The 141205-nt window shown below is 47.5% G+C and overlaps 5 protein-coding genes across 7 annotated transcripts in view; 3 read left to right on the top strand and 2 right to left on the bottom strand.

The window, feature by feature from the left end:
• Positions 1–3088, top strand: part of NDUFB8 (NADH:ubiquinone oxidoreductase subunit B8) — a 3791-nt gene extending 703 nt beyond the window's left edge. Inside the window, exons 3-5 of the mRNA XM_074908330.1 lie at positions 361–460; positions 2027–2182; positions 2858–3088. Of these exons, the coding sequence (XP_074764431.1) occupies positions 361–460; positions 2027–2182; positions 2858–2950 (349 nt within the window). The 3' untranslated portion in view covers positions 2951–3088. The remainder of the gene's footprint in view (positions 1–360; positions 461–2026; positions 2183–2857) is intronic.
• Positions 3089–5346: 2258 nt separating this feature from the next.
• SEC31B (SEC31 homolog B, COPII coat complex component) lies at positions 5347–87009 on the top strand. Of its 3 annotated transcripts, none has more exons than XM_074907335.1 (26): positions 5347–5459; positions 9960–10048; positions 11586–11709; positions 12519–12714; positions 13502–13597; positions 14672–14812; positions 15316–15458; positions 15665–15764; positions 17677–17838; positions 19767–19919; positions 20666–20896; positions 22371–22445; positions 23039–23122; positions 24064–24172; positions 24569–24747; positions 27768–27894; positions 28992–29137; positions 30392–30565; positions 31180–31368; positions 32067–32280; positions 32676–33002; positions 37018–37073; positions 38302–38448; positions 38863–38979; positions 40358–40429; positions 86213–87009. In XM_074907335.1, exons 2-26 carry the CDS (start codon positions 9970–9972, stop codon positions 86639–86641), a joined length of 3870 nt encoding a protein of 1289 aa, XP_074763436.1. In that variant the 5' UTR covers positions 5347–5459; positions 9960–9969; the 3' UTR covers positions 86642–87009. The 3 variants fall into 3 exon arrangements, with proteins under 3 accessions (XP_074763436.1, XP_074763438.1, XP_074763437.1); XM_074907337.1 differs by lacking the exon at positions 86213–87009 and adding an exon at positions 42101–43943; XM_074907336.1 differs by lacking the exon at positions 5347–5459 and adding an exon at positions 8112–8225.
• On the bottom strand, positions 44062–62773 carry WNT8B (Wnt family member 8B). Its single transcript, XM_074907340.1, has 6 exons — positions 61334–62773; positions 55026–55059; positions 53592–53730; positions 52080–52205; positions 49893–50035; positions 44062–49477 (listed from the first exon to the last, which is right to left on the bottom strand). Exons 1-6 carry the CDS (start codon positions 61390–61392, stop codon positions 48920–48922), a joined length of 1059 nt encoding a protein of 352 aa, XP_074763441.1. The 5' UTR covers positions 61393–62773; the 3' UTR covers positions 44062–48919.
• A 138-nt stretch (positions 87010–87147) lies between the features above and the next one.
• Positions 87148–109387, bottom strand: SCD (stearoyl-CoA desaturase). Its single transcript, XM_074907338.1, has 6 exons — positions 108968–109387; positions 104948–105236; positions 97250–97380; positions 93607–93812; positions 92098–92330; positions 87148–90883 (listed from the first exon to the last, which is right to left on the bottom strand). The coding sequence occupies exons 1-6, from the start codon at positions 109367–109369 to the stop codon at positions 90684–90686; spliced, it is 1461 nt and encodes a 486-aa protein (XP_074763439.1). The 5' UTR covers positions 109370–109387; the 3' UTR covers positions 87148–90683.
• Positions 109388–139612: 30225 nt separating this feature from the next.
• Positions 139613–141205, top strand: part of PKD2L1 (polycystin 2 like 1, transient receptor potential cation channel) — a 16617-nt gene continuing 15024 nt past the window's right edge. The window contains exon 1 of the mRNA XM_074908331.1: positions 139613–139907. Within this exon, the coding sequence (XP_074764432.1) occupies positions 139613–139907 (295 nt within the window). The remainder of the gene's footprint in view (positions 139908–141205) is intronic.

The following is a 141205-nucleotide window of genomic DNA, read 5'->3' on the forward strand; positions in this document are numbered from 1 at the left end:
GCCATCTCTGGAATGAAGATTTCAGGAGACGTTTAAATAGTGGGGAATATTCTGACAGGTGCAAAATGCAGTACAACTAGGGGTTTGTGTTTCAGTTAAGCTTGCATTTTCTTTCTACTAATATAGCCCAAAAAGGCCACTTTGAGTAACACAATTTGTTACAATGACTGGTATCAAGGTAATGATTGTGCTAGTTCCATGTATGCATTTTTTAAAGTGTGCATACATAGGATTTCTAGAAACAAAGTAATGCTGAAGTCTTCTGTTTCCATAAGCTTATCCTATAGTGTCTCCTTACAAGGTGTATCTAAATGAATACAGGCTGCTTATATATTTGAGGGTTTTGTCTGTTTCTCACAGGTATGGTGACTATCCCAAGCTCCCTGATAAGTCTCTGCATGAGAGAGACCCCTGGTATCAGTGGGACCAGCCAGACATGAGGCATAACTGGGGAGAGCCGGTAGGAATGCTAGTACCACTTTTCAAGCTGCTAATCAGTGCTACTGTTATTAAATACTAACATGCACATCTTGTTAGGGCTTTCTGTTTAATTCTTTGTGTAACTGCTTTGTCAAGCGCAGGTGTGTGTTGCCTATTCCCGCAGGGACAGTCAGTTGCCATCAGGGTAATAATTTGAAAGTGCTGAGGACTGTTAACATCTTACTGAGGAAGGAGACTTTACGAAGTTTCTCTGTAGACATAGGAAAGTCTCATGCATTTTCTCTGCCTGATGTGACTCAGTATGAGAGCTTAGTTCAGAATCATTTAGCAAAGAAGCCATCATTTGAGTCCTTTTAGTACAATGGAAGTAGCTATTGCTGCTTTATTGCTCCAGGGTTGTTTTGGGATAGAATACAATTAAGGAGATTTTCTCTGAAGGAAGTTTGCAAGATATCAGTAAGAGAAATGGATGAATAGAGCATTTATGTTAACTTTCAGAATTTAAGTTCCTCAGACTCTCTTGTCAGGAGTAATTTTTCAGTTAGTGCCTGGTCTTTCTGTGAATGGCTACAATCTAACTGATTACTGAACCTGGTGATTAACTTGAGCTCTCCTTACTAAAAGAGATTATGTAAGCATGTGTATGTAATATAATATATCACAGTATAAACATGTCAGAGCATCGTAGCAAATGTACCACAGTAAAGTGCGTGTTCTAATGACTGTAGAAACACGTGAAAAAAACCATGGTGATTCTGTGTTGTTGTGGTGGTTCCTACAGGAAGCCTTGTATAGGTACCCTTGCATGTGGGGTTGGCAGTTGGGGACTAAGTGCAATATACTGGTGCATCCCAGGTGTCAGCACTTGCCTTTGTTTAGGCACCTGAGTTCTGCTCAGTCTGGCTCTCTGGGTTTGATGGCAAATGGGTCTGTGTGCAAAGGGGAAAGATTAAGAGCTAGAAGCAGTACTTGAGCTGCAAATTAATGGCTTCTCTGCCTTTATTAATGTGAAAGGAGACTATAGGCAGAAAATGCTTGGGACCCTACGTGTGCATCAAGGTAGAAGCTTAAATGCCCTTCTTCAATCAGGAGGGTCATTAGCTTGCTACCACCCCTGTTTCTCATGGAGTAACAGTGGCAGGTGCTCTACCTGTTTTGAGTAACTAGCTTCCAAATGGCAGGTAGTTGATGCTTTGTTTGAAATAACACTGCTATTTCTGTTTGGGTATGTGAGTGAACTTCCATAGATGAGGGTATCAATTAATACCATGGCCCTTCAACAGTGCTGGGGAATAAATCTAAGGTGCAGTGATTATGTATATAAATAAAAGCTGCTGCTATCCCGTAATTAATCATATTGCCTGATATACGCACAGGATGGAATTTGGAGTCCTAAGTTCTGCTGTAAGTGACAATATGCTGTGACTTTAGGTAATTCACTTATCTTCTCTGTGGCTTTATCTCCCCTGAGGTGGAGATAAAACAGCTTCTGGCAGTTTTGTCAGTGCTTTAAAGCACTTGGTCCCTTGATAAAAGCAGTTTGAGCACTGTTGGTAAATTGCAGCCATTTTTCTTTGTTCTTTAGATGCACTGGGACTTTGACATGTATCTTCGAAACCGTGTTGATACATCCCCGACTCCAGTTCCCTGGCACACCATGCGTAAACACTTCCTTATCTTTTTGAGTACCATGCTGATCATGTTTGGTCTTGGAGAGATCTATCCGTCTTACAGGCCTGTGGTGAGTGACGCCCTTGGGTAAAGGGAGGAAAAGTAGCTGTGTTTCTTGTCATTGTCAATGCCCAGAAGGGCTGTTTTGCTGAAGCAGAGTGATGAGTGTGAATGCAAAACGCTGCTGCTGCCAGGGTGTGGGCCAAGGGATGTCCTGAGGCCTCATCAAGCCTGATCTGTTCTCTTGACTGCTGTGGCTCAGCTCATAGGTTCCACTTCATAGTGAGCAGGTCATGTCTACAGAGAACTAATTTTAAGCTATACTTCTTCCAGTAGCTCTTCTTTGCTGTAGGTATTCTCCTTCCCAGTGTGTATCTGCTTGAGAGATATCTTTTCTCTCTTCTCCTGCCCTGTGTTTTCAGTTGTCTCATGATCTAGATCATTTGGAATGTACTTCTGTAAAATACATTGGAATACACAAACAGCTTGTGCATTATCCTCATGCTGAGAGATGAACTGTTGGTTAAGATTAAATGCAAGACCACCTTGATGTTTCTGTTAAAGGACATGGATTTATACAAAGAAGTGTGTCTCTGAATTTACTTTCCTGCTGAAGCACTTAAGAAATATAAGTTGTAAATTGTAAGCCTTGGTTTGGGTATGGGTGGGATGAGACATTTTGCCCTTACCCCATAGTTTACTTGGTGAATGGTGAATTTGCCACTCTTTTTATCTCTTCTTGTAGGGACCGAAGCAATATCCCTTCAATGACCTGTATCTGGAGAGAGGAGGAGACCCCAATAAAGAGCCACCAGTGGTGACACACTATGAACTCTGAAAGTTGCTGAAGTGCTATGTTTCTCCTCTGTCAGCTCTGCTGGGGATGGCATCCTCTCTAGTGTTCACTGTGGCATATGTTAATGCTTGTTCTTCAATGTTCAGCCACTAACTGGTGAAATATATCGATGATACCTACTGTGCTGGTTGTCTTCTGTTGGTTTGAGAAGTCTGAACAATGGCCGATGTTCAAATGACCTTTGCCATTTTTCTAAACAGGCTAGTATCTGTGGGGCGAAGTTCTAAGTGCAGTCCTAGGACTGCTGCTAGATTTTTTTGTACCTTGTGCACAAACATTAGCTAAGCCTGTTTATGTAGGAGATATTGCCTGTTACCAAGTGTCTTACTGCAGGTGCTGCTTGAACTAGAGTGTCGTCATTTAATGTGAAATGACAGGCAGAACCAGACTGGTAAGTGCCAGTGCGTGGGAGGCTCATACCGTGTGAATAACTGTCCATCCTTAGTGGGATTTAGCGTTGATCTCCTCCTGGTCTAGATGCACTTTTCAGTGAAGCTTGCACAACCAGTAGGGAGCACTAGTGAGGCACAGAGCCTTGTAGTGTATAGCTTGAAGCTGAGCTCAGAGCTGTGGACAGCAGTGGTAGAAGGCTGATGAGCAACTACAACACTGGCCAGACGTGTTCTGCTGTGCCTGGGCTTTGATCCAAGAGCACATATGCCCAAATTGCTCCTGTGTGGCCTGAGCTCATCCACCAGCCTTAGAGTTCCACCTGACCCATGAAGTCTGCCTGTCTTACTGCAAACCACTGGTGTAGGGCCTCCTATGGCTTCATCAGCCGTTTGCTTGGAAAAGTTGTACATATAATTTTTTTAAGCTCTGACATTTTTCTAGCGCTGCTCTTCCCTTAACATAAATTTTTCCCCTTGTTACCGAAGGAGATGGTACCTTCAGTACTGATTTACAGTGAAAATTCTCCCAACTCCACTGTGCTGTGTTTTAAGACCCCACTGTTTGGCTGTAGGAGTGGGTGATCACAGAAGGCTAAGGGCTTGGGCTCTTCTGGATGGTTCCTATAAACTGGATGCTGTGCTCTGCTCTCAACACCCTGGCATGACTCAGTGTTGTGCTTTAAGAGAAGCAGGTATTTGAAGACAGTGATTCATAATTTTTTTAAAATCTATAAAGATTTTTAACCTCGTATACTAAAGGACATTTAGCTTGATCTCTGTGTAGGGGTTTCTATAAGGGTGTATGTTCAAGGGAATTATGTGACTGAATACTAGGACAAACAAATATGTGTAAATAAAACCTCTTCGGACGTGTTGAACAATCACCATTTCTCCTGCCTTTAAGCTGTCACCTTCTCTTCTAGTTATAGAAATGCTTGCTAATTACGGACGATGTTTTACCCTAGAGGGGTTTTTTAAGTAGTTTTTGAGCTGTGGGGACCTTGAAACTGAATTCTGTTACAAAGTGTTATGTGGGAGAAAACACTCCTTAGGGATACTTGAGTAAGAATTGCCACTCCACAGCACTTACATGACAGCACTATGTTGTGAGAGTTGTAAGAGTCTTCAAGTAAAGTGAAAACAATTGGGGCGGTAATGGCTGTCTTACCTTAGTGTGCGTAAAGTGATAATTCAGCAGTTACACAGAAGCAGGTTGAGGCCCTTATTTTACTGCATGTCACCTGGCTGCCATGCCCCAGCATTGTTTGCTCCCTCCTGCTTTGGGGAGTTTCATACCCAGTCAATACCTAACCCGTAGCTTAATATGTATTTTTTTTTTTTAATGGGAAAGGCATAATAGGCAGAGAACATGGCTCAGAAATCCTTAAAAATGGGTTTGTAATGTAGGCAAGTTTCTCAGAATAGAAGAGCCATGGGGGAAGAAGATCTAGGTCCATCTGCACATTTTTTTTCCTGTCAACTAAAATGCTTTTAGGAAAATATATTCCTAAGCCATGCTCTTTTCCCTTCTGCATGCTCTCTCAGGGAAAGCTTAAATCTGTAGCTGAGGCAAAGTTCTGAGGGGGGGGTAACTTCAGAGGCAGCAGACCCTGGCTGCAGCTAGTGTGTCCCTTGGCGCACAGCACGGACCATTTCGCACTAGTGGATGGAGCAAATCCAAGTATCTTAAAAACAGGAAAGGGGCTGGAGAGCCTCTTGGTTTGGGAGCCCAGTGCTGAGCCCCGGCTGCTGCTGAGGCCCCAGTCGTGGTGCCGCGACTGAGGAAGAGACGCCCCAGAGCTGGGCAGGAGAGACTGAAAGCACGCCCAAGGCTTTCGGGACACGCCCGAAGGGCAGTAGTGGCCGAACCCCACAAGGGTCGGGCCCCCGCACTCTGGGCGCTGTTGCCGGGGCTGTCGGCGGACCCACAGCGGGGAGCGCTCCCGCTGGCACCTGCGCAGGCGCGGCGGGGCGGGGCGGGGCGGGCGGCGCTTTGCGGGCGGGTGTTTTTCGGCTCCCAGCGGCCACCGTCGCGAGGGCTCAGCTGCGGGACCGTTCGGGCTTGGGTCGACGGCGCGGCGGGCACGGCCAGCGAGCCGGTAAGGGCCGCCTCCCCCTCCCTCTTCCGCTCCGCTCGGCCTGATGCCAGCGGCTGCTCCTGCCCCGGCCGTCGCGCCCCTCAGCCCCGCCATCGGGGGCAGGGGCCCGGGAGCGCCCCGGGCCGGCCCGGCCCCGCCAGCGGCGGCCCTGCCCTGCCGCGCCCCGGCGCCGGACCCCTCGCACCCGTCCTCCTCTAGCCCGGGCCTGCTCTGCTGCCCTGCCCGCCCCGCCCCGTGTCGCTGTGCCGGCTCTGTCCCCAGGTCCTGCGGCTCTGTCGCTACGCCTCTGCCCCGGGAGCCCCGGCGCTTGTAACCCCTCCGCCGGCGGGCCGGCTTCTGGGCAGCGGCAGGCGGGGACCTGGGCCGCGGAGAGGCCTCTGGCGTAGCCGAGTGCCTGTTTGTGACACCCGACGTCCGAGGTCACTTCCTTCCTAGACTTTCGCCCTTTTTTCGCTGTCATACGGTGTAATGCTGCTGTGTGGAGCAAGCCGACTAGATACGTGGATATGCACTTCCATCCCTACAGTCCTGTGGCACTTAGCAATAGCTCTTGAAAGTGCTCAGAGCACAAGAAGTTTCGTTATATACTATGGGAGCTGTCATGGAGGAATGTGCTGAGCCCTGCCCTGCCTTGCAACAACCCCGCCTTGCAGACACCAATGATTAGCTGAGATTAGTGTCCCTGTGCCTTCTGCCTCTGTAATCAGGGTTTATAATAAGCACTTACAAGAACAGTCTGGCTATAGGGTATTTGGGAGCTGTGAAAGGAGAGTGTCAGAGCAATGTAAAGGGAAGGGCTGTATAGAGATTTTAAACTGATGCTGCAGTGTGGAGACTGTAGGACCGTTTGTATCTTAACCACTGTGTTACGGCTGAGAGGCCTTTTTCAAGTCTTAGGGTGGCTACCTGTCACCTGAGTGACCTTGGACAAGTCTTTTCAGTTCTGCCCAAGTTTCACCTTTAGCTGAGGGGGATCAGGCTGTCAGCTTCTTTGTGTGCTCTATCAGGAACTGTTCAGAGAGGAATGGTTGGGTGCCCAGTGGCAGGAGGAGGATTGGGGAAGTCAGTAGGAGGTGATTTCCGATTTATAGTATTTGGGTGGTGCCAGAAAAGGCTTTATAGGGTGATAGCAGGCATGCTTATTATGGCAGCTTTGATGGTCAGTTACCTGATACAACAACAACCACAGTCTTTTAGGATGTATTCTAAACCACAAATATTTCGAGTTAGTGTAGGTGAGGAATTTTTGCCTCTGTCAGCATTGCTCATGTGGTCTGTCATGGTTTGAGAGCCATGTGATTTTACTTTTCACTGTTTATCTGTGTGCTCTCCATTTTCTGGTGGTGGGGAGTGCTCTGACCTGCTGGGTTTTGCTTTGTAGACACTGTGCAGGAAACCATGGCTGGGGGAGACTAGGGGGAAATGCTGCTTCTGTCCCGTGACTCCTACTGGGGCTGAAGTTCATTAATACATCAGATCTGTAATCAGATGTCTGTAGAAGGAGGAGGAATTGTCATGATTAACTAATTAGAGGTCCCGAGGAAAGTATGAGCTTTCTCATAAGTCTTCGAGACTAATTCGGGAGATGACAGCAGGTGGAAATCTCTCCTTAAAATTCTGTGGAAGAATTTGATGCTTATGAATTTTTCTCATGCAGCCACAAGAGGTTGCTAAAGAAGAGATTTTTCCTGCTTTAAGAATCATGAGTCCTATCCTGGATACAGACATGCACATTGTGTAGAAGGGTCACTTCTCTTAAGAGAGTAAGACTCAAATCAGGCTTTTTTCCCCTCCAAACTCAGAGCCCACTGATTTAAGGAGGAGATGCTGTTGCATCCCTGTAGAACCTCAGCTGCAGTAGAGCTGAACTGATAGGAGGTGCTTAACAGATGGTGTGATACAGTGATGGTGGCTTCTTATATGTGTCCTGTGGGCCTTCTCAAGTCTGTTGGCACTGCTACTGCTTTGCCTTGAGGACCAGGAACACAGTGTACCTGTTCTTCTCCAGCACTTCTCCAGTTGTTCTGTTGATATTGAGCCACTCTAAATGGTGCCTTGTTTGCTTCCCTGTGTCTGGGTGAGCTATCATGAGCAAGACACTTTACCTTCATGTTCTGTCCTGACTTAAGTTTGTGAAAAGAGAACAGCGATGTTGACTTTCTTATACAAAATGCTCTATTGACAAGAGAATCCAGATAATTGATCAATTCTGTTCTGCATTTTTCTTGTGGCTTGTCTTTGTTTGCACATTAAATGCAAATTCTGCCAGCCATGTAGTTAGTCCAGCACAGAGGATAAGGAGTGGGAGCTCATACCGTTCACCCAGCTAAGTTTGTGATGGTTGTCCTCTTCATTGCTTCCTTACCGGCTAATTTACTAGAGGAAAGAGGTCTCTTGGCCACTGTCTACTGATGTTCACAGGCAAGTTGCCCTTTCAAAAGCCAAGAACCAGTGAGACCTGTATATACAGACAGCTCCAACAATTGATGGATTGTAACTGGAGGAGGAAGAGGCAAGAAAGGGACTGGTGAGGAACACACCAGCTGTCCTGTTCCCCCACATCAGTGGAGTCAAGTGGTGCTTTGTGCAGTAGGCTGTTGCTAGCAGGTTCACCTGACTTCTCCTGGGGATGTTTTTATTGAAGAGAGGAGACCCGGACAGTGTTCCTGTGCTGCTTTGGGAGACAAATGAGTAAGCAGCAGAACTTCTTGGCAGAGAGAATGTGATGGAGCCCTAACGAGTGCTCTGCAGAGTGTGTCCTGAAAGGTAGGAAAGTAAGCGTTAGAGGTCTGTTATGGTGCTGAGGAGGAAATGACCTTTCTACCTTTGTTCCTGGGTTGCATGAGGAAATAGTTGCACTTGTCTTATTGTAAAGAGTTCCATGCAGATTGCTCTGGGCCTCAACTAAGATGGGATAAGGTTAATGTGAGAATACTTCGAGCATTAAATAAATTCTAATCAAACAGCATGTCCTAATAGTGCATGAGGGAGAGAAAGGATGTCCTTAGCCTCTGACTGATGGTGGAGAAGAAATCCTAAAAAGAGTGTGGAGCAGTTAGCCAGGAGGTCCAAGCCAAAGAAGCAATGCAGATCAGATTTTCCTTTGTGTGGGTCTCAGGAGGCCGTAGCTTCATATAAGCCACAAGATGATGAAAGACTTTTTCAGAATTGGTTTTTTTTAGGGAAATGGTTTGGCCAAACAGTGGGCTAGCCACAGCAAGCTACCTTTATGAACTTGGGTACAAATAAACAACCATATTCTGGCCTGAGTAAGACCAAACTCTGAAGCACTGACACTTGTAACCCTGTATCTGAACAGGGGGCCACATGATGCAGACTGTGGTTTAACTGTCAGCCTCGCTAACACAAACAGTGTCAAGTAACCAGGAGAGGTTAATCAGTGAGCTGGCAAGATGCAGGGTTTTGCTGTGCTGCCTGCTGACAGTTTTACTTTATTCAGCATGGTATCATCTGAGTGCATAGTTAGCAATTCTGTTTAGCTAGAGTTAAAAAAAAGACTGCACTGCAGCCAAGCTTGAAGGTTTAGGAACTGCTCATGAGAGTCACCCCAATAGCCTGTGAATGGTATGTCCACACATCGTTTATGTTACTGACATGCCTTGAAGCCCTGGGCATAGTCTGGAATGCAGAGGTGCTGGCTGTTTTCTCCTCAGAAAGAACAGGATCCTCCATGGAACAATAATTTTTATTTATATGCAGTTTTGCAACCTTCTGGCTGTTGTTTGACTTTCAATTATGCTGCTACATTATTGGCCAACTAATGTCTCTCTAGTGATATGGGGAAGTTGTGTTCCCATTTTACAGGTGTCAGTTGATGTATCCAGAGTAAATAAAAAGAATTGTTGTCAGAGATGAGATTGAAACCCAGTTCTTCTGGATTGCTTCTTTTCACCTTCTACCATTTAGAAACTCAAGCAGAAAGTAAAATTAATTTTTCCTTTTCATTTCTCAGAGGAACGAGAACAAAGTACGTTAACTGAATTGGCTCATGATAGCATTGCACTTTGTTTTCTGTTGCCACGTCACTTTTCTGCTTGGAATTTAGCCTGCCCTGAGATTCTTTCTTCAGCTTGTTCAGAGAGAGCAACTAGTGCTTTGCAAATACAATTGTTTAAATTAATTTCTGCAGCTGATTTAAACCAGCCTGGACTGAAGACTTTAGTATGTTGTTTAATTTAGATCCCATTCCTTTTACTGAAACTCTCCTGTAATTGAGGTATATGAAAGAGATATATATATATATGAAAGAAAATCTGGAATAAGACATCTGGGATTGGGTTTTTTTCATTAATTCTAAAATACTCTAATTCTTTCTTGTGAAAGTGTATACGCTAGCTCAGGAAGTAACAAGTAACTTCTCTCTGTTGAGAGTGATTTGTTTGTGTGGTACCTTTGTTAGGGGATATCCTGTTATCAGTGTGATTATTTTCATGTTGACTTTATCCCACTGTTTTAACCACTGTGTGATATTTCTTCTAGAGCCTAAAAAATGAAGCTAAAGGAAATTGAGCGAACAGCTGTCCAGGCATGGAGTCCAGCTAACCACCACCCCATTTATCTAGCAACAGGTAATCTTCACAATTTGTGAAAATTAAAGTATGAGTCACAGAGAGATTTTATGTAGAGTTGTATTGTCTTTCACTTTGAACAATTCCCACCTTAATAATCTCTGGAAAACTTACGAGCAATATACCAAAACCATTGTAGCCTTCATTTTTTTTAAAGTGACCTGTAGAGGATTATTTATGTGCCCAGCTTTGACACCTTAAAAGCCAGTGATTTTTTCAAAGAGTGAATACATGGCTTTTTGGATCTAACTTCTAATTAAGTCCACATGAACTCCAACACCTGCTTGCTATAAAAAATAAACCAAAATAAGGTTACTTGCTATGTCTGTGAAAAAAAAAGTTCATTCTAATCATGCTCATTTAAGCTCACTTTTACTTTGTAGGTCTTCAGACATTATCACGTGGTTTGACAATCAAATAATAGAAACCTCTTCTTCCTAAAGTTGCATGTTTCAGTTATCATTCAATTTTCAATATTTCTGCAAAACCTTGAATTTGCACTTTGTTGATATTATTCATTATTCATTATTGTTATAATAATTTTATTTTCCAAAGCGCAAAGTCAGCCTGTTCACTGAGTTGGCAGTGGGTGAGTTTAGTGTCTGTGGGACCAACAGCTTGGGTTGTTTGCCCAACATGAGAACTAGTCAATTCTGTCTCCTGCCTGGGTTGTGCAGTGCTGCCATATTGTTTTGCTCTTTTTTTTAGGGATCGCTGTCAAAAGAAAGTGACAAAAGTTCAGATGTTGCCTTAAAAGCAACACTGCCATTTTTGGGATAGATAGTCTATTTTTTGTTTCTCTAATAAGGACAGATTTTTGGTTGGACAAAAGGTCTTGGCTTCAGTCTGCTTTAGAACAGAAACTGCATAGTTACATAATTTGTACTGCTTTTTAATAGTCTCTTGAGCACTTTCCATGCCATAGGCAGTTACAAAGCACCTCTGTGGTAACTGGGTAACTGTTTTCCTGGCAGTGTCCTATTAGGCAATGTTAAATCTAGTTTCAGGTTTTAGTCTGTAAGCTAGGGAGAAGGGAGGAAGCTAACCACTGTGTGACTGCTAGCTGTCCATGGGTTGTTGGGGAATGTTTAGTTGGCTAAGGTTGAAGAACTTTTGCTGTAGACCAGATTTAGAAGGTTTGATCAAGACATACAGTCATGGTTCAGGAGCAGTATGTGGAAGTATTTGGGTTCATACTTGTAGCAGGGTTGTGACTGCATTTGTGAGTTAGATAAGGACTCAATATCAGAAGCTGTGGCTGCTTGGAAGGGGATATATGAATTATATTTATCTCAAGAGAGAATTGTACAACAGTGACCCTGTTGCCCAGAATTTTTTGAAGAAGTTCTAATTTATTTCAGAGTCTTTGTCATAATTGTTGGTTCCTCTTTCTGAGATATTTAAACATGTCCTCTCCTTGAACGGCACAGCCAAAGTTGTGTTGACTATCAAGAATAGGTTTCCAATGCACTGCTCTTTTAGTATCTTGTGCTCTTGAAAAAAGTGCCCACTTGTTTTGCCCTTGTACTTCTGCTAGGAACATCTGCCCAACAACTGGATGCATCGTTCAGTACAAATGCCACCTTGGAAATATTTGAGGTTGACTTCAGGGATCCCTCCCTGGACATGAAACAGAAAGGAACACTTCCTGCCTCAAACAGGTACTAGAGCCTCATACTGACATATCAATCAGTGGAACTGGAAAGGGCTTTTCTGGTACAAGAAAGGAGAGGAAGAGATAGTATTTTGCGGGTATAAAGCGATCTTTTGGATCAATTGACTTCTGTCTTCAAGAATTGAATGTTTTGTTGACATAGGTCATGTTGGGTGTAAAAGTACAGCAGTTGGACCATTGTAGAAGTCTGAAAGGACTTATATGGTAGTCAGTCAGGACAGTTATTCTGTATCATGTGAATTTGCTGGGGCTAATGATTTGTAAATTAGTAGTCGAGACAGTAAAGACAGTAGAAGCAGAGTGAAACTTGTCTTCCAGCTTTTCAAGACAAGGCAATTTCTTAGGCTCATCAGTGTGGGTGACATTTGCACCCAGTGTAGAACACAGCCTTGATTTGTAGCTAGCAGCTTTTACAGCGTGTAAACATAATTTTCAGGTAATAGCTCTGGAAAAGAAGGCATATAGTCCTTTAATCTGATTTTCTTTATAGTGTAGGTTAGAGAAATTCACCCACCAAATCCCTATGAGGTCCTAAACATTTTAAGGGGAAGAAAAAGAGGGACAGATTAGCTCTTTCTTTGTAAATTCCCCTTAAAAGTTTTTGGAAGGAAGCTCATTTTTTTTTTCTCGTGTAAGACCCACAGTCATCGTCAAAGGGAAATAGTTATTTAAGGTGTAGACTGATCGTTATGTTTGATAGGTCAGAACATGGATGTGGTTTTTGGTAATGCAGAGGGTGTCTTGCCTTCCACCAAATATTGTGGCCTACGCCAACTTTATTTTCTTCTCTTTTAGGTTTCATAAGCTGATCTGGGGTAACTTTGGAAATGGGTCCCCAGAGTCCTCTGGAGTGATCGTTGGTGGAGGGGATAATGGTGTGCTGACAATGTACAGTGTGCACCACATCTTGGCTTCAAAGAGCGAGCCTGTAATTGGGCAGACAGAGAAGCATTCAGGTCCTGTTCGAGCTCTTGACTTCAACCCTTTCCAGGTATGCAACATTAAGATACTTATAAACAAATGAAAATTTATCTCTATATTAAAAAAAAAAAGTTTTTCCTTTGTGTATAGAGATTTATAAATTGAAGAAACAGTTTTTAACCTGAAAGAGTCACAAAGGTAGTTGTGACACAGGGTTGGTTTGGGACTCAGATTTGGGATCTGTTCACAGCTTTTCCACTGAATTCCCCTGTGACCTTGATCAAGTATCTTATGTCTCTGTAAAAACATGTCTTGTAATACTGTTACATGTTAGACCATTACTCATTTGAAATCAGAACTTTTTTTATTTTTTCAGTTGGTGTCTAATTCAGTGCAACTCTGATCACACTTAAAGTGACTGCAATGTGAGTAGTGAACAGAACATAAGCTCTTGTGGTAGCACAAAGGCAAATTGAAAGTTGTCTGCAGACCCTTGTGGGAAGCCTGCCTCTTCTGAGAAGAAATGTCCTTGGTGCCAGGATGAAGGGCAAAGGCTCAGCTGGCCATAGACAGCAGCTTCCAGGCCTGTGGCAAAGTTTCATGATGAATAACATCAGCCACCTGCATATGTACCTTGCTAGACAAATTTTAAACAGGTCTGTACCATGGCACAGCTGAAGGCACAAAGGCCAGAAATGTGCTTGGTTCCAGTTAGTATCTTTCTGCTTACCAGTGACTGTGAAATGCAGTTCTCATCTGGCTTCAGAAACTTTAGGGTTTTTTGCTTACATTTATTTTTTAAAAAATCTGTCCTCTTTCCCTGTGAAACTCAGCTGAGCTTTTCTTTTTTTCTACAGAGTAACCTTTTGGCTTCTGGAGCCAATGATTCTGAAATTTTCATCTGGGACTTGAATAACTTCAGTGTGCCTATGACTCCAGGGGCTAAGTCACAGGTAAATGAGTTTTCCTATGGGCAATACTCTTGCAGTTTTATATCAGTAGATGAGGCAAAAAGATGTGAGTGTGTGAAGTAATCCTGGTCTAGTCAGTTGAAGGGGGAATGACCTCGATATCTGTCAGGAGAAAGATGAATCAGAACTGACTAATAGCTTCATTCTGGGGAAGTGGAGAGAGTGTTACAAAGGGAGGGGAGGTAGGCTGGCAAGCTCTGGAAGGATGCACTTTGCATGGATGGGTAAGCTCTTTGTGGATTTGTACCAAGTAACTGACCAGTTTATCTTGTGATCCAGCTGGGGCATGTGTGATGGATTAAGAAGGCTTATTGGACCTTCTCTGAGAAACGAATTTACTTCAGGCTTCAGCTGAAGCTTTTCATATCTCATGAAAGTAATATCCCTAGCAGACCCAGTGAGCCATTTAATGCATCTTGGCTATTACTCCCAGATGTTTCCTGAGTTTGAAGAGAAAGAAGCTTCTGATCTTCTAATGCTGATTATGTTATTCAGGGCAATCAACTTCTGCAAGTGAAAAAATTATAGTAAACTTGCCTAAAAGCAGGCCAAGTTTTTCCTCCAATAAGCCTCTCATTTGTCTCCTTGCCTATCTCCTGCATTGTAGTAGCTACAGTAATGGCAATTAGCCTTGAATGCCTCATCATTTTCCGTCTTGCTGCACTCCTGAAATGTTGGACAAGGTCATCTTTACATTTAACTTCATCTCAGGAGTCAAGGTAGAAGCATCTATGTTCTCTCAGCAGCAGTTCTCTCTGGACTGATTTATGACACATTGGGCCAATGCAGAATCCAATACCTGCTCCCAAAATGCAAAGGTGCTTTTCCAGGTGACGTTCCCCCATAGAATTTGACTGTCCACTGTACGTTCTGCGTAAACGACTTTCCATGCTCTCTAGTCTTTCTGGTCAGTGCTGCTATTTCCAGTTAGTTGATCAGTGATTGAAGAGAATAATTAATATATCCTCAAATAAGTCAAAGCTAGTGACAGAACCCTGTGATTTGTGTTCCCTCAACATGGGAATAATGGATGTGTGGCCTTTCCTATCTTGGCAGCCTCATGAAGACATCAGTGTGGTGTCCTGGAATCGTCAGGTGCAGCATATCCTGTCCTCAGCTCACCCCAGCGGCAAGGCTGTGGTTTGGGACCTCAGAAAGAATGAGCCTATCATCAAAGTCAGTGACCACAGTAACAGAGTGAGTGGAGGAAACACTGTGACTCCAACTAGCTTACAACATGCCACATGTGACTGCAAAGCAGTGGCACAGGGTCTTGAGATCAAGGGGTTTTATGGTGGGAGCTGTTGACACTGGTTCTCTTGGAGCTGTAGCATCAAAGCACCTCTCTTTTTTTCCCTAATGAAATGGAGAAATGAGACCTGTAGCTGTTCCTAAAATTAGGGCATCCTTGCATTCAGTTTCTATGTTCACAGCTCATTTATGAGCAGCCTCCTGCATTTTAATCCCAGCTGTCTCCTTAGATCAACTTTGAACTAGTCCTTCAACTTCTGTATGGTTAGTGAGTCTTCTGCTGTGTGGAGAAGGTAAATAAGCTTGCTTCCCACAGCAAGACATTGCTAGGCTTGCTTTATGTCAAGTATTCTAGGCGAGTTAAGCACAGAATAACGTGGCTTTGGGCCATTTTTGCTATTGTCAGCTTGCTTTGCTGAATTTTCAGCCTATGCTATTTTTGTCCCTAGATGCATTGCTCAGGAATGGCCTGGCATCCAGAAGTTGCAACCCAGCTAGTCCTTTCCTCTGAGGATGACCGCTTGCCAGTGATCCAAATATGGGACTTACGTTTTGCTACCTCTCCTCTGAGCCAGCTGGAAGGGCACACGAGGTGAGCGCCTGCTTGTGTTGTCTTCTTTAAAAGGCAGACATCTGAGAAACTGGACTTAGGCTAACTATGATTTTTTTCTAGGTCTGCTTTGTTTCACAGATGAATCTGGTTGAGGGTAGAGATACATTTCTGCTGCTTTCTTGGTGACAGGGTGGGAGAGTGGTCTGGGTATGAAATACAACTGATTTATTTCTGATCTATTTTAGGGGAGTTCTCTCTGTGTCTTGGTGCCAGGCTGACCCTGAACTGCTGTTGAGTAGTGCCAAAGACAACCGGATCTTGTGCTGGAACCCAAGTATGGGAGAGGTACATAACCACAGCTATAAGTACACATGGTCTGCTTTATACAGAGTTGTGTACTGTGCTATGTATGTGTCCCTTCTCTGTATCCCTGTGGAGTGCCAATGTAATTTCCTCCAGTATGTCTTCTGCATTCTTCCTGTCTGGGGTGAATGAGAGTGTTGTCCATATCCAGACCCAGACTGAAAACAGCATAAACAGGCAGAGATTTTCTCTGATGTATCTGCGTCCAGAGGTTGTAGAGGGAAGAAAGCTTTAACTAAAACTTAGTTTCAGCTAATTATGGTTACTCTGGCTATGTTCACACATGTAGTGTTCTCTGTGTCCATTTGTTTCTTCTTCTTCCTTCTCCTAGGGTTGCAAGTTTGCAGGGGGAAACTTAAAGGACAATCGGGAGCATTTGTTGAGGGGGGAACAATGTAATTAAATGTGTGTAAACCTTATTCATAGTACAGTGATTTCACATGTATGTGCTTATCTAGTCATGTATCTCAAAATTACCATCTCTGAAATATTTTGCTACTACCTGAATTAAAATAGGACTGTGTAAAAATTTTTTCTGAAAACCTATTCAATGCGGAATTTCTGGATAAAATTAATTTTGAACAAAGTTCCTTTAGTTGGTCTTGATGATAGCATGAGGAAAGTACTCTGACAATACTGAATGAAGTCCGCTGGGAGCCCCAGGCTGGATTCATTTCAGGGGACAATTTCACTTAGCTGACCACATTTGCCTTGGAGACATGGAAAAAAATTAATCCATTTTCATAAAATGCATGAAATGCTGCGTTGTGGTTTCATAGCGTTTGATGCTCATTCTGTACAGATGTCTAGTGGTTAGAAGAGAATCAGACTCTGAAATGTTCCTGAAGTCTGATTTCTACTAAAGTTTTTTAACTGTGTTTTAGTGGAAAAATTAAAAAAAAAAAAAATTATTGCAGTTGGCTTATCTTTATGCATGCTTCTGTAGATTTGCAGAGTCCAAATTCAGCTTGGACATTTATGCACAAACCATTGTTAGGGAGCTGTTCTTGACTTGGTACTAATGAACAGAAAATTTTCAGGTGATACAAAAAGGGGAAAGGTTTTCAATAGTAAGGACAGTACAGTTATACAGAGTGACTGATCTGTTGAGTTTGGGGAAGGGTTGGTTTATTTAGTTTTTGGGAAATATTGGGGATTTTTTTTTTTTTTTAATTTAGCAATCTATATTTTAATATAAGCAAATGCAAGGTTTTATACCTGGGAATGAAAATGAAGATTATGTTCCCACAGAGAAGGAAGCTGTGATTCTCTGTGCTTTTTGCCTATGAAGCATAAAGGAAATCTTCATTTTACAGACTGGAGGTTCAAAGGTTGTGTTAATATGTTGCCCAGTGTCAGGCAGGAAGTGTGTGACTGAGACATGAATTGATCTTTGGATTTTTGAGTGCTGGACCAGAAGCTTGTTGACTGCAATATCCTTCATAGTTCATCTGCAGCTATTACGGTCCTCTTCTGTTGTTGTACTTTTTTCTGTAGGCTTTTATTTTCCGTGTCAAATTTGTTAGTCCAGACTATTCTTTCTGTTTACATGTTCTTGCTCATGATACCTTCTTGCCTTTTGGCTTCTGCTTTTCTTGTGTTGTTTTCTGGTGTGTCTCCCTTGGTTAACAGCAGGTGCAACAGTACAGACATTTCTTTTGCATTTTGTCCTACAATTGTAATCCTATGGTATAGCAGCTTCCTGGGGCTTTCTGTGGTTTGGATTCAATGCGCTATAACTCAGTTGCAGTGCATCCTTCAAGAATAAAAAAATAAGAGGCTTGTGTACAATGGTGATACATAAATAAAGTATGACACACTTGCTGTGGGCAAGTAATTTGGGGAAAGCAGGCAACTATTAGTGTTGTGCTTTTGCCTTCTCTTTCTGTGGCAGGTCGTTTACGAGTTGCCTATTCGGAGTCAGTGGTGCTTTGATGTCCAGTGGTGTCCTAGGAATCCTTCAGTCTTCTCTGCTGCCACTTTCGATGGGTGGATCAACATTTATTCTGTTATGGGTGGGAACTTAGAAGCTCAACAGAAGACGCAGGCTGACAAGGTAAAGTCCTGTGAACATGTTACAGAATGGCAATTACTTACCCGACTTCTGAGAATGTTAGAAGCACACATGTGTAACAGCGTGATTTTTAAGTGATGCAGTCTGTCCCACCCACCAGGACATATAGCTGTATGGTGTGGGAACCAGAAGTTACCTGTGTGGGGACTTAATATTCACCAAGTCCCAAAGGGACTACATTGCTTCTTGACAAAGGTATCTCAGTCTTTCTTGTAAAATTCATTAAAGTGTGTAAAGAGAACAAGATCAAGTGTAGTTTTGATGTTATATGTATTTATGGTTATTAATACTAGACTAAAAATAAAGAAGCACACCTGTTAGAGCAACAAGCTTGTCTTGTCATTAGGATAAAATTAAATACATGATACTAATTAATGCATCTTATTCTTTGTTAGTTCAGAAGAGAATTTTTAGAAGTAGTTTATAAGTCACTATTAGCAGTTTTCAAGGCAGTTAACTATAACTTGAAGCATGTTAATATTTTGATACTGAAACCCATTACTTAGCTGATGAATAGATGGGCAAACTCTGAACAGATTAAATGTCAGTACTGTCTAAAATTTTAGTTTTAATCTGGTGTCTAGTCTTTTAATTCCTTCCCTCTCTCCCAGCCAACAAATGCCTTACAATACAGGTTTTAAGAGAATACGTATGAGCTGGCTTAAGTGTTATTTATATAGTCATTTACAGCTGTCTGAATTCAGTTTCATAGGATTTGCAAGAGAAAGAAAATACTTTATCAAGCAACAGCTGTAGGAGATTAAGGATTTATTTAACCTGTGGAGAATTTTCTTTCTGTGCATTCTTCATGTGCATGCACTACACTTCCACTATTCACAGTTGGAGAACAGTAGGGTAGAATAACTCCTAGATAAATAGAATAACAAGAACAAAAATAGGAGGAGATAATGACATTTATGGAGGCGGGGAGTTTGTGACCAAGAGATCTCTTTCATCTGGGTTCCATGGTATCAGGACAGAAATTCTGTTGGAGACCTTGTGGTTGATATTACTGGTACCCTTGATAGTGTGTATTTATTTTTTGAAGGTTTAGAGTGATTGATCTGTCAAGTATACGCTGTTCCTCCAGGAAGTGGTCTTTCTGTGGAATTGGTTTCCTCTCAAGAAAGACATGAAAGACAAAATATGTAGGTGTTGCCTGTGATTCTTTGTTTGGCAGCCTTAACTTAATGAGCATTGTATTGCTTCTTTTCATGTATGCTGGTCAGCTGTATTTTGCCCTATGGTCCAGTCAAACTTGAACAGGGTTATCTTTAGCAAACAATAAATCTATGCCAACAATGTTAGCAATTAAGAATGCTTGTGAACAGCATTGTGTGTATGCTCACTGACTTCCTAAATATCAGAAATCCAGATCAGAGGCCACTTTTGACATTCTCTTGTCTAGGCAAGAAAGTCTGAAGGGATTATTTCACCAGCCTCATCTAAGCTATAAAAGTTTGAGACAGTCCTTAAAACTAACCCACTTGAAAGACTCCAGCAACAGAAAGGAAGTCAGCATTCCTTTGTGAGCAAAACACAGAATTGTTGGACAACTTTTGACCATATGTTGTCACTGTCTTTCATAAAACAAGTAATTTTGTAACCCCTGTGTTTATGAGCTGGGTGCTAGGCCAGGCAGTGTTTGTTAGGGAATTTCCATCTTGCTAATGAAAAATTACTTGAAAATCTCTCAGGGTGAAGCTTTCTTGAGAAATAATTTCTGGAACTGTTTGGAAATACCATTTCTGTCACATGGAGGCTTGGTGGTATTCCAGGAAGAGGTGCTGTAATAGCCTTTTTCTTCATCAGAGAGGAAAGTAACTAATTACTAAGAAGCAGTGTTTTGTGCTTACTCCGTACAGAGAGGAATTTAATTATGTTTTATTCCTTTCTCTGCCTGAGTCTAGATCTCTTCCTCTTTCAACAACCTGGATCCCTTTGGCACAGGACAGATCCTTCCTCCTCTGCAGGTGCCAGAGCAAGTAGCTCAGACTACCTTGATTCCACCATTAAAAAAGCCACCCAAGTGGATTCGCAGACCTGTGGGGGTTTCATTTGCAGTAAGTGAATGGATCATCCTTAGCTTAAAATGCAACAGTTGTGTCATCTTGTGACAGAATCCTCTTCTTTTGCTGGAGAAGCCTTTTTATCTTCCCACTGCTAGTTGTTCTAGTGCCTGTTTAATGCTGTGCAGTGTGGTGTCCCATGGAGCAAAGCTCTTTTGCTCAACATTCATGTATATTTCCAACAAGAAGGAGTCCTGTAGCAGAGAATGGGAGGTTATAAGTGGGAGTTAATAAAGGTAAAGAAGACTCATAAAAGATGTCCTTGTAGGCTGTAACATGCATTCCCATTCTTCTCTGTCTCTTTGCTTCCTATCCAGGTATTTAATTTTCTTCACCTTTGCTCCTAAATCAGAAGGCTGAATTGTTCTTTTAGCTTGTGGCTTGACTTGTTCTCTGTGTCTAGTGTCTGCCGTTCACATGATAGTTTTTATCACTGCATCCTGCCTCTCTGTATTAGAAAAGAACAAACAGTTCCAAATGTACTTTTTTCTCTGTGCCTCTTTAGAGTTTTCAATTGTCTAGGCCTGATAGGACATGCACAAGTGTTATGGTTATCAGTTTTCAGCTGAAGGGCTTGTGATACGGACTCCCTCAATGTCCCTACCATCCGTATGCATTGAACTGTTTGGGTTCCTTGTAGTCACAGCTGGAGCTTGAGTCAATCTTGCTGAATTAAGAGCTGAGATGCTTTTATCTTTGTTTGTAAGAATGCTTACTGTGTCTCCCTCTGTCTTTCTCAGTTTGGAGGAAAACTTATTTCCTTTGGTCTTGCCAAAGCTCCTGAACAGCAAATGCAGCAGACTTACCCACACCAAGTATTCATCAGTCAAGTCACTACTGAAACTGAATTCCTGCTCCGATCCAGAGAACTGCAGATGGCCTTGCAGTCAGGGAACCTTCTTGATTACTGCCAGGGCAAGATCCAGACAGCCAAGTTGCCATTTGATGAGAACCTTTGGAACTTCTTGAAGGTAGGATGGCTGTGGTGGAACACAGAGATTAGTTCTTTTACAGTCCTGGGGTGGAATGTGTTCATTATGGTCCTCTGTAGCCCTTTATATTCCTGTTCTTTAAGATGTAAAATGGAACTGAACAGGCTACTTAGTTACTTGTCTAAAGAAAAGTTTTTGCAATTGGAGTCTTGGGGGTTGCCTTATTTTTCAGTAGAAATGTTTTTTTCAGTTAACTCATTTGGGCTTTCTGTCAAGGTGCTAAACAGGATTTTCTCATTTCAACCCACTGCCAAGCTACATCTGCCTGCTACCTGTGGAGCCCTACTGTTATTATTTCTCAAGGCAAAGTCCAAATGGGCAATGAGATTCCCCAGTAATAAGAAAGAGAGCTGTTGTGGCATGAGGGATGACTGTAGCCCTACATAAGACAATGGTTTCATTGGCAGTTTGGTAATACGAAAGTTTGGCAATGAGGAGTGGCTGCCTTTCTGGAGGGGCAGGGCTTAGCCTTGGTAGTGTTTTACAGACTGTGTGTAGGGCAAAAATTTGGGATTCTTTCCATAGTATACATTTGCATGGGGAATCACATCTCTTGAATAGGATGGCCAGGTGTTGTCTAGGTGGTGACAGTAGCCTCCATTGCAAGGGTCATTGCAACAGTGTCTTCAGCTGCATTGGATGAGATATGTCAAACTGTTGTTCCAGTGAATTTTTGTAATCCAGCTGGCCCATGGTCTTGTGAGCCCACTCCAGCATGTACAAGATCTATTACTATTGATTGTCTTAAACTACAAACCAAGCTTCTGTACAAAAGACTGTGCTGAATGACCATTTCCACATCCACAAGAACAATTTCTACTGACTGTTTACAAGTATCTTATCCATGTACAGTTTGGTCAGTTCTGTAGTAGGAATAGCCTGGGACTTTCTGAGACAGACAAAATCTCCTTGCAGAATGTTAATCACCATTAAAAGCATACAAATAGTGCCTGTCAATTAGGCTGCGTGAAGCCTGGGGGAATCTCTGGGACTGTCTGAAATCCTCACCCTGGAAGATTCTGTAACAATTAATTAACTAATTTTTGTGAAGCCAGCTAGGAGTTCAGGCAACCACCTTGTCTCAGTTTCATCCAGACTTGAATCAGTCCATTGTCTCTAAGCAGAGATTAGTTTGGCAATTCCTAGACCATCCAGGGAATTAATGTCCAAGGACAGACACTAAGTATACATACAGTCATAGCCCTGATACACAGTTGTACCTCAGTTGTAGCTATGTGAAAAACTTGAATTTCACCCTTTTATCATGATTATAACTTAAATTCTGTAGATTTTCCCACAGTAGTCATTGGGTGGACTTGTCATAGTTGAGTTCCTTATCTATAAACTGTGCTCTAAACTTTGCTGCTGCCAGAGGCAGCCAACTGTTGGTATTGTGTAGATGCCTAGAATTTTACATATTTTCTTGTCTTTTTCAATATACTTTGGGACTCAGGTGAATCTGGAGCAGGAGTCCAGGACTAAACTCCTCAAACTACTGGGCTACAGTAAAGAGGATCTGCAAAAAAAGGTAAGGGGCCTTTCCATTAGAGAGAAGCTTTTACAGGACTAAAGCTGCTGCAGGAGAGCTGTAGAGTCCCTACTGGAAATGACTGAGTAATCTCACAGCACACACAGAGCAAACTGTATGAAATTTCAGCTGAGAGGCACCTCAAGTATCCTCCATTAAAAAGAAAATGCAGGATATAACTAGCTATGCTGGATCAAACCAAAGGGCTCTTGAGCCCAGTTATCTTGCTTCCAGTTGTTGGTGCTGTGGAAGGTGTATAACAACACTGCAGCTGAGAGCTGCTTCTAGCATCCAGCTCTCTGTATCTCAGGGGATTCTTCAGCCAGGAAGAAGGTGACAGTTGAAGCCAGTCTGGCATAGCACTGATGGAGCTGCAGGGAAGGCAACTCTTGTAGCAGCATGGAAAATGCTCTAAAAAGGATAAATAACCTCTGATAGGCAGCCAGCCAGGAATAGGGAGAAGTGGAACTTTTCAAACGGGGAAAGAGCTAAGGGAATTGTGTCTGGAGCTTGCCAGTCGCTTGGTGGCTTTGCTGCTCAGGTGCTTAACTTCTATAGGGGCTTCACTCTGTGAATGTCTGTTACTTTTCTAGATCACTTCATGTTTGAGTAATGGGATCCCAGATAAACAGTCCCTTCCTGAGGCAGATGAGACAAATGCTGCACAGCCAGATCAGGTATGTCCTGTATATCTTGCCCATCTGGGAGAGCAGTGAAAGGCAGAATGAACAGGAAGGTTTAATTTCAACCACAAGATGGGCTCAATGCAGGTGTTGCAGAGGGCAGTTGACAGTTCTGTCAGACCCTCACAGGGTCAGACTAAACGATCATAGCAGTCCCTTCTGTCTTTAAAACAAATCAGCAAATGGTGAAGACAGACTCCTGGCTGTTAACACTGCAAGAAGGCTTACTTCACCAGTGCTAATTTCTTCAGCGATAGAATTATCCTCACCCCAGCTTAACATCATGCTACAGTTCTGGATTTCCTCCGTGAAGCTTCTGCTGTGGTATTTCTTTTGCATTTCTTTCCTTTTCACCTCTATGCTTTGAAATGTATTCTGACATGATTTTTGGGATGTCCATCTTCAGATGCTTTCCAAGGCCTGGTTAACCATGCCTTGTAAATTTTGCTCCTCTAAGATATCTAAAACTGTTATCCTCAAATTAGCAATCTTCACAAACCTTAAACACTTGCTGAGATATTCTAAGAGTAGCAGTTGTGTCCTGCATACAATCGAGCACCAAGCACAGCTGTGATCCTACCTGTTAGTTGTAGATATCACTTGTTGGGCTTGTCCCTATTCTGTCCAAATTTATTTAGCTTGCTCAAGGGGTGGCAGTTTTGTTGATGAATGCTGGCCAGCAATACTGTTGGCATTGCATGTCTTACACTGTCAACCTCCTAAGCTTTGTCAACAGCAGCACTGCTCTTCCTGCTGCCCCTGCAAAACTGCGCACATTGATAAAACAGTGACAGGAGGCATGATGGGGTTTCAAGTTGAGATCAGATTTATATGAGCATGGAGAGTAGCCCCATCCCACTCAGTAATCCCTTAAACTGTTTTGGGCAGGATCTGTGTGTTCAATTAATTAATTACTTCTTGTACTTTTTGTACAGCTTTTGATAAATTCCAGTGATGATGTAGCTGCTGTTTGCTCCTCTTCAGCTTTTTTTGACAACCTCATCCCACAGAATATGAGCACATTGGAGATTCCTGTCACAAAAGGTACGTTACACAGAATGAGTTTCTGCCCTCTTAGGAAAAGGCAAGGGGAGGGAAAACCAGAAATTAGAGATACCAGGAAAAATCTGGTCCGTTACAGCAGATGGATGCTTTTAAAATACATAACCCCTCGCAGTGTCATGCAGCATCTCTCAGCATTGTGCAGGGAAATACTCTTCACAGATAAGAGACACATTAAAAATGTGGAAGAATCTTTTAGATGATGGAAAACATACTGTCAAGTCATTGCTTAAGTGCAAAACCTGATATGGATTTCCAAATCTTTTTTAGCTGGACTTCCATGAGTTGGTTTTTTTTACTGCCTGCTCTTTAAAACAAGCATCATCAGTGCATCTGGGTGATGCCCCTGTAGTTTAACTCTGCTTCTCACCTCTGTAGATACGGATGGACTCATCAGCCAAGCCCTTTTGTTGGGGAATTTTGAGGCTGCAGTGGAGCTGTGCATGCGGGCAGAGCGCTTTGCTGATGCCATCATCTTAGCTATAGCTGGTGGGGAGGATCTCCTAAAGGAGACACAGAAGCGATATTTTGCCAAGCATAAGACAAAACTCTCCCTGGTAAGTGACAGTTTTGTGTGCCTACTGAGCAAGAGAAGGTGTAGGATAGCTTGGCAGATGTTCACCTGAATACATGTGGAAATACTTTGTCAGGAAGTAGAATGTCAGCAGAATCTGTGCATTTCCTCTTGGCTAGACATTTACTCTAATCTCTCAGTAATTAAATGACAACTTCATGTTGCCCACCTAGAATATCTGTGTTCTCTGTTCCTTTTTTTTTTTTAATCTAGTGGTTTCTGCCTCAGCTCCCCATGCTTGTAACCTGTGCAGCATACTGCCCCTTTAGAGTTCAGCTAGGAAGGTCCTAGCTTATTAATTGACAAACAGGGAAGTGTAACAGGGGTTGGGATATCCTAACACCATATTCCCTCTCATTGATACTACATGCTTTGAAACAGGGTATGTGGGATCATAGAATCATAGAGTGGTTTGGGTTGGAAGGAATCTTAAAGGTCGTCTAGCTCCACCCCCCCCGCCATGGGCAAGGACACCTTCCACTGGAACAGGTTGCACAAAGCCCCATCCAAGCTGGCTTTGAACACTGCCAGGGAGGGGGCAGCCACAGCTGCTCTGGGCAACCTGTTCTAGTGTCTCACCACCCTCACAGTAAAGAATTTCTTCCTTCTATCTAATATAAATCTGCCCTCTTTCAGTTTAAAATCGTCACCCCTCATGCTATCCCTACAATCCCTGATACAGAGTCACTCCCCATCTTTCCTGCAGGCCCCTTTTAAGTACTGGAAGGCTGCTGTAAGTCTCCCTGGAGCCTTCTCCTCTCCAGGCTGAACAACCCCAACTCTCTCAGCCTGTCCTCATAAGGGAGGTACTTCAGCCCCCTGATCATCTTTATGGCCCTCCTCTGGACCTGCTCCAACAGGTCCGTGTTGTTCTTATACTGGGGTCCCCAGATCTGAACACTGTACTCCAGGTGGAGTCTCACAAAAGCAGAGAAGATGGGGAGAATCCCCTCCCTTGACCCGCTGGCCACAATTCTCTTGATGCAGCCCAGGACATGGTTGGCTTTCTGGGCTGTGTGTCCACATTGCTGGCTTGTAGTCAGTTTTCCATCCACTAATACCCCCAAGTCCTCTGCAGGGCCTCTCCCAATCCACTTACTTCCCAGCCTGTATTTGTGCATGGGATTGCCTCAGCCTATGTGCAGGACCTTGCACTTGGCCTTATTGAACTTCATGAGGTTTGCACAGGCCCACCTCTCCAGCCTGTCCAGGTCCCTCTGGATGGCACATCCCTTCCCTCCAGCGTGTCAGCCGCACCACACAGCTTGGTGTCGTTAGGAAATTTGCTGAGGGTGCACTCGATCCCACTGTCCATGTCAGTGACAAAGATGTTAAACAGTGCTGGTCCCAGCACCGCCCCCTGAGGAATACAACTCATCACTGCTCTCCACTTCGACATCAAGCTGTTGACAGCAACTCTTTGAGTGCGACCGTCCAGCCAGTAACTTAACCACCAAGCGATCCACCCATCAGATCCATGTCTCTCCAATTTAGAGACAAGGATGTTGTGCAGAACAGTGTCAAATGCTTTGTGCAAGTCCAGGTAGATGACGTCAGTTGCTCTTTCCTTATCCCCCGATGCTGTAACCCTGCCATAGAAGACCACCAAATTTGTGAGGCACAATTTGCCCTTAGTGAAGCTGTGTTGGCTCTTACCAGTCATCTCCTTATTTTCCATATGCCCTAGCATCATTTCCAGGAGGATCCACTCCATGATCTTGCCAGACACAGAGATGAGATTGACCGTCCTGTAGTTCCCCAGGTCTTCCTTTTTTCCCTTTTTGAAGATGGAGGTTATGTTTCCCCTTCTCCAGTCAGTGGGAGCTTCACTGGACTGCCACGACTTCTCAAATATAATGCACAGCGGCTTAGCCGCTTCATCCGTCAGTTCCCTCAGGACCCGTGGATGTATCTCATCAGGTCCCATGGACTTGTGCACCTTCAGGTTCCTTAGATGGTCTTGAACCTGATCTTCTCCTAGAGTGGACCGTCCTTCATTCTCTCAGTCCCTGCCTTTGCCTTCTGTGACTTGGGCAGTGTGGCTGGAACACTTGCTGGTGAAGACTGAGGCAAAAAATTCGTTGAGTACCTCAGCCGCCTTTGTATCCCGAGTAACCAGGTCTCCCATTTCCTTCCAGAGATGACCGACATTTTCCATAGTCTTCCTTTTATCACCAACATAGCTATAGAAGCTTTTCTTCTTGCCCTTGATGTCCCTTGCCAGCTTTAATTTTGTCAGGGCTTTGGCCTTCCTAACCTGATTCCTGGCTGCTCAGACAATTTCTCTGTAATTCCTCCCAGGCTACCTGTCCTTGCTTCCACCCTCTGTTGGCTTTCTTCTTGTGTTTGAGCTTATCTAGGGGCTCCTCGTTCATCCACGAGGTCTGGTGTTCTTACCTGACTTCCTCTTTGTTGGGATGCATCACTCCTGAGCTTGGAGGAGCTGATCCTTGAATATTAACCAGCTTTCTTGGGCCCCTATTCCCTTCAGGGCTTTATCCCATGCTACTGTGCGAAGCAGATCCCTGAATAGGCCAAAGTCCTCTCTCCTGATGTACAGAGTAGTGAGCTTGCTGTGCACCCTCCTCACTGCCCTAAGGATCTTGAACTCCACTATTTGATGTTCACTGCAGCCAAGGCTGCCCTTGAGCTTCACACTCCTCACCAGTCCCTCCTTGTTGGTAAGAACAAGGGCCAGCATAGCACCTCTCCTCGTTGGCTTCTCTGTCACTTGGAGAAGGAAGATCTTTAGCCTTGCCTAGTGCGCTGTTTCCATATTCTCTTAAATGCTTTGTTGGGGTTTTTTACTTTCTTTAGAGGCATTGGGTTCCAATTACAGTTAACATTGGGATGCTGAGATTGGTGGACCTTAATGTACAGTGAGGTAGTTGCTGCACAGTGGGAAGTGTGCCTGAAAGTGAGCTATCCCTCTGGGTGCACTTGCTTAAGCAGTCAGTCTACCTTTGTCTTCAGTGACTGTCAGGCTTTCTGCTTCCCTTACAGCTGCTTTCCTCAGTTGTGCAGCAGAACTGGCAAGATATTGTTTGCACGTGCGATCTACAGAGCTGGAAGGAAGCACTGGCCATCTTGTTAACATACTCAAAGCATGAGGACTATACCCATCTCTGTGGTATGCAGCATACTATGTTTTGATATGATTTCCCTTAGGGGTGAGCAACTCTGCACCATTCACAGAAAGAAGTGGATACTGCTGAGGAAGGAAAGCACTCCTTAATCATTACATGAATAAGTGTGGACTGTTGAGTTAGGAGAATGATATATGCACACTGTGGCTGAGAGTGTAGTGTAAAGTTCTATATGCTGATACTTCCTATCACCTGTACTAATAGCATGGAGAAAAACAAGGTAGACACTGGACTCGGACACCAAGAGGGTGATATTTATTATCTTACTCTGGGGAGCAAGGGATTTCCTTGACAGTAAAAGGTCAGGTGGCTTCACTCACCATTCCAGTACATTCCCCTCCCTTTTAAGACCAGAAGCAGGGGCTAATTAATGTTTGGTGGCCTCAGTAGTTTCCTCAGACTGATAATAGTCCAACATGCTCAGCAACTGGTTGTTCTGAGAGTCAGAGTTCAGGGAAAATCTAGTGACAGAATCTGACGAAGTTACTCATGTTGATTATCTGGGAACTACCTCCTGACTGATGGGAACAGCTAAGTGCTGTTGGAGAAATGCCAGCACTTTATACAAGTAAGATGACACAACTCGAAATGCGAGAAAACATGACATCTTTTGCAGACCAAATTGTAGGGGTGGAAGGTGGTGGTGATGATAGAAAGCTCCAGCTCACCATTATGTCCTAGCATTTGCTAAACATTGACAACTACCAGATTACTAGCTGTCCCTGGTAGTGGACACTACTGTTGCCTGGAGATTTGCACACCTCTGGAAAAAAAAAAAGCATTGGATTTTTTCGGTGACTTCATCTGTCATTTTTAATGGTTTTTCTTTCTTTTTCATGTCTGGGCAGACATATAAAAATTGGCAGATATATTAAAAATTACTTCTTTTTTCAACCAAGTTGGTTTTGAGATTCCTTAATGATGCCCATTATGTGTTATCCATGAACTAGGTGCAGATCCAAAGTTGTCAACACCTTTTAATGGCAAGCCAGCATAGGATTGCTAAGAGACGAGCATTGGGGTTAATGAGCTCTTCAGAAAGAGAGAGTGTTAAATGTTGGCTGTATTTCTTCCTCTCTAGACATGCTGGGTGCCCGTCTAGAGTCGGAGGGTGATGCAGCCCTGTCCAATGATGCCTGCCTCTGCTATATCTCATCAGGCAATGTGGAGAGGTTGGTGGAATGCTGGGTAAAAAACCATGAGACTTCGTCACCCCTTGCCCTGCAGGTACAGGTGCTATAATTTTGGTTTGACTCCCATTTAGGCCAATCTGGTAGCCCTGATCTATTTGTATTACCCCATCAAACAGAGTATCTGGCTTCCAGCAGACAGTGCAGACCTGTTCATAGTCACCAAAGCATCTCCTTCTAGCCTGGATTACCGGCTTACATCTAAAGGAGACTGGCACTTCTTAAACGTTAAGGGTTTGTTTGTTTAGAGAGTACCAATGACATTGCACATAAATCCAGCTGTGGACAGGAGTTACGGCCTTCCTGCCTGTCTTTGTATACTGATGTCATCCCTGAGCTTCCTTTTTAGTCAGGGAAGTTTAGACTGTGCCTATTTTCTTCCTGGTAGGCGCTTGGGAGTACATTTGCTTCTGTGCTTATATCTAACTGTAATGCTCCAGTTACCTGGGTGTACCTTCAGAACAGCCTCGGGCAAAATAAAATAAAAGTGTTGACTGTGTTATTCCCACTGCAAGTAGAATGATCATGTATGGGAAGTCACAGCTTGCAGATGAATCAGGGCCTCTAAGTCGGTGTTGTTACCTGTTACACTTAAACCAGTCTTGGCTAAGTCACTAACCCCTGTTGTGTCCACCAATCACTAGAATGAACTAGACAAGTTTTCTGTTCTAGTATCTGCAGATAATGCCCTCTATGTCCTTGGTTTTGCAACCACACTAGTGAGTAACAGCAACAAAAAGGCATCTTCAGCATTCCTGGTTATATTTGAAACTGGCCTCCTTCCGGTTATCAGTTATCAGCCAATAAAGCATATATCATTCTACAACTACAAACATTACTTTGATTTCTATGAGTTGAAGGAGCTTTGAATCAACAAAACCCTTCTGGTCTGTGTCAGCAGTAGTAGTTTTCCCTAGTGAATTTCTCCTCGTATGGTTTTAATCCTTCCTCTTTCAAGCTGATCGTTTGTAACTCTGAGTTACAGTAGTAACCTCCTAGTAAAAATATCAGTTACTTGAAATGTCCTTGTGGCTTCTGATTTTCTTTTTTCCCTTACCATAGAAGTAGCAGTGTCAGGGTTTGCTTCCTGATTCCTGTTTTTCTTCACAAAGTGCACCTGAGGAAATGGTAATCAGTGGTAGTATCTGGTGCAGCGTAACTCCTGTTCACACTGGACCCAATATCAGTTGAAAGTTGGGAAAGCTATCTGGTATTGTTGTAACATGAGATGGACCAGTAAGGCAAGTCAGATTCTGAATGGTCTATTTCTTCCCTTCCCTGGCTTATTCAGGATCTCATAGAGAAGGTGATGGTGCTGAGCAGGTCCATTGAGATGCTCCAAGGCACAGCAGGACATGCACCAGGCCCTGTCTTGGCAGAACAAATCACCCAGTATGCCAGTCTCCTAGCATCACAGGGATGCTTGGCAGCTGCAATGAATTACCTACCCAGCAGCTCTAAAGAGGTAAGTGAGAAACAAGTCGTGTGAAAGAGGAGTATATGGGGAAAAATGATACTTTGTATGAGGGGAGAGCTTGTGTTTTGACATGCATCAGGATTTAAGGTTTCACCTTAATTATGGTAACCTGAGAGTAGAGGTGTGTTGGTTTTTTTTTCTAGGACACAGCTTTTGTCTTCATTTACTTTTTCTTTGTAGTGCCTTTGGTTCAGGGAAAATGAAGAGAGCTATAGCACCGTAAATGTTTCCTGGAGAACAATGCTGGGAAGCAGCTCTCCAGGGAAGCTTCATTTATTCCTGAAACTAGCTGGTGGAGGAAGGGAATAGCGAGGTCACCTTGTAGTTGAAACAAATCTGTCTAGTGCCCAAATTGGGTAGAGGTTGGGGGGGGAAAAATCTAAAGACTGGGGACAGGATCTGTGAGACTTCGTCTGCCTGGGAATCTGACGGATGATGTTCCAGATTGTCAGTTACAGTTTTGTTTTGTTTTGTTTTCCTGGTGGTTGTTGGGGAAATGGTGTCTTTTGCAGTGTTTTGGGTTGGGGTCTGCTTTGAATGCCTCCCCAGGACATTCCATCTGAAGCTCTCAAGGCACTCTTCTAAAGCATAGTTTGTTTCAGCTTCTGATTGAACAGCTCCGAGACCGGCTTTTCCATGCTCAAGGAGAGAATGTGGGTGATCAGCAGCCACCTCCTTTTCCCTACACTCGTGTCAGTGTAGGTGTCATAAAACACACTTCTCCAGCAGCCAGGGGTGGTTCCACCACTGAAGGAGCAGCCCACAAAACAGGTCTGAGACATCCAGAGAAGGTAGGCCTTAAACTCAGGTGTTCATGACTTGGGGAAAGGGAGTAAGGCGTACTGGGTTGTAGAAGGCATATGAAGCATTATGAGATGACGCAGATTGCAGGCATTGAGGAACTCATCAGTGATGTGCTTCACTGGAGCAACACAAGCTCTGTGATAATCCAGAAGTAGGCTGTCTGACATCTTTTCACAAAGCCCTGTCCCACATGCTGTCACTGGAGGAGGCTGTTAGAAGTGTAGTGATCCACTGAGATCTCGCATACTGAGGGAAAAGGGGGCTGTGGTTCACTCTCCTATGTCTGTCTCACCCTTATCTCTCACTAAAATTAGTGTAGGATGGCTTAATCTCAGTTCTTGCACAAGAAAACTTCAGGAAGTTTTGCTTCCAGCCTCTATTACTTCATTATTGTTCCTTCATTATTTCCTCTAGTTGTTCTTTCAGGAGGTCACTGTATGGGAACTGGCTCCTGAAGACTAATCCTTGTGAGAGCTGGAAAATAATCTGAAGAGTGTGGTCCTCAGCTTGTTGAACATGTTATGTGGTGGGAAAGGCCTTTAAAGGATCCAGTCCATCTAGGGCACCGACAGCAGCATCATCTTCTCTTGCCTGAGAAGTGACAGGGATAGAAAGTGCATCTGCTTCTGTGTGTATGCACATGATTGTGTTGGCCATGTGCAAATTCTTTGTTTTTTAATTGCAGCCCAGCTATCAGTCACCATTTGCCCCTTCAACACCTTCTCAGCCTTCAGTGCCTTCCCTCTTCATGCCTCAGCCAGTGCCAGGGATGTCTATGACACCTCACCACATTGCACCTCCCCAGGCTAGCAGGGGACCTCAAACAAGTGTCTATTCTAGAGGGTCCCCATACCCACAGTACAACTTGGGCTTGGTTCCAGCAACCATTTCAGGGCCAGGTAAGCACTGTCTGATAGTCATGTCTGTTCTCCAGGTTTTATTAGACTAAAGCCTTCAACATGGATGTCTGCTCTGCTTTCTTCCTCATAGGCCTATTGTACTTGCAAAGAACTAGTCAGCTTTCTGAGAGGCCTCTCAGTGCTTCTGACACATCTAGTTCTAGCAGCTGTTGCTGCACATCTGCTGATATTAAGTATATATAGGGGTGGAGAAGCCACAGCTAAATTTGTGGCAGAGTTTGACTGATGTAGCCTGGGTTATAGGGGATATGCCTGGCATGAATATTCTAGTGTATAACTTGGAGAAGTGCAGACTTACTAGCATGAAGGAGAGCATCAGGAGTAGTTTGTGCATGAAACAAGCGATGCTGATACATTCTCATTTTCATTTGTAGCTGTGTCACAGTCTCAGCCGTTTGGACCAGCAGGAGTCAGACCTGTTGGTCCTGCTCCCTTCCCCAGCCAGCCTTCTCTGCCAGGACAGTCCATGCCCATGACATCTCCTGGTGTTCCACCACCTGGACCTGCCCTCTTCCCTCCAGCCTCAGTCCCATCATCTCAGCTTCCTGCAGCTTGTCCTCTCCCTGTGGCAGGCCAGTCTCCTCTAGGTTTCTCTTCAGCACCTTTCAACTGCCCCATGAACATGGTTTACCCTCAGGGAGGTCCTGGAGCTCCATCTACTAAGTCCCTGCCAGCAGCCAGCATTCCTCCTCCTCCCACAGGTAAGTACTGCTTGTGTGACTTCTGTGTCCAGGATACTCCTGGATGTGATTTGCAGTACATAATGGATGTGGACCTTCTGAGGTCTGGTCTGGTCTGTCACAATAAAGGCTGGATGTGGTGCTGAGGCTAACCTTACAGGCACATTGTGCTGAGACTGGCTGTGGTGGTGAAACACAATGATGACAGTTTCATTCAGCCTGTTCAGCTCAGTCCCCCAGGTTGTGGTTGCAAGATGCTGTCTCTTCAGGTTCCCAGTGCGCCCTAAGTAGCCATCCAATCCAGAGGCATCTGTTCTGACTGAAAAGGTGGTGGTTCCCAGGGAATGCCTGGTGGAAGACTTGCTGATCTTGCCCCTGCTTCTGCAACTTACACAAGAGATGCATTTAAAATGCTGGGAGAGCAGGGTGCTGCTTCTCTGTCTGTGGGATACCCCTTGCTTAGCTTCAGGATAAAATTCCTCTGTCTGCTGTGCTCTAGTTCTCCCCATTTTTTCCTGCTGCCATAAAGTGCTTGCCTGGGAGTCACTTCTGGATTCTTTGTGCAGTGCTCTAGACTTGGAGCCTTTCCACTTTGCGTCTGTAGTTTGAATGCAGCCCAGCCTGCAAGTACTGTGAAGTCCTGGCTAGCATGATGAAGAAGAAGAGAGTGTTGTTGGACCTAGTGGATGGGCATTCCCTCTTTCTGTTTCCCACAACATCACCACATCTGGTGCTTGTTAATTCTTTGTTCCCTGTCTCGATGGACAGGTTTAGCCAGGCTGTGGAGATCCCTAACAACAAGGCTGACAGTCCTTAGGTTTTTGAGCAGATGCTCTCCAAGCCATGTGTATTCCGAGAGTGAAGGAAGTGAGGCTTTGAGGTTTGCCTCCACCTGGAATCCCTTGCTGAGCTGTGGTTAACCAAGGATAACAAATCCCACTGTGTGAAGCCTGTGGCAACAATGCAGAAAGGCTCTAAGCTAAAGGCTTGACAAATTCCTTCTGAAAAGCTATGGAGATAGTAGTCCAGGGACATTACACACTGAGTAAAAGCTGTTGGTGTTGATGACTCCCCACCCTGCCTTGATTTTCAGGTTTCTTCCCTGGGCTAGATCCCCACATGGATCATGCAGGTAGTACCCAGAGAAGCCTCCAGACCTGTGGGGGAGGCAATGTTGCTGCTTCCAGTGAAATGTGGGGGGTGTGCGCACGTTTTACTGTGTGTGCATGCATGCATTCATGCTCATTGCTATTTGTTGTTTCCTTGCATGCCTGGGGAACTATACGGATGGAGTAGTGGACATAATTGTCCTGAGGACGAGTAAGTGATAGCTGGGAGTGTTGGAAGTGAAATGAAAGTACAGTGCTCTTACTGATGAGTTTGGGTACAGAAAGCAGGGGCTGCAGCCTCTTGCTTCTCTACTTGCTTCCCTTCAGACAGCTGTTGGGACAGCAGGAGAGGGAAGCAGCCCCTATTCCTTTCTTGGTTCTCTAGGCAAGGAACAGGCCAGTGGTTGTAACTCATCTCTTGTTTTCTCCCAGCCTTATGCATGGCTTTACTTGCACTTGTGCTTTTCCCAGGTGGACTCATGGTCCCAGCATGAGTGGTGGTGGAGCAGAGCTTCCCAAGCAGAATATGGGGGTTCTGTTTCAAGGGGAACTGGAAAGCCCTTTTGGCTTTAGTTACAGGGCAAGGTTTGACTTTGAATCTCAGTCCATCTGCTGGGGAGAATTTAGACTGTAGAGGTTTTCTGACTGATGCTTTGTACTGATTTCTCTTCTTGGGATTCATTGATGATGGAGAGTAGGTATCTTCCAGTCTACATTGTTGGTGGGGTACATACAACTCAGTGTCTTAATGGACTGTCTCTGCACAGTGACTGCTGCCTGTGCCAAAGATCATCTGCCAGGCACAAGAGAATATCTAGGGAGTCTCATCTTTATCTAGGAAATTCGAGTACTTGGTAGCCACTTACACCACCAAGCAAGCCTTGCTGTGTGGAGTGGGACTCTGGAAAGGGAGTTATCCCTTCAGCAGAGAAACAAGACCCCAATGTTTCCCTGTTAAAGGAAAGATGATTTGGTGGCAAGGATTTCAAGCACTTCCTCAGGCTGAAGATGCCTTGTGGGAATTCACTGCTGGGGAAGTTCCCTTCTGGCAGCATTTACCCCCCATTTTAATGGCAGCATATGGCATGCCCAGATCAGTAGTGCAAACTGGCTTCCTTCAGAGTGCTTTCTTGCCTGCTATTATTGTTCTGGTTTTGATGGATGCTTTTCTTTAGCCTGGAAAGGGACTGTAATCCCAATCCCCTGGAAAGGGACTGTAAAGTCATTCAATCTGACTGGCCAGCCTTGCTTGCTTTGGAAATTCCTGAACATGATCTAAACAGTTCATAAACTCATTCTCACTAGTGCAATGAAGAGAGATCTCATAGAAATCCCATGCTCCCAGGGAGCATCAAGGGTGGGGTGAAGGACAGCAACATGTTGACTGATCTCCTTTCTGGCCAGGATAATCCCTGACTCCTGCCTGTGACAGTCTTGTTTTTTTCTAAGGACAGGCATTGCTGGAGACTGCTGCCATGGGGCACTCCTTTCAGGGTTGGTGAGAAATCCTCTTTCACAAGTAGCATAGGCAAGATAGTTGGAGTTTCATCCCAGCAAAATACAGCAGGATCCTGTTTTCTCATGTCTGATGATTGAGTGCCTGTCTTAAAGACTATAATTTAAATAGCTGTTTCCTCTGAGGATTCAAAGTGCCACTGAGTTGGAATAGCGCCAGGATCTGCTAGACCACAGACTCGGTGGGGGCCAGTAGAGTTCTAGGGCACAGAATCCCCAAACTAGAAATAAGTGCCAACTTAATTAAACTACCGATCCAAACTCATCAGAGAGTGAGTTTTGAAATCATGGGAAAAGGGAGGGCAAAAAGAAGCTGCCAGAATTTTAATAATAAAGGTAATTAAAGTAATGAAGCACCTTTTGCATCTTTCCCCTGTGATTTTTAAAGCTCAGTTCAGGATCAGTGAGTCATTAAGTGTGGCACTGAGCTCCAGCAATTCTGATGTTGCCCCTTAGAATTATGCCACTTTCTCACAGATGATTCCTGTCTCATGGGCTTGAGGTTATTAATACTGGGGTGGCAAAAGAAGCACTGGGGTTTTGTCTAGAGATGCAGGTACCCTTACAAGACAGCAGCAGACAAGGTGGTTGGAATTTGACCTTTGAAGAATGAAGTGTGGTCTCAAGTCTTTTGATGTCATGTTGTCTGATGGATTTTTAATTACCTGGAGTGAGGTTAGAGGCTAGGTACCACAGAAGCATCTGCTGAGACACTGCTCTGCTCCCAAGGCATTTACTGGTTAAGTCTATTCCCTTCTAGTTGAGAAGCCAGCAAATTTTGCTAAGCTTTGGTTCTGAACAGGATTTTGGAAGGGGAAAATTTCAAGCCACCCGTAACTTTTCCCCACTTCATCACAGCAACCTGCATTGCTGTGAACTGCCACCATGAGGCGCTCCTGGGAGCGTTGGTGAGAAGCCCTCTCTCACCTATCATAACACAGCCCTCACGGTGATACCGCAGCTCTAGATTCTCTGTTTGGTGCACCCCAGGAGCTCCCTGAACCCTGGTGTGTACACACATGCAGATCCTGACCAAGGTTCAGGCCTGACGCTGGGGCTGACTTTGGCAGCCTCTGTAGAATGTGGAAAGCTTCAGATAGTTGTGAAAAAGTTTTCTGGGTGGGAGTGGCTGTGTGCCTGTTCAGTCTGTTCAGACATCACCTCATGAATCCTGTGCACATACTCAAATCCTAAGAATGTAATTAAGAAAGAGAAAGAGAAGGAAGAACAGTTCATAGGCCCATGAACTGGGCCTGAAATTCCTTGGTTGAAATGGTCTGAAAGTGCAGTGATGGAGGAAATGAAGCCATAGGCCTTTTTGCTTAGGGAAGTTCTGAACCATGCAAGCAACCATGTTACTTCGGCCACTTTCTCAAAGTCTGACATTTGTGTCTTGTTCTCTCTTCTGACAGCTCAGGAATCTTGGACTGATCCCTCTGCTGTAAGAGGAGGCCTTCAAAAGAAAAAGGTAATCTTGCAGCTGCAATATGTGTGGTTGTCTTTTAGCCAGAGAGCTCCATGCAACAGATACTTTCCTATAAATGCTCCCTGTCATCATTAGCAGGTCCCATTCCATGTTGGTCTGTCTGCTTAGGATCTAGGACTGGAGTCTAAGTCATCATGACACTTTGCCATCCAAATTCACATGCTGTTCTCCAGGGTGGCTGTTTTATAACAAGGTTATCATCTGTGATGCTGCATCCTCTGTCAGTACTTCCCAGGTTAACTACAATCACTTGGTGCTAGAAATATAGATTTAATCTTATCCCGTTGCCCACACACCTTTTTTGAGAGTGGCTGGGGAGATCATGCTCACATCACACCCATCAGCTGGGGGCAGCATTTCCCTTCAGCACAGTGAGACCCACCGTGATTTTCCTCAGATGCTGATACCAACTGACAAGGTACTTCTGAAAGAAGTTGAGACAGGTGTAGCTGTGAGCTGCCTGCCATGTTGGCCCTGCTGCTTTCTACCTTGTCATGACTGCACTGGAGGACCTGTGATCTGAGCTTTTCTGCAGCAAATGCTCTCCGTACCCCAATTCTATCACTGCTGCCTGCTGGCAGGTGTGTTGAGAAGCTTCTTTGGCACCATTCCCACCCCCCACTCCTCTTCTTTAGCTTGGAACAGACTTCTCGCCCTTTTTTCTGGCAGCATAGCTGGGAACCTGCTTCAGGCTGTGCTCACTACAACAGGATTAGCCTCTTGTTAAAGCCATCTCCTTTTGATCTAGCCCCGTTGGAGTGAATCTGTCCTGACTCTCTGGCTTAGCAGGGGCATGATGAAGTGTTTGCAAGAGGATTCTCCCCCCATGTCGTGGGATTTTCCCCAACACTTGCTCTGTTGGACACTTTACTGCTGCTAATCTCTACATTCAGGACTCGTGCCGTCGCAGAGCCAAGGCAGCTTTCTGAGGACCATTGCTTTCAGGGGCAACAGATCTGTTTGATTGAACAATTCCAGAGGAGTTTTGTTGCTGCCGCTTTGACTGTTCATCTAGGATGCAAGAGGAAGGGCCCCATGCTCTGAGTCAGGGGGCTGAAAGAACAGGGGTGGGTTACACATCATCTTGAGAACTGGGCACTCTGCAAATTAGAAGGGGAGTTGAATTTGACTGCAGAGAGTGTAAACAACCTTCCTTACTTGGACTTGGTTTTCTTGATTATTTTTTTCTTTTCTTTCTTTTCGCTGACAGTTGCCTGAGAAATTTACTCCTCCAGCCCCCATCACAGCTCCAGTAATGAGCCTGTCCACTGAACCACAAGGGATCCATCCTCAGCTGTCCAGGTTGCAAGAATCTGGCCAGTCACCCCCAGGAGCACCCAAGGAAGGCAGCCTGCAGGTACCCAGGGAAATTGAGGTGTTTCCCAGCCACCAGCTCCTTGTCAAGTACAAAAACAACTCAGCTTTTGAGATTCTTATTACTTGGCAGCTGCAGGGCTTATGTTGCTCCCTAGCCCTTATAAGACATCTCTTCCTGAGTGTTAGAGCAATTGCCAGGGTGGAAAATGACACCTGAGTGTGACTGGGAGAGAGGGAGGGAGGCCAGGCAGGCTGTCAGCCTGCTGGGAGTTGGGAATCCACAGAGGCCTGAAACTATACCAGTCTGAAAATCATAATTAACTCTGCTTGCAGGAATTCTCTGGGTTTTCAAAGGGGTGAACTTCTTTCTGTTCATAGTTGCAGGAGTGGAATCTACCTGCTCCAGCCTTTCATGCTCCTGTTGCATTCATTCAGCTGCTTTTCTCTCTGTCAGTATCACCAGCTACCTATGGAGAGGGTTGAGAGGAAGGAGGTGCCCCCTGAGCATCAGGCTCTGAAGGCCACATTTGAAGGGTTGGTGCAACGCTGCTCTGCTGTCGCCACTGATCCAGTAAGTCTTACCCTCTCTGATCTTTGGCTTTTTTGCCCTCATAGGTGTTTGGCTGGTGCTTCCTTCTTTTAGTTGGGAAAAGAGAGGAAGAGTCTTGTCTCTATAACCAAGTTAATAATCTCCATCTGCCTTCTTCCTTTAGCTGTAGGTTTGTCCATCTCTTGGGAGCTGAGATGCATTCTTTAGCATTTATCCACTGCTTCTAATTGCCTCTCTGGAGCTGTGCTTCTGTCCTCCTGGCTTTTTTCTCTGACAAAAGTAGAAGAAACAATCTAGCTAATTCAACTTCCTTTTTCGCCAGCTTGATCTGTAGATAGTTCCTGGAGAGCTGGTATTACCAGCTTTCCTCCAAGCTTAGAGGAAAAGGCTGAGATAGCTTTGTGTCCAGGTCACTGTAATTTCTCCACCTAGTTCATGGAAGGCTGTTGGCATACATATCATGTTGCATGCATGTATCAGGTCAGACTGTCTGGAAGCAGAAAAGCAGTGTTTGCAGCATCATGTTAGGTTGCTGAGTCTTCCCAGAACTTGGGGGCACCATGAAGCCTTCCTACCTCTGTTTAGTGGGTATTGGGATGAGCACTGAGCCTAAACTGCTATCCCAAAGTTAGACAATTGATGTGTAGCAGCAGCTTCAGCATCTTTGCTCTGTGCTTTCTGAGAGCACAGTGTAGCAATTTCTGGAAGATAGCCTAAAGGCTCCCTCTATGGACAGAAAGGCCTCTAGGTTTGGGCTTAAGCACTCTGCTTACATGGAGGTAGAACAGCTGGGTTGGTACAGCAGTGCAATGTGCCTGAGCTCCTAAGGCTGCTAGGCCTTCCCAGTGTTCCCCAGAGCCAGGTGTTTCTATCCATGGTATAACTTACCTGTGAGTGAATTATCCAAGGTGGGATTAATGAGGTCAGTCCCACCAGAACTTCAGTACTCATGCCTTTTCCTTGATGGTTACCTATAGTGGGAAGGATATTCCCTCTTTTTCTCAAGGAGACTAGGAAGAAGCTGTTGCTTAGGTCAGCCATGGTGCGGCTGTCTGAATGCCCTGTGGGTCAGCTAATAGATATTTCTTGAGCTTTGGTAGTCACTCTGTCCTGTGGTCTGCAAGCACTGGCTGACAGAAAGGAGGAACGCCTAGGCTGGGAGATGTGAAAACAGGCAAATCCAGCTTCCTGTATTGGGAAGAGAATGTGTGTGTGTATATATGCACAGTGAGGACATGGCTGGCTTGTATCACAGTCCCTGGCTGGCAGAGGCTGAGATGCAGCTGAGTTGTAAGGTGCTGTGGGAAGAACAGAGGAGGGGACAGACTGAAACCGACTTGGTTCTGGGAGGGGTGGCTTTGAAGCTTTGTCAGAGCTAACAATACCTGTTTCACTTCAGAAAACCCGAAGGAAGCTGGAGGATGCACTGCAGCGGCTGGAGTGTTTGTACGAGAAGCTCCGCGAGCAGACGGTAAGTAGATGCCACCGTTCCTTGTGGTCCAGCCGGGTTCCTGATCCCATCTTTGCACTGGGTTGTGGGCCTTGGTGTCTGTCCCAGTGCCAACAGCACATATCCTCTTGAGAAAGCAAGGAGAGTGCCAAACCTTATAATGTACCTTGAATCCAGCCAGCCTTATCTCTTCTTCCTTAACCTTGTCCCAGACATAGTGTAAAGAAGATCTGGGGAGGTATTTTCAGGGTGCTTTTAGCCCCAGGAAGTATACTGGCATACAGACAGCTTCCAGGTAGGAAGGGACAATTGAGGATAGTTGTTAAGTTTGAACCTAGTGTAACCTCTGGCTTAGAAAACTCTGAAGCTGCTGATGCCAATTGCTGGAGGGATAGCTATCAAGGGAAGAATCCTTTTAACATATATTCACAGAATTAGAGAATCTTCTAGGTTGGAAAGGACCTTGAAGATCATCTAGTCTAACTGTTAACCTAGCACTAACAGTTCCCAACTACACCATATCCCACAACGCTATGTTGACCCGACTCTAAATCCCTCCAGGGATGGGGACTCCTCCACCTCCCTGGGCAGCACATTCCAACACCTAACAACCCCTTCTGTAAAGAAATGCTTCCTAATATCCAGTCTGAACTTTCCCTGGTGCAACTTGAGGCCATCACCTCTTGTCCTATTGCTTATTACTTGGTTAAAGAGGCTCATCCCCGGCTCTCTGCAACCTCCTTTCAGGTAGCTGTAGAGGGCGATGAGGTCTCCCCTCAGCCTCCTCCAGACTAAACAACCCCAGTACCCTCAGCCGCTCCTCGTACAACCTGTGCTCCAGACCCTGCAACAGCTTCGTTGCCCTTCTCTGGACACGCTCGAGTCATTCAATGTCCTTTTTGTAGTGAGGGGCCCAAAACTGAACACAGGAATCGAGGTGCAGCCTCACCAGTGCCGAGTACAGGATTAAGATCCCTTCCCTGTCCCTGCTGGCCACGCTATTGCTGACACAAGCCAGGATGCCATTGGCCTTCTTGGCCACCTGGGCACACTGCTGGCTCATGTTCAGCCGGCTGTCAATCAGCACCCCCAGGTCCCTCTGACTGGCAGCTCTCCAGCCACTCCTCCCCAAGCCTGTAGCGCTGCTGGGGGTTGTTGTGGCCCAAGGGCAGCCCCCGGCATTTGGCCTTATTGAAACTCATACGTGTCATCTGCAAGCATACTGAGGGTGCACTCGATCCCCTCGTCTAGATCATCAATAAAGATGTCAAACAGGAGTGGCCCCAAAATCGGACCCTGGGGGACACCACTTGTGACCAGCCACCAACTGGATTTAACTCCGTTCACCACAACTCTTTGGGCCCGGCCATCCAGCGTTTTTTATCCAGCAAATTTCTTTCCCTGAGTTTCCCTGAACAGAGGCAGGGTTCTGTGCTAGATGGACTTTTGACCTCCTTGGATACATTAGATATTCAATTAACACTGAAATGTCATTACTTAGGACCTGCATTCACTGTAACGCAGGCTGGGTATGTCATAGGCTGGGAAACTGAAGGAGGAAGCAGGCTGTCCTTCCTATGAGCAGGTTCTGTTTGATGAGGATGAGGTGAACAGGAGGAAAGGGTGTGGAGGGAGGCGGGGCCTGTGTTACAGTGCTGAGCATGCTGACTCATTTCTGCTCCCTCCCCACAGCTCTCTCCAACCATCCTCATGGGTCTCCATGAAATTGCCCACTGCGTTGAGGCTAGGAACTACCAACAGGGTCTCCTGGTTCACACCCAAGTGGTGAGCAGCAGCAGTTTCAGTGAGGTGTCTGGTTTCATGCCCATCCTGAAAGTCCTCATGACCATTGCTGGCAAGCTGAATGTGTAAAGTGTGGACCAGCTGGAACAGTGCACACTGAGAGCTGGTGGACTCCCTCACGTGTTGATGTGCTGCAGGTTGTGGACTGTCCTGACTCTGGAGAAATAAGTCCATGCCAGTGCCTGGAACTTGTGCTGGCCCCATCCACTCTCCAGATGGCCCACTGGTGCCTGGGACTTCTAGAGACCATTCTTGCTCTTTCTCCTTTCTTCTTAGTCTGAGGCCACTTCCCAGCCCAGGGATCTCAATTTCAGGCTGTCCAGGTTGCACAAAGATCCTCTCTCTTCCCTGTATCCCCATTACGAAGGGGAAACTCCTTCCCTCCCGGGCTGATGTTGCTTTTTTTTTTTTTAAGGAGACAGACAGGGCTGGCACCTGCAGCGTCACCAGACAGAAGAGCCTTGGGCTTTATTCCCTGCTGCAATGTAAATTGCCTGAGTGATAGCTGAGCTCCCTTGGGACCTAAGATGGGGTGTCCCTGCTCTGTTGGGCTGCAGTGAGGATCTCCTCTGGTTCCTCCTTTCTCTTCATTCTCATCCTTGACTCACCCTCTCACCCCTCTGTACCCATATTCTGCTACAACTAGGGCTAACTACCAGTCTCATCTGAGCTAGCTTTGGTTCTATCTCTTCTTCACCTAGACCTCTTTTTATAGTCAAGTGTCCTGTTTACCCTCTATCCCCTCTCCTTTATATCTTTTCCTCGATAAGCTGCAGGCTTGAGCCCTTGATGTTTCAGGCCTAGGGCTGATTCCCCCTTCCAACTCCTGGGACTCTCCCATTCAGGAATGCTAGCAGGTTGGAATGTTCTGTGTGCTCCTCCCCAGAGCTGGTCACATACTGGGTTTGGGCTAAAAGCCACCCTCTCTGGCTCCTGGCCTTTTTTTCTTTGTGTTAACACCGGTGGGTGAAAAGCCAACTGTGCTATCTAAAGGCTTCCTACATCAGGCTTCTCAGACAGTCTGGGGACTTGTTCAGGTCCCATAAAGAATCCCCTTGAGCTACTCTGACCAGACCAAACTTGAGCAGGGGGAGACAGCTCACTACTCCAAGTGTGGTGCATTCTTTCTGCCTAGAGTAACAGATATGTTGAAATTGTAGTTCTCAAAGGCTCCTTGGCAGTATGGTGGTAGAAATGTGCTGCAGGAGGTGATGCTGTCAGGTCTCATGGATATGGCTGTGCTGAGGCTTTTCATCACTGTGGCATATCCTCTGGGGTAGAATAGATGAATGAAGCATATCTGTCCTGGGGAAGAAGTCTGGGAAGGCAGATGGGCTTTTAGGGCACATCTGTGAGTGTCTCTTTCCCTCTCTTCCTCCTTCCTTGCCTTCCTCTCTCTCACCCTCTTTCATGCTAACCAGGCATCTTAATCCTTGGGCCCAGTCTGGGAGCAAGGCTTCTTCCTGACATTTGGCTGCAGCCAGCCCCTGCTTCCTCTGCTTGCTGCTTGAGTGATAATGCCATCGTGGGCCTGTGGTTCAGTGACAGACATGAATCAAACTGCGCTACCATGAGACTTAGGAGGGAAGAGAAGCAGAGAAGGGAGGAAGAGGACATGTCTCATTCTCTCCTTTCCAGGTCAAAGTGCCTCCTTGTTGCTGCTGTGTTGTTTCTATTGCTGCGGTTTGATGCACTGATTACAGAACAGCAAAATAAAAGCTGTGTTTTGTGATTCTGCTAGCTTTTTTTCATAGGCTTGTGACCTCTGGCTACAAGGGACTTCACTCAGTCTGCAGGGCCACCCACTGAGAGCTGAGTTCTCTGCTTTGGCGAGGGGGGCAACTGAGAACAGTGTGGGACAAACCAGATTCTTGGCTCTGCTGATGTGGGCAGCAGCCATCCTGGTGTGGTGAGACCTCAGGCCTTACCCACTCCCTAAGGCTGCAGGGTCAGAGAACTGATCTTCTCCAGATCACCGGTCTCAGTTGTGACTGTTCATTTGCATCAGACAAAAGAAGGTCCCCAGGGTGGCTGAGGTTCTCTTGGGGAATCACGGTAGTGTTGGGGATTTTACTCTTGACATCAGAAGTTGGAAGTATGTCAGTAAGTAAACAGAGAGCCCTTGATGAGATCCTCTTCTGTTGGAAATCAATGTTATACTACTGAAGCCGTGTCACTTAAACTAGGATAAGGATCTGACCTGTGTGGAAATCAGATTTATACCACTGAATAGTGAGTTCTTATCATTAGTTAATAACTTATGTATCTGTTGGCTGATTTCATTTAAGCTTTTACAGAGGTAAGCAGGCTGAAGTGAAACATTGGTATTAGGATAAAGTCGGGGAGAAGCAAAGTAGCTTCTGCAAAAAGACAGATGTAATCTCAAAAAAGTTTTGTTTTCTTTTTGCTGTCTAGCTAATATATATGTACAGGCCAGCCAGTCAGCACCATGAAACTGAAAAATGCAGGACTCTATTACCTGACTTGTGGTTGGAGGACTTGGGAGGAAGTAAAGGTTGAGAAGAATTGTTTGGATGGGGAAGATTTGAAGGGCCGTTGCTGGGAAGGACCAGGGTTTATGAGAGTTCTGGGGTGTTATGGACATAGCACATGCATTCAGGGAAAACCAGCCTTTGTTAGTTCTGTGGCTGGCAGAGGCAAACACCAAGTGTAAGGGAGTCTTGCAGAGCTTTTGCAACCCAGTCTGGGAGCAGTTAGCAACCAATCTGGCCTCCCAGCTGTCCCCCATCAAAGAGATGAAAGCTGATTTTCAAAGGCAGGACTTGTGTTATGACCCCTTCTGATGCTGTACAAGTGAGCAGGTAGCCCTGGAGGCATACATTTGCTTAACGAGTATGTAAGGAAAGTCCTAGCTTTCTGAGATCATTTAACAAGCTTGATATGTCTGAGAGCCTGCCTTTCTGGATCCAGTTGTAGTACCCTGTGCAGTCCAGCCTCTCTCTTTCTTTTACTCAGGCCACTTGTACCACTGAGAAATAAGGATGGATTTTCCATGTATTTCTCAGATGCATTTGACTAGTTCCCTCCAGCATGCACAGCTCCCGCTACCCATGACTCATGCAGAGACTGGCTATTTATCCTGCCTTTGCTGTGAGTCTTTCCTGCTTGCCTCTTTGTCCCACTGTTGCTCAGTTTTGCTTCAGGTTTACCCTAGTGAGCACTGTCCCTAAAACTCTTCATAGGGAAACCAGGCAGGGGGAAGTGAGATGCCCCACTGACAGCGCTCCTCCATTTATAGCACTGTCTCTGATGGTTGGTAACAGCTCCTGGTCTACGGACACTGGCTCCTTAGTGTTACCTCCTCCCATGTGGGCACATGCTACCACAGCATCCCTGCTCTGCTTGACAGAGAAAGTGTTTTCTGTTGGGTGAGAAGGCTTTTGGGTTGACAAAGAATTAGGGGGGTGGTAGGAAAGGATCCCTGGGCATAGAGAACAGAGCTCTAATCCTGTTGCAGATAACATCATGTCTGCAGGCTAGGCTTGTGTGTGTTTGGGGGAGCTGGAGGGGCAGAGATTGTTAGGCAGTATTTGTTTGTAAAGCCACTTGCTCTGAAGATAATGCTTGCACTAACTTCTATTGAGTGAGCAGTGTGAGTCCCCACAAAGTCCTTTCCCAAAGTGTCTTTGAAGCCAAGAACCCATTGAAAGGAAGAAAGGCCAAGAGAGGGGATTAGTTTGTTCAGCAGCTGTGAATTTCAGTGGGAGGCTGATGAACTCCAAAGTCTTTGTTGAGATTTTTTTTGTAAGGAGCCCTGCTGGAGGGAGAGACCCACACGGGGCCGCGGCCTTAGACAAGAAGGAATCCGAAACGGCAGGGAGCTGTAAACGGGCCACAAGGACTTTTCCCAAACACTTTTCGGAAAAGGTGTTGTGAAGAGAGCGGAGGGGGATTAGCATGTGAAATGACACTTTCCATTGACTCCACAGAGGGGAGGGGAAAAGGGCTGGCTGGCTGATTTATTAGCATTTTGTTCCCTTCTCTATTCTGCTCCCCCAGCAGCCCCCCTCCCCTTGCTCCCCTCCTCCCTGAGCCCTCTAAAGAGGTCTGGATTGGAAAAGGGAGCGGGGGGCTGCCTGTTTGTGTGTCATCTGGGCGAAGGTGACCACCTGGGAAGCTGAATGTAAATATTTCTCCTCTGAGGAATGTGCCTTCATTAAACCGAAATGAATACATGGAAGCATCCAATCCTGCTGCACAATGGCAGCAGCGCCTTTACTGCTAAGAGCTCCTTGTGCTGGGGAGGGGGGACCCCTCTGGCCCCGACCTGCTGCTGAGGTCAGCACATTTTGCAGCTGCAGTGTCGCCATTTTCTCCCAGAGAAAAGAAGCATGCGATGGTGGGGCTCACACTTGTGCTTCTCTGCATGTCCCCATCACCAACAGGCATCACTGTGCCCAGCAGGCACATCCTGCACTGTGCCACGGCCTTCATGGGGCAACTGTGTGGGGCAGTAGTGTCAGCAGGGGAGGGACGGGGTAGCGCAGCCTGCCATGTGCTGAGGAGGGGTTGGAAACTGGAAACAGCTTCCACATCTTCTCTTATGTTTCTAGCTGGCTGTGGAATGCGGGACACAGGGGCGAGGGGGTAGAAGCTGTCCTCTCTGCCTTGCAGTGGTCCTCAAGCCAGCCTCTGCTGCAGCTTTCCCTGCTGTGTGAGAGGCTTTTGCTGCTTCTTTGCTTTCCTGCCCAAAGATGCATTCCCAGCACAGAGGGATGGAGGAACTGCTGAAGGAGATGCAAAGGAGGCTGAAGGCAGGGTCACTGTATTATTAATAAGAACATTTACACAAACAGTTGGTGGTTTGTGTGTGAAGTGGAAGTGCTTCAGGTTTCCCTGAGAACAGGCCAAGACTGTTTCTTGCAGTTTTTGAAGGGCCAGATTCTTGCTTGATATGAATACTCTTGCTCTGGTTAGACCCCAGCTTGCCCTAGGTCTAAATTCCCACCCCCAACAAAGTAGTCATAGGATGGAGGGAGTATTTGATAACTAAGAGATGCATACAGACTGATGAGTATCTTTAATGTATCATGTCTGAAGTGGGCAGCTGGGCCCTTGCCTGCCCCCCTCCCACCCCCTTTCCTCCTGGCAGCTGCATTGCAGTTGGACGCAAGCTCAAAAAGAGAGCAGGGCCTTTCCTCTCCTGGTAGGGGCTGAGGTTGAGGTGCATGGAGGGAACTGGTCAGCTCTTCTGATGCATGACAGATGGGTAAGCAGCTGGGTTTTAGTCTCCAGAACTGTAACTACATACATACACACACACACACACGCCTGGATGGAAAAAACACCCAACTAGTTAAGACACAACAGCATTTTGCAAGCACTTGGCTACTGATTTATTGCATTGGCTATTGGTTTACAAATATTGGCTACAAGATAGGTCTAATGGCCAGTAACAGCTCTGCTGGCTTTTCATCTGGCTAAAGGACACTTCAAACAGCAAAGTAGATGATAACCTCATAGATCAGGGGCAATCACTGTGATGGTGCAGTGAGCTTCCCCAGGTCCTGCAGCTGGCAGCTTCTTCCCTCTTTACCCCAACCATGGCAAGGGAACAGAGATGCATCAACCAAATCATCCTGCTGCTTGCTTAGCCTATAGAATATATACAATAAGCGGTAGAGGAAAAACTGTTATGTATACATCACAGTAACTGTGCAATAAATTAAACTTCAAAGTGCTTCACTTTCCTATTTACAAGACCATTAAATAGTAACTGACATGATTTTCTCAGACTAGGAGGAAGTATTTAGTTAGTTAGCTGACAGGGTAAGAGTGCTTGGCAAGTACACCAGGAGGTGGGGAACAGGCTCAGCTGGCAGCTCCTCTCTGGGGGAGATGTGGGACTGGAGACATGTGAGGGCAACTTTATGGCATCAGTCAAGGGCTTTGGCAGGGATGCTGGGGTGAAGAGGGAGACTAGGCCTGGAGGCTTAGGAGATACAGAGAAAGTGTCTAAAAAGTGAGTGATGGGACTCTTCTTTTGGACAGCTGTTTAATGGGCAGGTCAAGCAGCAGCTTCAATCTTGCAACTATCTCAAATGCAGAGTAAAGCACTGGAGGTCTTAGCAAAGCAGTCAAAGGATGGGAATTGACACTGTGGGCCTCCTGAAGGCTGGCGTGCTGCAGGAAGGAGTTACACACATTTTCTATTCCTTCATAGTATAGGGCTTAATAAAAGACAATTAAAACTTTTAGTGCTTCTATTCTTTTAGGGTACTAGACACCTCTTCTGTTTTAGGGATTACCACCCTGAGTTGCCCAGCTATGGTAGTGCCATCTCAGCTTCCTTTGCTTTCCTAAGTGTTGATCTCACTCAAAAGCCCAGAGCAAGTGCTTGTTTGGGGAACAGACAAACTCAAAAAGTCAGGAGCCACCAAGACCACCTGTGTTTTCAGCGATAAAACCATAGTCATTGGATAGAGTGACCCTGCATTGAAGGGACCAAATCTCACCTTGTTTTGTCAACACTTGAGGGTCTACCCAGTCATCACTCACTGCACTAATGTGAAATGCCCTGCCTGGGCAAGGTCTAGGGGCTCATGCAAGCTCTTTTCCTTGCCCAAGCCCCATTGAGGTGGGATTGGGAATGAGACAAAAGTAAGCCATAGGGAAATGGTGCTGGGGGCTGATGGGGAAGGCAGGAGAGGAGAGGGGCAGACAGGACCATGGAGGAGCAGAGGCAAGTTAGAGCCTTCTCTTGAGCTTGCGGGTGGCCCCGCCACCCCCGCTCCGCTCCCGCTTCTCCTTGCGGACACAGAAGTACTTGGTGACCCTTTTGCGGCACTGCTCGCACCGCACGGCACAGCACCAGTGGAACTTGCAGTTGCAGCTGGACACCATCTCAGCTCGCCTCTCCTCCACTGCCAGCCCGCAGTCCCCACACAGCCGCCGGCAGCTCCGCTTCTCCCACTTGCTGAGTGCCTTGCCCCTCTTCAGGCACTCCCTGCCCTCTGTGCCCAGCAGTCCCAGTGTCTTGTTCTCCAGGCAGTAGTCAGGAGAGTCTTCTAAATGGACCAGCTCCTTCTTGGAGATGGAGCTGAAAGTCTCAGCGATGGCGCCCCGGCTGGCAGCACTGTTCCCTGCCCCCTGCAGCAAGTCCACCTTCAGAGCTTTGTGGTACCTCTCCTTGAGGTAAGTGCCCACTTCCCGAAACTCAGGGAGCTGCAGCCAGCAGGTCTGGGTGGTGCAGCTCCCTGAAACACCGTGGCATTTGCAAGTCCGCTTCATGGTCCCTTTCACAGCCTACAGGGTGAGGAGAGAGAGGGGATTTAGGAAAAAGCCCAGAGGGGTCATGTCTGTGCTGCAGTGCATGGAGAAACATGGCTCCAGGCCTGTGGAGGGGTTTGCCATCGACCCTCCCTGTGCAGTAGTCCTGCCCAGGGTCTGTTGGCTTAAAGCTCACAGATTTGCTTCTCAATGGCACTCCCCTACTTGAGCTGGGAGAAAGAAGACAGCAGGAAACCACTAACAATGTAATCATGGAAGGTTTGCTATCTCAGAACAAACACAACCTATCACGTCAGTACTGCTGCTGTCCCCTTCCAGTTTTTTCTTCCAGATATGTGCTTTTAGCCACAGCCAGTTGTGACTCTCCACAGTGAATGGCCAGAGCCAATCTAGCATGTGCTGTCACATCTGGAGGGAGAGAGGGACTCACCTTTCTACCCGCCTCGTTGTTGTGCAGGTTCATAGCAGCTCTTGCATCTTGTCCAGTCTCCAGGGCATCCACAAACTGCTTGGAAATGGCTTCCCCGAAGCCCACATTATCGCTGCAGCCTCCCCACAGCCAACCTTGCCCCCCTAGGAAAGGAGATGAGATATATGCTGTCAGGGAACCAGCCACTTGCCTGCCTGGCTTGTAGCTCTGGGGACAAGAAAGTGTCTCAGAAGTGATGGGAGGGAACGGAGGCTGTGGGGCGAATCCAGCCTTCCGCCTCACAATACTCCATGATTCCCTCCCCTTGGGCTCATGCCATTTCTACAGGCCTGGATAGTAAGTGGCTCATGCAGGCCGCAAAGGGGTACGTCCTGTGTGACAAACCCAGGGATTTCCAGGCTTTCTATAGAGCAGGATTCAGAAACTGTTCATTATCATGCATCAGCAGCCATACAGATAAGGCTTTAGGTCTTTAAATCGCCTTCCCTCAAACCCTGACTTGAGCTGGTTTGCAGGGACAGCATCTTGCTAACGTGGATTAGCGAACTGATCAGAGGGAACAGGTGCCCTTCCATTGAGAAACAAACCAAGCCTGGCACACAGGTAACAAGGAGACCATCTTTTTGGTACACCCAGAATCCTGGGATGATGTTCGGCATCTCAGAAGAGTCTGATTTTCCATTTACCATAAAGAAACAAAGGAGTCAGCATAGAACTGGGAAAATGCACAGCAAGTTGTGGATGGTACTTTTCCTGACTGCATGGGAGCTCAGCTGACTGCAAACATGTCATGTGATTTGTTTCTTTTCCTCCTAGAGAAAAATGCCAAATTCTGTATGAAGTTTTGAAATATGGAACATTCTGACCCTAACATCCCTTGGTGGTACATCTTGGGAGTTGTGTTTAATGGTCTTGTGCCTCTCTTGAAAGGCGTGGCCCCTGCCCGGACTCCCGCAGAGCATCACAGTGCCCTCCCCCAGGGAAAGGCAGGGATGTCTCATGGGAGATGGGGAATTGCAGCAGATGATGAAGTTCAAATCAAGAGCTAGGACTGAAGGGAGAATGGAAACCTTTTACCAACTTGGATTCAGCACAACAGCATTTAGAATTAAATCACACTGTTCTGGACAAGACCAAAAGTTTCCTTTGCCTTCTGAGGTTTTAATTTTACAATGGAAAATCTTCATGAAAAACAGATACGTTTGGGGGAAAGGAAGCATAGCATGACTAACTCATTTTTCCAGAGAAGCCAAAATTTGGTGTCTCATTGCCCAAAAGTCTTGCTCTGCTAGATATGAGCTAACCCATGCCTTGGACACCTAAGGTGTCCAAGGTGCCTGTTTTAAAAACTATTAGCCAATAAAGCAAATAATAAATACTGGACATGTCAGAGGAGTTTGTCATAAACTGACACATACCATCTGCCCAGGGCAGCTGGGTGGGGAAGGGCTTTTAAAAGATTTTGATAATTTTGAAATCTGACCTCTTTCCATTCAAAACGAAAGACCAAAATGTCAATGTTTTCTGTGAAAGCAGAGTGGAGAGCTGTAGTGGTGCAGCCTGGGATTGCCTACCCAGAGGTGCTTAGCAGCTGTGGGCCTGGGTACCACTGCAACAGGAATGGGGTGAAGGCTGTGTGCTGCCACACCAATTCTCCTGGTTGTGCTCTCATGTGCCTGCCACACTGACAAATGCTGGAGGGGCCAATGAATGCCACCCTGCTTTCCCTCCTGGTAATTCTGATCTGGGGCCACCCTCATCCTGTAGACCCTGGAAGCCCTGCAGTCCCTGATCAGCGCTGCTCTAACCAGACCTGTTATTTGGATGCATGGCATCAGATCCTTTTATCTGCCTGTATGATACAGTCATTCCCTCCAGCAACTTAAACAGAGTTGTTCTTGGTTTGAACCAGGGAAACTGTAACCCCCTTCTCCTTTCCTGCTCATTTAGAAAGATGGAAAACATCAAGGACTCAGCCTCAGCTGGTGTAAATTGGAGGTGGCCCCATTAGCTTCCACAAAGCTTTGGTCTGAGCCAGGAAAAGGTCTGCTCTGCTATTATTTCCAGGTGTGAGGACTAGGAGAAAGAGTTGTTTCTGCAGGCCTCAGCAGAGGAGAGGAGAAGAGCTGTCTCCTGCTGTCTGGGACATGAGAGAGGGATGGCAGATGTCAGCTCATCTCTCCTTACCCAGCTGTCCGTTGCGGGAGTCATCACAGCCACAGTTGTCAAAATCCCCCAGGCTGCAGTTCCGGGTCAGCGTGTACATGACGCCCGCAGAGCTGATGGCATGGACAAAAGCTGTTTCTCGGTTTGCTGTCACGTGGGAATAGAAGGAGAGCAGATGTGCTAAAGATTTCATGATGAGACCAGTGTTAGAAATTACTCCTGCCATGCAGGAGAGTGTGTAGGAAGAGATCTGCAACAGGCAAGGCTTTGTACAGTGGAGAGACCTGTCAGATTAGCTTAGTTTTGGCTTGAACAACAGAAAGACAGAAGCTCCCAAATTCAACCCAGACTGACTTGGGCCATTTCCAAGGGTGTGGATGAATTTAGCACTTGGCTGTCCTTGTGGGAGCTCAGCAGTGGGGATATAGCAGACAGTCAAATGTCCCCCATGTCTCACTAATACAACCCGAGGGAAAAGGGCCTTCTCTAAGGATCAAAGAGCTCCTTCCCACAGCACCCTCGAGCCTTACCTTCTGCTGGACACTGTCCAGGGCTCAGAGCAGTGGCCATACCTACCCACCAGGATCAGTGTGATGATCATCAGCTGACTCCACTGAGCCTTTGGCTTTCATTTAATACCAGCAAGGTCTGGATCTGAGCAGTTAACCTTGATGGGAACAGTTCAGGGACCCACTCCCAGTCCCAGAGTGTTACTTTGTGCTGCAATTGTCTCCTCAGTGCCCCACTTTGAAACTTCTGTCCACCTCTCCTGGGGCCCTGGTCCCTCGTCTGCTGCCAGTCCCACCAGAGGCCTAAGGCTCTCCTTCATACCCAGGTCCTGCCTGTGCAGGGCAGGTATGAGCTCAGCCCAGCATCATACATGGGTCTAGAGGACCAGGTACATACTGAAACATTTCCTGGCACCTGCAAATGGGTAAGGAATGGGATACAGGGACAGTGACCACAGCTCCACACCCTGCAGAGGCAAAGGTCATGGATGCTGGATTTCTGCCCAAGGTGACTCTGATATCTGGAAGCTGTGGGAAGACCTCTCCTGCCTCTTGGCCAGAGCACAGCCACTGATGAACTCTTTCCTGCTCCCTTTAGCCATATCCCTCTGCTTGCCACCCCAACACCCCATGCTGGTTCTCAGCCTCCCTGGGACACCCTGGCAAGAGACATGCTAGACATAATGTGTCCAGCAGCCCACGCCAGAGGCCGTGGTGGTGCATGCTTGTGGGAAGCCAGTTGTGTGAGGACTGGTGAGACTCCTCTCCTGTGCAAGCTGGGGCTGGGTGGATCTGGAGGTGATGCCGGCATTGTGAGGCTGCCTTGTCTTGAAGCTAGATCCCAGCATGTGTCTGGGAGCTGGTGGGTGGACTCCTGGAAAGATCCCTCAGGGGCATTCCTGGGAGAGGCACATCCCAGGAAGGGATGGGGAAGAAAAGGAGGCACTTGGGAAGACGGGAGAGCCCCACGGGCTCTAACCTGTAGGGAGAGCATCCCACTAGTGGTGTTCAATACTTTCCTTACCGCTGCGCAGCCCACCATGGCTGGAGAGCTGCAGCGCCCTCTCGGGGCAGTTCCAGCGGTCCCAGGCAAACTGGAACTTGCACTCCTCGATGCCGCTCTGCGCCCCGGCTGCCACACTGCTGGAGTAGATGAGATAGGCCTAGGAGCAGAGCAGCGAGTCAGGAGTGGGGACTGTGTGTGCCCCGCTTCAGCTCCCCCAGCATTAATTTGCAAAACTGAGTCAGGGTGAGTTGGCCAGCATGCAGGGATGGATTGGTGGCAGGCAGGGAGTGTCCCCAGGCTACTCCCAGGGTCCAGGGGAGTCTCTCTGCAGCTCTAGTTTCCATCCCAGGCAGTGTAAAGCTGGTGTAGCCCCAGCTACTTCCCACACAGCAGTGGGGCTGTTGCAAGTGTAGCTTTCCTGCCCTGTACTGCATATTGTGGGTCCTGCTGCTTTGGGGCCTAGATGGATGAAGAAGCACAGTGCAAAACACCACGAAGAACATGGCCCCAGGCTCCCCAGGAGGCTGGCATTCAACTGAAAATAACTTGCATGCTATCTTACAGAGACAAGATGTACAGAGCTGAGGAAGTGCCTCAGCCTTGGCTCCCCTGGGGAGTGGAGCTCACCACCAGCAGCAGCAAATGCATTTTCTGCTGTGCTGGGTCAGAGCTTGAGCCTCCCAGGGGGAGAAGGCTGAGCTGTTGGCTGTTAGCCACATTAGGAGATGTGCCAGCCAGCCTCTACAATAGGGAACCCCTTATCTCTCCAGTGTGAGAGGAGGCAGACCCTTCTCAGAGACCAGGGAGCTCCAAGCCAACAGGTGCCTGAGCCTGCCTCCTCCTTCACTGCAGCCCCAGGGAGACAGCCAGGGCTTTGGGGGAAGGTCGCTCTACCATAGTACTGAGAGATGTAGCAATAGCTAGATGGGCTTGGAGGTGTTCCTGGGGAATGGCCAGAACAAAAATTGGGTGAATTTTACAGCTGGTCTTGGCTAGAGAAAAAAACCTCAGAAACAGGGGCACAAGGAGACAGGGGGTCAAAAATACTGAACAAGGTCCTGGCAATTCCAGTTGTACTCATTGGGGAAGTATCTTTTGCAAAACCTACAGGAAGTACCTTTCTAGCTCAATGAATGTAAGTCCCAACGCTAACCTGATCATGAGGAAGAAATAGATGACAGCCTCAGGTGGTGCCAATAGACAAATCTCCAAAATCTGGCCTCAACCAGCTTAAAAGGATCCCAGGACAACTTTGTTCAGGGCTGACACAGCCTAAGGAGTTGCAGTTTATAGCAGGTCATTCCTGGCCCTTCTGTGCCTTGTTACTGGAAACCTGAGGGTGAGGGGAGCTCTGGCTAAGGCTGGATGTAGAAGAGTGGGAAGGAGGAGCTGCTCCCTCCCCTCCCTGGGTTTAGTGGAATCAGGGACAGAGATCAAAGAGATTTCTCTTACCTTGGGGCCCGTCATCAGGAAATTATTCACTGACCTGGAAGACAGAGACAGTGTCAGCAGGGAGGGGGTGATGGCGGAGGGGCCTAGGGAATGCCTGGCATCCCAGGGCTCTCCTCTCTGCCCCTGCAGCCTGCCTGTCTCCTGGCTGCAGGCACCTTTAGTCTCTTCTTCTGTCTCCCCTTGATGCTTCCTGTGAGCCAGGATGATGCCACCTTCTTCCTCCCACCCTGCTCCCTCAACCAGGTTGTTCTGGGCTGAAGTCCCCTCACAGCTCCCTCATTTTGCTTTCCTCTGCACAGATACCCTTCATACCAATTGTCCCATTTTTGTAGTGCTTTCCTGTTCCCCCAGCCTTGCCTTTTACCTTACCAAACTACTGCTCAGCTTAACTCAGGGTAGTGTTGCCCCCAGCCCCAGGAGCTGGACCATGTGCCAGCACCACTGTCCCTGCGCGACCATGCCGAGGGAAGGAGGTCACAGCGCTGCTCCTTCAGTGTGTCCTGGCATCATCCCCCCAGATCACAGCCCCTTGTTTTTCTGTGGTGCCAGCTCTGGCTGCTCACACGCTCCTCTTGGTCACATTATAGTGATGGCTGAGCACAAATGCACTCTTCCTCCCCATCCTGCTGGTCACTGCACGGAGTGGGGGGGCGGTGGGTGTGTGTACGGAGAGGGGGTGGTCCTGGCAAAAATTTAACTTTCTGGTGTTCCCACTGAAGGCGTGAAGGGATCATCTCCAAGTGCCACAAGGTCTCTATGACTCTCCCCAGGGGCTTGCAGAGCAGAGCCGACGCTGGCCTGTCTGAGTCTCTTTCTCCAGCAACAAAGATGGTTTCAGTGCAAATGGTCAGCCAGTGCTAAGGACTCCATGTGGTGCAGTGACCACCATTAGGAATCTGGAGTGAATTCAGCTTAGACGTGTCATGGCAGAAAGGACTGAGGCTTTAAAAAGGCCCAAGAACCAACCCCAAATATCCCTAGCCAGAAATGAAGCAAGAAAAGGAGGTTTCTCCTAAAAACACCTCATTCCAGTCTCTCCAGGTTTGCAAAATTACCCTCATTGCTATTTCTGGTGAGTCTCTGGAGCATCTCCCCTTGCTGGCACCCTAGCACTCCAGAGAGATGGGTGACTGCTCTTATCCCAGGGAAGGCCAGAGAGGTGGCATGAATGGGCTGAGACCTTGCTGTGAGTAAGTGACAGTTAAAAAGCTAGTGTATGCACCAAGAGAAACTGGGCTGTTCAGCTTCTTCTTGAGATGATATTCTCCTTCAAATTCTGGATGTCTCCCAGTGAAGAATGCCTCTCCTTTTGAGCTAGCCCTCACAGAGCATTAACCCATCTCTGTCCCTTTAGCAGAGCAGCATTCTCTACTCTGCAGTTGGGCTACCTGGCATACAGCAATGCTTACTTCTTTCCTAGCTCCTCTCCACTCCCTGAAAATCCCAATAGCTGGGCAGACCATGGCTGGATGCAGGGGCGAAAGGCCCGAGTTTGGGTATGGTTTTTCCTCTCTGTGTGTTTTCAAGCAATGCTGTCTGGAGCCACAGGTTTCCCCGGTAAGAGGGAGAAAGGCACTGTCCTGTTGTGCTACAAATCCAGCACGGAGAGTGTAGGGGCATCCCAGGGTGGGCTTGAATGCAGGCAGAAGCAGGCACTGCCATCCCAAGCCAGGGGACAAAGTGTAGCCATGTTGTAGACCTGCCATGTACTTGGGAGCAGACAGGGTGGCATGACTGGTGCCCAGACATCAGACACCAGATACTTAGAAAGGAAGTTTCCCTGCCCTGGAAAACTGCTCCTGCAGTCAGCGAGACTTTCGCCTCCACTAGAAGTGCCCTCATGGAGACCCTCTCCAAGGTACACCACAAAAAGGAGCTCTTGTTGTTTTAGCTTGGTCAAAATCACAAGAAACCTGATCTTCACTATTACAGTTTAGAAAGAGAGAACTAGTGTGCAAAGTTTCACTCTGGCAAGCCTAACTTTTTCTTTTTTCTTTTTTTTTTTTTTTTTTTTTTTTTTTGTTGAAATGTGTCCATATTGATGAAGCTTGCTTTGGGAAAGATTCCCTTGGGTCAAAACAGGAGGGAAAGGGTTGTGCCAGGGCGCTGTGAGAGCAGGAGATCTTTCCCTTTGTTCCAGGCCCAGGATTCAGACATGTCTGTGCTCCAGCCCCATGGGTACTTCAGCACAAAGTCGATAGCTGTTTTGCAGAGGAATTTTCCTTTGGGAGCTGCTTCTGCATTGTACAGCTAATTAAATATTTCCTGGGACTTGGAGAGACGGCATCTGTAGCCGAGTGATTAGAGCATCGGCTGACCTGAATCACACAGGGCCATGAACCTGGGGCTATTCAGACTGTGTAAGCTCCATGGGTCCCAATCCTAACGCAAGTGGATAGCAGCACGAACAAGTCATTTTTCCATCTGGTTTCCCTTTGCCTTGACCTTAAGCGCTTTGCTATGGGGACCACACTCAGGATGGCGTTGGTGTGAATCTGAGCCCCTGGTAGCAGCTGTGAGAAAACCCTGGTAAATGCCCCTGCATAGGCAAGATCTAGAGAACTGCAAGTCCTCTCTTATCTTGCTTTTGTGGCCCAAAAGAGAGATACATCCCATCTGCATTCCTTCCCACGTAGGTAGAAAAAGCCAAATTCACAGTGTGCAAGAAGGATTTGCTTCAAAACCTTGGTGGCCTCACCTTGGATTAGGAACATCTGAGCTGTTGCAAGGGTGGCTTTAGGAAGAGGATAGTAATCCACAAGTTCAGAGTTTACAACAAACCAGCCTGTTAGCAGGTGTCAATTGACATAACTGCATTGAAGCAGAGGATCTGTTCCTCCTGGGATAAACCTCAAGGTTCACAAAAAGGCCAAGTTCAGGATACGACAATTCACCATCTGCAGCTGAGCAAATGGTACAGTAGCAATTTCCCAGCAGGATATTCTAAACATTTTTATTAAGTTGGAGAGACAGAAGGCATTTTTACTGAGCTCTCTGATCAACAGGCACGCTGCTGGGCGAGCTTGTAGGACTTAGACAAGTAAAGGATTCATTTAGACTGGTACACTTGACCCCCCCACATTTAACTCTTGCAGCTGCAAGTGGATTCAGGAGGAGGGGAGATGGGACTGTCGTATGTCTGGAGGCTAGCTGAAATTTTTCTTATGGTGAGAGGGAAGGAAATATGGTAGAGACAAAACCTGTGCGCTTTGTCTTGGCTCGTATGATCTAGCTAAGAAAAATGCATCTCTATTCTGGATATAGTCTCAAGCAAGAGCAGAAAGTAAATTAAGTCATTTGCCTCATGGATGTAGTCCAATATTGACAATGCTACTAGAGTCATCTCTGTGCTGCAAATAGGAATCACTATGAAAATTAATCTATTTTTGTCTCTGTAGTTTGATTTTTTAAAATTTATTTATTTCTACTAGTTTTCCATACCACTGTAAAGGAAAGCAGAACGTAATTCTAAACTAACTAGCTAGCTGCATCCACAATGGGTGTAAACCAGTCCAATTTCCATGGCTTCAGTGTCACCACACTGATTTAAAGCATTTTGAAATCACATACATGAAACAAACCGCTTGAAATTATTTCTCTTCTTGAAGAAAGCTTACAAGGTTTCTAGCTGTCTAAACCCCTTTCCCTCCAACTTCAAACTCCAGGAGAGCAATATATGGACTGAAGTGGAGCAGAGACAGACCTCAACAGGTAGAGAGAGGAGTGCCACTGAATGCTTCAGCCCACTCCCCAGCCCATGCAGGGCCCTGGGCAGGGCACGCTGCTTCCCTTACTGCAACTCTATACATCCACATAAAAAGCAAATCTAGGGCAAGTGTCTTTCATTGCATCCAATACTAGAAAATTATCTCAAAGCTAATGCATACGTATAGCAGGAGTCCTGTGTCATAGTTTTATTTAACTGGAAAGCAAATAATGCTGCCAAGCAGCTGTCCCAATTATATTTTACAGATATCAAATTCTAATAAGCCTGATAATTTCTGCTCAGATACAATTTTAACCAATAGCAGCACCCTACTCCTCAGTTTAATATGCTCCAAGAGCCTTATCAAATTTCCCATTAAAGTATTTGTCTGATACCTATCACCCTGTGATGCTACTGTGCGGCTGGTCCTGCTGGTTTGTGTTATTTAGAAAATAATAAAGCTGTATTTAGATCTTTACTGTCATTGTTGTAAAGACAGAAAATGAATATAATTTCACATTGGATCTGAGTTTTGTTCTCAAGTACAAACTCCCCCAAATTATTAGAAAACCAGTGACACTGAAAAGTAAAGGCAATCCTACAGCTGAAGTGTAAAAAAACATTAGAAACAAGCTGCTGCCTTAGAGATTGTTACATTATTCCCACAGGATAGGAGGGAGGCAACTCATTAACATCTGGAGCTTTTAAATTATAATTTTTTTCTTAATTTCTCTCTATTTTCTGATATTTGTTTTTTAGTTCCTAAATGCAACTCTGACATTTGGCTCATCTAGAAACATGCTGACCATTCAACCTAGCTGACACGGCCCAATCTAATCCACACTTAGAGAAGGGAAGTGGCCACATATATATAAAAAAATATATATTACTGATCTATATTGCTCCCTGCTGCCAATTCTCATTATTAAATCACAGGGGAAAAGAATCTTGTTGTGTCTTAAGTTGTTGCATCAGATAAAGAAGACCAGCAAAAATTGCAAGCAGGATTTTTGTATGATTCCCACGAACCTTGTTTTTTTCTCCTCAAGAGTTAAGGGACAGGGTCTGTAATACGATCGTTTCAAATAAAGTCTGCAATTTTCCTTTCTCTCAGGAAATCATGACCTATGAGCAACATGCAAAGAGAAGCAGGGATATCTTTAACTTTTCTCTTAGATAAAAACTTCTGAAAGGCAGACAGGGAGTTTAGACATCCACCTTCCATTGAAAATGCCTAGGATTTCTGTATGCTCTGTGTGCTCTGAAATTTCTCCCCTTTGAACTGTTTCTTTAAAATGTTGTTTTTTCTTTAATCTTTTAAAGTATTGTAAACCTGTTTATACCGAGGAAAACAGACATACACAGGAAGAGCAGAAAAATAAAACCAAAATCAGTATGAGTTCTTGCCTAGCCTCTCTGCATAACATACATATTCCCCTTATTCCAGAAGGGAGATTTCTCTTGAGAATGCTACTGTATAACATTCAGACATCTACAAATTGTTGCATGTTCATTTAATCAAGGGAGTAGAAAAATCTCTGAAAGAACATAAATTTAAGTCCCAGCCTTACAGGAATGAGTTCCTATTTACTTGAGATTCTGTAATTTTGGTTTCTCCATCCATGGTAATAATCCTGGAGATCTGCTATGGGGTAGGCACGGGATTTTAATAATTGAATGGGAAAAGACTTTCCTTGCTGTTATAGTCTGTAACCCACTAACCAGATTCCCTAGGGCATCACAGAAATGGAGAATAAGGTTTGGGTGCTAGTAAAAATCACATAGGAAAAAATATCTACAGAGCCAGGTCATCCCATCTCCATTTGGGCAAGGGATAGGTACATTGCACAAGGAATGATTCAAGAATTGATGCAAGTGTAATCTCTTTCTGTTCACCCTTATAAAACATTTCTGGAAATAAATGTAAAACCACCCTTAGGCCCGCAGGAGCTGACCGCAGGTTTGTGCATGGGGGAACCGGTCTGACAGGACCCAGGTGGTTGGGAACCAAGCCGTAGCAATCTCTGCACCAAAAGCTTCTCCCCAGGAAATCCTAATAGATGAATTTCAGACATGTGTAATCCTGACCGTGTGCCTGTCAAGGAGCCCAGGTCTCAGGCTGCTCATCTGGAGTGACTCTCCTGTCGCTCTAACTCACCCCTGCTGGCTCTGAGCTCTTAATCAGGGACCGTCCTCTTCGGGGAACACAGGAGAAGCCCCACTTGGTTTGATTAAGACAAGAGACAAGATGACTGTGAGCCTTTGGTAAAACAGAAATCCCTGGCTCTCCCATTGCATTATCTTTCCAGTTGGAAGTAAGGGGCTAGATCCTCTGCATCCACTCGCCTCTATTTTACCCCAGCTCAGGATTTGGCCCATATAGTTATCATTAGGAGGCACAGGGAGAAAAGGGGACTTTCTTAGATCTAACCTCTCTGCCAATGAGTGTGTTGGGACTTAGTTAAATATCTAGTCCCATTAAAGACCAGAACTGAGCTAAGTGGGAAAGAGGGGTCATTTAGGAAGGTGAAGAGGAATTTCCTTAGGGTGTCCAGGAAGAGCACCTGCCTGTGACACAGACTGAGGTGTTCTTGATACTCACCAGGCACAGCAGGATTGGAAGAAGGGAGTGAGGAAGAAGATGCCCAGATAAGGGTCCATGTGAAATACAAAAATCCAAATAAAGAGAGAAAAAGGAGATCCTAAAAAACCCCTGAATACCAACACCACCAGAGAAAATTAAAAAAGAAAAAAAAGAGAAAAAGAAACACAATAAAATTAGGGAAGGGATGGAGTTATTTTCCACCCGGCTGTCCTGGTGTGATGAAGAGGCATATGCCCCCTGAATCCCAACTTCTGTGAAGGGTAACCAATCCTAAAGTAAGAGCTAAAAGGGGTTGGTGAAATGGAGCCTCAGAACTTCCTAAGAAGAGATTATCTACTTAATTAAAGATTTTTTTTTTCCCTAAGTCCTTCAGCCAATCAGGACTCAAGTGCCAGAGAGAGATTGAACTGATGAAAAGAACACCCCAGGTTCCTCGAAGACAAATGCACCACGAAAGGGATAAGAGGGAGGGAAAAGGGGAAAACAAAATAAAAGAAAGAGAGAGAGAGGGATAAAGAAAGAGACAGCAAATCCCTTAAAGTAATCACTAGATTCAATCTCCACCAGCACTACCATGCCTCTCCATCCCCTGCAAAGGTAACTGGAAGGGCTGCTTTTGGTGTGCCCTTGCCTCCTCCTGCCTTGGATTGGAGACAGCACTGGAGCCGGGGTGGGCTGGGTGCTCTGGGATGGGTGGCTTAGGTTCAGGCCACCTATGCCTGCTGCTTGGAAGCCGTGCAGCACACTTCAGGGAGCAGGCTGGGTAACAGATACACGAACAGCATTTTTGCCTCAGTCTCCCCCAGGAGTTTAAGGGGAATCAGGGTCAGTTCCTACCTCTGTCTCCTCCTCCTTCATCACAGTGACCTGCTCTTTCTTCCCATCTCCTGTTTGCAACATGCCACTCTCACCTCAGGAGAATAAACCTTCCTCTTCCCCCTTAATTTTTCATTTTTGGGGTTTCCTACAAAGTCCATGGGAGGGGGTCTTTGGTTTGGGAGGTCAGTGGTCTCTCAGTGATGGCTTATTCCAAGCCAAGAGCTGCTGAATCTACTTAGAAGTGCATTCAGCCTGTGCCTCCTGGCCACATAGGATAATCCCAGCTGCTGTCACACTGCCCACCACAGCCACTCTGACCAGCAACAACTGACCTTTTGACAGCTGTCTCAGAGGCATAGGTGCATCTTCTCCACACTGCACAGCTGATTTTCATGCTGTGGATGTAATCAGCTAAAATGTGGGCTGAGACCAGTCAAACTCATTTCACCTGGGGTACAGCTGCCAGGCCAAAGGGCTGGACCAGGGCAAGATTTGAAGGGGAGCAAGATGCCATGGCTGAGCCATCAAGCAGGACTGGCTGGAGGCCCTTGCTTGGGGCCACATCAGGCAGACAAAAGTCTCTCCTAGGTCATGTAATCTTGGGGAGCGAAACCTGCCCAGCAGAGATTTGCCCTCAGCTGGACTTTGGCCATCCCACACTGAGACTGGCTCTGCCCAAGCCAGGGAGCTCTGTCTGGGTATGAGCTGGGCACAGCACCCAGAGCACTGCTGACAAAATGCTACCTTTGCCCAGGGTGCTGCCCACCCAGCCGAAAGGCCCTTGCCCCAGGAGGTGGCTGGGCAATTTGCAAGCACCTAGGTGAGGAGAAAATGCAGCTGCCAGCAACTGATCCCAGGGCCAGCTGTGCCTCCCAGCTGCATCCTATTACAGCAAGGCTGATGGTATTTGCACTAATTAAAGCCCCAGCTCCTGGAGCATTTTAAAAACTAAGGGGTTATGTACACTGAGAAAAAGCTTGAAAACTTATATAGTAGAAAAGAAAACCCCAGAAACTGAAATGTGAGAGGAAATAAGGCCTTTATTTTTAATTTTTTAATTATTTGTTATATTGGAACAGAATTTCAATGCTGTGATCTTTAGCACAGTTTAATGGTTTTGGTGGCTCAGTTCAAGTACTGGGGGTGGCTGTGCTCTCCCTGCCAGAAAAGGCTGTCCTGGACCTGGCATAGGGAGCAGCTGCAGAGGCTGATGCTGCCCTGGGGGAGCTGGGGGGCTGCTGAGCAGTTGCCCATCCTGCAGGGGCTCAGCCCTGCTGGGACAGCACTGATGGAATGCAGGGGATTGCTGCTACCCTGTACTTGGCATTTATTTCAAATAGCAGGAAGAAGAATTTCCAGTTGTTTCTTGTAAGTCTCCAAATGTATGTTTCAGGACCCTTGAACCAGAGTTTTCTAATTTCCTTGGGTCCAGCAGTGACAGCATTTTGAAATCACATGACACTTCGGACATGTCTTGACCAACTGGAAAGGAAGGATACCATTGGGTTTGCTGGGGTGAGCTATTTTTGTTTAAGACAAATTAAGTAAGGAGATTGCAAAAAATAAGGAAAAAAATAATTGTAGGTAGATCCAAAATAAAGAGGAGGATATTTTTTTAATTTTTTTTTATGAGCTGTTACAAGAGGCAGCCAAGCCTTCCTCCAAGCTCACAGAAGTACCAGCAGCACCAGGGCACTTTGGAGACAGCAGCCTCCCCAGTTAACTTCTAATTTCAATTAAATGCAAGAGTCATTTTCCTGGAAACAAGCATGTTTTTCAAGCCAAAAAGGCTGGAGGCGAAGCCTGAAACAAAACTGTCCCAAACATGTTTCAAAGCACTTAATTACAGTTCTCAAAGGCTGTTTAATTGACTATATGAGATACTCTCTGAAGAAATGGGATGCAAAATTGTTTTAGAATGTTCCTCAAATGTTGTTATTGTTACCAACAAAAGCTCTGTAAAATTTCTAAAATAGGCCCAGAGAGCATTAAAATACATTTTATGGCCAGAAGGACTGGTATATTATGCCACCTGACTGTGGCCAATACAGATCTCTAATGACCTTTGCATTAAGTGCTGTAATGGGTATTTGACTATTTGGTCATCTCCAAGACAGCAGAAAGGATTTGAGGACAACAGGAGATGGAGAACCTACCACCATCTGTGGTAATTTGTTCCAGTTTGTTAATATAAGATGTCCAGGTTTAATTTCCAGAATACAGAGAAGATCTGAACTGTCCTTAAAGAGCTTGTACAAGTAATCACAGAAAGAGTAAAAAATAAAGCCTCTAATGCTCTTGCTGCCTTCTACCCAGGTGCCCATGCAAATGATGGATATGAAAAATGAGGTTAAGAAGTGGGAGCAAAAATTCCAAGTCTGGCTCACATATATCTCAAAAGTTTCTTGGTGTCAATGTAAAGCACCCAAAGGACAGATTTTTAAAAACCAAATGGCCATTAAAAAGTTCAAGAAGCAATTCAAAGTCTCTTGTTTTAAAAGATATGTCAAAGGTATGAGATCAAAGTAAAAATAAATTAATCTTGTCTAGGGAGCACACAGAATTCAACCCTGAAAGAGTCTTAAGAAGGTCCAGCTTCCCAGATTTCAACTGATGAGACTAAAACTTTGCCTTTTGCACCACCTAAATACAGCTTCAATAGTGTCTAATGTCAAAACATCCCCCAGCACCCCAGGAAAGTGTAAGTGTTGCTTGCAAACCTGTACTGAACATGCCCTGTGCTATTCTGCTCCTAGAGTCAAGTGGTTCCAGAAATAAAGGCTGAGCAAGTTTAATAGCTTTTATTAGGTCAACTGATAGGCAATGGAAGAAGCAAACAAATTTTTTGAGCATTCTGTCTTTGAAAAGGCAAGAAAGGTGCTGGTATGCCCAGAAGCCTATCTGTTGGGGTTTTTTTAGCTGTATCAATCTGAGTTTGTGCCATTCAAGATGTTATTGACATACCAGGACATGCAAACAGCTGCATGACATTTTCCCTGTAAGCTTGACTTTATGACCTGTATGTTCCCTAACACTGTTCTCTGCATAGGTGATGCACACTGAGCAGCCTCACATAAAGTCTGCTTGTGCTCTACCAGTATTGACTGCATCCTCGCATTTCCAGGTTCTTAGAGTTCATGCAGGGACAGCTCAGGGGATCCTTGCCTACTGCAGTGAACTGTGTGACTCAACACATTCACACACATCTCATAGAAAGTTACTTCCGTGAAACTGTGGGGAAAGGCAGGAGGGTGAGATGTTTAGGCTGTTCTTCAGTTTCTGGATAAAAGCTTAATGTGTGCATAAGAAATCAAGAAAATTATTTCACATCAGAAGGGATGGAAGTGTTACAATGGCTATAGACGGTCAGTTCAAGGTTCAAGACACAGACATGCACACAGCATTTTTCACCTGCAGCTCTCGAAGTGCCTCAGTGAAACAGCTCCCTCACTTTTCCCATTTTATTGGATGCAAAACTGAGGCCCGGAGCTGGGCAGTGGTTTGGGGATAGGTCCAGATTCCTGTGCTTCCTGGCTCCAGCCTCCATGTGACGTTCAAGGCAGCCAGTTTCAAGAGAAAAGCAAAGGTCTCTAGGGAAACATCCTTTTTAGCCATGGTATGTAGAAGTTGGCTGTGCCCTGGAGCAAGAGAGCTTAGAGCACTTCAAAAACTTTGGTTCTTCCTTAGCCTGGGCTACAGTGATTCCTTTATCACATATTCTCAGTTACAGTACTAGAGGATATTTCCCCTGAATGGTCTTAACTTGCCATGGCAGTGGCTTGCACAGGATCACACTGTGTGGCCAAAAAAGTATTTATTTTGGGAGTCCAGAAAGGAAGTAAAGGTCCAGGGCATCTTTTTCCAGCACCCAGAGACCAGGCAGCTGAGGGCTGTGAGAGGGAAAGGGACAGAAGTGCTTATGTGGGGATGAAAATCAAAGGAAAGTAAGCTGCTGGGGGTGTGCCATTAAAGGACAAGCAGGATCAGCTTGGAGAAAAAGGACTAAGGGTGGCAGGGAAATTATGTATAGTACTCCAGGAAGGTGTAATTAGGACAAGCAGGGCTGAGCAAGCCAAAGCACATTCCTGGATGGATGGCTGGCAGGAGGTGAGATAAACCTGGAGGTGAGAGGGACCATACTGAGCTCCCAGGTCTAGCAACATACCCTGGCTGCTTGCCGGCCACACCTTGCTCCTGTCCCCGTGCACCTCGAAGGAAAGCCAGGCTCCCATGCAGAGTGTCAGCTATAGCGCTCCCCAGCACGGCCCTTTGGGGACCAGGAGCCCAGTCCACATGCTGCTGCTCATTCCGGACATGGCCACCATCCTTCAGAGAGCCTTGCTCTGGCCACCACAGGCAAGCTCAGGGTCACAGAGAGCAAGCTTGGCTCCTGCACATGGAAATTTGGGGCATCGCAAAAAAAAAAAAAAAAAAAGAAAAGAAAAAAGGCAGAGATATCCTTCTGTACTGGCCAGGCGGATTAGTAGCTGGAGGGGAAAAGGGCTATGGGTTTGAGAGGCGTGTGGAGCTCAGTGGACCAGAGGATGAGGCAGGTAAGACAGGAAGATGGCTCAACAGTGTGGCATCAATAATTGCTAGCTTGAGTCTTTGGCAGACCTGAGGAACCCAAGAAAAATCTACATGTGAGCTGCTTAAATGGGTCCACTGTTGCACCAGAGACAAACATTTTGTTTCCTTTCCAGGCTCCCTGTGCTCCCCTCAATATTATTACCAGGAATATTTGGAAACAAATCCACATTTCAGATTGAACAAAATCAAGCCCTTTTATTAACAAAGCTGCCCAGTGACATGCTTTGATCTTTTTTAGCTGAAACTGTCCGCAAGCTCTGCAGGAGCTGTAAATAGCTCCGGCCGACTTACACGGGAATATGCTTCACCCAATCGAGTCTGCTTGGCTCTAGTGCAGAGAGACTGATTGGCCTGGAGTCCCTTTTGTAAGGCAGACGGGAGGAGGTTTAGCTGAGGGTTTTATGCAGTCCTGTGATCTTTTTCACCTCTAATTTGCTGCGCAGTCTAATGACGGTGCAGCGGCACACGCAGCCCCGCGGTGTCCCCGCGGTGTCCCCGCGGTGAGGCCGCTCGCCGCTCCGCAGCCGGCAGATGGTGCTCCCGGCTCGGCCTGCAGCCCGGCGGGCTCAGCGCGCTGCTCAGGAGCATCCGTGCATCACCCGGGCGCAGGGAAATGCTCCTGTGCTGGGCATTGCCATTGTCCAGCTCAGACAACAGTCTCTACAGTGCATCTGGGCTTAAAAAATCTCCTCTCCCCCCTCTCCAGAACAAGGACCTTGAGGCCTCAGCTTGCTTTAAATCCGAAGATGATCAGGAATAGTTCAGTGTTCACAGCAAGGGTGCGGAGCTGCTGGCGGCTGTGCCCACGGGTGGAGGGCTGCGTGCCCTGACGTGAGCTCTGCCACAGTGTGCCATGGGGCAGCCACCACTCATGCTGTGGCACACTTGCCCGTGGGCCAGCCGGCACCGCAGCTGATGAATCTTCTACAGACACCTGGCGTTAGCTCAGGAAGGATCAGGTGCTCATCAGCCCTCAGCAGGGAGATGGATGTAAAGCCATCAGCGGTATGAACAGAAGATCTTGATCCACGCATTTTCACTGCTGTGCCCCCCAACATGTCCTAGAACAAATTCCACAGTCAGGGACCTGCAACTCTGGATCAGCTCTTTGCCCTAAAACAGCGGTAAAAACTGCTCTGGCATAAGTCCAGTGAGGTCCTTCCTCTTTCTCTACAGATGACTAACATGACTAACCCTCGACATTTACCCGGAATGAGTCAGGCCTGCAAAATCATGAGATTGGCTTGAAAATAATACACAGTGGGAGCTATTTGTGTCCAAGCCTTTAAGGTACTCCTGGGGCTCATTGCCTCTGGAATAGGCAGGGCTGGGAACACGCTGTTCTCTCTCATGAAAGGCAAGCTGAGAGTCTTGGGCTGTGGGTGATCAGGTTTTCCAATGAACACCAAATGTCAAGAGCCTTGCCATAAATCACAGGAAGTAGCAAGGCTGAGAAGGCACGTAGCACCTCTCTGCATTGCCCAGAACTTGCTGAGTGTGGGGCCTGGTTCTTTACCTGAGAGATCTCATGTGATCAGTGTTTGTATTATTGTACTGTATTAAAATACTGGATCTTTCTTGCTCTGTCCTTGGCCAAGAACTTCTCTTGGCCTTCAGTGTGTTGGTTGTTGCTACTCTTCACCTTGGGAGTGGCTGTATTTCAGTGGTGAGAATCAGATCAGCCCATGGGGTGCTGTGGCCCCCAGTGAGCTATAAGGAAAGCTGAATCATTTCCCAATAAAACCCAGGTCTCAGTATCTGGCTCCAGCTCCATCATTCCCCAGTGTCATCTGTACTGACTGGGACCATCTCTTCTGCCAAAATAGTCAGTCAGGCCCAATAAATGTTGATGACGAGGAGCTTGGAGGCTGAATCAGACAGCCAAGATGAAGAAACTGCTCCAAGATGTCAGGATAAACTGGTACCACAAAATCTATCACCAGTCCTTTGCAAATGCCATTGCTGGCAGAGCCAGAATCCACCTTCCTGTCAAAATCTTAAGCATGAAGCACTTTTATCGATGGTTGTTGTAAAAATGTTGTGGACACACTGTTGTTGGACAACCCTGACATTTTTTATAAGTGTCCCAAGAAACAGGCTGCAGCACTTTCATCGGCCTTTGGGGGATAAGCCCCTTGGCTTTCATACTGTCAGCCTGGAGAAGGTTTCACCACTGATGAAGGTCACCACAAAGAGATGCTTTATTGAAGCATAACACTGTCTGAAGGAGGTGTTTCTTTTCCTGTCTAAAGGGAACAGACATTTTAGTTACAGGCTAAGAACATGGTCTGTGACCTGATCGAGATTTTCCACCGAGCCCTAAAAAATAGAGAGTGAAAGAAAGAGAAATGTGGCTAGAAATACCTTTTCTGAGTGCCACTGTTGAAGCACAGCTAGGAGACAAAGCTTCATGCTGGTCAGGTCCTGCTGAGGGGAGTCAATGCATGACGGTGAACTTTGTTCTGGTCGGTTATGTTCATTTGTCACAACTGATAGCAGTCATGCTTGCTTTGTATGAATGTTTTACAAAGTCAGCCTTATCTGACCTCCATCACTGCAGCATCCCAGGACATGGTCTACTGCAATCTCTCAGTACACATTGACTAGAGACTGGTAACTGAGGCATGGCACAAATAATGACTTGCCCAGATTCAGGCAGTGAGATGGTGTTTTGCATGATACGTCTGAGCTGAAAACATACCAGAGTATACCCTGCTACCAAGGAGAGGAAGAGGGGTCTGATGGTGCCCCTACAACATCTCAATGCTGAGAAGGGGGGTACCCTACCAAAGAAGGTGCCAGAACATCCTGGTTTCTGGCCAGAGGTTGCTGGGGGCTGAGACCCCAGTACACTGGGATGGCACCATCTCAGGAGCAAAAGAGGACCCTGTATAATGTCAGCTCTTCTTAAACTTCAGAGTTTATACTGGGACCTGCATATGGCCTCACAATGAAAATCAACAGTGACATTTGCACTGGTTTTACATTAATACATGCAAAGTAGGAATGAGCCCTATGTTTAGAGGACAAAGCACTCATTGCCACACCAAGAAAGAAGGCAGCAAAAAACCCCAACTGCATCACATTAGAGAAAACTAACATTCAGAAAAAATAACATCACTGGGTGGTATTTTCAGGAATGATGTACTTTTGGTAGTTTTGACCTTACCCGTTGCCACTGTGAAAGATACACTAGCTCTCAGACTTTCTGCTGTCAGATTTCACTGCAGTACCTGTTCGGAGGCAGAGTCCCACCCTTCATCTCCTCAGTTTTCAGAAAGATGGCAACATCATTCAGCCCTCATGCTGTCAGGGTGAGCAAAGAGGAATATGTAATGCACAATGGCACTGAAGGCACCAACTTCGGACACATTTCCCCCGCAGTTCCCTCTCCCACTCAAGGATGGCGATTCTGCCTCAGCTCTTACTTCAGCGAATAATGCACACTGCACTCTGTGAAAGGCTTTTTTTATTAGCACAGGGTGTGCTGATAGATGATTGCATATGACAGGAGTCATTCTTACAGCCACAGTCTGCCTGCTGTTGCTACGTCCGAAGCCTTGCGTGCAGCTGCTGCAACAGCCCTTACCCACCCCTGGTTTGTAACCAAAGAACAAAATGTTCTCAGGAATTAAGTGTGGCTTGTTTCTGGGAGGCTTCTTATGATGAGTATTTACAGACTGTATCAGTCACTGGTGGGTAGTGATGATAAAAGAAGATAGCAGATCCTGCTCACATGTCTCAGTCTCCCTCCCTATTCAAGCATCTACTTAGACTGTAAGACTTTGGAGACAGTGGGTATCTCCCAGTGTGCGTTTGTACAGCACCCAACACAGTGGAGACCTTGATCTTGATGGCAGACTTCACTCATTATCTTAACAGAAGCATCAAAGTCTTTATATGAATTCATTTTCCTTTGGTCATATTGACTCCAGATCACATGTGTGATAAGAAGTGACAGAAGGAAGTGTGTGTATATAAAACCACTTTCTGGGTTTGGAGTGACTGAAGATGTAACATCTGGGTTGTGAGTGGAGGTGACTGCCCTCCAAGTGGCAATACTGAACCTCAGGCATGATGTGGACACTGTCTCCACTGCCTGCTAGAAGCTTTCTTCTGTGTGAGAAAAAGAAGTCAACTCCTGGTCTTGGATCCCAAAGTGCGATTTTGTAGCAATTGTAGTGGTTCTCTGCAGAGAGCAACTCCTTAAAGAGCTGAGCTAATAGCACACTGGCACTGGAGAATAAACTGGTACCTTCATTGCAAAGTGATACCCTTGACCTGTCTGAAGAGGGAGCAAAACCAAAAGGTTTGAGGAGACTGGATCCTCCAGTCCCTTTTCCATTTTTAAACACCCACTAGAAACACCACAGGTAGGAGATACCAGTTCATAAGTGAAACTCCCTTTTGACTAAAAGAAGCCTGATGAAGGACATTTTAAAAGGAGTTTTCATCCTTTTTCCATAAATAATGTGAGGACCACTAATACTGCACCACCTGTCACTGAGTGTACTTCCCATCTTGCATGTCAGAATAGCAGACGCCACTGTGCACCTCACCTCCAGTGGTATGTCTTTCAGCTTTGCTGGGCTGCAAGGAGCAGATCTGTGTGCAGTATCTACCAGAGAGAACCTATTTCATTGGCTTACTGCCTCTCTTGATCAACACATCAGTCAGTCATCCGAAAGACCTGGTGCTGTTTTCCACTGTGCTTCCTCAGGCCAGTCTTAACGTCTTGCCTGTCTCCCTCTGCCCCAGCTTAGCAGATCCACATCAACACTGTGCAGGATGTTTCTGGTGACAGTAGGCAACGCTGAAGCAACAGTGGACTTCTGTTCCTCATCTGCCAGTCAGTTTCTAATCCAAGCCTTGCTATTTTTATCCAGTTAGGATTTCTTCATTCCCTTAATAAATATATAATGTGGCACTCTATCAAATGTCTGGCCAAAGAGAGTTTGCAATCATTTCTGGCCCAGAAAACAACTGACTAATCAAATGGCTTCTTGTTTGCTAAGTTGACTCCAATAGCAAAGTGTCCTCTTGGAGGAAGGATCTGGATATCAGGACTCTGTCAGCATTTTCAAACTGAGGATCTCTTCCCCTTCTTGCCCAAAGCAATTGCATTAATGATGTAGTAGAGGAGAATTTAGCAGCATTCCTCCACGTCCACCATCTTCTCCATGCACTGTAGGAGCAAATGCCCTACATGTCACATGTAGGACCTCCAGTAAAATCACTCAGTCCTCTGAGACTTCTGCCCTCAATATCCCAACAAACAGGAACAGTGCCTACTGCCATGTCCTCTCAGGACCTCAGCCCCAGTGTGTCCTACATGTGACACCTCTCAAAGAAAGCTGAGTGACTCTTCTGGTGTGGACCACCAGTAGACACTGCTGCGGCTTCATCTGAGCTGAGTCAAAGCACATGCATTCAAAATATGCTAAACCCTATAAAAACAGGGAGAAGGTGGCCCCAAATATGTTGTTTGTAGCATCGGCTAAATAGTAATTTGGAGCTGTTCTTTGCTGGGTTATCTTAAAAGCCAGTATTCCCAAGGAACTTCTGATTACTAGTGAGTTTCCAAGAGCAGAACTCAGAAATATCTAAGGAAAAAGACTCCCGTCATAAAACCTTCTCTAATCCTGATTTCCAGAAAAAAAAAAATAGAGTCCCTGCCCTCTAAAAACTGGGTGCTTCACAGTATCTTTGGTAGGACTTCCAAAATCACCTTCGGCATATGTAAACCTTAGGCTGAATGTCCTCTGTGCAAGGCTAAGATGGTTCACGCAAATAGGTTATCAAATTTATTTCTGGCATAGTTAGATGTTCAGCCTATGCACTCTGGAGTTTGTACTGAAATTAGCACAAGCTTGCAATTTCTCTGCTGAGGAAAAGTGGACTGACCCCTTATGGGGAGCCAGGCTGAGCTTGGCTTCCAGGTGAGGGGATTGGTGGAGGATATTGGGCAGCTGAACAGTGGGGCCTTCCTATAAACAGAGACTGCTGGGACAAAAGCTTCTGAAGGTTATTTAGGGGATGAGAGTATGTAGGATATTGCTGATACTATGTGCTAGGGAAATGATAGGCTGAAGCAAACCTCTAGTGCAGGTTTAGAGATTAAGCCTCAGAAATTCTGCTTGTTGTTTAAGGCTAGTATAGCAACTGCTAGAGAAAGGGGGAAGCAGATGTGTTTAGAAACTATCTATTACAACTGGTACAGTGTAGGGGAAGGGGAGCAAAATAATACATGGTCTGCTCTCAGAAGGAAAGAATACTTTGTTGAGTGGGGAGTTATCTTTTGCACTTCTCCCTTGTTTCTATCTCTTTGCTGGGATTAGGTATACTCTGGGTAGTGTGAAAAAGAAGCTTTTAGGGTCTAACATTGGGAGCCTGAAGCACCAGAGCATGTGTGCTGATAATTTAGAGTCCCCTCCCCTTGAGGAAAGCAGTGCCTTTGCTTGTGGCCTTACATGCGATGAGGGCCTGTGAAAGTCTCTCTTATAATGATGTGGCAGTCTGATATCTGATGTGGCATTTCTATTTGTTGCTGGGATATCATCAGGGTCTAGAAGCTTATGGATTTGTTCTGGGGAAGTAGCTGCTATTTTAAGTGTCTTTGTGCTCTCTTCCAGGAGCATAGGAGAGCTTCATTTCTCGGGTTTCTGAACAACATAATAGTCGATCTGTAGGCTCTTCCTATGCCAGAGCAGGTAGTCTGCAGTATTCTCTCTGAAAAAAACAGGAATATTTCTCAGCTGATGACCTTGCAGATACTGGGGTGGAGGGGCAGAGCTCAGGAAGTTTCATGTGAGGAGCTGAAGCCACCCTTTGATGAGGTCTGTCCCTGGGCTGCCCTCTTGGTTGGGTGATTTCAGCCTAAATGAGTGTTTGTGTGCTGGCAGTGCCTGATCAGGTCATTTCACTTAAGTAACCCCTTGCTCCTCCCATGTCAAAGCATGTGGGGTGTGCATCAATCAGCTGGTTTCCTCATTCCCTGGCATCAGTCTTATCACCCATGAAGTTTACTGTTCTTGGGTTTCTGTGGTCAGCCAAAGATTCACCAACTCTCTCGTGCTTGCAGACAAACAAAAAACCTGGCACTTTTTTTTTTTGTTAGTGTGACCATGTTCCTGCGGTGGTTGGCAGGATGTCTTGTCTGAGGGGAAAATGACAAGTGTTTGATCTTTAGTGTCCATAGGGAATCTTACCGGATCTGAACAGCTATCATATCTCCTCTGGTATCTGAAAAGCAGATATCCTAGCTGAAGGGTTTCCAGTGGCTATATCCTCTACTGTTTTATCACTATGCAAATAAACTCATTGCAAACTTTTATATTACTTAATGATGTCAAATTTTTAAAAGCATTTTGATTTAAATTGACTCTTTTCCTCCATCTGCAAAAAGATCTTAGGTGAGAATGCAGAATCAAATAGGCCTTGGGACGGTTCAAAACCAACTGATTTTCCAAGCCTCTGGCCATCTAGGTCAGGTCCAATTATTCCTTTAATGGGTGCAGCAGTATCACATAAGCTGCAGCAGAGATGTGTTGCATAAGGCTCAGTGAGGGGGATTAGTCCTTGTGAAGAAGGAACAAGAGGGCATGGCCAAGGCTGCTCAGCCATTCAGTGGCAGACTAGGAATGAACATCCAAGCTTCTTGAGTCCAGTTCATGTTTAATGCATCAGGTGAAACAAATCATTTTTATCCTCATGAGAGTGACAGAGAGAAAGGGGAGTTTGGAATTTCTACCTGTTGGTGGAGGAGCTGGTATGTTCACCTTGTCGCATATAGTCCCAGAGCAGAGACACTTCTCTGAGGAGAGGGAGTGGATGTCACTGGGGTTTAACTTGAGTAGGTGTATTGCTTAATTACTTCATACAGGTTCCCTCACCCACTCTATCTGCACTGTAATTAATTTAACTCCTGAAGTGATGAGATTTAATCTTAATGTTCTTGCTGGCTCCTCTCTGGCAAGTGAGTGGTGATACAGCCTTGGAGAACTCTCACTTGATACCCTATGGCTTTCTAAATGCCACTCTGCCAGACAGAGGTGGCATCTGCTTCAGCTGCTGGCAGCAGCAGTTTGGAAGCTTTAAAGGGCACTGGAGCCATACCATCAGCTACCCTGCTTGCTGATGCACAGGGGGAGGTAGAGGGAAAAGCATGTTGCTTTCTGAAGTAGGAATGCTTCTGCTTGAAGTATGGGGATTTGACAATGTTTTGGCACTGGTAGACGGGTTTGGAAAGAAGACCCTATAGATTTAGAGCTGCTGACATCCCACAGGCCTTCCTTGAAGTCTGAGGCAGAGGTGAAGTGTCAAAGCTAAGCCATGTTTTCAGGACTGTCTCAGCAAGACTGACATCACCTGTGTTGCACACAGATGAAAGAGGTAAGAGGGAAAAAAGGAAAGCAAGCTTTGAGGACTTTGAGTGAGTAAAAAATTCATGACTAATATCATTAAAGCAGAGCTGAGCCAGCTCACTTTTCCTCTGTTCTTCGATCACATCCAATTTAGCTTCTTTTCCTTGGGCATTAAACAAATCCAATGGCTGTAGGTGATGCATGGGGTCAGGAGGTCCCACAGGCTGGGAGACCTGCTTTTGCTCTCTGAGATGCTGGGCACAAAGCAAAGCACTTCGTTGTCTGCCTGAGCAGGCAGGTGACAGCGGCAAATCAGCTGCTGATTGCAAATGTTTGCTGACCACAGCTCACCAGGGGTGCCAGCTCCAGCTGCCTGAACCCAGAAAGCTCTCAAAAGCCAGCACCTCATCAGTGATGACAATGGCAAGGGGGGAAAAATACACTGGAAAAACTCTGCTCCATGTCTTAATAAATCACGATGCTGCTGAGATTGAAGAAGTTACTGGAGACAACAGGAAATATGCTCATCAAGCAGAAAGTTTTGCTTGAGTGGCATTTCAGTTAGGCGTGTGTTAGCACCATGTTCATGCACTTGCAGAGGTCAGGCGTGCATGTGAAATTTCAGTGATCAAGGCTGGCACACCACCAGAAAATCTGGAAGGAAGTTGCACCTGTCAAAGCCTTTGTTTCTTTAGTTTAATGATTTCCATCATGTTTTGGACAGATGGCTTTGAAAATATAACCTGGTGTCAAGAGGCTGCATTTGATTCTCAGCTTTGCCATGAATGCCTTGGGCTGCCTCTTGCAAGGCAGCTCTGTGTGCATCTATATGGGGGTTTTGTGTCTTGGGTTATAAACTCTCTCTAGGGTAGAAGCTGCAAGACTCTGTGATCTGGCTCAATCCTTTCAGCATTTACATGGAAGGAGTTCTTCTCAGAGGATGAGGCTGTTGGTAGTTATTAAAAATAAAGGTCCAGATATAATCTGACTGTTCTTCTACAGGCCTCTAAGCATCTGCTGCTGGCTGTGGTTAGTCAGAGCATACTTTTGGTCTGACTCAATAAAGCTAGTTTTGTTGCAATAGTTATTCAAACAACCTCACGTTCTTTTTATAGATGGAGAAATCTGTCTGTTCCTAAGTGGAGGTACAGACTTGACAGCCCTGGCAAGATGGGAGCGCAGGTTACCTAGAGGCAGATTGTGGGGGAGGCTTACAAGATAAAAGCTGTGGGACTCATTTTTTTGCAGTAGTGTGACTTGCAACACTGGTTGGTTTTCTGCATTAGAAGTGTTGAGTCTGCATAGTTTTGCTGGACATCAGTGGCAGCCATGAGGCATCACCTACAGAGATGCTTTAGGAAAATAGCAGACTCAAGCAACAACCCATGTCTGCAGAGTGATTATGTGGCAGAGTTGGGTCTGCCAGTTCATGGTTCCCAGCCATGCACTGAAGCAGCAGAGAAGACAATGTGTGGGTGATGGAGCAGACAGCGGTTAGCTGGCTCTTATGTGGGACCTTCTCCCTTTGAACAGATCTTGCCCTTACAAACAGGCACGTGGTTCCTGTCAAGTCCGTCCACAGGGCTGGATTTGGCTGAACTTCCTATAGCACACTTAGGAGGAAGAAGATATTCCCCACAGCCACCAATTCCCTCTGGCAAGCAGTGGCAAGGATTTCACTGAGATTTCAACAAACAAATTTCATGGCTAGTGGCTTGTTTGGTCAAAAAGGTTGTCCTGTGCTAACACTGTCTGTCCTAGCTGGGTCTGCAGGTTCCACCATGAAGAGGTATGAGTGCCACACTGTCTATAACATGTTTCTCCCAAACAGGTGGTGTAAATTCCTTTTACTTTATTAGGGGATAGTGTTAGGGAGAAATACAGATTACAACCGCTACTTATTAAAATATCTTTTATTCATTAGCTGCTGTTGTTAATAGAATCAAGGTGTTACTAGTAATAGCAGGTGACTATTCACAACACACCACTCATTTATGTTCACGTATTAGCTGGAGCAACCGTTGGGAGACCAACCCCAATGTGCACACTCAGAAGCAGAAGGTCATCATGACGCATCACTGGCTTCTAGGTAGGTCTTTAGAAATTCCTTCAGAGGGCACTTTGTTTCAGCAGCTGTATACATAACTCTGTTCTTCACCTGCATATAGCAGCCACTGCCCTCCTGGGTGTGATCCAAGTTATACAACCTGTTGTAGATGCTAATGTGTGCTGGCAACCTTGTACAGTATTAGACTCTGGTGGCCTAAGTTTATCAGTTCTTGCAAATTCATCAGGATTACTTGTCTCCAAAGTTTATCAGTCCTTTGGAAACTTTCACATAATATCTTCTTAGCATATATCTTTCTTGTCTTTGGCCTGTGATGTTTTCTGGTAACTATTTCTCCATCTGAATCTATAGAAACATACAGAACTTAAACACACACACTTGTACAAAGGTGGCTTTTATGATACCAAGAGGTAGCACTTTACTGGGATGGTGGAAGATATGCGTCCTTGGCAGAGTATGTGATATTGTGCCATGAGGTGGGCTCGAACTCATAGGGAATAGCTGGATGGATCAGTACTTGGGCACACTGACATCATCATCTTTACATGGATGGAGTCAATATTTATCTACTCCAAGTGGTCCCAGAGCCAATATGTGACACAAAGAAAGGCTCCCTGTCAGAGCTCTCCTTTGTGTTTTGCAGACTGTTTGGGGTATTCCCCTTCTCTGCTGTTCCCTGATCTCTCCATCCATGGAGGTGTAATTCCCTTCCTATTTTAAAGCATGTGTTTGGGCATACCAACTGTATGACCAATCTTCCTGTCTCCCCTTTTGACCAAAACTATTCAGTTATACTCTTTAGAGATATATGAACATGTAACAAGTTCAGGTAGACTAATTCTGGTTCCTGATTTTTAATAGTATCCATGGAGTTTTGTCCTGTCTCAGCATTTCTGCCTTCAGGACATTCCTTCTAACACTTTACAGAATTGCATCTGGACATGCAGAGGTATTTCCTCTGGTGATCCAACTGTCTCATATATGGAGCAACGGCCTCCTCTGATAGCTGCGTTGTAATGCCAGGCCTGACTGCTGGTGAAGAACAGTTTCTGGCAGACTCTAGAACGGTTAAGAGGAGGACTGTAACTGTGTGGGACCCCACAGCTAGCAAATTACACCTCTGCCGTATATGGGAACGTGGCAGAGCGGGATAGCCAAAGCTTCCAAACCAGGAGAGAGCTCTCTGGGATCTTAGCCATATGGCATGCTGCGCTGCTTACTCGTGAATAGGTTCGCTTGGGGCTTTCCTATACATGCGGTTAATGAGATAGTCTACTCTTTCAGCAGGTCTCAATTAGTCTGGCTCCTTTGTGAGCAGCACTGGCTCAGTCTGGCAGCTTCACCAGTGGTCTTGGTTGGCTTTCCCTGGTTTCGCCCAGACACGTAAGTCTTGGTCTCCTGCTGCTCAAAGAGGAAACACCTTTACTGGCTGCACAGCAAGGATCTCCAAAGAAGTCTGGGCTATAGTTGGTGTGTAGCTGGCAAGCCTGGAGAAAGGAGTGTTTATCATCTTGGGTGTCCACAGTGGAGGAAAGAGGTGAGTGCTCTGAAACTCTTCCTACCAAAGAGGGTCCTGCCCTGAGCAACCCAAATAAGGGTTGGGTGAAGGGACACTGTAACAGAGAAGTCTGTGGGCCCCTGATGACCAATTACATAGGCCCTTCCCTACTGCAGGATCCCTCAGGTCTTTGTTCCCCATTTTACCAGGAGGGCTGGCTTTCAGTGCAACTGCAGCAGCCAGTGGGGAGAGAGGACCCAGTTGGTCTTATCTGCCATCAGCCCCATGCTCTGACCCATGTCATGGTCAGCTGCAGGGGAATCAGGAGGCACAGGGGGATCTGACTAGTGTAACCAAGGAAACGGGAAGAGACAGCTTTTCAGAAAGAACCAGAATAGAGAAACACTCTGAATGAATACTTCATTTTGGTGGGGAAAATTGAGAGGATTGTGCTGCTGTGCTGGACGGTTAGCCGTGTAGCTATTACCTGTGATGGTGGAGGTGAGGTCGGCAGGTGTGTAGGTTAGCATACATTGCACATCTTTACATTGCTGGCATTTTCTGTTAGGTTTCAAAAGCATTCAGAAGTCTCCCACAGAATCATAAATTTAAAACAGATAATGTTTTTTGGCTCATACAATAAAAAGTATAAACCAGCAGGAAAGCATAAAAAGGCCATGCTGACAGGTCAGTAAAGAAGAGTCACTAGCTGTGGACTTAAGTGCTACAGGTTGTTTCACAAAGCCAAGTTTCTTACTCAGTTTATTACAGAGTTGTCACATGGAAAAGCAGAGGCATGTGCAGCCCTTATTGACAGACCATGGTCTGCATGGACTTTGCTGGAGAGTTGCAGTGCCAAACAGCTTCTTTTTTTTTTTAATCCGTTTATGCAAATAATGATAGACACCCTGTCAGCCATGGCAACTGTGCCATTTGTTATCTGTCATGCTCTTAACTGGAATTAGCTCCTACTCCCATTTCCCTGCTGGAAATTCAAACAGCTGAACTTCAACAGCCAGGTTATTTCTCAGCCTCTGCTGTCCATTTCTCGGAGACAGTACTCTTGTAATCACTATCTTGCAGTAAGAACATTTTTGTATTGGTGTCCCCATCTCCTCAGCAGGAAAAGCTGCCTAACCCTGTCCTCTCACCATGGAAAAGCTATTTACAAACACAGGAGGAAGGAGGCACTTTTTCAGTCGTTATAAATCTGAGCTTTTACTGGGAGATGCTTTATCTACACCAGCTAATCTAGAGTGTCTCAGTATTTTTCACTGAGAATGGGAGGAATTATCTTTAAGGGGGTGGATTATCTTTAGGGTAACTCACTTTCTAAGTGAGCACTGCTCTCTTTTACTGCCACACTGGGGCCCTTTCATGACCAGGAATGGGTTCTCTTCTCCCCACTAGCCTTATATGGAAGGAAAGTGAGTGAATTTAATAGGCTAACGGGCGCTGAAGTGGGGTTTGCGTGAAAGATGCAATGTCTGATCCCAGCCTGGCCTTATAAATACTATTTGTATGCCTTGAGCAGTCCTATGCATTTAAGCATGGCAGTGAACAGCAAGCACATTTATAAGTATGTGTGTGGTACCACCCTTTGTGCTAGAGCTAATGACAGGAGGCCAGGAAAGCTATCTGCCCTACCTCTTGGAGACCAGAGAAGGTCAGGGGCCATGGGCACTGACACTATATGCTATGCCCAGGCAAACATTTGGGTTAGAAATATCTGTATATACTGGCCAGATGGAAGGGAGGTGTATCTTTATTGTGCAACTAAAGGGCAAAGGGACTGTCCTTAGCATTTGCTGAGCTGAGTTCACTTGTGCTCCAGTGACTGTGCTGTTGAGCAGCAGAGCAGGGTGGGCAGGAGACAGAAAAGGGAAAGGGTTTATCCAGCTGAACAGAAATCTGTTACAGCACACCATGATACTGGGGCTGAACAAAAGTAACTCAGCGGGGCAGAGAAAATTCAGTCAAGCTGATTACTGACAAAGACACGTCAGGCAATTAGTGATCCTTGCAGTATGTCCTGTGCCCACTCAGGTAGAAGAAGGAGCTGGCAGTAAATACACTGCTAAAGAATGAAATGTGTCCAGTTCCCATGGCAGAAGCATCTATTATCAGTCTGTGCTGTTCTGTTAGCTTGAGACATCCAGATGAGGATGCAGGCATAGAACAAACCAGGTATTAGGAGAGGTGTACCTCAATCCATCAATCATTCAAAAGCATTAAGTATTTGAATGTGCAGTTAGAACTGATTTGATTCTCTTAAGAGAAAAACATGTGCATGCACCTCCTGGGAGAGGGTGTTTTACTTTCAGTGCTTCAGTGTCTCTCATTGCAGAGGAGTTTGGTTCTGGCAAGCGTTTCTGCAAGCAGCAAAGCACAGGATAGTATTCTGCTCTGGTTTTCCTCAAAGGCTGAGGAATGGCCTGAGGACCTACCTGGTGAACCTCACAGAAAGAGGAACACCTGAACTCTAAGCAGAGCAGATAAGACAGAAGGTTTGTACCATGACCATTTGGGTTATAACATCCCTAACCACACTCTGGCTTCCCTGTGCTAGATGTGGAATGTGAAGTCTCTCCTCTGTAGAGCACAGCAGAAAATGTGGGAAGGAGGAAAGCAGCATCTGCGCCAGTTCCTGGAGGATTAGGAGACCTGCCCAGTATCATGTAAGAAGCCCATAGCAGAGTGGGAACCAAACAAATGCATTAGTAGTGACTCAAACACCAGGCTGGCACAGCCCAAGGGGTATAAAACTGCATCATCCTTCTGACCAGCTAAATTCCAATGACATCTTGCCAGCAGAAAATGTGGTCATCGTAACTGAATCACTGCCTGAAACCAGAAATCTCATCTTGGAGGAGAAAAAAATGTTCTGGCCATTTTGAAAGGTTTTGATTTGGTTATTTTCAAAATGAAATGCTTCTAGCTTTTGTTTGGAATAACTCTTCAGCTGCATTTGTGTGCAAAGGTGCTGATTATGTGTATTATGATGGAAGGAGTAAAATCAAAAAGAAAGGAAGGAAAATACTTTTGACGCTGAGAGAACTGCCTCATGAACAATCAACCAGGCAAGGCAGCTGGGAGATCACAGCCTTTTGTATGTCTTCAGATAAGTCCAAAAAGACTGGGAAGTTTTTCCATCGATTTTTCACCTTTCTGAATCCAAATGAAAGCTAGTAGTGATATAATTTATGTGAAATGAAAATTTCCATTTCTGATGCTCCTCTAATACAACCCCTTATGCTCTGCCTGCACGTGACTCAGCTTAACTGGAATCAGAGAGACTAGAGACAAAGAAAAACCACAGAAAATAAATCCCACATGGATATTAAAATAAAGCTAGTGCACTGTTAGTAGCAATTCTAAAGAGCCTTGATATTTCCTGAGAATTCCCATGTGTCTGCAATATCTTCCACAGCATCACTCCCAGCATGTTATGTGGTCATTAGTCCGAAGAACATACTCATTCATTTATGGGTTTGAGATGGGCTTGTTACTCAGGAGTGGCAAACTGAATTATGAGCTTCATTCCGAAAGATTCAATATTTATTGTGTGCCATCAGACATCTTGATAATTTGATGGCTGGACTTCTCAGAAGCTTGGAGTATTAAAAACAAAGCTGGGGGGAACTAAACTGCAAGATGTGGAAGGAATGACATGGGGGAACAGGAATGTCACCTCCAAAGCTGGGTGGGATCCTAGGGCTCTGATTCCAGCCCTCTGTGTCCCCATGCTGCAGCAGAGGCCACCCTGAGAGCAGAATTTAGAGCAGAGTAACTACTGGCATCTACTTCTCATCCTGACCCACCTGCCTGACAATGGTGTGAAGCTTTCCAGAGGAAGGCTTCATACCAAAGGTCCATCCTGCCCCATGTCATGTCCCATGTCATGTCCCATGTCCATACGACCTGGTTATGGACTTTGTTTGAGTGAGTCTGTCTAAACCCTTTGTGAACCTGTTGAAGCTCTCTGCTGCCACGACATCCTGTGGCAACAATTTCCAGAAGTTTATCACCTCCTGCATAAGAAAGGAAACAAAAGTGCTCTTTGTCAAGTGCATCTAAAATTTTCGTTTCAAGTTTTCAGTAATTCCTGGAGCATTTTGAACTTCCTTAGCTCTGAACTAGGAAGCCGAGTCACAGACCAAAGCCACCAAGATGCCTTAGATAACATGTTTCTTGCTCTGAGCACTCGGAGCCTGTGCTTTTGTGGGTCGTTGCTGGGGAGTTGATGGCTCTCCTCATTAAAATCCAGGTGTGGAACTCATTGTACCAAATTCATAAATCTAAAAGGCAGGCATCCAACAACTAATCCAGGTGTCCGTATATAGAAGTTACAGAGGCACCACCAGCAGATGATTCATCCTTTTCTAAAACAGGTATCTGACTGCTGCTGTGAGTCACTGCAGGAACCGCCTCCCTGTCTCTCTTGACTCCAGAGGATGCTTATTTAACTAGAGTGGATTTCATACAGAAGTTTAAAATTGCTGAAGTTAGTTGAAACCTGCCCCTGACATCTTTGTCCTGTGAAAAGAGGCACCTGAAGTCTATGTCATCTTGGAAGAATATTGGCTGAAGGGGGATAGTGGGCATGTGAGTGTAGGGTAGCCTGATGCCCTGTTACCTGCTTGAGGTGGGAAAACATCCTGACCTCAGTCACTGCTGTAGTCTTTCAGTGCTTTTAAATTAATTATCTTGGTTTTCTAGCGATGCCCTTCCCAGTGGTCACCCAAGAATGATGCATCTAAGCATTGTTTCTTTGGGATTCAGAGTCAGGTCAGATCTATTTTAGGTGGTAAGATGGCATGGTATGTGGATCACCAGTATTTAATTAGGCAGCTCAGAAAGGCAAGAAAGAGGAGCAGTATTATGTTTGTGTAAGTATCTTCCTGTTTCTGAATATTAAAAATTGCATGGCAGGTGTCACCAGAATTGGCTGATTAGCTTAGAAACCATTCATTTTATATATCTGTGTACAGGTGTGAGAATCTGAAGCTTCTCTGTAGATGAAGGGACAAGTATTTATGACCATTTTCTCAAAATGACAATTTTGCTTGGCTGATAAAGATGGTCACAGCCATTTTCAAAAAGGATAGGCATTTCTTCTGAGTGCTAAAGACCAGCGTTTTGTAAAAAGCTATTTCAGGAGAACTGAAAAAAAATGTAAAACAAGAAGATGTGTTTGTTACAAAGCCAAACTGTCATGTAACAGCTGTCCTCACTATGGTCTCCATTATGAAATACTATTTGTTCTGCACAGTGCTCTCTCTTTCCATGCAGTTTAAAAAGAAGTAAGGTTGCCTTTTAAGTTAAGAATTCCAAGTGAGGATTTGTTTTCATGTAATTCCAACTTTCAATATAGAGTCACAAAATGAGCTCATTATAACACATGTAGGAGAATGGTGGGGTTTTAGGCTTCTCTCCCAAATCTAAGTATCCTGCTTTATGATTGATACTTGCATGTGTGTTTATATACATATATGTATTTGGGTGTGACTGTGCCCACACACATACCAGATTATAATTTTGTCTCCTGGATTTTTTATACCGCCTTTTTAAAGCTAAACCAGGAGCTCATTTCTAAACGGAAGCTGAGGTGCCCGTACATGACTCCGGCGTCTGATGCTTTCTGAGAAAGTACTCCCAGGGGCAGCAGCGGGGGTGCCGACCGTGCGGGGTGATGCTCACGAGGGGCTGCCGGAGCGCCGGGGAAGGGCCGCGCCTCCCCGGGCGTCCTGCGCCCTCCCGCCCCGCGGCAGCCCCGGCCGAGCAGCGCGGGGTGGGCGCAGCCCCTCGGTCCGCCGCGGGGCTCGGCAGGCGGCGCGGAGTCGGCCTCAGGCCGGCGGGGGGAGCGTGGGCCTGCGCCCCGGCGAGGCGCGGCGAGGCGTGGGCCGCGGCGCTGCCGAGCGGGGCCCGCCGGAGGTGCGGCGGGGCGCGGATTGGGCCAGGCCGGATCAGACAAGCGCGGCGCGGCGGCGATTGGCCCTGCCGGGGTCAGGAGCTGCCGGCTGCCGTCAGCACACGGCCGGCGCTCCGCCGCGGCCCCGGGATGACCGGCAGTAACCCTCAGCCTACTCCGCTGTTTGGTTCGGATTTTTTTTTTTCTTTCTCCTTTCCTTTTTTGTGCGCCGTCAGCCGGTTGCGGCTGTGCCGTGGCGGGCGGCCCAGCCAATGGCCGTGGGTGGCGTGCGTGGCAGGTCCCCCGCTCGCCCTTGCAGCCAGGCGAGGGGCATCGCAGAAACGTGGCCTCTTGTGCCCGCGGCTCCGCGGAGCCCGAGCCGGCGGGGCTCGGCTCCGCGCGCAGGACAGCACCGCGGGAGGTGGGAGTTTGCGGTGGGGTGGGCACCGCTAGGGTGGGGTACAGCCGCGGGCACCCCGCTCCTCGGAACACGCGCCGGCACGGCCCTGCTGCTGCCGGCCACGGCAGCCGGCACCGGAGCGCTGCCCGCCGGGCAGGGAGGCCGCCGGGCTCCCCAGGGAAGGGGACTCTGGGGCGGGGCTGAGGCCCCTTGGCTGGGCGTTAAGCAGACGGCAGCCGTCTGGCACGCAGGGCTGCTGTGGTGCCATCTCCTCCACGTGCTCTCTTGTGACTTTGTTCGCTTCCCCCCTGCTCCCCAGGAGGTCTCCGCAGCCTTCTGGGGTCCTGGCCCCTCTTGCAGGTTTCTCGCTGTGGTGGGAGGCCGCGGTTCGGTGCAGAGCTGGTGCCCAGCCCTGGGGGGTCCCGGCGGGACCGCTGCACTCCCTAGGACACCCTCTCAGGTCCTGGGCTCCGTAAGCTGAGCTCCCCGCAACTGTGGCCCCTCCATCCCAGCTCTGGGGAGGGGATTGCAGCTGGAACCTGCCCCCGCCCCAGGACCACACTGGCATCTCCTGCGTGTTCTGTCCAGAGCGAGAAGATGCAGCAAACCCTCCACCTGGGTGCCGGCAGCCAGCAGCACCGGCCCGCAGCCCTCCCTGCTCCCCTGGCTGGCTCTGAACAAGCAGACATTTGTTTGCCTGCCCTCTCCTCCCCAGCAGAGCCGGCTGGATCGTTAACCCTTCCCTCCCCCTCCCTGGTGGGTGGGAGATCTTCAGAGAAGCAAAATTGGGGTGCGTTGGAATTGCAACCCTAATTCACAGATTACACAGGAAACAGGGAAGAATAATCATGCGTGAATCACTTCCAGGCAACAAGCTCAAAATGCTGAGCTGGCGCTGCTGAAGGGCTTGACAGTATAGGAAAACATATTTTGAGCAGGGGATTTAATAACAGCCTTTAACAAAAAGGGAGAGGCCGAGATCTGAATTCTACTCTCATGAAATCTAGAGAGAGGGATCATTAACTTTATTTTTAGGCTTGGCTGAATAATTGGGAGGTTTGAAGATTTGCCTTCTCTGTTTCACTTGTTTCAGGAGGGGCCATGCTGGCATAGCTGGGAATAAAAACACACTGGTTTATCAAGAAGCAGCGCCTCTCTGTCACTTCCAGGGGCATACTTCTGCGACCAGCTGATGAGGCAGAGTATTATGTTTACTTTTTTCCCCAGGTCAGGACAGCCACACATCACATTGCCTGGGCTGGAGAATACGGCTGCTGGAAGAGCCCGCATCTTCCTCCTAACACCCTCTTCTCCCTCCCTCCCCCCTGCACTCCCCCACGCTCCCGTTTGCAGGGTGCTGGCTCTGGCCTTCCCTCCGAAAGGGCTCTCCTGCAGCCGCAGCTGCAGCTGGAAGCCAGGGCCTGGGCCAGTTTTGCCGAGGAATTGAGCATGCTGGCTGCAAGGGGCCCGCGGCACCAGCCAGCAAGAGGGCCGGATCAGGGGGCCCGGGTGCTGCAGGTGGTAAAGCTCTGGCAAACGAGGGCATCCCCTCTGCCTGCTCCCGCGTGGAGAAGCTGGTGCCGTGCGGCCACAGCATTATTCCCTGCTACAACTGGATGTTCAGAAGGCAGTTGGGTGGGGGAGTCGGGAAGCTAACACCATAAGTCAGACTCGGCCTAGGGATTTCCCACTTCGCCTTTCACTTCCCTCCCGCCGCCAAAGGGGTGGGGAGAGCAGGGACGCTCACTCTTGCAAGAGGAAAATTCCCCTCGCCGAGAGGTTAATGAACCCGCCTGACGCGGTGGCGGCGGTGCCTGCCCGGGGAGCCGCGCTGCCGGTATTACGTGTTGTGCTGCATGTATATCCCTCGGCCGCAGGGCTCTGGCAAGAGGCCCCGGCTGCAATTAACCTGCAGTAACCCCGCGGCGCAGGGGCAGCCTTGGCGTGCCTGCCCGGGCTGCGCGGGAGTATGAAAGCCATTATAATCCGCTCATTCACGGCGCTTAAAGAGACAGAGGTTTTTTCCCTGGTTCTCCTGGAAGGGAGGAGGGTTTGGAAAGGGTAGCGCATAGCATTCGCCATCCCGATGGGGCATGGCGTGCAGCACCGAGCCCAGCCCGCCATGTCATCGCTCCAACAGGTTTTAAAGTAACGTTTTTTATTATGAATAAAATTTCAGATCAGCACAACCAGATGTCTGTTTCCATATTAGTAGAAATTATTTCAAAAAGGTTTTTATTTTCCAGTACACAAAACAGAGATGCTACTATGCAGAAATCCCTAAGCTGTGAAAAATCATATCCTACTCACATTTCAACAGTGACAGAGCTTAGACAATGTGCAGATTCAACTTTCCAATCCTTCCCTGAACACCCAACACTTGGACATCTGCTCTTCACAATACCAGCAGGGCTGGGAACAGTTTTGGAAAACAAACCAGTCCATGCTTCTGCCAGCAGCAGTGTGTGTGTGGTACCTACACCTTCCTCCTCCAACGCACTCGGCTGGTCGACAGCGAGCCTCACCACACCCCAGGGAGGCAGGGCATAACCCCCTGTTACGGATAGGGAAACTGAGGCACAGAGAGTTTTTGAGTGACTTTGTCCTAAATCACACAGTGAGCGAGTAGCTAAGCTGGGAACAGGTCCCAGCAGAACAGTGGCTCTAGCCACCAGGTCCCACTGCTGCCTTCTCTGCTTCTACCTCTCACAGACTCATTTAAGCTAAACATACAGACAACGCGTCCAGGATACAAACATGCCACCAAAAATATATATATATATTTATAGATATATATATATAATCTCAAAGTTCTACTTAAAGTGTGGTATGTTTCTTAATCTAACAAAAATTCTAACTCAAATACATTCAAAATCACCTGCACCCACAGTTCAATGTAGGCAGTTAAATAATTAAGAAACCCCTCAAATGTTCATAATTCAGAAAAAAAAAGAAAAAATACGGCAAATAGCTGTCAATACTCCTATGTATATTAAAGAAAGATTTAAGGCACCCAGAGATATTTGCCAATCTAGCTTTAAAGTGATTGGACTGTTTGGTTACTGCTCCTCAGCTTCCACCCTAATTCCAGATTCTGGATCCGAATCAGCAGGTGAAATCTGAAAGGAACTCTTGATTTCAAACCCTGCTTCTCTGTTGAGAGGATGTGAAATATTGCAGCATGTCACGGCACGCTTCTCTACCGTAGGGTATGTCACACAACACCTTAAGGGCACCAGGAGCAAGGAAATCATTTTCCTCACCTTCTCCCCTCCTCACACCCCTTTCAAATTACTGGGTGGAGCAAATCCATCCTCTCTAGAGACGTCTATGAGTTCTGAGAGGTTTAGACTAGAGCAAAGTCAGTCCACAATTACAGAGCAAACAGTGTTTCTTCTTTTTGGGAGGTTTTTTTGTTTTTTTTTTTTAAATGGTGGGATACAATGCTAGCCACAATCTCCTTTGCCCCAGCCAGTCCCCAGTCTGTCACGAGCCTCAGAGGAGTAGGGATGCCTTCTCCTGACACGAGGAGCTGAAGGGCTCCCTGCGCCATTCCTCCCTGTTGTGCCTTTCAGCTGGAGACCACATTGCTCCTGGTGGCTCAAAACCTCAAAGGGTCCCATTGCTGAGCAATAACAAGGCCACAGTGGTGGCAGGGAGGGGAAAGAAGAGGAGAAGTCCTTCTTTTCTGAGGAACAAGCATATTCTTGTTAAGGAGTACATCACAGGGCTGTCCTGGCTCCTGGTGAGTTTCACAGCAGCAGGAGAAATCAAAGCTGCAGATAGGTGCTCCCGTGAAGCTTGCCTGGCTGCTACGTGGCAGAGCTGAGGCGAGGAAGCCCTCTCTAAACAAGGGAGACACTGCAAACCCCACTCCAACATCACCTCGTTCCAGCCACCTCTTGTGCTTTCCTCCAGCTCCATTTGATGAATTTAAGCTACAAAAACAATACTACTGCTACAACTAATAATAATAATAATAATAATAATAATAATAATAATAATAATAATGAAGAGAGTTAAGGGGGAAAAAAAGCACGTTCAGCCCCAGTGAGGAGCTCAAGGTCATGACACCCAGAACCTAACCCACCGTCTGAACTCAAGTTGCAGTCTCTGCAACCTGCAGGAAACAACACCCACAAGGACTTTTTTCCCCAGCACACCCCCTAGCTGTGTGCCCACATCAGCTTGGTGATAAAACTGACCTTTCTGCAGTCTCAGCCACCCTCGCTGCCAGCAAAGAATGGAGGTGGCAAGATGGCTCGCCGAGGGGGCCAGGAGGCAAGCTAAGGGACTAATGAGGAGCTGCTTTTGCCCTCCCTTCCCACTAGCTCAGAGGAGCAGGGAATGGCACGCCACCCTGGTGGACCCTAGCCAGGAAAGCCCAGACACTGGCAGCAGTGTCTTGCTTCAAAGGTCTCGACTCCCTCAAGCCTCCTGTGCTGCCTGGCTCTGCATCTGTGTTTCTCAGGCACTCGCTAATGAACCGAGTGGAGCCCCTGGGGATGGAGAGACCTGCTCCTGCAGACACCCTCCCTATGCCTGCAAGCTCCCCCTTGCCCCATCCCTGTACTCAGCACAGGATGAGGATCCACAGAGCTGGCATAGACACCAGGACATTTCTCTGCCGCCCAGGGAGGACCCTGTTCCTCCAGCACATAAAGCAGCTTAAGTCAGTGGTGGAGCTTTGGTTTACATCCTTCTCCCCCTCTCCATTTTGGCAACGTTCTGTTTGCTGGCGAAAATCTCAGTGGCAGCAGCAAACAAAACCACCCTGGGCTGGTGCTGCCCAACGGCAGCCAGTGGCACACCCCTCCATCTGTCCCCCTCCTCGCTGTGGCTCTCTGAAGGGGCCGCAGAGACCAGAGCCAGGCTCCACCTTGAGATCCTGGTGGCACAGGGCACAGCGGGCAGTGCAGGGAGGAAGGCTGTGATGCCAGAGGGAGGAGGATATAAGGCCACCAAGGCTCTCCTCTAGTGCCCACTGCTGTCACCAGACCCCCCCCCCCAGCCAACAGTGGACCTGGCTAGAGCTCTGAGACTGGAGACTCTCCTCTCCCCAGCCAGAGAGGCTGTGTGGTGGGGAGAGCACTTCCCAAGAAACATACTGGAAAGAGATAACTCTCTTCTGATGGCAAGGGAAGCGGACAGGGCTGCTTTTCTGAGGAGAGCAGTTCAGCCATGCCATGTCTGTCAGCAGCCCTTGAGAAAGGAGGAGGGGCAGAGGAAGGAATTTTGGGAGGAAGGTGGTGGGGAGAGGGTCATTGACTTTGGCTCAACTCTTCAGCTGGCGGGTACAGGCTTCCCTTAACTCCATGGTACGTAGCCAGCTGTGATGGGCCTCCCCAGGCTGCTTCCTACCAGTTCCTCTGCCATGGAGAGACCAGAGTGACATAAAGCAGGAGATGGGGTAAAGCGACTGGAGAGAGGAACAGAAAGGAAAAGGAGAGGAGGGAGAGGGGTGGCCTTGCATTATAAAAGCAGAGTCCTAGATCTTAAATACATCATGTAAAATACAGTGTGGGAGGGGGGTTAAAACTCATTATCATTATCTTAAACAAACTGGTAGCATTATTCAGTAGTTAGTAAACAGAACATTAAACCTTTGTCCAGCGTGTTCAGAGGGGTCAGGAAGGGAGAAAGGGAGAAAAAAGGAGGAAGGAGAGGTGTGGATGTGTGCATGAAGGGGAGCAGGAACTCAGCCACTCTTGTGACTCCCATCTCCAGTGCGCATTTTCCGAGCCAGGATGACCTCCTTGGAGACCTTCTTGCGATCACTGGCCAGCCCCAGGAGGCACATGAGGTCAATGAAGGCTGTGGTTATGTTGAAGCGCCAGCCAAACTCACTGGTGGAATAATCGTAGGGGAAGGTGTGGTGGTAGTTGTGGAAGCCTTCTCCTGCAAAACATGACCAGGGAGAGGATGTTGCAGAGCTTCGGGTGAGGGCCCCTTTATCATGGCCCAAAGCACCACATTCCTGAAACAGGCTCTGGATTGTGTCCATGCACCTCTCTCCTCTCAGCCCGATTTCACATCTCTACAATCCATCCCATTCCATATGGGCATGGACCAGCATGCCTGGGCTGGCCCAAATGAGGCAACGACAGTCATAGAGGACCTGTGGTGCTTTAGATGAAAACAAGCGTGTGTTGAGGAACCAAGACAGGACTGGCTCAACAACTGCAACAAAACACTAGGGGAATCCTAATGGATTTTCCTCTGCCACCACAAGAAACCTTCTAGTACTGGTTGAGCTACCAGCTAGACTTGCAGCAAGTCCCCAACAAACCAGGCTAATCAACACTCCTACAACATGGGCAGTCCTAATGCCAAATCCAAAGGGCACTTCCAGATAGGAATAATGCAGATAGACTTCTACTAAGCAATCCACCCAGCTGGCCACCTCTGCTCCAGACATTGTCAACACTGGCTTCAGTGCTCACCCCTTCAATGACATCACCTGGAGTCCTGCTCCTACCCCTCTGAGTCTCCGCAGCTCAAATTCCCCTCTACTAAAAACCCAGGAGTAGATCCTTCAGTGGCAGAATTCAGTGCAGCCCCAGTAACAAAGAGTGATGCAAAGCAAGTGAGGATTTGGGCTTGGGAGAACAGATCAGGACAAATGCTGACCCTAGGATGTACTTTCCTAGGTACTCAAAATGAGAAGATGATCTGGCTTGTCTCACCCTCAAGTACCCCCAGAATTACCAGCTGCCCTGAGAACATGTCCAAATGTGTATCTGCTGGTTTTCAAGTTGACAAATCTAAGACAGATAAACAGACTACAGCACACGTTTTTCAGTCTGGTGAACGATGCGGAGAGAGCTTTGAGCAGGATAAATAAAATATTGCTACTGAGATAAGGAGTGTTAAGTGTAGCAGAGTCCTTTCCATCCTGGAGAGAGACTGGTGGGAGCTGATAACCCCATTGCCCTTATGTACTCACTGGCCAGCCTGGGAAACTCCCCCAGATGCAAAGGCTGGAGGGGAAGGGTGCAGGGGAAAGTGGGGACACCTGGATTCACAGAAATGTATGTAAGTATCTGCTGCCCCAAGGGGCAGTTCCTGCTCTACATCCTACCCACAGCAAAAGACACAGATGCTGAACGTACCTAGGGCCCCCAGGCTGACCAGGGGGTTCTCCCGTGGGTTGATGTTCTGATCGTATGGCCGGTTGCCAAACATGTGAGCAGCACTGTTCACCAGCCAAGTGGCATTGAGACCTATGGTGTACCGCAGGATAGCTGGAATGAAGAAGCTGATGATGATGGATTCGTTCCAGAAGTACCAGGGCACTACAGTGGGCAGGGTGAAGCACAGCAACACCACTGAGGGCTTGTAGTATCTGGAAAGGAAGGAACCAGGAGGAAAGTGCTCAGTGGCAGAGGCACAACAGGAAGGACTGGTTCAGTTGTCCCTTTGGAGGATTCACTCTCAGCTATACAAGGAAAATCAAGTGCAGTAATACCGCAGCCCTGAGCCCTGCATCTTTTGCCCTGGATGCACAGAAGCCATACCTGGAGACTCCCAAGTCTTATCCCTGGGCAGTAGACTCAAACTGAAGTCCTGCTCTCCCTGTCTCAATCTCACACATGCACAAAGCAATGTACCCTTCACCGTGAGTCCAGACACCAGCCGCTGCTTTTGGCCTCATCTGCCATTTGCTTCTCAGCTATGTTGGTTCTCATAAAGGCAACCCCATGCTTTCAGAGTCCCACAGAAGGTCCTTTCTCAGGCTTCGGCCCAGTGCTGCAGCTCCTCCTTGCAGACCTGGCCCTGCCTACCTACACATCCCACCAACACATGTTTGTGCCATCCAACAGATGACTATGTGGGGCCTCTCACACTAGAGGGATGGGAGTAGCAGAAGCTGAACCGCATTCTAATGACCCACAATGGGTATCCCAGGCACAAAAAGGAGGGAAGCCATAAACCTTGCTTGGTTCATCTGGGACTGAACTAGGGACCTCCTGAGTTAGGGTGGTTACTGTATGGGTTCAGTCCCCCATTCCTGCAGCCCTGGTGACAGGCTCGCCTCCTCTGGGGATCAGTCCCAGTATAGCTCCTAGCTGAGAGACACCCCATCCAAGAGGCACCAGTGAATCAAGAGTGTCCTTCCCAGTTACTGCCTTTCTCATGTCCCCATGTTCAACTTCTCTTTCACCACACTGTTTCCAGGAGACTGACAGGAGAGTGGCAGAGGCATGGCCTGGAAGATGTACCACAACATCTCCAAGGATGGCCTGGAGGCACCTGTGGGTGGGCTCTGGGTCAGCAAAAGCAGCAGCTGGGCTGTGTGTGGGCAGGCAGGCATGGAGGAGCTTTGTGGTGGGAAGCTCAGCTGGCTGCTGGCAAGATGCTACAGGATAGGTGGGCAAGAAAAGGGTGTGGGAGGGTTGGAGGTAGCACTAGCTCCTAAATACTTCCTATCTGAGAGGCACAGCTCATTTCTCACAGCTCATCCCACAGGAAAGCCTTGGGCAGACCGAAAGCTCACATTTCTCACATGGTGCCCTCAATCCCCTTGTGTTCTGTCAAAGGTGCAGGGGGTCCCCAGCCCATTTGCAGGGTCCCTGCTCCATCCCACATGGCTCTGCACTGGGGCTGACCCCACCACTCACCTCCGCTGGAACATCACCACTTTGTCAGCCTTTACATCGCTCAGGTCCAGCTTCTGGCCCTTCTCTATGACATCCGGGTGCTTGCGTACCAGCAGCCAGCCAATGTGGGAAAAGAAGAAACCCCGTGTGGCATTGTGTGGGTCTGCATCTGTCTCGGAGAACTTGTGATGGACACGGTGGTCCCGGACCCACTCGTAGATGTCATTCTGCAAGGCAACAGGACTGGAGACTTAGGGCCAGGGCTGGAGATATTCCCTTCAAATTAACAAAAGGGCCTAAAACACAAGGGTTGGAACTAGATGGTCTTTAAGGTCCCTTCCAACCTAAACCATTCTATGATTCTATGATTTAGACACCTAAATCCCATTGACCTGAACTTGTATCAGTTGTTTTATCTTTCATTAGGGTTTGGGTTTTTTGGCTTTTAAAACAAAAAGATGGGTCTTCTTTGCTCAACCACTTCAATTTTCTTTGAAATCTGCTTCTTTGGTGGGCTGCCTTTTCCTCTTTTTTTTTAATTGTCTAACTTTAGGCTTTGGTTTGCACATCCTCTACAACATCACAGGCTCTGATTGGCCAGCCTGCTCCCCCACCCCTACAACAGCCAGCCCTCACTGGCTAGTCAGTGCCTCCTCCCTCACACGCTTGGTCATTTGTCCCCATCCCTACATGGTGCCAGCTGGGACTGATCAACCTGCCCCTTCCTTTCACCCTGACATTTTCCATGGGTCAACCTGCCTTGCCCTTCCTGGGATTGCCAAATCAGATCTGTAACTGGGGGCAAGGTGTTTTTAAATTTTTTTCCCCCATTGGAAATCAAACAGTCTTAAAATTAATAAACACACCATTTCAGTGACAGTCATCAAAAAAACCTCCCTTCAGCCCCATAACTGTTCTGTTTAAGCTGAAAAATCCATACAGTTTGGAAAGTATCAAAATTTTCATCATTTGTGCTAAGAAATTATTGTTTGGACAGTTTTAAGAATAGATTTTAATGAGCCTGTGCTCATTCCTTTATACAAAGACTTCTATGTGCTTAAAGCCATGTATTACACCATCCTAGAAAACATAAACCAGAGATCGCAGCACACCTCTATTGCCTGTATTACACAAGAGGCTCCTTAATTTCCTAAATACATAGGATTTTTCCTCAAAACACTTTGAAGGTAGGGAAGCAGCATAATCATCCCTACTTCTTGCCTGGGAAGCTCAAGTGACTTATCCACACAGGAAGGCTGTAGCAGAGACAGAACTCCTCAAGTCCCTCTCATGTGCTGTAACCACTCCTCCTTCAACTGAGATAAAATGATTTACCTGCAGGCCATGCAATAAGCCAACAATAGATGCGGGCTAGGATTCAGCTGTCACTTGTTTCCAAATACTGGGAACTGCTGCCTTCCTTGCAGCCAAATCCTGAGTACCTCCAAGTATCACAACCCCTCACTGACGTTAGCCGAACTTGGCGACTCAGCATTCCCCCAGAAGAGGGTGGCCCAGCAGCCTTCCCTATCTAGTAAGCAGAGAAACACAACCAGTACCTATGCTGGAAATGTTTCACTTGTGACCCAAAGCTTCTTTCACATTCCAGACCCTACACTGCATCATGTAACATGAGAAAACCCAGCCTGAAAGCTGACAGACAGCTTGGGTTTGCACATCTGGGGAGGCTTTCTCTGTCTCCTGAAATCCTGCTGCAGACAAATTTGGAAAGAGTCCATGTACCACAGCTGGTACCACCTCATTCACCACACTCTGTGCACAAACACAAATCAGGGGTCTCAAAGCTGAAAAGTCAGTATCTTGATGCCAACTTTAGCACATTACCTTTTCTACAGATCTTCTCTGTAGAACTGCAACCCTGTCTGAAAAGCATGGCTTTCTGAGACCAGCAAGTAAAGCCTAGAATGCCTGCTTCCTTGGAAGTTTCCAGCTACAAGCTATAACCAGGAGAGCTTAGGCTGTGCTGCAGCCACCTGGTCTTGCAGGTGGTGGAGCCAACTAGCAGCAGAATTCCTGAATTCTCTGAAATCACAAACCACAGGTATCTGAGAAGCCAACAGACATTTTCTGTAGAACCTCAGATAAGATAATCTATAGTCTTCTCTGGCCTTAAAAGTTACCGATCTCATCTTAGAGCTGCTGCCACTGACAGGAATGAGATAAATGGAAAATAAATCTTCTCTTGATCTCATTGAAAGTAACTATTAAAAAAAAAAATCCGTGGGGAATGGTAATGAATTTTCAGTAAAACTTTGGATTAGTTCCTACTGAAGCTTAAATATCTGTCTGTCTCATCTTTGTCATCTTTGTCTATTCCTATCCCCTACAACAACAGCTCAGCAAATTCTTTCCCCCTCTGCCCTATAACCCTGTCAAAGATGGTCTTTGTATGGGACTAGCCGATACACAGCAACCCACCCCATTCCCTTGCTGAGTGCTGGACCAGTAGGTGGAATCAGCAACTTGGTCCTTCCTCTTTCTCCTAAAAGACTCTGGTTTGGTACTAACAGAGAACAGGAAAGTCAGTGGTGTTTTGGAAAGCTTTTCAAGGCTAAAAAAACCCCATCCCCACCATCTTGTGTTACATGTCAGTGAAGTGATATCCGGGGCAGTAAACGGACACATGACAGGACTGAAAGGTATATGTCTCTAAAATACCTGGTCCACCTGGGCTTTACCCTTCCCCCATACCTGAGATGGAGAATTAGGGACACAGCACTGATACTTTTCTGTTCACCTTCTTCTAGCAGAAAGTGCTGCACCTTGCACCCTCCTGAGTACTTCCTACACATGACCAAGCCTGTGTGAAGTCCCTTCAAGTACAGTTCGAGGACAGAGTGTCATCAGAGCTGCCTCACAGCAGCAAACCTGAGAGACCATCAGGATTTTTCTGTGCCATGCCAGTCTGGGTTTTCACTCTGACTTCTTTGCTACTTTCTACAGTCCCTAAGGACTTCCCAGTTTGTTTGCTTTGTGGACTGTGAAGTGCTCTCCTGAGCAGTTAGGCAATATCCTGCTGTGCTTATCAGCTGTTTGCAGTCACTTGTGCCACTCTGAATGGGCCTAACCCTTCTCTCCTTGAAACATCACTGACCTGGGATGACTCTCTGGAAGCCAGTGGTGTGACTTATAACAGGGTTATTCCTTAATATCACTCTTGGGAAACAGAGAAGCATCCCCCGAACTGCATAATCTCAAGAAGTTCTTGGTCTTTCCGCATCAGCAAATTCCAGGCTGGCTCCCTGGGCTGTGTAGATGTATCCCCCCTTATCCGCCATGCAGCAAGAGGAGGGTGAGGCAACACCAGGAGAGCACTTAGCACTTCCACACCTCTTTCACAGGACCTGGAGCACCTCGAGGGAAGGGTATGTTCCTGCTTTAGAGAGCTTTCCTACCCTTGGTCTTGGCTAACAGCCCTCTCCCCACCAGGTTCATCTCAAAGTCACCCTCTGACAGGACAAGGTGTGAAGACAATGAGACAGACTCTAGCACCACAGTGTTAGATGGAAGGAACAGGTTGTTTCCTAACAAGACACAGTAGGAGAGAGGAACCTCTTCATCAGTTTGTGCCACATACCCGAGACAGGGATTCAGGGGAGCACTTCTCTTCTGAGGACCAGTGACACACTGAGGAGGTGCTTACCTGGAAAGCTATGGAGTTTGCAATAGTCAAGAAGATCCGCAGGGGCAGCGTGGCTTTGTAGGACCGATGGCTCCAGAGGCGGTGAGATCCAGCTGTTATCCCCAGAGCACTCACCAGAAAACACAGAATGGCTGGAAAGGAAAAGAAAGTGTTGGACCAGTTACAGCAAGTCAGCCTGCAGCAAAGTTTCTGGCAGATCAACACAAGGGCAAATCTTCCTCCAAAGCTGTATAAGCAAGAGAAGAACCCATGGAAAACACAGACTGGGGCAATAAAAATCAATGTGAAAGTGCCCAAGCTACCACAGGTTTCCCAAGCAATGTAGGGCAAATCACTTCAGTTCTTCATCTCTGACAAGGGAGGAGGCTCCCCCTTACGAGACTTGTCATAATGGTTGGTACTTCAGCATAGTGCCATCTGTCATGGTGCAGGATCATCAAAATTGTATAAAGCAACTGCTTCCATACAGCCCTGTGGTAACAGCTCTGCAGTCCACCAGGGAACAGCTTCCCCTTTCCCTCCCACACCAAATAATCAAGGGTCTTGCTTTCCTCTCTCACCACTCCTCACTAAATCTCTTTTGCATTTTCTTCACCTAAAGGTGGTAGATGATCTTATAGTTCTTCAGGGGGAAAGCTAAAGCCCATGGTTAGTCTTCTCTTCTGCTCCCTTTCTGAGCAGAAGCTGTTGAGAGAAAGATCTAACCTACCATCCCCCTGAAGCCTGGGCTACTCAGCATTCTCCCAGAAGAGCTGTATCACTGACTTAAAATATGCCCAGAGGCTCCTGATTGCAGGGTCTTTTTGATTCCCCCCTCTGCTCAGCTCCTGCACCATTTACTCCAAGGAAGGAAACTCCAAGGCTAACAACTCATTGAAAGTCATGCCCACAGCAGAGGCAGACATTGCTAGGCCTAGCTGAATTTCGAGGCTGCTTCATGTGTTTCCTCTCTGTCAGGAGAAGGTCAGAAGGACCCTTCTGGCGTCAGAAGGAATTCCTTGTCACTCTGGAAGCTAGTAAAAAAACACACCCCTCTCCCACTGGATCATGTGTTTATGTCTGCCCTGGTCTGTGTGTTCCCACATGTCCTCCTGGGACTTCTGGAATTTAAAATCTTGTCATCATTCCAGCATCTCGTCCTAGAACTAAAATGGAAAAAAGATCCCAAAAGGGTCATAGCAGAATTACAGTAGGAAGCTGAGGATAAGAAGAATATTGGATCTGAAAATTAACTCTTTTTCTAGGAAGGAAGCATCAGAAAGTTTGGCAGAAAGACGGATGGCGTTCAACAGTTGGTTTGCCCTGCAAGCTCAGACAGCAAGAAGGAAGGGTGCACATCTGTGCATAGGTCAACTGATCCACCTTCAGTCCCCTGGGGAAAGGGATGCCTTCTCACCAGTCCCCCAGGGGAAACTCTCTCCTTGGTATGAATTTGCAGATTTCAGACAATTGGATCAATGCTGAAAATACCTCCTTATTCTTACACGTAAACCCATGGATAGGAATTGCTGGTATGCTTGACAATACCATTTGGTCCAGCCAAATGGCTCTAATCAAGCTTATCTTGAACCCAGAGAATAGATACTCTGCTAGAAACTTGCCTGGAATCAGAGATCTGAGACAAGGCACTGTCACCGTGTTCTTTCATTCAAAATAATCCAGGCTTTATTTCCTATCATCTCCGGTTCCCTCTTTCTTCTGTCACCTCCTTTTTGTTTTTCTACATTCCAAACCTAATCTCTCATCTGCTAAAAGCTAGTCTCGGCTAATTTAACATCCTCTTCTGGGCCCTTAAACTTGCATGAACCCTCCTCACTCCCATCCTGCTGTATAACAGAAACGTTCCCTGTCTGCTGATCTGACTGTGACTTTCCCTCTTTATCATCTTCCTTGGCTTCCCTGCCTGCTGCCAAATGCAGTGCAAGCTTCAGACCAGCACAACTCCCAGCACCTGTGTGGTCTCTCAGAGGAGCCAAGCAGGCACTGGTCATGGTTGATTTATAGGGCATGGAGAGGGATGAAAATGCATGCAAATGCAGCAGGATTCAGCCTCTGCAAGAGACAATAGAGCTGAGCAAAGCTCACGAAGCTGGTCAAGCCTGCAAGGCGAGAAGGGAAGGCACAAGCAGGGTGTTTGATTCAGGTCCCCCTTTGCCTTACTGACAGGAAAGTACTGATGCTGGATACCTTGAAGGTCTCACCCAACCCCATGATGTTGACTTGAAAGTTATGAACCAGGTCATGACCAGTTCCCTGTTGGTTTTAAGATTTTAAGACTTGTTTTAAATCAGTCACTGTTCCCACAGATTCATACAGAAGAGCAAACCTTGAAAAAGCACCTAACGTATGACTGATTTACAGAACCTCTCTGGCCTCAGACACTGCAATAACAACAAACCCCGTTCCTGGATGTTTCAGACACTACCTACTAGTGGCAGAAGAGTGACTCACCGTCATTCTCCCTTGAACATAAGCAGCTGTACCCTGCAAACCGCATTTCATAAAACCTCTGTGCAACTTTCTACCTATGGTGCACACCTCAGTGGCTGAGGTAGATTTCCAGGTGTGACAAGCAGTTTATGGCAGAGCTGAGAGTGGCATCCAGGAGTCTGGATTTCACCTCCAACCTATACAGACTCTATGAAAAACACCAGCCAAGGAGTTGACGATAAACAGCAGGTTGCAATGGATGTGTGGAGCAACTTCTTAGGAGAGAGCCCAGCTCTCCCCTGCAGGGCACGTAGGCATGGGTTAACAGTGCACTGGGGACAGAAATTACCTATGCAATCTTTCATGATCTTCAATAGTACTAGAAAGTAAGTGCCAGGTTAGATGAGTATAGGCCCTATTTATGTCCCTTAGTTCAGGCCTTGCTCTCTGGTGAATCCTCACATGCTGACTGGGAATTAGAGGCTTCCAGGAAGATTACTCTGGCTGAGGATTGTGGTATTTAAGCTTTGCAAGAAGGAAGCTCACCTGTAGCTCTTTTATAAAGGCAATTCTCAGAATTTGTGGATATCCCCCTCAGGAAAAGATGACGCCAGCAACAAAGCCATACCAGCAAGCACAAGTAATCACAAAAAAGGAGGTTGGGACACTGACAGACCCAGAAACCAGACAGCCCAGTACTTGCTTTTGGGTAGCCTTGCCTGAAAGCTTTTGTTAAAAATTTGGAAGAGTACCCACTGCTTTTGGGTACCCTGGCACAGAACAGTCATGGCCTTCATCCAAAGCCCATGAAGCTCAGCATTTCATATTGCCTTCTCTTGGAGATGCATCCCAGGTCACTACAATGGCCACAACTCTCTAATTATAATCCCGTGCTGCCTTGCCTCTTGCCCATATACAGCAGCTGTAGTTTATTTAAGGAGCAGACACTTTCTGTGTGAAAGGAGCTGATTCTCAGTCTATGCATACATGGCACCCAGCCCACAGAAACCCAAACCCTACTTGGGGACTATTAACTCCATCAGCCATACCTAAGAGTTGTGACAGTGACAGGATATGGGCAATAGATTGAAAAGCCTGGTGGAAAACAGGAAGAATCCAGCACCCTAATGATTCAGAGGGTTCATCCCTGCAAAGAGGTGCAATTGCATAGCCAGGGAATCAGCATCTCACACAGAAGAAGAAAAGTTCCTCCAAGATCATCCACTAGGAATGAAATTAGAAAGAGAGTAGAGAAGGTGAAATAAAGTAGCACAGATTTTCACAGCTACCCTGTGATGCTGCCTCAAACCGCAGGACTTGACTTAAGCACTTCATCAACTGACATTTCAAAGTCATCTTACACACCACGCTTTGAAGTATCCAAGCTCCAAAAGATTGTCCACTCACAGGTGATGTTTCCAATGACCCATTCAACTGGAATACAAAGAATTATGACCACTGGCAGTAATATGCACTCAGTGCTCCAAAATTAAACCCAAAACAGATTCAGTCATATTTATATGACTTGCTAGCCTTTACCTCTTCAGGGCTCAGATTCAGATCTCAAGTTATGAAAGGAAGCCAGGAATGTGCTAAAGGCATTGTTGCCTGCAGTTAACACCAAGAATGTTTACATGAAGAGGTGTCCCAGCTCCAGCAGGTGTCCTTGGGCTTCTGCTCAGTGCAAAGGAAAACTACAGCTCTGGACTGTTCCCTCCAAGTCCTGCTAGGCAGCTGGGTCAAGCTACTCTGAGGAAAAAGATACCAAGAGCAAGGAAATGCATAGGCTGCATAAGGGGAACAGCGTTTAGGAGGAGCAATAGAAGCTATGGTTACTATAACCTACCTTCCCTAACTGGCAAAATCAGAACTTCCCCTCCACGCTCGGAGGAGAAGCACACCACCTGCTAGTTAAGCCTGGAGAGGACTACTGCTGCCAGCAGTAGTCTTGACAGAAAAGTAACAAAAGACTTCTGTAAATGTTTTGCTGGACACATTTCTTGCAGGTAGTACTGGCTGAGATTTTCAGGCTATGTTACCTAAATTATCCAGCAAGCTGCTCCTTGATCCAAAAATGATGCAGCAGCAACAAAAAATTATATCAATCCATGTTTCTCCCACCGCTGGCACTGCAGGGAGCTGAGGTGTTGTTAGAGCACCATGTCAAGAGGAACCATTGCTGTTTTATAGACATTGTTGGCCAGGCCAACAGGTGTTAACACAAATATCATACATCTGCTGTACCTGAGGGCCAGGAAGACAACCTGTAAATCAAGTTTCCAGGGAGGCTCAGGGCAGTTAGAGAAGAAACTATCAATCACCTTTGCATCCTGCTCTTCCAGACTCAGTCTCTATCCTGTTTGGCAAATGCTGTGAAATCTGCTTCGTGATCCCTGAAAAGACTGTGCAAGACTTTATCGAGTGCAGTGGAGAAGACAGTAAATAAAAGGGGAGCTAACTAGAAAGTCATAGTGCTGGAAGGGCTCGGAGAGCTCTTGTTATGGTGAGCTCACCTGATCAACAACCCCAGCTTGTTCTGGGAAGCTCTGTAACAGAAAGAGATCAGGGGATACAATGCACACAGCAACACAGAACAGCAAACAATGATGAAGGCAGGGCTGGAGAGCTTGAGAGACAAAGAGGAATTAGCACACAGAGAAATGAAAACAAAAGAGGACACAGTCACCAATATAACTGGTTTCAGAGGGACAGGAACATCAAGGAGATGGTGGCTTGGATGAAGAATGTAAAAGCAGGGGGATTCATCCTTATAATAAAATATAGAAGGTATGTCAGCTACCAGGCACCACAGCTGCTTGTAGCATCACAGCAGAGAACATCTGGGGCCATGTTATTTTTATATTATATGTACACAGCCTAAGGAAGGAATTATCTGAAAAACAAACAAAGAAACGAGCAAAAACTCCAGCAGCTCCAGAACTACCACTGGGAGAGCTGTTCTGCCATAAGTCCACAGTGTATTGCCAGGAGCAACATGTCTCTGCTGCTCTATCCTTGTCTGTAAAATGAGAACCATAGTCCTCTCCTTGCTACCAGGATAGTGGTAGGAAAATAACAGTAAGTCACTGAGATGACAGCCACAAATACCTTGTATGTGCTAAAGAAAGGTATGGACTGAGAAAAGGGCAGTGCAAGAAGGATCAAGGAACCTTGCTGAGAAGCCAGACCTGTGGAGGGTCAGAGTATGCCAGCTCTGGTCAGCACTGGAGGAGAATGGACTATAGGAAAGCTCTGACTTGGCTGCAGAGTGCCTGGAAGGGTGATCCCTTCCCACAGCAAGTGCCAGGGATGCAGGATAGGGAGCTCTGTGGAGCTACTCCAGCTTTGGTAAGGCAGGATCGTTCTTCAGCCAGTCCAGAACAGTGCAATTCCTCCAGACTCCATGTACTTCTCCCATTCCCAGAGCATCTGTCACTCCAGAAGCCACCAAGGAATCTCGCAGTGCCTCATAGTGGCAGGAGAGCAACTGGCACTTCACATCAGAGTTGACTGAAGGAGGACAACAGAGGGACTTGTATCAGGTAAAAAGCAAGGCGGAACCCCACAAAATGCTGTGGGATGCCATACAGACATCCTGAACAGGCATGTGGTTGCAAAGACACTGCCTTAGAGACCACTTTGAGGTAAGGTGGAGCTTGGCAGAATGCAAAGCAGAATTAACCTTCTGGATCAAGATGCTCGAGCCCACTTAAGTATCTCAGGGGAGCTCAAGAGTGAAGGGTTGGATGGACTTGGAAATCATGGTGCAGCTTGAAATGAAACCAGTAAACCCCACTCACCTTTTCCTTCCTTCCTTTCTGCTGCAATGCCCTGAGGATATGCGGCTGGGGTTGGAGGACCCAGGCTTCAGCCAGTGAGTGAGAGAAACCAGCAGACCCTGCCTAGCCTCTATCAGAGAGCCTGGGGATGGGACACACAGAGCAGGACCAAGAGCCCTGAAACACTCCTCCAAGGTCATGCTCAGGCTGCATGTTCTGCCCACCCCTGCCACCCTGGGGAAAAGCCCAGCCTGCCAGGTTTTCACAAGGGAAATGCCCAGCAAAGTCTTCTTTCATAATGCACCCTGAAAGCCCATGCTGGCTGCACAGGGAACATGTCAGTGCCTCAGCTTTTGCAAATGCTGTAGCCAGACTCTGAGTCCTGTGGCCTCCAGCAATGCTCATCTCCCAGGCCTTTGCCTGTGAGAAGCTGAGATGGTCCAGGAGGAAAACAGTCAGTCTAGCCATCCAGGGAGCTATCTCTTTGTCAGTCCAGCTGTGATGCTTGTTGCTCACAGCCATCAGGAAGACAGACTTTGAGAGCATGACAGGCCAGGCAGATTGCTTCAGGGCCTGTCCACAGCCAGACTTGGCAGGACGCTGCTCCCGGCTGAACACTTTGCAGGAGCACCGCTGAAACCAAAAGCCATGCAGTAGGTCTCAAATTAGACCGTGGCTTTTTGTTTCAGGATGTTGTTTCACAGGAAGGCAGGGCCTGGATGCAACCTCTCAACTTCCCCACTGGGAGCTTTGCCTTCTTGACTCCTCCAAGGGTCCACACAAAGGCTCATGAAAAGTGAGGCTTCCCTGCAGCTTGGGCCTCAGGCCCAGCTGCATTTCAAGCAGTCAAAGGAGAAGTTTGGTTCCTATCCAGGGCAAGGTCGCTGAGAAAGCGGAGCTTTGCCTAGCTACCTTCTGCTGGGTTGTGCTTTCCACTGGAATTTGCTGCCTGGAGAGCCGCTTATTTATTTTTTGAAAGTTGTCAGGCTTAGTTCCGGGATGATGAGGACTAATCTGTGCTTTTGTAAGAATGATAAAAGACCTGAGCTTCAGAACTTAACTCTTGACTTTTATCTTCAGGACAACTGTATTTTGTCTCTTTCTGCTCACACACACGTGGAGGCTCTGCAGGATTTAGCCTCCCTTGGTAAGGACAGAAATGGTTCTTGCCTTTGGGCAGCAGCCTCATGCCAAATGCCTTGTACCTTGCCTCCCCAGACACCCCTTAAAGTGCTGTTGCTAGCATCTTTCTTCCTAACTTTCTGGGATTGCCACAGTACTCCATCAAACATTTTCTGTGCTCCACTCCAGAAGTGGCTGCACATTCAGGAGTGGGCCACATCCAAGCCTAATGCCTGTGAATCAAGTTTGTTCTTTATCACTTCCCTCTTTCTCCTCCCCGAGTCTGTAGGCCTGGAGGGAAAAAAAATACCACCCAACAGATATGGGGTTTTCAGGTGTCAAGAAACAAATGAAGGAACATACTTACCCCATGCCAATGTCTGGATCTTTGCAGAAGGTATGAGCACCAACCCTAGTATGGCCCCTAGATGCAGCAGGCTCATGAGGATGATATTCCTCCAGACGTATTGGAGGGGTGGCTTGGGGCCCTCTTTCTCCCGGTAGGTCTCATCAAAGATATCATCTATCACGTCCCCCCGGTCTTCTGCCAAGTCCTCATGACTGAGTAAGTCCTTCTTCATGACAGCATCCCCATTCCTGGCCACCCGGGAGATGAGGGTGCCGACCGTGGTGGTACTGGAAGCGGAGGAGAACTCCTTGGAGAGGCGGCAATGGACATTTTGAAGAAAGGAAAAATGGAAAACAAAACAAGAAGTTGGTGGTTACCAATGCAGGAAATAGAAACACAAGCAGTTTCTCTGGCAGTACCAAGAAGCAGCCTGCAGTTTCTCTGGCAGGTTCAATTCCTTCAGCTGAGCCCTTGGCACCAAGAAGAGCCTGCTCTGGCTCCACAGAGTTGTGGCATGAGAGGGAGGGGGCCTGATCTTTCTGGGGGGAGGAGGTGAATGGTGGACAGGGTGCAGAAAGTAAAGACAAAGACGTGAATACCAGTCTTTTTTCCACCAGTGGCTTTAGGGAGATCATTTGCAGGCTGTAAGAATTTTCATTTTCCTTCAGTTTTATTAGTAGGCATTTTTAGGTGGACTTGTGGTCTGGGCTTGTGCATAAGTAGACAACAATAAAGGAAATCTTGAGAATGAACAAAGAGGTAGGAGAGAAATATGGTCTGACGCATGGTTTTACTATAAATTACTGGGCTGCTCCTGATATCCTGCCTCTTTGTCTCACCTCACCAGGGATCACTGGGGAAACAACAGGAAGATCCACAGAGGGATTCTTCTGGGGTGCCTCTACCTCCCCCTGCCTCACCACCTAGGTTGCGACATGGCAAGACCAAAATGCTTGGAGATGAATGGATGGAAGTAGTTGAGCAATGTGCTTCCTATCAGACCTACAGCTCCTATTCCATGGCTGCTGCTAAGCCTCTTATCCCTCTCCCGCTTTCCACCCACAGGCCAACTAAGGCATGGGAAGACAATACTCTGAGCCAAGGCCACCAGTACACAGAAAGGAAGTTTTAAGCAGCAAGTTGGCTCAGCCTGGCTCCCAGCTCCCTCCTGTAACCATGACACAACATTCCCTCTGCACACGCTTGTTTGCCCTGGCTGAGTGACAGCCTGCCTGATCAGGCATGCATGACGAAAGGAACAGGCAGGACTGACCCTGATGAGACAGGTCACTGAACCCTGAATTACCAATTTCTATCTCCATCATGACAGCTGCATGCTTGCTGGTGCTCTCAGCCCTTTGTCAGGCCTGAGCCCAAGTGCCCGATGGTGCTTGAACCTGGGGGTGCCAAGCATGTGGGATGTGAGTGGCGGGAGGGCACGCTGTCCCCAGCCCCTTGCCTCCCAGGAACCTGTCCCTCTGCTGCCCACACTGCTGCCTCCACATGTGAAAGGGCAATAAAGGTCAGCTGGCAGGAACAGGAAAGCTAGAACCATGGGAGGGAGTGTGGCCAAGCTGGAAAAGCTCCTTTCCCAATAGAAAGCTCTCCTGAATTAATAGCAGATTCCCACTCAGGCACCCAGGATTCATAAAGACCACCATCCTGCCATGGCCTAGTTTCTTGAGGGAGGCATTAAAATCAGGCCAGGCAGCTTACGTGGCCATCCCAACTCCTCCCTTTCCCAAGGGTAGAAACTAGAGGGTTACAGACACCTTCCTACAGGGAGGAGCTGGCAAAGCTGACAGATTCCCCACATTTGGGAAGTAAAATGATCTCTACAGAGGGAGCCCTCTAAGTTTTTCCTTCTGGAATCGAAGGTTAGAAAGGAAAAAAAATGGACATTAAGTATCCTGCTGCTTTCTCTGAACCCAGGCAGCTGCTGAGCTCGGGACCAGCTACTTCTGTATCCCAGCTATAGGCTGTCTCTGAGGGTATGATACTCTGAGCTGCTGAAGATTTTAGAGACAATCCCCTTCCAAAAAGGGCTGTGAGAAATGTCTTCTAATCCAGAGATTGGGCAAGGAAGTCCTGCCCATTTCAAAGTGTCAGATACTCTCATTTGGCATTTTGGCAGGAAGGCACAGTTTTCTTCTTTGGCTGGAAGACAATCTACCAAAAAGACCCAAGACTTGTTTATGCAGGAAAAATTCCCAACAGAGATCTGGTGGTATAATTAGATGGGTAACGCTCCCCATATGGAGATGCCGCTTCCAGAGTAAGAATGTGGGGTTGGAGTTGCATTTTTCTCCTCCACGACAGCTTATGTCACTGTCAAAGTTACACAGGGGCAGAGGAGGAGGGAGAGCATAAAGAAAACAGAGAGGGAAAAAACCTCTTCTTCCAAAGTTGTAGTAACCACACAAGGAATTTTACCAGCGCACCTATGCTGCTGGAATTACACTGATACAATCAAACTGGTCATTTCTCACATGTAAACTAACCTTAAATCAAAAGGGTTTTAAAGCAGCTGTGAAACACAGCTCTACCATTACAGACTTGGTAGGGGGAGGATGGAGAGAAGGAGGTAGAACGGGCAGCTCTTTAGCTGGAGACTGGGCTAATGAGGAGAAAAGAAAGAGGATTTTTACCCTCCTATGGCCATAGTGGCTTCTGTCACTCCTACAGAGTAAAATGAGTTGGGGACTGATCTGGAGTCTAGAGCTGAGAGGAGAAGGAAGACAGATAAATCCTTTTCATGAGCTCTCCGTCATTTACAAAGGACTTTGCAGCTCTCATCTGCAGAACAGATGTGTTCCCCATCTCCAACATCCCCCCCCCCCCCCCCAAACAGCACTGAACATGCTATAGGTGATCCTGGCACCCTGCCAGCTTATACAACCAACTGCAGCTCAAAGGCTCCTGCCTGGGTTCAGCCTAGGTGCCCCAGGGCACTGAATCTTGGGTCCGGTATATTTGAATATGCCCAGCGTAACCCAGGGACAGGATTCTTTTCAGCCTCCAGGATATGGCCCAAAATACATGCCAAGACTGTGAAGCATGGTCTGAGCACACTGCCCTTAGCATCCGTTTTGGGTGGGAAGAGGATTAAAGTTCTTTACATCAGAACATCCCTGGCAGGTCACAGCAACAGCACCAAAGGAAGACTGGGGGAGACTCCGCGTGCTGGCGATATGCAAGAAAAAGTGCGGGGCTGTGATTTACCTCCACCCCTATGCACAGGCAGAAGGGGGAAGGACGAGAAGGCGGGAGCAGGAATAACATAATCAAGCCCCTGCCTCCCCTCGGGCGAAGGGTAGGCAAAAAAAAATCTCTGAAGATCCAACAGGTCTAGTATTTTCCTGGTGTCAGGTTGTTACTCAGTCCTTCTCATGCCAAAAATGGGTAGTCTCCCTATTGTATGTTTGCTTGGCTGAGGCAATGCAGACAGTCATTCATTTCATCTGGGCAGCTGGCCGCTTTCACCTTGCGTCTGTCCTAGAGACGCTCCCTGCTGCAACATTTGGCTTAAAAACAGAGCAAGTGAAAGCCCTTTCTCATCAAAAAACCCCATAAAAATTAAGAAAATTAAAAAAGCATGGTCTGAGCATTACCAAAAACCCCAAGACCTCTTGGCACAAAAAGACCTTCCTGCACAGCCCCTATCAGCACGCTTAGATGGGTGTTCTCAAGATAAACCTGTATTTTACACTCGGTCTGTCTGAGGGCATAGACTCCACGGGGAGACAGTCCCGGCGGCGGCGGATCCCCGCTCCATGCACGGTCTCCCCACAAAGCTTGGGTGATGTCTTAAGTTAGCACCGAATGACTTCGCCTCATGACTGAGAAGTAGCGTGGAGAAGACACACGCACACACACACACATATGTGTCTACGTGCGTGTGAGCGTGCACGGACACGCGTGGATGCCCAGACCTTTCTTCCCAAGGCAGCAGCGGCGCGGCACTGCCGCAGCCGCGGAGATGGGGAGGAAGGGGCGAGGGGCCTGCCCCCCCCGGCCCGCCGGCTGCCCCCCGCTTACCTCCTCCTGTAGCAAGTGCGCAGGCATGGGGCGGCCCTGACTCTGCTCCTCGACGGCGGTACGCGGGTGCGCAGGTCCCCAGCGGCGGCGGCGGTGGCAGGAGGCTGGCTCTTGTCGACCCCTCGCTCTGCGAGCTGTGCGGCTCGGGGCGGCGGGCGCGGAGGTATTTAAGCGGGGCTGCTCGCTTGGCGGCTGGCGGGGCCGAGCTCTCCACGCCCCAGCCTCCCGGTGACCCCCTGCCCGCGGTTTTGATGCGCGGGGTCGGGTCAGCGCGGCGGGCGGCGTGTCGCGGCGGGTCCCGGCTCTCGGCGTGCCCGGGAGGGGAGGCGGGGCGGGGCGGGCCGGGGGACGGGAGGAAGGACGCTGAGGAAGAGGAGGATGACGAGGGCCAGGCTCTCTCATGATGCCTGACTGCTTTTTTTCTTTTTTTTCTTTTTTTTTTTTTTTCCTCCCCTTCGCAAGCCGATTGGCTGCGGGAAATTTGGTGCCACCTCGGCCTGCCCTCGCCATTGGCTGCCCGCAATCTGCTGTTCGTTCCCCGCGGCGCGCACCCTGCGCGCCCGCCGCTGCATGCGCGTCCCGCTCCGCGCCCGCCGCAGGCGGCCCGGGGGGTGCTGCCGGCCCTCCGCGGGGTGCGGGGCGCTGGCACCCGGCCCTCCGCATCCCCCCTCCTCCGCCGCGGGGGCTGCCCCTAGTGAAAAAAGAGGCGCCCGAGCGGTGTCGAAGAGCGGCGGAGAAAGAAGGGGCTTCATCTACTCTGTATAGGGGACCCGTATGGGGAGCATTCGGTGTATGTATCTATATACAGATCATACATCTCTGAAAAGAAAAGCACACCCACAGCTGTATAGCCGGATAAGCATGTATATCTGTGTAGGAGTTTATCTCGATCTGCAAAAAGCCTGGGAAATATTGGCTGTAATGTTTTAAAAAGAATCCTGGCCATTTTCCCCCAGAAAACAGTCCCTTTTGGTGGAGGGCGGAAGGAAAAAGGAGCAGCTCAGTTTGCTGTCAGCTATTTTCCATAACAACCTCCTCACTAGCTAGTAATGCCAGCAAGAGGAAAATCCAAGCTCTATCCCAAGGAGACCTTCACTATTAAAAGTGAAAAAGAGGATACTTGTGAATAAAACCTTGCCAGTGGCAGAGCCTGGAGGCAGCTCTCCTAACCCCACCGCATGGTCACTGTGCCAAGCACCCTCAGCTGTTAAGCAGCAAGGCTTGGGGGGGCCTAGTGCCATCACCCCAGCCAAGTTTCAGCTTCTTTCCCCACTCCTGGTGTGCCTCATGTTCAATCTCTGGCCCCTGCTGACACGTGAGTCATTCTGGGAATGGAACAGGGATGTCAAAAGCCATTTTGAAGTGTGCCCATATCCCCTGACACATATCCTGTCTGGGCAGCTATTCTGCAGCAGTGGAGCTGACCACATGAGGTGCAGATGGACAACCAAGATCTTGCAGAGTCTGTCCCTGGGCTGATCCTGCTCAGCTATAGCAGGGTTGATTCAGTGGTAGCTGTCAAAAGTGAGCTGCATTGTAATCACTGGGAAGGAAAAATAACAATGAAAAATAACGGTAGCCCAATTGTTCTCTGGATTTAGAGGTGTTCAGCAAAGGGGGAAAAAAATGTCTCTCCTTTTTCATTTCACTGTGATCAATGTAGAGGTTTGAGAGTAGTCTGTGTTTTAGTTTCACGTTAGGAACTCAAGTCTTGCCTACTTTCTGAGACAGTATTACAACAGAGCGCCATGTCAAAAGATGTTCCTAGATGGTGAAAGCTGACATGAGTCAGAGAGGGACTTTTAACTGTCCCTTTTAAGACTCTCCGTTAAATGTTTGGTTAACAACACTGAGGGTTACTGAACACTTGGGAGAAATGATGTTTTAATTAAAGATCCTGCCTACTTTCTATGTGAGTGTTGAAGAACTGTAAACTGTTCTAAAAACTACCCTAAGGAAATCCAACTCCTGCTATTTCCAAAAGAGAAACAAAGAGGAAATAAAGTAAAAAAAAAAAATAGAAAAAGAAGGTGGTGCTTGTTAATTTTAAAAAATAACCTGCAGCTCATGCCACACAGGGAAAATAATGTCAATGCCATGAACCAGGGGGAGAACTGGCAATGCCACAGGTGGGTGACAGCGGGCCTTTTGGCAATTCAAAGATTGCAGGTAATCAGACCCACCAGAGCCCTTTCCACCAGTTTCTTTCCTCAGATGTGGAGTGTGCTAAGAGGGAGCATACAGGGCAGCTAGACTTTGTCATCCTCTAAAATTAACACTATGTCTCACTGCTCTCACACAACAGGAATAAGTTTTCTGAATATTCCCCTGCCAAGTTATCCTGAGAGTTGACCATCACATTATTTTCTTGCACAGAGAGATAGATGTTGACCATTGCTGGGGTTGTGCTCACTTGGCAGGTTTCAAGTCTTACATGTTAATGACAGCCCTGAGGAAGGCCCTTCACCACATGGCCAGTTTCTCCTGCTGGCATTTTCATCAGTTTTGAAACAGGTTAATGCTCCTGAATGTGACCACGAGGTTCAGGCATTGACATCCTGGCGAGGTGCACTGGGTAGTTTGCTTTCCCAATGTTTAGATTGCAGAAGCTCCAGCCTTGCCTGTCAAAAGGCTTTTTGGCCCTTTGCAGGCTGGAGGCTTGGCTGTGCAGTGCCCGCCAGGCTCTCTTCCATGGAGAGCTGCTGGCAGGGGTGATGGCCAGCACCATGCACACCCCTGGCCCCCACCACCAGACCCTGCCCATCTGAGTCTCTGCTGTAGACTGCTGTCTCAGCTCTGCTGCTCAAGGCTTGAGACAAAAGGGAGGATCACTGGGCAACCTGGGTGGGAAACCAGAAATGTCTAGTATAGACACAGCAGTACAGCTTAAACTTGGCTTTTCCTGCTCTAGTTTGGATCTCTCCAGAGAGAGATGCCCACTTGAGCCTTCAGCAGAAGTACATCACTGGTGGAGTTCACCAACACTACTTAGCAAAAATTCAGCTTCTGCCCTTGTTCTCAGGAAACTGATTTGATTGTTCTCCACCTGGTTACTGCTGCCTGAGGTCATGGTCTCTCATAAAAGAGCTGATGCAATGCCAAGGCCATGGCACAGGGCAATGATGAGCAGAGCCATGCCACGGGCCATGCACGGGGTTTCTTTAGAAGTGCATGGTCTAATGCAAGGCTGTTCCACCTTCCTGATAAGTCCTCCCCACAGATTCATGACCTACCTGAGGCACTGTGATAGTGAAAAACTCTTGCGGAGTACTTTTTGTCAGAGTGGCTCAAAGTTTTTTATCAAGGTTGGGGAAAAGAGAGGCACAAACCAGCAGTGGGGTTTATCACAAGACACTATCTGTGAGCAGAGCCCATATGAGAAGAATGGTTGTATCCCTCTCCTGGGATGAAATAACCAACCTGGGTTTGCTACCACAGTTCCAGGATACAGAAAAAAAGCATCAAGTCTAAACTAAGGACATTTCACCAAAACATTTTCCTTCCTACTCTTCCCTCAGTATTGCTTTTCCATTTAGCAGTAAGTTTTGCAAGATTTCATCTGGTGTTGACATCTTGGAAATTTTAGTGAATCTCCTCAGTTACCCCCTCCAAAAATGTTGAAAAAGCCACACACACAAAAAAGCTTGCTGCAAGGGCTTTGCAAGGTTTTTATGATGTTTATATTTTTAACAGCATTCCCTGTCTCCCTCTTTTTCTTTTATTTCACAACAGGAAATTGAAAGAAAGAAGAGAAGGCTTAAACAAGAGGGAGTAAACTGAAAACTGGGGAAAGAGCTGACCACTACCCCTTCCCCTCTGCCAAAAATAAAGGTTTGCAAAAATTCTCCTAGGATTGTTTTCTGCATCTCTTGCATTGTTTTCCTAAAGAAGTATGAAGCAATTTCAGCCTTAGAGCTTTTTCTAGGTATAGGAGAATTTTGCCGCGGGCCTTGAATCCAAGAAGTACAGAGGTGGTTTTCTGTCTTTTCACTAATCCTCCTTTCTTCTTCCTGCTTCCCCTCTTAAAGAATCTGCCCTTCAAAGGAATTGAGCCCTCTATGCCAAGCAGATGAACACCAGTGTGGTTCACCACTGCTGCCAGCAGTTTCAGAGGTTAATGGTCACCCTGGTTTTGACGGGTTTGACTTCTGGGCACAGTTAAGTGTTGCAGAGAAATGAGGTGGTGACCCATGACTACAGAAAGAGTTGAGACAAGAGCTGGCTCAGACTACAGAAGTTCAGAGTTAATGCCTACTTGAAATATAAGGTGATGGCAGCTGCAGGTCTTTCAGGATTGTCAGTCACAGGAGTTCAGGTGCCAAGGGATCAGATGCCAGCTTGTGGGGTTGCCACTCTTGCTTAAAGTTCCTTTCTCCCCCATGCTCTCTTTTGGAAGCTGGTGACCCTCGTGTTATATTTTCACGTACTCCTCCTTGGACAGGAGAGGTAGCAAATGGCTTCCCTTTTTGACATGGAAAGCTAAGACTCTTGTGTAGTCACTTGGCTCTAGAAACTACGACTTGAGGAGTCTGATATCATGGCACTTACCAAAGCGAGATATATATTTACACGAATTGACATCATCTTGCCTGCTTTCTTGCTTTCTACCATGTTTCTCCCCACTCCTTAAAACACCATCTGTTGCTCCATAAATTCAGTGGATCCCACAAACTCCTGAAAATCCCCTGCTCCATCCTTACCCTTAAAGCATGGCTAAATTCAGTATGGGTTACCTGGGCTCTTGAGTTAACAGCTGCTGTTGGGAGTTCCCAGAAAAGCAGCAGTGGCCAAACTCTCAACTGCCTTGCCACAACTGCCTGGGAAAGGGCCAGTGCTGAAAGAAGCAGCTGATGCTCACTTTGCCACCCCACTGCTGCTGAGTAGGAAATACAGGGTTAGAGGGAGGTGATAAGGTAGCAGAAATCACTGGTGTCTCATTGCCAGGGTCAGAAGGGAAAGCAGATGTAACTGGGGTGACTGGCCATGCCTCTAGGCTGTGACCAGGATGGCTAAATTCCTTGCCATTGGTGCAGTAATCTTATCAGCACTGAGAATTAGGTTGATGACATACTGATGACTGGGACTGACTTATCTCTGCACTTTGCCCCTTCCCTTACAGTCTGACTCAGTGCTGGACCCCCTGCCCATCCTCCTTCCCTACTGTTACCCCAAACAGGCTTTGCTTCCAGTCCTCGGGCTGCCAGCAGCAGGAACCCAGCCGGTATTGTCTAAACAGGGCCATACAATGGGCAGCATTGTTGACACTGGATTTTTGCCCTCATTAAAGATGACCTCACAGCCCACCCCTTGGTCACTTCAGCCAGCCCCTGGGGACTGTGAGGCTGTCTTTTGAACTCGGGTAAATAAATTGGGAGAGGAGGGGGAGAAAAGGATGGGGAGCAGAGAAACACAGCGGTCTTTGTGTTGCCACCCTCTCTTCAGCACTGGTGCTCTCTGGTGTCTTTCTACCCACATCAGACATGGCAGGCCAGGTGCCAAGGAGCCAGCATGCTGAGCGCCCTCCCCACCCTCCCAGCCTGCGTTCATGGGGCAGCAACACCCTCTGCGGTTCTGCAGCCTCCCTTCTTCGGGTTGCAGTTTGCTTTGTTCATTTCAGCTGTCCTTTCTCCTCCTCCAGGCCTTCTGTGCCTTCCCTCCCACACCTGCAATGGACACCTCCTGCCCCCTCTCTTCAGGCTGAGACCATCCTCTCAAGCATCCCTTAATGCCAGCACTGTGGAAGTGCCAAGCAGGGATCTGGGGAAATACCACCTCCTAGTTAGTGGCAGATCTTCTGACCCCACTCAGCTGGTGCAGGCCGTTGCTGCACTGTCTCCTGCTCCATGGTATCACCCAGGTTTAGATGCAGCTAGCACATCTAAGATGTCAGCTGCATCTAATAAGGATGGATCTCCACCTGTGTGGGGAGAGAGGTGATACTGTGGGGCTGTAAGCCCTGAGGATGGATTGCCACATAGTCAGCACAGGGGCAAATTGCAGCACCAGGAAAGGATGAGGGCACATCCAAGGTCAGTTTACTGCTGCTCCTGTTGGGAAGAGCACAGTGTCCCATGCCACTGTGTATCCTCTTTGTCTGTGTATTCTTCATCATTGCTTTTTACCCTGTCTCTTTGTCGCAATAGCAGCCTTGGCATTTAGGGGCTGACCAACACTTAAGAGAACAAAAATGGTTTCCCAAAGTTAAAAATAACCTGGGGTCTAGAGATCAAGTAGACATCTCCCTTCCAAGCTGCTGGCTGAATTCCAGATATTTTTTCTCTTTCTGGGAAGGTTTTTGATAAACTCCTGTTAGGGAAGTGGGCATACCCAGACAGGGAGAAACTGGTAGGGCTGAAACTGAGAACCCATACAGGTTGCTGGTATGAGAAGCACGAAGGGCACAGGGGAAGGTTGCTGGACCCCTGTCCCAACCTTCTCTACTCTAGGCTTAGCAGTGGCACACAAAGGAAAACCTCAAAGGTGGGGGGTGCGTCTCCCTGTCTGCCACCCCCAACTTTGCCTACATCCATACCTTGGTCTCCTTTACAGTGAATCCTTTTTTTTCCTTTTGGGCAGCGTGACTAGAGCAGAGAACTGTCTTTGTATTCCTCCAGACGCCAGCCTTGCTTTTCCTCCTCTCTCTCTTTGCTTATCCCAGTGAAGAGCTGTATCTTTTGAGCAGCTTTTTTTTTTTTTTTTTTTTGTCTATAAAATGGGAGTGGTACTTGCATCCTTTGTCCACATCCATTCACAACCGAAAATCCTCCAGAATTCCTACCTGAGCAGAGTGCCTCCCCACTGTGGCATGTGACAGCTGTGGTGGTGTGCATGGCTGGCCAAGGAAAGGACATTTGGAGTTCTGAAGGAGAGATGTGCTACAACCTGTTACGTTTATGGCCCAGAACATTTTTAGGTCTCCTTGCTGGGAATGAAGCCCTTACCTGCCTGCCTGGTTTTGTTGCCTTTCCAGGTCTTCAAAGAACCTGTCTGCCCTGTCTCCTTTAAAGAAGGAAGCCAGAAACACACTCTTCCCTTTCCACATCTACTTCCTCACTTAAAGAAAAGGGCTGCAGACCTCTGTTAGTTTTGGTGGGTAAAATGCCCCATGTTAAAATGCCCCGTGTTAACCTGGTGTTTGATTTGGAGTGTTTAATAGGGGGAGAGGTCTGTTGCAAGTGTTAAAAGAAAACCTGGGCAGGTAACACTGAAGGGACCCTGCAGCTCAGTATCTACTCTTAGCTATTTTTTTTAAAGTGTCCTCATTTTGTCTCTTAAGTCTTGTGACAGTGCTAACATAGAAGTCTAATTCAAAAAGTCAGTCTACAAAGGCCTTTTACAAAGTCTGGTCCTCATGGCACTGGAGAGCTGCAGCAGATGATCGAGGACCACATGAATTCACACATTTACACAGCAGGCATTCAGTGTGTTCTGGAAGGTATGTGTTTGGCTTCATCTGAGCTGTATTTGAGGGGGTCATATTTGCAGAGAGTTCAAGTCTAAACTTCAAGAACAACCCACATTATCAAAGAAATTACTTCAACCTTCTTTAATTGATAATGCCAGGTGATTTTATCCCTGAGTCTTTGAGAAAAGAAAGTAAGGGCAAAGTCGCAGAATTAGGCTTTAGGTATAGAGTTACATGACATTGTTACTATTCTTACCCTCCTAATTTTACCTAGATGAGGATGGTTATGGAGGTTTTGGGAAAATGGGCTTTCAGTCTGAGAGTTGCTGAACAGCTCTGGGATCCATACGTGCAGTACAGCTCCTCTGAATTTTCCTGCTGATGTGATGTGATGCAAGACAGATCAAGCTTCCTACTTCTGCAGACTGTACTAGACTAGGAAGAATGGAAAATGTTTTGGAGGTCACCTTGCTTAGATTTCCAATAAGATCTTGGCAAATGGGATACACAGACTGAAATAAATAGGCTGCAATTCACTAGGCAAATACAAAATTCTAGCTTGGGGGAAGAGTCAACTGTTCAAACCTACACTGGGAGAGTAACTTTGGTGAGGTAGAAGTTCTGCAGATAAGGATCTGGGGGCAACAGTGGAGTATGTGCTCACAATGTCATGCTACTGCGAGTAGAGCAGACTGTAGGTGTAGAAATAGTAGCATAGCAAAGATGCATGAAGTAACTGTCTGGTTCTGCTTGGCACTGGCAACATCCTAGCTCCAAGGTTTTGCTTTTTTTGTCCATTGTGCCATGCTGCTTTTAAATAGTCTGCTGGCTCTGTGTTGTGCCTTGGGAATTACAATTCTGCAAAAGGAATTACATCGAAAGATTAGCAACCCTAATACTTGAATAGCCTCCCTGAACAGAAAAAATAACATGCAGGGAGAATCCAGGCAAACTTTCCCTGTCCTGCACCAGCAAAGCTTTAGTTGCATGTGTGACACGGGGCTGTGCAGCTCTGGGAGATGGATGCCTGTCAGGATGGCACCTCTGAAGCTACTAGCAAGGGACTGCAATGTCGTCCCCCCAAGAATGTCTCCACCTGATCACAGCTTCTGTAATATGCTGAGAGCATTCCCATAGGGACCCCAGGATCCCAGCTAACATGCCTGAATGCTGCGGTAGAATGAGTCTGGAAAGTCCTAGAACAGAAATAACAGCTAGCTGGTGTGCAAACATGCAACATTGCCAGTGACTGGTAGGGCCCCAACTCTTCCTTCACCTGATCTTTCTCAGTCAGTCAAGTTCATCCTTAGAGAGCTGGCTCAACCAGGTGATTGGCTCATTCATTAATATCAAGCACATGGAGCATCTAATCCCCAAACTGATGCCAGCCTCTGCCTTTTCAAATGGCCATTTGAGCCCTTCTTATCTTTTTTTCCCACTTATAAAATGGGACCTTCATGGATTATTTGGAATGACATGGTCAGGAATGAGTAGAGGAAAAAAAAGTACTGTGCAGCATAGGACTGTGCAGGTTGAGTCGATATAATTGCGCTGCGGAAAAATGATCTTTATCTGAACAATGGTTTGGTTAGAGAAAACTGATGGAGAAAGGTAGAAAGGTGGTGAATCATTTGCAGCTCCTGAGGAATCTGTCCCTCTGCTCTCCATCCAGGACTTGGCCAGCACCATTCCTCCCCAGATCAGTGGAATGGGCTCAGAACATGCTGGAGTAGGACTAGGGCAGCTCTTTGGTGCCCAGAAGGTCCCTGCCTTGGTTTTCAAAGATATCAGGACTCCTTGTTCTGCGTTTCCTCCCTGGGACTCATGACTAGATCTCAGGAGGTGCCAGGCCCTCAGGTGCAGGGACCCAGCTCTCCCCCTGGTACTGCTGGATCTATCAGACATCTGTCTGGAGCTTTCACCCTTGGGTACAGGGTCTCTCCTCTTCACGTGTGTACCAATGTGAGTCTCAGACAGTGAAAAACCAGTATTGAAATATCAGCAGTTGACACCAGAGGGAGAGGGATACTCCTACAGCAAGTGTCAGAGTTACTTGAGGTTTTACTCTGGAGGTCCCTGATCTCATTGTGTCTAATCTCTAAAATTTGCCCCAGGCATGACAGGAACAGGCAGGGGAAGTTCCCCTGGCCAGGTATGAATTACATGACAGTTAACCAATGCTGAGGATGTAGATTTGAACTGCTAATCCAGTTTTATCCCCCAGCCCCACCCCTTGGACTTCCCCTAAATTATCTGCATGGGATAGCTACATTGTCTGCCCCTGCCAGAGGGGCCTGAGAGGTGGGAGTGTTCCCAAGGTCTCTCACACAGCCCCTCTCAACATGCAATGATTTAACTGCAAAGAGCCTGGCAACTTTCAGCAGGTGGCTGCTGCTGGGACTGTGGTATGTCCTCCATAGCATGTGTCTGTCCCTCACGCCATCATGATGATGTGCAGGGAGCCACAACCTGCCAGGAAGCTTTTCCAGATGCAATAAATTGCACTCCCTTCATCCCAAACACCTGCACTGGTCCTCGGTCAGGATTGCTAGTGCTCTGTTGAGCTTTTGAAGAAGACTGGCTGCCTCTCACCTAGTTAGTAGATGATTCTGCTGCTCTGTCCTGGCAGTGACAGGATGGATCTTGGGGCTGTGCTGGCTCTGTCCTTATTGTTTTTATTAACTAGGGTGACAGAGTAGGCAGTAATTGAGTTTGGCAGAGGACAACATCAGTCTGGCACGGGGGGTGAGTGCTGGTGGGACTGGGATTCCCAGTGCTTGTGGCTGCTGGCGGATGTGGTCCCAGGCAATAGGAGCCAACTGAGGAGGAAGCCATGCAGGCAGGACCAGCTGCACAAAGGGGACAAGGCAGTGAGTGCCTAGGCAGTTGTCCTGCGCTGCCTGGCTCAGGAGGCCTTGTGAAGCTGCAGCTGAACCCAAGTCAGCAGTGCCAGAGGGTTGCTAAATAAGATAACACAGCTTGGGCTGTGGCAGCAGGAGCAGCAGAGGTCAATGTGTGAAGTCATCCCAACACCGGGAAGGACCAGATGGAGAAATGTGCTCAGCAGTGGGCACCATGCCCTCAGAGAGAGAGCAAACCTGGGGACAATTTAGAAGGGAGTGAGGAAAACAGGAAGGAATGCAAGGTGTGCGCTCAGCCTGAAAGAGCTGGTTGGTGGTGGCCACAGGAGAAATGAAGGGAGGCAAGGACAAGGCTGGAAGAAGACAATAATCTGATCCCTCTCTGCACTAACAAGAGGGAGTGGGTTTATGTTGCAGTAAGTGAGATTTAGATCAGGCCTACTTCTGGCTCACAACTCATGCTTAGCCTGCTGGGACAGTGGTCCATGCAGTGCTTCCCTGCTGCTGTCCTCTGGCCTGACACTGGCAGGCGTCTGGGGAAGTCTGCCCATGAGGTAGTTTGCCGTCACCCAGAAGTGCCGTCTCCCCCTGTGCCCATAACCTGCCTGGGACGCCTGTGAAAAGGCAGCAGCCCCAAAGCCATGTTACTGAGTGGCCCCTGGGCCAGCAGCAGAGGTTTGTCCTCACACGTGGGTCTTGCTGTGTGTGCATCAGAGGTCTGGGCCACCTCTGCTCCTGTGAGGGAACGGACCACCAGAAGAACTGGTTGCGGTGGGAAAACGGTGTTACCCGGCCGGGGAGGAGAGCACATGGCGGCCCCCTGAGCCACGGTTCACAAGCGGATTCTGCGTGTCCGCCCCGCTGGCTGGCCAGGCCTCTCGAGTGCGGGGCGGGGGGGGGCTCTGCCGCCCGCCCCATGGGCGGCAGCGGCCCCGGGCGGCGGCGGCGGGAGGACGGAGCGCTGCTGCCACCCGGTGGCCGGGGCCGTGGCAGAGCCCGGGGAAGGGGGGAGCCCCCCGCGCGGAGCGGGGCCACCATCTCCCCCGGCGGTCACAGGCGGGGAAGCGGGGACGGGAGCGGGCAGGGTCCCGCTGCCGCCTCGCGTGGGCTCCTCTGGTGGTCTGCCCTTGTCCTTCCCGTCAAGCTGCCACTTTTCCGTGCAGTGCGGTCCTGTGCTGCCACACGGCCCCAGATCCTGTGTTCCCAGAAAAATTTACATTTTGGCTGTTTACCGGGGAAAGGGGAGAAACTGAGAGACAGAGCTGGCCCATTGAATCCTGCAGGGTTGCCCAAGCCCAGCAAAAACTGCAAGTATAGGATTGCAGCCCCTGAAGCATCCCACAGATCTCAGCTGCGGAATTGCACCCCGGTCAGGGGGTCTTGAGGTCGGCTGGACCCAGATTGCAAAGGGGTTTGAACACCATCCTCATGGGACGCATCCAGAAAGTCAGAAAGGGTCAGTGATGCTCCCAGGGGGCTTTCCCAAACAGGGCAATCCCGTGCCACTCTGTAACCAAGAGTCGAATGCTGTAAAATTCCTGGGAGCTGCCCAGCAAGCCTGGGTGGCCACAACAGTGAGTTTAAAGAGATTTACTGAACTCATAAGCATGTAGTTGGTGAGTAGATGAAAAGCACTGAAGTACAAATAATAGCTAATGAAAACATGCAATATTTCTATGCAAGATTTACTGTGAATAAACTGAAAAGAGCATAGGCCTTACCTACGCTTCAGAGACAAAATGCTTAAAAAAGCGTTGGTGCATCTGAAGGTGGGAACACGAGCAGGAACATAAGTTCAGGAAGAGGGGAACAATGCCACAGCAGAGACCTTCTTTTACTAGTCTCCCATTATATGAATTATGGCATTCCATTAGGAATCTGGATGAAGTGATACTGTTTTCCATCATGCTTGCTTCTTTAACAAAGCTGATGGAAACTCCCATCTCATCTCTGACTTGTGATGCTTCCTGTTATTTTTTCCTAAGAGTTAGCCTGCGCATTAGCACAATGTTTACCAGTTTAGGCCTGTACAGTCTCGTAGGCTTCTTCTTTTCAACTAGCTCTTGCTACTTCCACAGATTTAAACTGTACCTTATGCTACCTTACCATATAAGCATACTGAGTGCTGCTAGGGAAGGCCTTTTAGGGACTAAACAGACAAGGTGTTGAATTCTTGGATGTAGACTTCTTCCTGTTGGGGTTGAGCTATAGAAAGGCAGGCTGCGTCTGCCAGGAACCTGGTGGGACAAGGATCTGGAGGTCTTCCTTGCTCAGCTCTCCTTGCCTGCCATAGAAGATCCAGCCAGTTTCTTCACCTCTGTGCCTGCTTTCACTTCCTTTCCTATTCACATAACCTGTTGAGTTCTCTAAGGGAATGGAATATGCAGAGGCTAAGGATTACTGATTACTGGAAAGGCCTTTATGGCATTATGACTTGCTCTAGTTGTATAACATACCACTTACTGGCTGCTTCTTCACTTTGTGCAGAGGTATGGAGAGAAAGCAGCAAACGGTCTCTCTGAATAGTCAGTGGCTAGTGTGAGGAGTTCAGAGGAACAGGCCTTCCAAACAGGTGTTTGAAAAACAGCCTATGCCTCTTCAGGATGTGATGGTTTGACTCTGGCTAAATGCCAGGTATCCACCAAGTCGCTCTATCATTTCCCCCCACCCCCTTCCCTTTGTTTTCTCAACAGGGTAAAGAGGGGAAAGAAGATAAACTAACCCTTGTGGGTGAAACAAAAGCAGTTTTAATATAAGCAAAGCGAAGCAAAAGTCCGCGCGCGGAAGCAAAAGCAAACAGGTTTATTCTCTACTTCCCATGGACAGGCGATGTCGGGCCTTCTCAGGAAGCAGGGCTCCAATACGCGTAGTGGTTGCCTCAGAGGACCAAGGGTGACCCCACCCCCTTCCTCCTTTCTCCCAGCTTTATACTGAGCAGATGCCATATGGTCTGGAATATCCCTTTGGTCCGTTCAGGTCAGCTGTCCTGGCTGTGTCCCCTCCCAAGATCTTGCCCACCCCATCCCACTGGGGGAAATGTCAGAAAGAGCCTTGGTGCTGTGTAAGCACTGCTCAGCAGCAGCCACAACACCAGGGTGCTATCAACACCCTGCCAGCTCCCAGCATAAACCACAGCACCGTGAGGGCTGCTATAGGGGAAAACTAATTCCAGTTCAGCCAGACCCAGTACAGTCTCCACCCCTTATTCCATACCATTTACGTTATGCCCAGGTCCCACATAATGTTCATTTATCCATTCCATAAGCTTTCTTCGCTCCTTCAGATGTTCAGTGACTTGGCTTCCATCTGTCAAGATAGATGTTCAGGACAGAAGTATGCTTGACTGTTGGACTCCAGCACCGGCTAGGTTTGGGTCGTCATTGCACGTATCTGGTTCACTCTTCGTCGTTCTTACTTCCTCCATCACTTCCTGCAACATACAACTCATCCCACAGATTACTTTTCCCCCCAAGGTTAAATGTTCTTGAGGCACACACTGAGTAGTCCCATCCTCCTGCATTACCCACCAAGTACATCCAGGTCCCTGAGCAAAGACAATCCCACGAGTGGGCTTGCCTTTTCCCAAGGGAGGAGCAATCCACACTGCCTTCCCCAGCCATTTCCCTGTGTGTACTACGGGGACCTTATCTCCTCCCACAGTATGAAGGGGGTTTGTTTGGGCAGGACCAGGACAGTTAACAGATCCTCTGGTATTAATTAGCCAAGTGGCTTCTGCTAAATCTATACCCCAGTGCTTCCATCCCCCATTGTCCAATGCTCTCAACATAGTCTTCAACAGTCCATTATATCTTTCAATCTTTCCAGATGCTTGTGGGTAATAAGGGATGTGATACACCCACTCAATGCCATGTTTCTTTGTCCAGGAGTTTATAAGATTATTTCGAAAGATTTTATAAGGTTTATAAGATTATTTCGAAAATGGGTCCCGTTGTCTGATTCGATTCTTTCAGGAGTACCATGCCGCCATAAAATTTGCCTTTCAAGACCCAAGATGGTATTTCGGGCAGTGGCATGATTTACAGGGTACGTTTCTAGCCAACCTGTAGTTGCTTCTACCATGGTGAGTATGTAGCGCTTGCCTTGGCGTGTTCATGGCAATGGTCCAATATAGTCAGTCTGCCAGGCCTCACCATATTGAAAACTCAGCCATCGCCCTCTGTTCCAGGGAGACTTTACTCGTGTGGCTCGCTTGATTGCAGCACAATTTTCACATTCGTGAGTGACCTGTGAGATGGCCTCCATGGTCAGGTCCACCCCTCGATCACGAGCCCATCTGTACATTGCATCTCTGCCAAGATGCCCTGATGTTTCATGGGCCCATCGAGCTACAAACAGCTCACCCTTACGCTCCTAGTCCAGGTCCAGCCAAGCTACTTCAATTTTGGCAGCTTTGTCTGCTTGCTCATTGTTTTGATGTTCTTCAGTGGCACGCCTTTTGGGCACATGAGCATCTACATGACGTACCTTTAGAGACACGTTTTCCACTTGGGCAGCAATGTCCTGCCACAATGCAGCAGCCCAGATGGGTTTACCTCTGCGCTGCCAATTGGTCTTCTTCCACTCCTGTAGCCACCCCCACAGGGCGTTAGCCACCATCCAGCTGTCCCTGTAGAGATATGGTACTGGTCACTTCTCCCGTTCAGCAATCTTTAGGGTTAGTTGGATCGCTTTTACTTCTGCAAACTGACTTGACTCTCCTTCTCCTTCAGTGGCCTCAACGACTTGTCTTGTGGGACTCCACACAGCAGCTTTCCACTTCCGATGGCTTCCTACCACACGACAGGATCCATCAGTAAAGAGAGCATAACGCCTCTCATCTTCTGGTAACTCGTTATATGGCGGTGCCTCTTGGGCACGAGCCACCTCCTCAGGCAATGCTCCAAAATCTCTACCTTCTGGCCAGTCCATGATCTCTTCCAGGATCCCTGGATGGTTGGGTTTCCCCAGTCGAGCCCATTGCTATTTTTGCCCATTTGCTCCAGGTAGCACTGGTTGTATGGTGTGTGGAAGGGATGTTTCCTTTGAACATCCAATGTAATAGAGGCAACTGTGGTGCCAAGAGGAGCTGTGCTTCTGTACCAACAACTTCTGAAGCAGCTCGAATCCCCTCATATGCTGCCAGTATCTCCTTTTCAGTTGGAGTGTAGTGGGCTTCTGATCCTCGATATCCCCGGCTCCAAAATCCTAATGGTCGACCTCGAGTTTCACCTGGTATCTTCTGCCAGAGGCTCCATGTGAGGCCATGCTCCCCAGTTGATGTGTAAAGTATATTTTGCACAGCTGGTCCTGTCCGAACAGGCCCAAGAGCTACCGCCCGAGCTATCTCCTGTTTGATGTGCTCAAAGGCTTGTTGCTGCTCAGGACCCCACTGAAAATTGTTCTTCTTTCGGGTCACTTGATAGAGAGGGCTCACAAGCTGACTGTAACCTGGAATATGCATCCTCCAAAATCCCACAAGTCCTAGGAAAGCTTGTGTTTCCTTCTTGTTGGTTGCTGGAGACATAGTTGCTATCTTGTTGACAACATCCAATGGCACATGACAGCGTCCATCTTGCCATTTTATTCCCAAGAACTGAATTTCTTGTGCTGGTCCCTTGACCTTGTTTTTCTTTATGGCAAACCCAGCTCTCAGAAGAATCTCAATTACTCTTTGTCCTTTCTTGAACACTTCTTCTGCCTCATTGCCCCACACAATGATGTCATCAATGTATTGTAGATGTTCAGGGGCATCACCTTTTTCCAGTGCAGTTTGAATTAGTCCGTGACAAATAGTGGGGCTGTGCTTCCACCCCTGGGGCAGTCGATTCCAGGTATACTGGACACCCCTCCACGTGAAAGCAAACTGTGGCCTGCACTCTTCTGCCAAAGGAATTGAAAAGAATGCATTGGCAATATCGATTGTGGCGTACCTCTTGGCTGCCTTTGACTCCAGTTCATATTGGAGCTCTAACATATCTGTTACAGCAGCACTCAGTGGTGGCGTCACTTCATTCAGGCCACAATAGCCTACTGTTAACCTCCACCCTCCGTCAGACTTTTGCACCGGCCATATTGGGCTATTAAAAGGCGAATGTGTCTTACTGATGACACTTTGGTTCTCCAGTTGACGAATCAATTCTTGGATGGGAGCCAGAGAGTCTCGGTTTGTACGATACCACCGTCGGTGCACGGTCCTCATAGCAATTGGCACCTGTTGTTCTTCAACTTGCAACAGTCCCACAACAAAAGGATCTTCTGAGAGGTCAGGCAGATTAGACAACTGTTTTACCTTTTCTGTATTCACACTGGCCACACCAAAAGCCCATCGGTATCCTTTTGGGTCTTTGAAGTATCCCCTCTTGAGATAGTCAATGCCCAAGATGCAAGGGGCTTCTGGGCCAGTTACAATGGGATGTTTTTCCCACTTGTCCCCAGTCAAGCTAACCTTGGCCTCCAATACTGATAGTTCTTGACAGCCCCCTGTCACTCCTGAGATCCAGATAGGTTCTGCCACTCTATAACTTGATGGCATTAGTGTACACTGTGCCCCGGTGTCAGTTAAAGCCTGGTACTTCTGTGGATTTGATGTGCCAGGCCATCGAATCCGCACTGTCCAATGCACCCGATCATCCCTTTCCTCCTCCTGGCTGGAGGCAGGGGCCCTCTATTCCCGTTCTTGGTCAGAGTATTCACTGTCTGACTCTTGCCGTGCCAGGCCGGAGGTTCGTTCTTCAGGGTCAAGGGAGGTGATCTCAGTCTTTCTGTATCTGGGAGATGGCTGGTTACTTCCTTGTGGTTTTACACCAGCTACATTAACAACCTTCTTGGATGTCTTCTTCTTGGCAGGGGTCTTTCCTCGCAATTCATATACACGTGCTTCCAACTTAAAGGTGGGTTGACCATCCCACTTCCTCATGTCGTCCCCCCGGTCACACAGGAAGAAGCAGAGTTCGCCAAGTGTCATGCGCCTTGGCTTCCCTTTCCCCCTGACTGGGACAGAAGAGAAATGATTTCTTGGGGATCTCCTAACATCCAGGGCACTCGCCCGTAGAGATGAGGAGGTACCAAGACTCTCTTCAAAGTTCTGAAGCCAGGAAGAGACTGCCTCCACAGTTGGCGTACATCTTAGTCCTTCTCCTGCATCCATTTCTGGGTAGTACATCGCGGCCAAGCCGGCAGAATACGAGGATGGCGCACCTTTAATCACCTTCCTCCACATGGCCCGTGCGCATGGGACATCCTCTGGATTTTTAGGGGCTTCATCATTATCTGGATCACCATAGATGACTTCCATCACTGCTAATTCTCTCAGGTACTGGACACTTTCATCTGCAGTAGTCCACTTCCCTGGGGTGTTGTCCATAAGATCTTCCTTGAAAGGATGCCTTGCTTTAACACTTGAAAGGAGCCGTCTCCACAGACTGCAGATTGCTGTCTCTTTTCCAATTCCCCTTTCAATTCCTCGATTTCTAGCAAGGGAACCCAGCTGTTGGGCTTCCTTACCTTCCAGTTGCTGAGCATCTGCCCCATTATCCCAGCATCGCAGCAGCCAGGCAGCGATCCGCTCACCCGGCTGGCAGCAATAGTCTTTCCGCAGATCTCGCAGTTCTGATGACGTCAGGGACCGGGTAGTTTCTGCCTCCTGTTTCAGTTCTGTTATTCCCTCTTGTGATGCCTTTGCTGAAGGACCAGCTTCTTCCTCTTCTTTCTCCTCCCTTATTAATCGAGGGTATGGGCCTGTTGGTCTCCTTGTCCATTGTTTCTTTTTTACTACTGGGGCAATCTCTGTTGCTGCTGTTATTGTTTGAGTTCCCATGTCAACCACAGTCCTTTGAGAGTGCTGAACTGCAGCTCGGTAAGCACAGGCCAGGCCCCAGTAAAGTGCTTGAAGTTGCTGATTCTCATTGGGATAGGCAAGACACCCCTCTATCAGGTGATGTGTCAATTTTGTGGGGTTGCTTGCCTGTTCAGGGGTGAGATCCCAGGCTACAGGAGGCGATAACCATCCTAGTAATCTGCCCAATTCCTTCCACTCTCCCTGCCACCCAGGAACAGGCCGCCTCAGAGCACATTTTGGCACCGATTCACTCAAAATTTGTGCTCTCTTACACCAAAAACATACCGAGCTCCACACAACCCACAACAGGCGAACAGCATTAATAAAGAGTATCAATGAGCTAACATAAGGATGACTAAGTACCTCAGGAGCCTGCAAAATAAAACCACTCATGATGTTCCCGATTCCTTGCAGCATGTTCCCGAGCTTAACAAAAATAAAGATAAGCAGCTCAATAAACAAGCCCGTGACCAGCACAAGAGCTTGTTGCTTAATAACTACTATAGCTACAGCACATTTAATATAAAACTGCCGTTGTTTTGCCCTACGTTGGGCGCCAGAATAGACTGTGATGGTTTGACTCTGGCTAAATGCCAGGTATCTACCAAGTCGCTCTATCACTTCCCCCCACCCCTTTCCCTTTGTTTTCTCAACAGGGTAAAGAGGGGAAAGAAGATAAACTAACCCTTGTGGGTGAAATAAAAGCAGTTTTAATATAAGCAAAGCGAAGCAAAAGTCCGCGCGTGGAAGCAAAAGCAAACAGGTTTATTCTCTACTTCCCATGGACAGGCGATGTCGGGCCTTCTCAGGAAGCAGGGCTCCAATACGCGTAGTGATTGCCTCGGAGGACCAAGGTTGATCCCACCCCCTTCCTCCTTTCTCCCAGCTTTATACTGAGCAGACGTCACATGGTCTGGAATATCCCTTTGGTCCGTTCAGGTCAGCTGTCCTGGCTATGTCCCCTCCCCAGATCTTGCCCACCCCATCCCACTGGGGGAAATATCAGAAAGAGCCTTGGTGCTGTGTAAGCACTGCTCAGCAGCAGCCACAACACCAGGGTGCTATCAACACCCTGCCAGCTCCCAGCATAAACCACAGCACTGTGAGGGCTGCTATAGAGGAAAACTAATTCCAGTTCAGCCAGACCCAGTACACGGGAGCAAACCAAGGAAGAATGATCAGCATCCCTTCATCTGATCACACTTACTCAACACAAGCACTTAGTCAACACAAGCTTGCAACCTGCTCTCTTCTCAGGAGTATTATGCAGGGACTCACTTGCATCTGGCAGATAGCTGTATTGGTGAAGAAATCTTTGATCCGAGTCCTGCTTTGTCTTCGCAAGGATACTGGCAGGTGTTTGCTTGTGATATGCCATGGGCACAGGTTGTGTGTGTTCCTCTCCTTGATGGATGTACTAAATCTGGGTCAGAGGAGCAGCCTGTAAGCAAAGACCCTGCCACTGGCACTGACAGCAGCCCAGCCTACAGAAAGCGGCTCTCTGAGCACCTTGAAGGAAGCTGCTTGACTCTCTAAGTGTGGGTCACTCTGGGAGTGAACTACTGGTTGGTTGCCACCCCAGAGCCAGTTGCATTGCACAGGAGGAAGTACCTCTTGCTTTCGAGCCAGACCCCTTAGGGCACTTGTGCTTCTTAAGGGCTGGTGCCCACCTGGGTGTTCATCCCTGCCCACAGTGTTTCAAAGACAGATTTTCCTCTTGGTAATGCCAGTACAAGGTTGGTCCAGACAGCTCCTAGGAGCACAGAGCATACTTGCTGCAGAGGTGCAACATCAGAGCTGTTAGCCAGCTTCTGGTTGTTCTTTCACTGTCATCATGTCACATCAGGACTCACCAAGGCTGGATTGGCTCTGGGTGGCTGCTGAAGACTCACTGGCACAGGAGTGATCAAGGCCCTGAGCAGTCAGTGGGAGCCATGGGGCATGGAGGGTCTTATCCTAGACTATTTGCTTCAGCAAACCGAGACTGCCACGCTGAACATCCTGGGTAAAAACAGGGCGAAAGATGCCCACAAGGTCTCAAGTTTAGAGAGGGCACGGTGATTGGAAATGCAGGCCTTAATGCCTTTTTGCTAATGTGGAACTCAACAGAAAATTCTGTAGTAGGTGTGTGTGGTAACACGCACACACACGCATATGCACATCTACATGTATTGCGATTGGACTTTAGGAAAACACCATCCTGCAGAGTGATAGAGAATATCCATCATCATAATCATACTAACAGGTCAAGAATATTTAGTTACTATATTCTGAAAAGAGGAGAAATGGCCATTATCTGGCAAGAACATTGTAAGTTACACTCTCTTTTTCTGCTCAGCCAGAGTTGCATGCACCATTCCCTGTGAGTTTGCAGCCAGGCAGTGAAATCCCCACTGTGCACCACTGCACAGGTAGATGAATGCAAGAGAATTCTCCAAAGTGTAAGGAAATAGGTAAGTGCTAGTTTAGGAGTCTGGGCTGCATTTGATGGGAGTTAATGCAGACAGGTGGATTCAAGGCCAAAGGCAAAGCTAGCAAAAGGAGTAGCTGTACAGATAGCAAAAGAATGAACACCTGTGGTCAGCAAAAGAAGAAATAGCTGTGGTCAGCAAAAGCATACCAGTTTGAACAAAGCAAGATATGAGATAATTAAGTTTGGGCAAGTTTTGGGCTTTATATACGTAAATATATTTAACCAATGCAAATGCTTGTAGAAGCACATGGACAGCACGTGTAGATAGCATGCAGTCTATTAGAGGACAGATAAGTGCGTGTACAGAACTTAGAGTACTATAAATGTAACCAGAATCAGAGAATAAACTAACAATCTGATCATCATATTGGTGTTGTGTCGTTCCTGATCCCGCATGAGAAGATAAGACTCCAGCAGGGGTGGAAAACAACCCTGGCCTGCTAGTAAATATATATTTATGCATATACAAATGTTTATGGAGACTTATTACTGAGTTGTACAACACAGTAACAAGTTTCTATAGCTCAATTTCAATCTGTGGTTGTCTAAGATGCACTTCACTCCCTCTTCACCTTCTCCTCCTCCTCAGATAGATTTATCTTGATAGCCTGGAGACACGAAGAGGTGCTTACTGACGCAGTTCCTACATCTTGGCCTGCAGACAGCAGCTTTCACCTTTTGTGCTGGTCCCTCAACGAGTCTCTCATGAGGTGGTTGGATACCTTAGCCTCTGCACATTCTGAGAATAAGAATGGTATCAAGTAATTCAAATGCAGAGAAAATCTACTTGCTTGATGCAAAAATGGAGATAGCCAGAGAAGACTTATTTTAAATGAAAAATAGTGAAAACACATCTATGTTAGTAAACCATGCTGGGAAAATTTTCAAAATGCAGCATAAAAGGCTTACTCAGCACCAAGGTACTCTGCTTGGAAGTCTATTTTTTTCTTCTGATGCTTAACAGTTGATTAGTACTGCCACCACTACTTTCCCATCCTCTTTCCCTGATGCAATCCCCAGGGATAACCACCAGTTCTAGCTCAGCTCACATTGCCTGAAGCGTATGTGTTGCATGAGAACCTGCTGAAATAGTTTATCACCAAGAGAGTGAACACAGCACCATAAATAAGAAAACAGGAACTTGACTGTAGAATGGTTTGTACATGGATGTGTCTTTTTTTGTTTTAGTTGCAGTAAGGAGTGACTATAGTGTGCTGTGTAGTGCTATAACTTTGTTGTAGAAGGTTTCTCAAGAACGAGACATCTGGAAAACCTTAAGCCTCTGTGGCGATTACTAGAGACACTGTTCAAACTTCAGATAGAAGTTGGTTATCTTCTGGAGCTGGACACTTCAGTCCTGGTCCTCCAGCAAGGGGTTAGGGGTAGGGGTGGGGAAGTGAGGACCTTCAGAACTGAGTTTCCAGTCCTGCTCAGCGCGGAGAGATAGTCTGTAACTGGTGTGCCATCATCATCTCTAACTGTTGGCACAAGATCCCCTGTGGGGTGGTGCCTCAGCAGGGGCTGCTGGCCTCCTGGTGAGCCTGTGCTCCTGGGTCTGGCAAGCAGGTTTATCTTCAGTGTCTCAGCAAGTGTCAGCTCTTTAACTGGCTGAAGCTTTTTCTAACCATGAAATCTAAACGCTCTGTAGTTCTTACTCAGTGTTCGAGACCGCTCTTTGGGGGAATTTACGGGCTCTTTGGTGCCGTCCCGGGTGGGTGCGGCGGCGGCGCGAAGGCAGGCGGCGCAGGGCGGAGCGGCGGGGACTTGGTGAGTCCACCCTGACATCAGGGGCGGGGGGAAGCAGCGGGGTGAGGGACGAGGCGGCTTCGGAAGGAGGAAGGCGACGGGCAGCCAGTGCGCGGGCACCAGGGGGAGATGCCGAGGTCCCTCGACAGGCGCAACACCACGGCCCCACGCGGGAAACGCCAGAGTGGCTTTGAGGGAAGGGAGCCCCGGGCTGGCCAGTGGGCAGCGCTGAGATGCGGGCGGTGGGGCTGAAGGTGAAGCCCGTGATGACGCCATAGCAGGGGGGAGTGTGGCGGGGCAGGGAGGTGAACGCTGAAGGGGCGCAGGGCGAGGACAGAGCTGCTGGCGGAGCGTTAGGGCGTGTGAGGGGCAGAGCCTGCGGTACCTCGGGGAGGGGACGGCGCCGAGGGGGCTTCGGCGGGAAACGCTGACGTACCTCACAGAGGGGACGGCGCCGAGGGGGCTTCAGTGTAAAAAGCTGCGGTGCTTAAGGGAGGGGATAATGCAGAGGCGGCACTGCAGTGGGAAACGCTGAGGTACCTCACAGAGGGGACGGCACGGCGCGGGGGGGTTCAGGCGTAAATGCCGAGGTACCTCAGGAAACGGTGAGGTACCTCGGGGAGGGGATGGCAGCAGGCGGGCGTGGGAGGGAAATGCTGAGGTAGCTCAGAGAGGGGACGGCACCCGGGAGGCTTCGGCGGAAAATGCTGAGGTACCTCAGGGAGAGGATAGCACCATAGGGGCTTCTGTGGGTAACACTGAGCTACCTCGGGGAGGGGACGGCACCAGGGGGGGCTTTCACGTTTTCCTTCCTTCACTCAGGAAACGCTGAGGTATCCCCGAGAGGGGACTGCATCGGGGCGCTTCGGTGGGAAACGCCGTTACCTCACAGAGGGGACGGCACCGGGGCGGGCTGCAGCAGGAAAAAGCTGAGGTACCTCAGGGCGAGGACGGCGTCGGGGGGTGGGCTTCAGAGGTTAATGCTGAGGTACCTCGGGAAGGGGATGGCACCGGGGGTGCACGAGGCGGGCATGGGAGAGAGATGCTGAGGTAGCTCGGAGAGGGGACGGCACCCGGGGTTGTTCGGCGGGAAATGCTGAGGTACCTCAGGGGAGGGGACGGCACCACTGGGTGATTTAGTGGGAAACGCTAAGGTACCTCGGAGAGGGGATGGCACCAGGGGGGCTTCGGTGGGAAACGCTGAGCTACCTCACAGAGGGGAAAGCAACGGGGGGGCTTTGGCAGGAAATGCTCAGGTAACTCTGGGAGGGGGTGGCACCAGGAGGAATTCAGCGGGAAACATTGAGGTACATCGGGGGGAAAAGGCACCAGTGGGGGCTTCGATGGGAAATACTAAGGTACGTCAGAGAGGGGACAGCACCGCCGGGGCTTCGGCGGGAAACACTGAGGTACCTGAGGGAGGGGAAGGCACCGAAGGACTTTCGGCAGTAAATGCTGAGGTACCTCACAGAGGTGACAGCACTGAAGAATTTTGGCGGAAAACGCTGAGGTACCTCAGAAAGAGGAAAGCACTGGGGGGTTTGGTGGGAATCGTTGAGGTACCTTAGGAAGGGGACAGCAACACTGGGGGTTCAGCTGAGGAACCTCTGAGAGGAGACTATGCTAGGGGGTCTTCGGTGGGAAATGCTGGGGTACCTCAAGGAGGGAGTGGTGCTGAGTGGGCTACAGTGGAAAAGGCTGAGGTACTTCAAGGACAAGGGAGCACCAGAAAGGCTTCAGCAAGGATCCCTGACGTGACTCAGGGAGGGGACAGCATGGGGGGAGGCTTCAGCTGGAAATGCTGAGGTACCTCACATATGGGATGATGCTGGGGGGTCTTCAGTGAGAAACGCTGAGGTAACTTAGGGAGGGGATGGTGGCAGGGAGGCTTCAGCCGGAAACACTGAGGTAGTTCGGGGAGAGAATGGCCCAGATGGAGCTTTGGCAGAAAATGCTGAGCTACCTCAGGGAGGAGCTGGCACCAAAGTGTGGTTTCAAAGGGAAATGCTGAGGTACCTCTAGGAAGGAATGCAGGGGTAGGAACCTTGAAGCACATCAAATGGGTCAGGAATGTGTTTAGGACAGAAACTGCTGCAGTAATGCATCCTGGTAAAGTGGGGGAGACTAGTAAAACTCTGAGCAGGCCACCTTGGGTGTGTGCAGGCTTGGGGACAGGGGTGTTGAGTTTGTTAATCCTGCCCTAAATATTTGTCTCTCACTCCGTCTCCTGCAGCACCTGACTGGATAGAGAAGCAACTGGACAAGAAGATCCTGCACCACATCACAGATCAAATTTACTACTCTCAGCTTCAGAGACTTGGAGAACCATCTCCATCTTGCCTTTCAACAGCCTCTGCTTATAAACGTCTCCGGGGAAGAGCACAGATTCCCCAGTAAAATGCCCTATTGGACCCCAGGGTGTACACTCTGCAACTTCCAAGCCCACCTCTGCATTAACACCTACAAGATTGCACTGCACACGAGATTTGGACTTGGCACTAGTTGTTGTAGTGTTTGGCTTTGGTGAGGACAGTGTGTGTTTGTCAGCAGTTAGTGTAGGGTGGAGTTCTGAGGAGAAAGGGACATTTTCCATGCAGGAGCTATTTGCTGTTGGAGTGGTGTTGTGGCAGTTTTCATGCAGGTGTTTGATGTTGGAGTATTATTGCAGGACAAGTGGCTCTGTGAGGGCTTGTCTATGAGATGCAGTCGAGAGAGCAGCTTAAGGTGAAAGGAAGAGATTTGGAGGGTTTGTTGGTAGGTTTTGGAGAGCTGTCAGTGGAAGAGCTGGACAGGTCCAAGTTAGGTGTAACATAAAGGGTGAAGTTGACTTTGCCTGGGTGGTGCAATTGGGTTGGTGTGGACAGCTAATGAGAAGTGGTCTTTTGCAAGTGAGCCTAAAACTCAAGATCTAGCTGGCAGCTATAGATGTCATCCCTCTGCCGGGATGGGCTGAAGAGGGCTGTGCATGGCCAGTGGAGTGAGGCCCGGCAAGCCTGAACCTCCGCAAATGCCAAACAACGGTAAGGACTATGGAAATCTGTAAGGAGCTATGAAATCTCTCACACATTAACTTAGGGTTTAGCCTGAGAACTGCATTGTAAGGGGTGTGCTGGGAAGCTCTTCTGCAGCAGATGAGCAGAGTTGGGGTAAAGGCCTCTATGGGGAGCAGGGGCCAAGAGGGGAAGGTGGCTTTGCTTGCTGTGGGGTGCGGGGAGGTGTCAGCACCCAGAATCAGCCCCTGACTGGCTGTAGGGTCCTGGGGTTGGTGTCGCTCAGGCCTCTGTCTCTCACGGGGTGGAGCAGCTCAGAAAGGAGAAAGCAAGAAGGAAGAGGACAGCGGCGGGTCTACAAGTCAAAAGCCAAGAAGAAAGAAGAGGACGGCGGTGGATCTGTGAGTCAAGAGCCAGGAAGAAAGAAGAAGGAAGACAGAAGAGGATGGTGGTGGATCTGCGAGTCAAGAGCAAAGAAGAAAGAAGAGGACGGCAACGGATCTGCAAGTCAAGAGCCAGGAAGAAAGAAGAGCACAGCAATGGATATGCGAGTCAGGAGCGAGGAAGAAAGAAGAGGATGGTGGCGGATCTGTGAGTCAAGAGCCAGGAAGAAAGAAGAGGGAAGAAAGAAGAGGATGGCAGTGGATCTATGAGTCAAGAGTGAGGAAGAAAGAAGAGGACGGCAACGGATCTGTGAGTCAGGAGCAAGGAAGAAAGAAGAGGAAGGAATGGAGCTGCAAGTCAAGAACCATGAAGAAAGCAGTGCACAGTGGCAGATCTGTGAGTCAAGAGCTGGGAAGAAAGAAGAGGATGGCAGCAGATCTGTGAGTCAAGAGGCAGGAAGAAAGAAGAGGACGACAGCGGATCTGCAAGTCAAGAGCCAGGAAGAAAGAAGAGGGAAGACAGAAGAGGATGGTGGTGGATCTGCAAGTCAAGAGCAAGGAAGAAAGAAGAGGATGGCAATGGATCTGCAAGCCAGGAGCAAGGAAGAAAGAAGAGGAATGAATGGAGCTGCGAGTCAAGAACCATGAAGAAAGAAGTGCACAGTGGCAGATCTGCGAGTCAAGAGCTGGGAGAAAGAAGAGGACGGCAGCAGATCTGCGAGTCAAGAGGCAGGAAGAAAGAAGAGGACAGCGGATCTGCGACTCAAGAGCCAGGAAGAAAGAAGTGCACGGTGGCGGATCTGCGAGTCAAGAGCCAGGAAGTAAGACTAGGGAAGAAAGAAGAGGATGGGGCTGGATCTGCGAGTCAAGATCCAGGAAGAAAGAAGAGGACCGGCTGATCAAGGCTTGTCCTAGGTAAACTGCAAGAGAGGCAACAGGCATGTGTCCTTTTTAATGAAAATTAAATTAAATTTGCTGTCTTGTTATCTCTGCGTGTTTTCCTGTGATTATTTCCCTCTTAGTGTGCTGTGTACAGCAGGGCCTGTCATCCACACTGCAGTGGATTAATCTAATGTTGACACCTAAAGAATAGGAGCCGTACTTGCTGCTACACTTGTTTGCTATCTAGAATACCTTCTCCACTGGATGTTTTTCTTTCAGGAAAAGAGTACATCATGGAACTGAAGAACTATCTGGTGGTGTCATTATACATATTTACTCCTCTTTTCTCTGTTTTATACTATTTGTAGCTTTTTTCAAATTTGGATTGTTTGAAAATTTACAGAACGGGCTGCTAGGCTTTGGAACAGGCTGCCCAGGGAGGTGGTGGAGTCCCCATCCCTGGAGGTGTTTAAGAGTTGGGTTGACATAGCGCTGAGGGATATGGTGTAGTTGGGAACTGTCAGTGTTAGGTTAATGGTTGGACTGGATGATCTTCAAGGTCTTTTCCAACCTAGATGATTCTCTGATTCTGTGAAAAGGATTTTTATTTGGCTCCGCATCAGTTTCTGCTGTGTCCACAACACTCATGTATCGTGGTCATTGCACTACACATTGGCGGCAAATTAGCCGTGTCTTATATTTCTCCTGTAAAACAGGTACAAATATAACAATATAATGATTATTACAGGAAGTAGCTTCATGGTGAGTGTTTGAAGGATCCTACTGCTAATATATTTTTTAAATTGTTATTTGGATTACTTAGATGCAACAAAAATCTATACTTTTATCCTTTGCTGTACAGAAGGTGGCTGAACTTTTTTATAGCTTATTCAATCAGTTGTAAAGCAACTGTATTCTGTGAAGAAGTAGGGTGTATTTATTCATGCAGTATAAGCACCATAGATTACACAGAGGAACATTTAAAAAAACAACAAACAAGCCAACCAAAGAAAACCACTCAAAAACTTTTGCAAAGACTCCTGCATGATGCACCCTTTAAATGCTGGGATGTCAATTCTCCTGAGAGTCTTTGAGGGGATAGCCCCATAATTACAAACACAAGTGAGCCAAACTGACATCACTGAGAGAAAAATTCTGTTACCACAATCAGCTTTGCTCACAACCCCGTGGTAAGCTGGGGGAAAAGGACCAGTTTGGATCAGGACAGGCCCATGGTAATGGCAGGTAAGTTTGTGAATGCTGAGTGTGTGATTGCCAGAACAGCCATGAGGGGGGGACCTGGCCCGTATATTCTTTTTCCCACCATCACATTCTGTCCTGTTTCTGAAGGTTTTTGCACAGGATTATTTGAGAACTATTTCTGAAGGATGCAAAGCTTTCAGAGTTGCAATGCCTGCCCAGCTGCTGCTGAGCTATAGAATTTAACCTTGTTACTGTAAAAGAGTTGTTATAGCTCGTGGTGAGCCAAGTTACTGCTACTGGCAAGACAAGGGGCATGAGGAAAGGCAATATATTTTATTATGCCAGAAGATATAAATGGGAAAACGTATTTTTAGAAATGCAAGTCTTTTTTTTTTTTTTTTTTTTTCTTTTAGTGAGATTTTCAGGGAGCTGAAGGAGGCTTTACACACTCAGAAGCAGGTCTGTTTCCTAGCTATGACAGTGTAACAAAGGATATTCCTTGTTCTGACATACTGTCTTTTTAGTCATAGCAGCATTATTTAGTAGCCCGTATCTTTATATCTTGTTGTCTCCAAGGCTTTTAGTTGCTGGGGATGTCGACAAAAAACTGTCGTGGGGGTGTTTGCGACGCGTACCCCCTGAGCTGACACATCTCCCTGCGCCATCTAGTGTAAAACGAGGCAGCTCCCTAGCAAAGAAGTTCTCGGGCATTTTGCTGGTCAGCCAGGCAACTCCAGTCCCACCTAGACTGCGCTCCACAGCTGAAGCGTGTACTAACAGTACAGTTCAAGTTTAGTGGCCGAAAAGGACCTTTACAGACCTGCATAAATGAATAAGTCGCCCCAGCCTGCCTGCAACGCACTGCATGTGCTTCCTTAGTTATAGGGTGCTCTCGGTTCTGCTTTGTGTTAGGCTGTTCAAAAGGAGGTGACAGACATGACCTGTCTCCTAGGCTAGGTGAGTGGCTCAGGCTGTCAATACAGAAGGTCAGGGTCCCACAACCAGCTCTGCATCCTAGCCAGCGAGAAAGCAGATCTGCAGCGTACCTGGGCCCTGAAGTATGGCATGGCATGGTGTGGCGTGGGATTGCTGCGCCTCATGCAGCAAGAGATGCACTGTGGAAAAAACCTGCATGCTCTCCCAAAGCGGCAGCTCTGCACCATAAGCCACGCTGCCTGTGCACGGGCAGGCTATCTGCTCTATGGTCCCAGGGGTGCGACTGGATGCCCAGCTCTGGTATGTGGTCTGTCACCAAGGTCTCACCCCTCAGCGTTCCACCTGCTGGAGAGCCCTGAAAATGGTTTCCATCCATTCATCCCAATGATCCATTCCACCACTCTTACTGTGCTAAGGAGTGATAAATCACAACGGGCCCTAATAATACCAAATTCAGTCCAAGGATCCACCCCAGACCTCTGGTGACCTTCCAACCAGCTGCTGCCCTCTTTGTGCCCTCTGACAAATTTGGTCGTGACTCACTGTTGTTCAAGCAGCTGCTCAGTGCTGTCATCAGGTAGGTGGCATCTGGGAGACATCTCTGCACTTCCCAGCTGGCCTGGCAACATCACCTGTACAAACAGTCCAGAGAAAGCACTCTTGCTTGTACCTTTGACACCTGTGGTCCTACAGGTGCAAGAGCCATGTTGTTTCCCTGGGTAATGTCAGAGAAACAGTTGCCATCAGTACCCATGGAGAAGCACCTCTTCCAAATTACATATTCAGACCCGAGGAAGGACCAGGATCAGGCTGTGCATTTTTTTGTCATCGCCTGTCATCCCAGGGTTAAGCCATCACCTGATCCTCCCCTCCAGGCCTACAGTCACAGGCGTCCAGCACCTCTGGGGCCTGGGACTACTTGCTGCTGGCCAGTGGGTGAACGCTGGCAACTCCTAGCCATTGTTATTTTCAGTTTTCCTGGTATAATCCTGCTTTTTCTCAGTCTTGCCCGAGGGCGATCATCAGGCACTGCAGGGCTTACAGAAATTCTGCAAAAGCAGAAGAGTCCATCCCTGTCTTCCAAAATTACACTAGAAGTTTACTCCCGTTTTTCACTCCTTATTTTAACAATGAGATCGCAAAGAGGATGCTGTGGAAAACTTTGACCGGGATCACGTTTTAGGCCAAACCCCAGCTTCCTCCCGGAGTGCCCGCAATGCCTAGCACACAAATTGCAATGCCTGCGAGCCGAGTGCCGGCAGCTGCCCGGGGCGAGCTGCTGGTGCCGCCGCCCGCCCGGCTCCGCGCTGCCGCCACTCACCGAGAGCGTTTCTGCTCTTTGGCGTTTCACTAAAAATTCAGGACTTCCCCGACCGCTAAGCACAGCCTCCCGTCGGGCCCCTTTCCCCAACGGCGCCTGCACAGGGTCTCATCACGGCCCCCAGCCCTCGCTGCGCCCCGCCGGAGATTGCCCTGAAGCTGCCTTGGGCTGCAGGCAGCCCGAAGGGTCCAATTCAATCCCAGCCGCCTCCTCCCCTTCCTCTACCCACCCACACCCCCCCAGTTCACGGGCCGTCTCCTAGCAGCTTCCCCTTCCTACAACGGCATCTAGATCTGTTATCTCCGTTGGGAAGCAGAGAAGGTCTCCTGGACGTGTCGGTGTTGTCAGGACTGCTGGGATAATAGGGCTGACCGTGGTTCCTAACGACGGGTAGTGCCACCCCTCTGATAGGTGTCATCAGCTGAGCCGGTATAAAAAAGAGAGGGGATGTGCTCTCTGTAGGGAGCTGTTTGTGTGCCCTCTCCTGGCTGCTGAGGCAGGCAGGCTGTTTAGCACTGACTGATTATCTCCCTTCTAGCTTACACCAGCCTGGGCAGGCAATCTTCACAAGTCCAGTTGAAAAGTTTTTCTGCTGGCAGTGACCTGCCATGAGCTCGTCTCACCTAAGCAGCAGAGCTGAGAGCCACTTTAGAGCCTCAGAGGAGCATGAACTGGAGTCAGTGGGGAAGAAAGCTTGGGACAATCCTGTTTACAATGGCTCTCCCTCTACCTCGTTGAAGATTCGGGCCATCTACAACCCAAAGTCCATCCTGGAGAATCCTTATGAGAACTTTGAAGAGGTGAGAGAGCCACTGCCCTACCAGGAAGAGCAGAGCAAAGCTGTGGATGGGAAGACAAGTTCTTTCCTTAAGTGCTGCTTCTACATCTTCAGAGGGATCCGAGGTAAAGCTTTGACATCTCACTAGAAAGGATTTGCTAGCCCTTAAAGAGCAATGGGGGGGGGGTGGGGGGGGTGGAGGGGGATGCAGAAGGTAGAATGTTGGAGAATGGCTTGCAGAGAGCAAGGCCATGGGTCTCTGCAGGAGCTGATTGCAGCGATCTGAGGTAAACAAAGGAGAAAACCCAGGGTACAGTTATGCTAACAAAGGACTGTTATGTTAACAAAGAGAGAAACTGAGGTACATTATGGCCTTGAGTGACATACCTGAAATGCCACAAGGGGCTGGGTGAGCGCACCTTATATAAGCACTCTACAATAATCATGCATACTACTCACAAATCTATTGGATACATGTAAAAGGCTACATTATAATATCCCAGCCCCTTGTGGCATTTCAGGTATGTCACAACATCTTCCCTCGTCTGTCCTGCCTTTTCTCCCAAGGTTGTTCACCATCACACTCAAGGCCATAATGTACCTCAGTTTCTCTCTTTGTTAACATAACAGTCCTTTGTAAGCATAACTGTACCCTGGGTTTTCTCCTTTGTTTACCTCAGATGGCTGCAATCAGCTCCTGCAGAGACCCATGGCCTTGCTCTCTGCAAGCCGTTCTCCAACAGTAGAAACCCCATAGTGTTTGTGTAGCTCAGGAACCTGCTCAACATGAACTAGCATTACTCTGGAGATCATCTTTGGCTGACCTGGAAGGAGCATCCTCAGTCCGTGTGCCTTGCTGTGGCTCCAGGGTCTGTCACGTTACCTCTACTACAAAGCAGGAGGTACAGGCAGACTTAGTGGTGTCCTCAGGGTTGTGCAGTGAATCTATTGGCAGAGCTTTGGACAGAGCTTAAGTGTCCTGAATCTACAGGAGCCGGCACTCTGGTGATGAAACTATTCTGCCTTTGTGTGTGTTTTCTAGATGGAGTGGTACTGGTCCCTGTGTTATGGTAACTTAAAAACTGATATAAATATCCACCGGAGAAAATCTAGCACTGGTAGAACTGCAGTACAGAGGGTAATGGGAATGTATCAAACAAGGCTTTGCTTGAAGACAGGTGAGAGAAAGAGGTGCTAGTTTCCAGTTTAAAAGACAAAGAGGAATGAAATATTCTGTAGGCTTATTCAGACACAATCAGAAAACTGGGAGCAAGGTAGGTCTTCTGTAAGGGTACAGTCCTGGGCAAAAGCATTTGTTGAACAGTTTCTTACAGAAGAAATAAAGTCCTAATACTGTAAAAACAGAGAAGGCAAAGTAAAAAACCTTATTTCTTGTGGAAATTAATATTTTCTTGCCAATATG

The sequence above is a fragment of the Athene noctua genome, chromosome 5 (assembly GCF_965140245.1).
Source record: "Athene noctua chromosome 5, bAthNoc1.hap1.1, whole genome shotgun sequence".
NCBI classification, from domain to species: Eukaryota; Metazoa; Chordata; class Aves; order Strigiformes; family Strigidae; genus Athene; species Athene noctua.

Bases quoted from the DNA above. Each gene is read 5' to 3' on its own strand.
- WNT8B (XM_074907340.1), bottom strand. From the start codon at position 61,392: ATGGACCCTTATCTGGGCATCTTCTTCCTCACTCCCTTCTTCCAATCC. The intron at 53,731-55,025 runs GTAAGAGAAATC...CTCTGCTCCTAG, and splicing joins TCCTGATGACGGGCCCCAAG to GCCTATCTCATCTACTCCAG. The intron at 52,206-53,591 runs GTAAGGAAAGTA...CCCACGTGACAG, and splicing joins CCATGGTGGGCTGCGCAGCG to CAAACCGAGAAACAGCTTTT.
- SEC31B (XM_074907335.1), top strand. From the start codon at position 9,970: ATGAAGCTAAAGGAAATTGAGCGAACAGCTGTCCAGGCATGGAGTCCA. The intron at 12,715-13,501 runs GTATGCAACATT...TTTTTTCTACAG, and splicing joins TTGACTTCAACCCTTTCCAG to AGTAACCTTTTGGCTTCTGG. The intron at 24,748-27,767 runs GTAAGTGACAGT...CTTCCCTTACAG, and splicing joins ATAAGACAAAACTCTCCCTG to CTGCTTTCCTCAGTTGTGCA.
- SCD (XM_074907338.1), bottom strand. From the start codon at position 109,369: ATGAGAGAGCCTGGCCCTCGTCATCCTCCTCTTCCTCAGCGTCCTTCC. The intron at 105,237-108,967 runs GTAAGCGGGGGG...CGCCTCTCCAAG, and splicing joins CGCACTTGCTACAGGAGGAG to GAGTTCTCCTCCGCTTCCAG. The intron at 93,813-97,249 runs GTAAGCACCTCC...GTTGCCTTGCAG, and splicing joins CAAACTCCATAGCTTTCCAG to AATGACATCTACGAGTGGGT.